The 126,214-nt window shown below is 41.3% G+C and overlaps 2 protein-coding genes across 5 annotated transcripts; both read left to right on the forward strand.

The window, feature by feature from the left end:
- Nucleotides 1-35,183: 35,183 nt before the first annotated feature.
- API5 (apoptosis inhibitor 5) lies at nucleotides 35,184-52,115 on the forward strand. Of its 2 annotated transcripts, XM_052781913.1 has the most exons (15): nucleotides 35,184-35,351; nucleotides 38,931-39,092; nucleotides 40,035-40,128; nucleotides 41,169-41,234; nucleotides 41,609-41,760; nucleotides 43,147-43,353; nucleotides 43,892-43,996; nucleotides 44,677-44,766; nucleotides 45,361-45,542; nucleotides 45,753-45,846; nucleotides 46,372-46,428; nucleotides 47,354-47,430; nucleotides 47,790-47,926; nucleotides 48,791-48,939; nucleotides 49,935-50,023. In XM_052781913.1, the coding sequence occupies exons 1-14, from the start codon at nucleotides 35,283-35,285 to the stop codon at nucleotides 48,913-48,915; spliced, it is 1,617 nt and encodes a 538-aa protein (XP_052637873.1). In that variant the 5' UTR covers nucleotides 35,184-35,282; the 3' UTR covers nucleotides 48,916-48,939; nucleotides 49,935-50,023. The 2 variants fall into 2 exon arrangements, with proteins under 2 accessions (XP_052637873.1, XP_052637874.1); XM_052781914.1 differs by lacking the exon at nucleotides 48,791-48,939 and having other exon boundaries at nucleotides 49,935-52,115.
- Nucleotides 52,116-53,182: 1,067 nt separating this feature from the next.
- TTC17 (tetratricopeptide repeat domain 17) lies at nucleotides 53,183-115,655 on the forward strand. 3 transcript variants are annotated; one of them, XM_052781915.1, is made up of 26 exons: nucleotides 53,238-53,407; nucleotides 68,135-68,224; nucleotides 69,756-69,925; nucleotides 70,944-71,055; nucleotides 72,630-72,761; nucleotides 73,432-73,541; nucleotides 73,828-73,972; nucleotides 74,351-74,490; nucleotides 74,703-74,863; nucleotides 75,178-75,290; nucleotides 76,622-76,762; nucleotides 77,197-77,318; nucleotides 78,480-78,654; nucleotides 79,236-79,313; nucleotides 82,144-82,368; nucleotides 84,559-84,745; nucleotides 85,729-85,812; nucleotides 102,150-102,320; nucleotides 102,988-103,238; nucleotides 104,230-104,395; nucleotides 106,888-107,008; nucleotides 107,340-107,499; nucleotides 107,965-108,048; nucleotides 109,761-109,880; nucleotides 112,042-112,185; nucleotides 114,574-115,655. In XM_052781915.1, the coding sequence occupies exons 1-26, from the start codon at nucleotides 53,249-53,251 to the stop codon at nucleotides 114,703-114,705; spliced, it is 3,693 nt and encodes a 1,230-aa protein (XP_052637875.1). In that variant the 5' UTR covers nucleotides 53,238-53,248; the 3' UTR covers nucleotides 114,706-115,655. The 3 variants fall into 3 exon arrangements, with proteins under 3 accessions (XP_052637877.1, XP_052637875.1, XP_052637876.1); XM_052781916.1 differs by having other exon boundaries at nucleotides 77,197-77,312; XM_052781917.1 differs by lacking the exon at nucleotides 85,729-85,812 and having other exon boundaries at nucleotides 53,183-53,407; nucleotides 77,197-77,312.
- The last annotated feature ends 10,559 nt before the right edge of the window (nucleotides 115,656-126,214 follow it).

A 126,214-nucleotide genomic window follows, 5' to 3' on the forward strand; every position in this document is an offset into this window, starting at 1 on the left:
GCAGTCTGTGCCTGAAGGACTGCACACCGTGGAAAGGACCCATGCTGGAGCAGTTCGTGAAGAACTGCAGCCCGTGGGAAGGACCCACGTTGGAGAAGTTCGTGGAGGACTGTCTCCCGTGGGTGGGACCCCACGCTGGAGCAGGGGAAGAGTGTGATGAGTCCTCCCCCTGAGGAGGATGAAGCGGCAGAAAATAACGTGTGATGAACTGACCGTAAACCCCATCCCCGTCCCCCTGTGCCGCTGGGGGGGTGGTAGAGAATCCGGGAGTGAAGTTGTGCCCGGGAAGAAGGGAGGGGTGGAGGGAAGGTGTTCTGAGATTTGGTTTTATTTCTCATTACCCTACTCCGGTTGATTTGTAATAAATCAAGTTAATTTTTCCCCAAACTGAGTCTGTTTTGCCCCTGACGGTAATTGGTGAGTGATCTCTCCTATCCTTATCTCGACCCACAAGCTCTTTGTTATATTTTCTCTCCCCTGTCCAGTTGAGAAGGAGGGGGAGTGATAGACATTTTTAAGAACTATCATTAAAATCTACATTCATCACACAAAATCTTCACTCACATCAACAAAAAAAAATTCCCCACACCAATCAAAATAATATCATCACAAAACCGACAAAAAGTGGACAATTTACACACAATCCACCCCTCGTCCCTTCACCACAATTACAACAATAAAAATTCCCCGCTCGTCATGCAGCTCTTAACTCTCTAGCTGCGTTCAGTCCATGTTTTGCCCGTTACCTCTCTCAGTTACTATCCTTATCTCAAATTCCTCACTTGCCCGCATTCTCCACCAAAAAGACTGTGATGGGTTAACCCTGGCTGGATGCCAGGTGCCCACCAGAGCTGTTCTATCACTCCCCCTCCTTCTCAACTGGACAGGGGAGAGAAAATATAACCAAAGGCTCGTGGGTCAAGATAAGGACAGTTTAATAAACTGAAAGCCAAGGTCGCGCGCAAAAGCAAAGAAAAACAAATGATATTATTCTCTACTTCCCATCAGCAGGCGATGTCTAGCCACTTCCTGGGAAGCAGGGCTTCAGTACGCATAGTGGTTGCTCCTGAAGACAAAAAATGCCCCCCTTCCATCTCCCTTTACTTAGCTTTTATATCTGAGCTGATGTCATATGGTATGGAATATCTGTTTGGTTAGTTTAGGTCAGCTGTCCTGGTTATGTCCCCTCCCGAGATCTCGCCCTGCCCCAGCCTGCCGTTGAGGGGGGGGCAAAAATGTTGGAGAGACAGCCTTGATGCTGTGCCAGCACTGCTCAGCAGCAGCCAAAACACTGGTGTGTTATCAACACCTTTCTAGCTACTGATGCAGAGCACAGTGCTATGAGGGCTGCTATGGGGAGTATTAACTCCATCTCAGCCAGACCCAATACAATGACCCAGAACAGGGAAGGAAGTCTGAGCATGTAACTTCACTGTTCCTTTAAAAAAGGTCTTTAAAAACTCTAGGTGTGTTCGGATTTTCTGAGAAATGAAATGCCAATATCGGGTGCTGTTTTACACTAGCCCATTTTAAGCTCTAGGTACCTGTAAATGTCCCCTTGTGTTTAAGGGAGCTTAACTAACACAATATTTAGACACCTAAGAGGCCTGTAAATCAAGAGCACATAAGGTGATCCCCTGTGGATGTCAGATGGTCCATGTTATAAACTGACTGAAACCTTAGATCAAATTTGCAAACATATCACTGTTTTCACGGACTACTCCTCACCAGCATGATATTAAGTGATATTCATTAAAACCGGTGATGCAGTTGGAGTAAAGGGAATAAAGTAAAGGGAATAATACAGAGGCAGTTCAAAAGGAGGACTCAAATAGTTCAGAAGCTCGTGTAAAGCACGAATGGACCATCCTTGTATCCCACCTGACAATGCAGTTTGCGGCAGTCTGGTCACAGCCATGCTGCAGCACCAGGAGTGCTGTCAGCTAAATGTGAAAGCTCTTTTCTCTCTCAATTCTTAGTCACGCTTACAGTTACTGGGTAGCTCTCACTCCTGCAGGCTGAGATCTGCCAGCCAAAAAAGGGCAATTGGATGAATTTTACTTTTCTCTCTGCTTAAGTCTCAGCTAATTCTTCAGTTGTGTCTATTGGGACTTGAGTGGTACAGAAAGCTTGCAGTGGCTCTCTGCAAAAGAATAAATTTCACTCTTTGGTAGTGTATAGTTTTACAGTGACTGATTTCACCATTCATCTGAGAAATCCGTAACAGAAACATTAATACTGGAAATATTAATATTGGCATGAATGAGATATGAATGGAAATGTGGGTATATGAAAGCACCAGAAAAAAATGTCAGAACAAGGGTCAAAGGACTGGTGGGCGTTAATTGCTATGGAAGACCATATCTGTGATTTTATGCAAATGACCAAAGAAAGGAAGAAAAAACTCACTTAAACATAAGGTGAAGGTGGAGAACAGTGCCATAAAATACTCAGATAAGGAAAAACTGAAGTTCCTGAGTTTTACCTAAAACCTATACGGGGGCAAGAAAAAATATGAGGCAATAGGTCCAAATACCCTGAACTCCACATAAAGGCACATGTATTTCTTACATTCCTTATTTTTAATTACAATAACCTACCACTGCAGAAAGATTCTACAATGAATCTGTATATATTTACTTTCTTCTTCATAAATAAGTCATTTTCTTCATCCCTTTATTATCTGGTCTCATTCTAGTTTATCAGCATCCTTTCTTTCTGGGATGCCAAACAGTAAAAGAAATATTTCCAGAGTTCCTTCTGTACACACCTTCTTCAAAAATTGTGCCTTCTGATGTACTTGGATAGCTGCTGTTTGTTGTGCGAGTCTCATAACAAGCACGTAAGTAGTTTGCAGCACATAGGGCAGAGGGCTTTGTTTGCAGGTCAAAACATGTTTCTTTTTTAAAAAGGTGTCAAAAGAAGAGTCAATAGGTCCTTGCAGCTGCTTAAAGCATATTGCATAGCCTCTGGAGTGATGGGCATTTCTTCACTAGAAATATTTCAACACCAGAGAGAGACCTAGGACCGCTACTGCTCTTTGCAGCATTTGCTCCCACAGCAGTAGCAGGAGACTTTGCCTCCTGCTGTGGGAGGATTTATGGGTGCTCTCCTTAGCCCTGCCACAACTCACTGTGAGGTTTTAGGTGAGCTGCTGACACGATCCAAGCACGGAGTAGACACCTGTCCTCAGAACTGACTCTGATAGCCAGACTGCACTGCCTGCGATAACCTTGTCAGAATAAAACGGGCAATGTGCCGCTTCTACCTGTGGCAAGTTTGGAATAACCACAGTTGGTCCAAGAAGAGTGAGCCTTCTTTTCATTCACATGGCAGAACATATGTCCTAAATCCGAGTTACAGCTGAGCGAAAGAGGAAGAACTACAAACAATAGGTGGGTTATGCTGAGGAGCTGGCAGGGACAGTTTGTTATCGTGCCTTTTGTGACTCCAGTAGCAGCAAACAGGTCATTCTCGCTTCAGTCTGATCTCATCAACAGACTAGCAGCCAACTGCCAAGAAGGTGGAGCACTCTGCTTCCCAACCTCACGCTCACTGGGAGAAAAAACAGTTGAAGTATGCAGGAGCAAATGTGTACAGGTTGCACATGGGCAATTCTCAGCCCATTCCTTTGCCGTCTCTGCCTAGCCCTGGTGCAGTTAAAAGCTTAGGTCCCCTTAAAACAATCAAGTAACAGAAGGCATTCTCTAAGTTTCTCTTAAAGATGTAGTTGAAGACAGAGTGGTTCGGCTGCCACATGAAACAAGATTCAGGTAGGAAAGGAACTACTTACCCCACAAAATGTCACATTATTCTGGCCCATGAAGGAAGCCACTTACCAACCTAAAAAAAGAACAGAAGGAAAGCGATGGGTTTAGGAGCAAGATGGAACACAAAGGGAGAAGAAGAAGAGATTAAATAGAACAAGAAAGTACAACTGAGCTCTCTTAAGTCCATTGCCACATAACATAACATACTCAAACTGATCAATTGAACGTAATGTCGTAACGCTCATGAGGAAACAAGAGAGGTAACTTGGCCATTTCACTATCTGCAGCTACTGCAGTTAATCAAGTTTCGACATTGTGGTTTTCTTTCTTTTTTGTTTTGCCCCAGACTAAACCAATGCAGAGACAGGATGTTCCTGCAAAGCAGCAGGGGCCAAAGAAGCAGATGGGAGCAGGCCTGTTCCTCGCTAAGTCCTGGTACGCTCTTCACAACATCGTTTCCTGTGCTTTGCCTCGTGCTGTTGGAATTCCTGCAGGCAAGGGAGAGAGGATGGCTTGTAACACAAGCACAGCATGTGAGCTGTGACTTTTGTCTTTATTTCTAGTCCAGGTCCCTGAGTCACAGAATATGTGTTAATTCTCAAAGCAAGAAGATATTCCTCAACTGCTCCAACAGTCACATTTTTAAAAAATAAGTCTGTTTCTCCCATCAGCTCACAAATTCAGTCTCTCTTTAGATTTTTGCATTATTCTTATTATTGTTCAAATCAAGACAACAGATTTACTGGCACCATAAACTGGAAGACTGACAGAGAGACTCACACAGAGTACGTATTTCATATGTTCCACCATGCCTGGGCTGGGCTGACCTCATCCTTCCCAAAGAAAGAGCTGTTTTTCTTGCTTTTGTCAGGCCTTTTTCAGTGCAAGGTTATATGAAGTTATACACACCACCCTGTTGGAGCAGCTCTCATGAGGAAAGCCCATACTGAATACCATGGCATGTTTTCTGCAGCAATTACCCAGCTGGTGCTGTTTCCACATCTCTGCAGATTTTTGATGACACTAACAGAATGGTAAATCAAACAGAACTACCTTCATTTCTGATGCATTAGAAACATGGTCATTGCACAGCCTAAGCTCACTCTTTTTGTATACTTGAAAACAGCTTCTATTTTATTCTGGGATATGCAACAGAAGGGAGAACACCAGATGATTTGCCAAATGGTGAGGAATTAAACTGTGCCAAGTGCTATCTGGAGTTTACTCACAGACACATACGCCCATATCACAAACTGTCTCGCTGCAATATTTTTCCACTAAAACTAAAAGTGGTGCAAGATGCATTATCGTGCATTTCTTCATGGATTGCAAGCTTCCTATGTACTCTAACGCCTTTGTATTGGTAATACGTGTCCTGCTGTTTCTGAAACGCATGTTGGTACGTCAGAACCTGGCTGCTATCTGTCAGCAGTGAAAGTGTTAATGCATCAGATACAATAAAGCTTCACAAAAAATAGCACCCCCACCAACTAAGGCTTATTCATTGGGAAGCAGATAATGCTTTTCTTATCATTTTAACTAAAATCCTCTGAGTTCTCTTACAGTTCTGCTGATTTTTTACACCACACCCCAGCACCAGCTGCTCACATGCAGTGGGCACCCCTGTGTCCTGCAAACGAAGAGCATTTGCAGGTCTGTAAGTATATTAGAAATGGCTGGGTTTTCAGAGCTGGGCTTGTTCAAATACATAGTCCATCTTGTAATTGACTGTCAGCTTGATTTACAATGGCAGTTGTGATGGGTTTGGAGATTTCAATCCAAAAGGCGCTCGGAAATAAATGAGGGGAAAAGTCAATCCAGTGAGGCAACCCGATTTGTTAATATCATCAAAGAACAGGGAACAGTTTAGGCAACACATCAGCCCCAAACAAAATGCACTCGGGACAGAAGCAGCCCAGACAGAGGCAGTTTATAAAACAAATCACAACAGCTGTAGAAATTATAGAAGCAGATGGAGGAATGAAGGTCAGAAAGGGGAAATAAAAAAATCAGTCTATTCAGAAGCAAAGCAAGGAATGAGCAACAACATTTAAGTTCTGAAGATTTTTGACCTTTCAAATGCTTTATGTCATTTGTGGAAAAAGCTTCATAAGAATCCAAATCATACGTTATGGGTTTGAATTGGTGGCACTGTGAATCTTCCAGTCAACCACAGTTTGCTTCAGAAACATCATGCCAGACCATTTAATTTTTGTAAAATCCTGAAACTCTGGTTAAACATTAGGAAGGGAGGTAAAGGGGAAGGGAAGAAGATGCTAATGGAGACCTCCATGTTCCTTGGTTGGTCTCTGGAACAACAGACCCTCAGCTTCACTCCCAAGGCTCTGAACACCTTCCATTTTGCAGCCATTGCCTTTCCATTTTTGAAGGGAATAGAGATACTCCAGATGCAGTAAGGTTATCCAAAATAAGGAGGACTAAGGACAAACCTATTTTGCACCTTTTGCAAGAGCTTGTCAGCAGGTGGAAAATGTTAACACCTTGTTTTCTAGCCACAACTTTGTCAAGTCTCACTCCTGTGTGTAAGCTAAATTTCTTTGTTTAGATTAATAGGTCTGAGATTTTTGCTGAACTAGAATCATTCATGGACATTTTCGGCTTTGTTCACATGTAACAAACAGGAATAAAAAGTAAAGCAAAGCTGACTTCAAAATCTATCACATATTTTATACAGAAACATATATTAAAATAGGACAGTTTTTGAAAGAGACCCAACAAATTAATACACGAATTATGACCTTGATTCTTCATGTAGACCCAACTGACTGATTTGGATAGCTTATTACTTTGCCACCGTGATCCTCCCATCTCCTACTTCTGATATCTGCTTTGCTGTTAGACTACAAGAACTTGGTAAGCCAAATAATTAGCCACATCAGCAAGCAGCTGCTTGGTAATAACACTTTATGCATGCCAGTTTTGAAGTTGACATTGGAAATTGCAAGTGCTGCTGTCTGTCTTTAGGTGTACTGATCCTGTTGGTCAGGCAGGTTAACCCCTTTGGTAACTAAAGCATGCACAGACAGATATTTGGTTCAAAACTGAAAGTTTCTCCAAAGTGAACTACAGAATAAGTCTCCATTTATTAGCACTCCAACAAAAACACCTCTGTCCTCTTGCCACTGAGGAACAAGGACTTTTGAATGCCTGATTCCAGTCAGCAAGAGGACCACATACATATGCTGAACATCCAGTCCAAAGTCCCATTCCTAATGCTCCAATTCCTCTCTTCCCTTGTATAGCTAAGGCATTCTTGTTTACTCCTTGAGAAGGTTTAATTATTTCTGGATTTAAACCCCTTTTTCTCCATTGGGAAATTATGTCCATATTGTTTTCAGTGACAATGTTTACAAAAAAGTTCTTTTTTTCAGCTAAAAAGGAGCATATTTTTTAAAGAATATCATTCTGTTCCAATTTCTGTTGAAAAATATTTTACCTTAGGAAAACATAAACCAAAAACTATGTGAAAACATGTGTTTCAAATAAACCAATACATGAAAAAACAGATGGTGCTTTTCATCAACCTTAATTCTCCTTCTTTACATCAACTTCACTCCTGTTTTCCTCATCTTCAGAGCTTAGTGCATGTTCGTTCAAGGCGCATGACCATTCTCCTTCCATGACTTCTTACCTTCTTGGCCTCATCACTGAAAACCCTCTTACCTTTCCATTCACATGCATCTCCTAATCTCATATGGATACCTCTTTCCTGTTTCCCACTACTGCCAGAGTGCCTTTCAATCCAGACAAAAAGCAATGTTCTAGCTTTAAGGCTCTACCACAGTTTCTCCAATTATATCAGCTATAACTGTGCTCCCTGTTACACAAAGCCAGATCCATTAACCAGACATTTTCTTATGATTCCCTTGACTTAATTCATTGAATTTTGTCTTTGGATATTATCACTTACCTGGCAAAAACCTATGGGATCTCATTAAAATTGCTTTATTTTGCCCTTCTCCCAGAAGAGAATGTAGGACAACCATATTAATTAAAATGCAGATAGTACCCAACGTCTCAACAACATTCCCCATGAGGAACACACTCATAAAATTCCATCCGTTCACATTCCCCAGGATCTGGGTTTATTTTTTTGGCTGGTTGTAGCCCTCTTGGGATTGTTGGCTGGGGACTCTGTCTGGGGGAAGGGAGGAACTGCTGCAGCTGCATAACGCTACTGAGATAAATCATTTAGCACATCTCCATATACGAATGGCTTTATTAAAGTCATTTAAATAGGACCAGAGTTGCAGAGGTTCAAAATCTCCAGAGAAGTTAAAAATAAAACCAAGGTGAATACGGGATTTGACAACAGCAGTCTTCAGGACGCTACTACAGAAAGGGACAATGCAAAGGAGATTCAAACATGGCATTTTGGGGTGGTAGAGAAACAACGGAAATAAAGTGTAAAGGAAAAGAATAGGAAAGAAGATATGGCTAAACCAGAAGTTTCTCAAAATATTGGAAGTCCTTGAAAACAATCTGAAATGAGCATGCACCAAACATGGTATCATCGGTGTGTTGTGATCAGGGAGTTGACTTACTTAAACTAGGTTAAAACATGAAGAAGTAGATGCTTCTTCCAAAGCAGTTGTTCTCTGAAACAAAAAAAAAAAAAAAAAAAAAAGATTGAGAAAGGATAAAACATAAAATAGATGGAGTTTCCTGAAAGATGAGATGCAGCAAGAGAAAGCCTTTCTGGGAAAGCTTTCTTTCCAGGTTTCTGAAGAGTCACTGCTTTTTAACACAGAACTCTGCTCCCCAGGAAACTCTGCTCCTCAGGACTGTCAAACCCACAGCCTGGCTAGCAAAGTGCAGTTGCTTGGAAAGAAAGTTTCACTCTGATACTGAAAGAAGAAGTGGCAGTTGTTTCTGCTTTGTCCATGCTCTGTTCAAAAATGAAAAGACAATGTCTTAGACTGAGAAAAGCCACTGTGAAACAGTGAAGGATTTCAAAAGATAGCAATGGAAGACAATGTAAGAAGGAAGGGATGGCCAAAGCCAGCTTTTCACAGAGTACTGGAAGCCTTTGAAATAAACTTGGAAAGGACATTCACTAAGTTTGGTAGCATTTGTGTGCTGAGATCTGTATAGACAAAAATCAGCCTTTGAGTTCTGTATCTCCTTTGGATCCATCTGCTTCTTGACTACTACTTCTAAGTTCTACTTCGAGGCTGGTATTTCACATGCTGAAAGGAAGATGAAAAGAGAGATGCAAACTAATGCATATGCTCAGTAGAAGGTTCCTGTGCACATAAAGGAGGGAGGACTGAGGGCCAGAGAGTGTCTCAGTGTTCAGGAACAAATCCAAAATTATGTCATTGGCATCAGAATGCCTATTCCAGTTTTTGCTGCTGTAACTGAGAGCAGAATCCAGCTTTATTTAGCGCTGGTCAAAATTTCTTCATCGTAAATGTGTGTGCCAATTCTGGGTGGTCCAGCATCTTCAGAGAGAGTCTGTACCTGCACCATTAGATTTCTGTTCTTGGGACAGAAAACTAAAAATAATCTGAGGTTTCTGAGGCATCAGTGTTCATATGCTATCCCTCTACAGGAGTCATTGCTCTCCAGCTGAAGTCAGACTTTCTCTTTCACAAATAAATGTGAGCCAGCAACCTGTTTTCTCACCTTCTGCTCAACCTTCCTTCTGTTAATCTGTGTAAAATACAGTAGGAAACCCAAAATGAGAGAGCAATGCTAGAAACAGACTAACAAAGCAAAGTTCTCCTGTGGAGGCTTTCAAAGTAAGCACCAGGAAACTGGGCAAGTAATAAATGCTACAAGGTTCTGTCTCTAGCAAGGGAAGGAACATGGCCAGGATGCACTGGATACCTTGCTACAGAGCCTGATTCACTCTAAAATGCCTGAAAGAATTTGCAGTTGCACAGCAGCCGTGATGCTCCCCAGCCAGATGTCCCATAGCACAGCTCTCGCCCTGTCAGTGTGTATGTGCTGCTCTGCTACCCCATTGTCTACACAAGAGGATTTCTGTAACATATGGGAGCTGCATACCTGGAGCATCCTCTGGGAAGGAAGCTGTTGGAGAGAGCAGGGGAAAGATGCTTGTTGTATCTGCCACTCAGAAACAATTTACCAGGTGCTTGCTTGATTTCAGAGCTAGCATATGATTTTTTTTTTTAATGTATTTTTTTTGCCTAGCTGCTGAAAACATTCTTATTCCTCTTACAAAAGAGAGTGGAGCTTATTCAGCTCTCGTGAAAATCCATTGACTCATGTGAGATATAAATTTGCCCCTCAGGACTAAAAAGTAAGCAGTCAGAGTATTCTGGCATGCAAAGAATGGCGCCTGCTCCTAAAATCCTTCCTGGGGTAGAGTATATTCTTCTTCTCACCCACACAACTAGCAAGCTCCACTAGCTGGTAGAGAGTAGGAAGCGGAACAATATCTCTGCGTCTTCTCCCTCTCACCTTGCTTTTTTTCCCAACACCATCCCACCTGACAGTATGGGAGCTGCCTGCCAAGTGCTGCTTCGCCTTTCCCAGACATGGAATACCGGAAGGCAATCTCCTGTTCTTCCCCCTGCCAACACTTCCCCCAGCCCCAGTCACTTGCCTGAACACCACCAGACCAAAGCTTACCTTTAGACTGTAAAACCTTAGAGGTCCTCCCAGCTGACAGGGGCTGTGGAAATGTAACATCAATCTTAATGGCCTCCTATTGGCAGTATCTGGAATCATCCTTGCCTGCCTGCAAGCGTTTATTGAGGTCAGTAAAACCACTCTGACATTTATGTGTTGTTTGCAGAAGGAAAGGGGTGGGTAAAGACTTACACTGAAGGCTGAGCCTCCCTTTTATCAGGAGCTATTTGAAGAGTGCTATTTGAAGAGTCAGACTAGATTTAGCGGGACGGTTCAGGAGGGATCAACGGAGCTTTATTTCATATAGTCCCAACTTGAGAGACAGGATTCCTTTACCTGAAATTGCTCTCGAGCTGTTTCTCAGCAGAATACATGTGGATTTTATGCAACTTGCCACCATCTTCTCTCCTTAAAACCCTTTATCGGACATCTCAGAATTTTAGCCTTTGAGGATACATTATTTGACTTTTACAAGGCAACCTCTTCGATGCATCAGGGTGCACACGGAAGCCTGATAGTTGCAAAAAGGCCCAAAGCAACAGTATTAAGCACAAAAGCCAGGGTTTTCTTTGACATAAATAAAAACTACAAAATTTCCAGGGAGAAGTTCACATCTTTATTTGTCTCCCAAGCAGTCCAGACAACAGCAGCCTTTATCAAGTTGCCAATACGGGGGATAACACTCTCCCATTTTGGACTGTCCCTGGAGAGTAGTGCAATCAGGTCAGCAGACAGGAGCGTCTGGTTCAGACACGCTGGCAGTAGCTCAACCAAGCTGCCCTGCAGCTCACTGAGGCTGAAGCGCCTCGCAGAATAAGCCCTCTCCAGACTCTTTGTTTGTCCTTTTGAACACCTCAGAGTGGCTATGCCAAGGCAGTCCAGCCTCCTCACCTCATTGGTGAGGTTCAGCAGCTCTCCTTAGCCCAAAACAAGGAAAAGGAGACAAACAAGGTCAGCACTAATAAATAACATTTTCCTCATCCCTCTTCCCCAAAGCCTCAGAGTGCAGAAACTAAGATCTAAGACCTCGGTCCTCTGCTCTGGTGCTTACAAGTTCTCTGAAAGTAACAGCTGGGGTTTTAACAAGGACCTGTAAAAGTCTTTTTAACTAACATGAGGCTTAAAAGATTAACTCATTGCTGAGACCAGGCTGTGATTCTCCTGATTCAGCAGTACTCACTCAATGTGCCTGAAAGTGCTTATAAATTTCATCACTCAGAGCCTACGTGGATGACAGATGGAGATAGGCAAAGTGGTAATGGCAGGGGTGGAGGGTGCAGTATTTTCTTTCCTTTTTTGTTCCTTAGTCAAACAAATGGCAGTCAAATAACACCTTCCAAACTCCCTCATCTCTGCAAGTTAATGGGAGCTACAAGATGTAACATTCATTAGTTCAGGGGCTTGCAATGTAACTCAAGGCTCAGCTTGTATTTTTCATGTGGAATGAGGCAAGAAAATATAATTGGAAGGCTTGGTGGCTGCATAATGCCTATTTCTTATTTCTCTGATTGTACCTGAGAGTTAAGTGTGAAATTTTGCATTAAAAAAACCCGTTGTGTTATAGTAACAACCCAATGAACGTGACTGTGGGGCTTTTAAAGAAGCAGAAAGCAATGAACTCTTAGTACTCACTTGTAGGAGTATTTCAAGTAGTCCTTTTAATTTGCTGTTATTCTTGACTACTTTTTCCAATACATTAATTTTGTACTGGTAAAAAATAACAGAGCAAGAATCTTGGTAGGTAAAGTCCTCTAACCAAGGAATAACTGTAGCACATGCAGCAGCAGCACAATCTCTCCACCTTTCATTATTACTGCCATGCTCTTTCTCTTGGTGCCAAAGAAGGAGAAAAGCAACCTGTGTCCTTTCTTTGGGCCACATATATCTTCAGCCAGATCTTTGGGTATAGAGCAAGAAATGCCAGGCTTGCTGGTTTTAATCCATGGTCCAGCTCTGCTGACCTGCTGTCTATATCCTCTTTATTCTCTGTGTCAAAAACGCTTGCTGTAGGTGCCTGAAATAGCTCTATATGCCTTTTTTCCTATTCTTCTTGGTTGTTACATTCTTCCAGCTTCTTCCTCTGTATCTACACATCTATTATCATTGACCCTGTCATTTTCTGCATTTCGTTCACTGTGAACGCATCCATCATACAGTTATGTCAATTGTGTCTCTTCATATCCAACAGCTGCATCTCACCCCAGCAGTGTCTGCATTTTGCAATCTGTATCTATGAAAATACAATAGTAATGGACTACAGTAAAAATTCTGTTGCTACCCGTAGCGGTTCTCATTTTCTGTCCTTCAATGGGTTTTCTGCTCCTGAAGAAATTATTTTCTTTGCCAACTTGGAAGCTAAAACTTTGCTATTTTTTATGGTGGTTTTTTGCTTAGCTCAGTAATGGTCTGTTGTTATTGTCCAGAAGGGAGCCCCAGGTGGGATCTAGGCCTGAGACATCAGCTGTTTAAACAAGTGGAACGGCTGTCATTAATCTTTGCTTCTGGAGCTCATAACAGGAAAATGGAGCAAGCAGGGAATTGGTTCTCAATAAAAGAAGCGTCCTTCAGCCTTGCACAGTTTCATGTCCAGCCACTAATCAATATATATTGTTCCCATAGATCACAGTAGCAGCAGGTGAGAAATTGCTTGGACTAGAGGCTTGTGTAGAGTGGACATGTGAGGATTTCCCATGCACACTACAGACAAATCAATCTTCTAGAATAAGGCTCGAAAGAAGTATCAGGAAAGGGCAAGAGATGATACCAAGGATGTTTGGGAACAGACCCTTTGGGGGGAATATTTAAGAAAGGAAGAAAGTCTGGTTCTTGTCATAAGGGTATTCTTGTACTTCAAAGATCAATACAAATATGTTATAAGATATTTCTTTGCAAAAATACTGGTAGCTGAGAGCTAACTGAAAAGTGTCACCTGCCTGCACACCAGGCCCTCCTTGTCTTAATGCCTCATTCTCGCTGGTGTCTCAAACACCTGCATTCTCCAGTCCGCACAGGCCATATTTCTCTGTATTGCTTCTTTGACCTGACTACCTCACTTTTGCCCCTTTCTCCTCTCTCCATCAAACCTCTCTTTGCCACACCAGGGCTGTATTCATCAGCAAAAAGTTATTCTTCTTATACAGGAAAATTCCTGAGTGCTATAAGCCAACCCAGCCTCCCTTCTGCACTCTTGAACTGGCAAAGCAGTTGCTACAAGTATAATTTACAACAGCCCATGAGAGTGGCCCCAAGATGCAAGAGGCCCATACTGCTTAGATATAGGAATGTAATCTTCAGATTACTGCTGTCTGAGCCCGCAGAGCTGAGTTCAGTCTGGCTGAGGCATCACACTGAAATTTGACAGCAAGCCAGAAGCTCCCATCCTGCTCCTGGTTCTTTGTTAACAGCAACCAAAAATCTGCAGTTTCAGAACTATGTTTCTTACTAGAGGCTTTAGCTACAAATAAATCAGGTTTTCTTCAAGAACAGTAAAACATCACTGGCTGTGGTGATCAAACTCTGTGCGAAGGTTGCTATTTCATGGCTGGTCACAATCTTATCTCTTTCCACTGCTGGACAGTAGGACACGCTAATTCTGGCATACACTGGATTGAGCATCTCTGAAGGAATGGTTTAATGGGCACAACTGCTGTCTTTTCTGTTAAGAACAGAGGGTACCTTAAAGTGGGCCGTGATGGAGATTACAAAGTTTTTAATGGCTGAGAATTTTCCCAGTGGGTAATACAGCCCCTATGTTTTCAGCTGCCGTGCAGGAGAGGTTACAGCAAGAGGCATTTCAATTCCCAGAAGGAAGAAAGCACTTCTGATTGTATTACCAAGACAAATAGTGCAGTGAAATCAGTTCTGAGAGACAAGAATTGGTCCCTAAAGATTGACAGAGTAAATTTTCAATACAATTCAATTCATATGCTCCTTTGGTACTTTCTATTTTTTCCTCATAAGCAGGTGGTAGGCAGTGCAGAATGTGGCAAGCTCTTTTATATGATTGATGGTTTAGACTCTTCAATTAAAAGCATGTTTGCAGGTTTGAGGAAATCTCTGTGATGAGGGAGAAGGGCGAGCTCTGTGTGTGTAAGAGGAAGAAAGTCTTTATTTTGGGTGTCTATTAGCGCCTCCTCTCCTGTTTTAATTCTGTCACTACTTGACCAAGGGGATAAGGCACCAGAGCACACTGCTGTTGGCTGGAAGTGTGATACCCAGCTCCTCTCCAGCACAGTGTCCGCACCACCTTGCCAAGGACATGGGGAAAGGGAGCGTGAGCTGGGAGTTCTGCCATTGCTGATTGAGACTGGGTGCCGTCATCACACAAGGACTGAAGGGACTGTTGTTCTTGGTGCCTTCTGTCACCCATTTTACCATTCTCTAAGGGCCTGGCTAGGGAGGTATAAACTCAGGGAAGCTGTGTGTCACTACAGGTCTGAGCATTTTAAAAAAGTGAAAAAAAAGAAAAATATTATTTCTGCTCTGGGACATTATCATCCAGTTCCCTTTTTCTTCTTGAGAACACTGGAAATGCCCACTGCTGGTGTATGTACCTCCTCTTCCGAGCTGAGGAATGCCCTGCTTTGGTTTGGCAGATCTGGAGTCACAACCTGCTGCGGCCACGTGCGTGGGCTAAGCCGACGCTGCCGTGCTGCTTCTGAGTGCTGGGGCTTCACACGCACGCCATTTTGTTTTTCCAGACTTTCTAATAAGCACTGAGACCAGACACCTTGGATTTCTCTGCTGCTAAAGAGAGCCTGGCTCCTGACAGTGGTTTTGAAAAAGACATTTCACCTTTTTTTGCTGAATGAAAACGCCTTATTGAAGATGACATGCAGATTCCCTGCAATTCTTAAGATAACTAAACTTGCTTATCCTATAAATGGTAGCCTGTAACATGTCCTTAGCACATGTTTATTATGGGATTCAGTATCTTTGGTACTTGGATATTTCTTTTGCCCTCTAAGAAATGAGATTTTGATGGCTTCATTTTATAAATGGCATTTTATTATGGTCATGACTGCTGAGAGTGATCAGAAGCAAGTTTTTTCTTTTGCTTTCACTAATCTATTGCAAATTACACTAAAGAGCATCCCATTGAATGGCCGATACCTTCACGACCTAAACAGTCCTGGGATGAAAAATGCCTGTTGTCTGCTGGCTGGGAGAAAAGCAGACTTTTGCAACCATGTTGCTATTAGCTGTATTCTGAGCTGGGAGTTCACTGACAGTTATTTGCAAGGTACTGAAACAACATTGTAAATTGGCCTGGCTCCAGCTGTACTTTGGAAGGAGTGCGTAAACAGTGTATATCATTCAAACCCACCACAATTCAGAGATGTGCTTTTGTTGTAAATTTGGGATACAGAGCCACGTTAGTGCATCTATATGGCTTCCGGACTACAGTTGTTACTTCAGTTAGCTGTCATGTTCTGTTAATCTAAGGGATGTTCCTACAAAACTGCCTCTCACTAGCTAAATGTGAGTTATCCTCTGGAGGTGCCTCTTTTTCTTTCCCTTGATTATAGGTATCTTGGTATATCTTGATCCCCAGTGGAAGTACTTGACTTAAACATTCAGACTAGATGGAATAAAGCCAGTTGTGTGCATCCCCACTGAGAGCCGTAAAAATTGATGCAATCCTGATGTGGTCAGAGAGATTAAGACTGCAATTTTTAGCAAGATTGCTAAAGCAGGCAGGATACATTGGGCTGGATCCACAATTTGGGATGCTGAAAATATTCCCATTAGAACAAATATTATTGCTGGGTCAGAGGTGGCTTGGCCCTCCTGTGTTAACTTTAAACACATTTAGGGAACAAATCAGGTGTACCGTCCTTTGTATGGACTTCTGCGGTATTTGGGGGCAGGAAGGTGTTTTAATCAACAGCGGCTATCATGGAGTATAAGCCACATTGTTGTATCATCTCCCCCAACTCCCAGCCCCTTGCAGGTTGACAGATTGCTTCTTAGAGAGGTTTCTTGGGGCCACAGGCTGTGTTGCGGGGTGATAAGCCTGGCCTTTCCCTCTTCTGTTGTCTGCACTGACTTAGATCTGAAAGGTACATGCCCAAACCTTACCTGAGTTTCCCTTTGTGGCAGCAAAGATAAAACCTGAGACATGCAGCAAGGATGTAGCATTAAATTATTTTGACAGAGCTAAGATTACTTGCCCAGAGTGTCAGTCAGGAGAAAGCATGAAGAGAGCATGAGAAATTCACTGATAAGGCAGCCTAGGCTGGAGTCCAGAGAAGCAACTTTTGAGGTGGAAATGCAGCAACCTGGGCACAGAGCTTTTTAGAAGACACAGACCTGGTAGCACCTGCAATACTATGCCTTGAATGCTGCAAGAGTCTGAGAGCCCCTGCCCTTTGAATGTCTATGGCTGTTGAAGATAAGCAGGACATGAGCAATGGTAATTAGCATCTCCCTATCTTTTGTATGAAGTCACTCACTTCCCAGTACCATGGCACATTGTCCTGGTTTCAGCTGGGATAGAGTTAACTGTCTTCCTAGTAGCTGGTACAGTGCTATGTTTTGAGTTCAGAGCGAAGAATGTTGATAACACTGATGTTTTCAGTTGTTGCTCAGTAGTGTTTAGACTAATGTCAAGGATTTTTCAGCTTCTCATGCCCAGCCAGTGAGAAAGCTGGAGGGGCACAAGAAGTTGGCACAGGACACAGCCAGGGCACCTGACCCAAACTGGCCAACGGTGTATTCCATACCATGTGACGTCCCATCCAGTACAGAAACGGGGAAGTGGGGGGCAGGGATTCGCCGCTCGGGGGACTGGCTGGGTGTCGGTCGGCGGGTGGTGAGCAATTGCACTGCGTATCATTTGTACATTCCAATCCTTTCATTATTGCTGTTGTCATTTTATTAGTGTTATCATTATCATTATTAGTTTCTTCTTTTCTGTTCTATTAAACCGTTCTTATCTCAACCCACGGGTTTTGCTTCTTCTCCCGATTTTCTCCCCCATCCCACTGGGTGGGGGGGAGTGAGTGAGCGGCTGCGTGGTGTTTAGTTGCTGGCTGGGGTTAAACCACGACACACATACACCCTAAAACATTACTGTTTAAGAATGACTAAATCAACTTTTATCTGGATTTCCATGTTTCTTATAAATATTAATTTATTTAGTTTCACAACACCCTTATTGCTCCTTCAAAACAGGGATTTAAGCACGTGAATGACCTAAACTGCCAGCACAAAGTATCAGTCCTCTGAAGGGACAGACTAATGCCCCAAAATGTCACCCTAAATGATGGTCTACATAACTCAGAAACATGTGCAGTATGAAGAAAGGGGCTTGCACGATCTTAACTTCTTGTGCCATTTCTTAGCGAGAAGACCATCCTTTCTGTGTATTGTTGTTCCAGCATAAACTACGAGACTGTATCTTACTTTGTTTAAATGGAATTAAGTCTTAAAGGAGTGTAGTGAAGTAGCAAGTGAAAAAGTCCTACTCAATATGTATGGTTAGAGCTCTACCTGCATAACTTCATTAAATCTTTTCCAAAAAAAAGGGATGTGGGACAGATATTTGGGGTTTTACACAAATAACCTCACCAAGCAAAGGCTCCTTCCTGCAGCCTGTGAAATTATTAGCTGCTCACAACACTCATTGTAACTCCAAGCACAGCATCTTAGCCAGCCATGGCTTCTGATTGTTCACTTGCAAAATCTGTGTCATGCCTTCAGTGCCTTGATGATCAGTAGTTTCTTTGCCCTTCTCTAGATGGATGAAGGTGTGAAACTAAGGGGCTACAAATGTTTTTCACCTGTTCTTAAAGTTAGAATTCCAGTTCATAGCATTGCCACTAGAATAATCACTTATTAGATTTGTCATTAATTCTAGTTCTTTTTAATGCATTAGCATAGAGGCTGTAAGAACCAAGGGAACAGAAACACTGGAAGCTACTTCACACACATCAGTGAAATAATAAAACACTACGAACTGAAAGAGGAACATGAGCTTAAAAGAACAAATTGCATCTGGAAATTTTATTTATGTATCAAAACTAATTATTGCAAGTTCCACCTCGGTAGCACTTGAGGATTTCATTACAAGATCTAATTGGACTTATATGTGCTCTAAGAGTTTTTTATCTTTTAATTGGTAGCAGAGATCAAAGCAAAGAGAATGAGAGACAAACTTGGTATTTGTTCCATAAACTCATCTTCTGACTTCATTTGCATTTACATGGTTCTTTGGAGCTGCTCACAGCACAGGCTTGTATTAGCATGCCAAAAGAGAATGTGCTCCTGGTCCTTTAGTTCAGTGCTTCAGAAATTCATCAGAGTCATTCAGCCAGTCAGATCTTAATTCTGTCTGCACTGCCCAATGCTGTTTTGTGCTTTGTCCCCCATTAATGCCCGCCCAGCTGGCACCAAAACCAGAGGCACTATAGCTGTTCTGTCTAACTGGCATAAGTTAAAAATGAAACAAACACAAAAATGAAAAGCCTGTAAGAACCTCGTCCCCACCACCACTTTTCACAGTACCATCCAACAGTGACCGGAGCTGAAGCCACTATGAATGAGGGTAAGTGAAATATCTCTTGAACTGGTATGGGGATGCTTCTAGAGTCAGTGACGAGGAGGTGGATTCTTCCAGTCCATTGAATCAATAATAGCTAAATTCATTAATGCTGAGGCAGCAGTAGCAGCAACAGGGGGATATAACCCACCACAGTCTTAGGACTGTGATGTGCAAAAGCTGGCTAGATGCTAGTGCTGCTGACACACAGCACAGCAAGACAAACAGTGGGTAGAGATGGCCTACATGGTAACAGCTCCAAGACTAGAGGTAGTAATGAAATGGTGGGTGGCTTTGGGGACCTTTTGGTGGTGAGATCAACAAGAAACTACACACTGGTGACACCAAAATATCTCCTTATAAAAGTCAGGCAGTATTCTTCATCTGAGCTCAAGGTGAACTAGCCCAGGTGCGTCCCTAGACCTTACATTATAATATCTGACATAGAGCTGTAAGTGGACACAGCAGCAGAAAGGCGAAAAGTAGTATAAAAAGGCTTCTTGAATGTTGAGCATTTATGCTGGCAAGCTGGGAGGCTGAATGAACCACAGCTGCCAAAGAGACTGAGAAGTTTGTGTTGTACTTATCATTCACATGTTCTTGACTAGATTTGTTGTATTTTACCAAAGACTAGCTATGATGTCCTTTCTTCCTTTACATGCAAACTCAATGTGTATGAGGGAAGTATTGCCTGTCGAAGTTACCATTGGGAGGTATTTAATCTTCCCAATTTTCTGTGTGTTTGAGCTGTGTGTGTTACATCCGTAAGAGGCCTGCACTGGTACTGGGCACCCAGCCTGGGAGAAAGGTTCTATGTGTCAGAAGTGTAACACCTCCCAGCCTCTCCATTTGAAACCAAAAAGTTGCCAGTCGACCTTTCTGGTTCTCCAGCAAAAACAGGGTAGATTTTTTCTAAACTTGCAAATATAAATAACTGGCAAGCTGCATTCACACCACAGACAGAAGCAGGGAGGGTGCAGGAACATTGTTTTCAGAGGCTGTTGACCTCCTTGCTGTCATCTTGCTCTGTCACCTTGCAGTGCTTCTCTTTGCCAGGTAGAAAAAGGAGACCACAACATTTACATATAGATTTCCAAAGGGCAGAAGGCCAAACTGTGATTGTTCAGTTGCTTTTTTCTCAGAAACCTTCAGAGAAAGTGACTCAGGAAAGACAAAAGGTGATGCTGACCCCCAATGACACCATCATTTTCTCTCTGTGATGGTCCTGGGAAGTGTCCTCCACCAAAAAAACAGCCTGCTTCCCATGGTGTTTGGACATAAAATGAGTATTAAGGAGGAAGTCTTTCAGGAAGCTGCTTTATTTCTTTTTCTCCAGCTCATTCTAACTCTCACCCTCTCCTTGAAATGGCCCAAGGGCTTCAATAGTAGATCCTTCCCTTTCTTCTCCAGATATTAATTAAAGAGCTCAATCTTCAATGCATTTATTATAATAAAATAGCCACATGGTGTAAAGCAATCTAATTTTCCCTACTCCACAGAGGCCAACAAAATGCCCACTTTGGGACCTTAATATAATGAAAGAGCTGAAGAGTTATTTAGAGCCATGCTGAAGATTCACATGTCTGAGTGGGTCACGGGTGCTTTATTACACAAAAAAATGTTTATTCTGTGATGAGTTCCAGGGTGACAGAAAGCAGGCAGAGCATGCTTTATAAAAGCACTTGTAAGAGCAGCCCACATCTCATAGAAAGTATGTGCAGTCCTGTCTCTAAATTATTAGCTTCTCCCAGCTAAACAGCTGCAGAACTGGTTGTGGGCTGTGATACAGATGGGCTACATAGCAGCACATTTATTCCTGAATCAAATGGTAGTGCACTGTCCCAGGCCATATAAACAGACAGATGGGAGGAAAGGCTACAGCTTCTTTCTCATGGTTAGTATGCCCCAGTGGCAATGCTGGGAAGTAAATTTTGCTCTTACCTGGTATTTTTCCTATCTGAGAAAGTGAGGATTTTTGAGATATGATCATCCTCACTCAACATTAGATGGTCCACATGAAGAAAGCTGTCTGAAATGTGTTACCTGCAGTTTGTACATTACCAGACACTAGAAAATCCAACCACAATATACAAAACCATAGGAAACCAGACTTCATTAGTTCATTTGCTCTCAGAACTGTGTGTTTATTTACGATGGTAATTCTCTTGCAAAGAAGCTCTTCATTGTGTGAAAGTTCTTCTGCATTTATAATCCTCTGCCTGGAACATCCTAATCCCCTGTTTGCACAGGGGTGTCTATACTTTGAAGTGTTAAATCACTGAAAGAGGACACTTCACAGACCAACAGCCAAAAAATGGCTTTGGAGCTTTGGTGTATCAAAATATATACATGGGGGACTGATCTCCCCCTGCCTAGGTAATCATTTTACATCTGTGCAAAATGAACTTCAAGCTTTTCCATTCTGATTCAGCTGCGTTCTGACACCCTTTATGGGTTAGTTTAAATGACAGCATAAGCAGCAAGACAACAGAAAATCAAGCGCTGTGATATGGATATGCCAGCTCAAAATGGATAGAGCAATAATAAAAATTAGCATTGTGGCTTTCATGCCAGCAATCCTAATATAATTTACATACTCTACAGGAATCACAGGAAAACAGGGACATAGGATTGGCAGGCACTGCCTAGGTCATTGAGTCCAGTCCTCTGCTATCGCAGGCAACAGTGTCATATAATCCCTTTCATAAATCCTTTGACTTGCCAATGAAATGCAGCGAACACAGGGGAGAACACTGCAGCTGTTCAGAAGAGCACAGAAAAACCCACAGCCTGTTTACAATTAAAAATGCAATTGAAGTTATACAGGCTTTTAATAGGGATGAACCCAAAAGTTTAGTTTAGTTCATCTCTGACTCCAAACTTTTCTGGCATCCAGGTGGGAAAGGGTTACATGTGAATATCTGCTGCAAGAGATTCGCATTCCTCTTTCACATATAAAGAGGGACTATGAGAACTTAGATTTGATTTGAGCACCAGCATGGTCAAAAAGTGCCCATGGATCTTGAATAATCAAGACTGGTTGAAAATTCCCCTTTATATATCACTTGAGGTGTATTCAAGATGACATTTGACTAGGCTGCCTGTTGGCTCCAGGAAAGGCTAAACAAATCCAGAAGAGAGAACAGACCATTTTATTCCTGTTTTGCACGGGATATCAGAGGCATTCATCTATGACATGGAGAGTTCTGAGAAAACCACAGAGATTTCCCAGAAACTTGGAAGTCTCCATTCAATTCATGATTCAGACATTTAATTTTGTCTTGCTCCTTTGCAAGTTACGTATAAATAACCCATTGCTAGTTGCGTTGGCTGCCGGAAGGGCCAACTTCAATGGCAAGAGAAAGGGATTAGCTGGAATAGCTTGCTGGGACCAGTAAGGCTAATGAGGAAATAGTCTGTATTGTAAACTTCTATAGAGTGCATGTCAAGCAGTTTAACCTTTTGCTATTTCCTTGCCCGTGGCTGATATTTGTCTGTATCTTAATAGTGGAAGCATAGGTCTCTCTTCCAGAGCTCTTCATGCTCCAGACTGTATTATTAGTCAAAATATAAGCAGTAAATAATCAAGATATTTGAACCCATGCCAGAAGCAGAAGCCCGGACTGTTTCCTAAGCTAAAGAGGGCTGCTCCCTTCTTGTTCCCTACATGAGGCGATTCTCAGTGCCGCGTCGAACAAATGAGGAAGAGATCCACAGCTGCAGCGGATCTTCTCATCGAGCTTGTTCAGTCTGGACTGAGAAATGGCTGGTTTGGTCAGCACTAGGTAAAAGCTGAGAAGGCATTTCAGTGGCTCCCTGTTGTCACAAACTCAGAGTGGCAAGAGGAGTGAGTTGGTAAGGGAAAAAGTTTAGCCAGTCCACAAACTTTGCCACAAACTTTGCTCACCCTCAGATACCTTCACTAGTCACTGGTTCACACCTTTTCAAAAAAAACAAAGTGGGAATTGAGGCCAAGCCACTGTGCCTCTCCCAAACTGTCATGAGATAATGTGATGCCTGTAACACTGTTCTGAATTGAATGTTGCACTTTTACTGTGTATTATACTCAGTTTTCCACAGTATGTGTAAGATTGTATTGTAATTGCAGATTTCCCTTATGAAAGGATATAATTTTACTACAGAACCAGTTGCTTGGGATTCTCTAGGGAATGCAGAGACAAAAGAGGCACTACAACAGAGAGCTGGTGCTCATTTGGAATATGTTACAGAGGAGATGTTGAGGGAGAGAGGACAATGGCCAGTTTATAGAGTTGAGGTAGCATTCTGTCAGAGATGTTAAAGATAACAAGAGTGTGTACATAATGAGTTCCTCTAGCCTCTGAGCTTTGGAGAACAGGTGAGAGAAAGAAGGAATGTGAGAAGTAAATTAAGAGTTAAAGCATTGGCAGAAAATAATGTGACAAACTTCTAGCCTGGTTTCGGCAGCTTTTACAGGGCAGATACACCAAGGAAAATGATGAAACTAAAAATCTAGGGGAATAAAAGAAGTTAGAAAAGTGAAGTTTAGTGCTAAATTTATCTGGAGTGTTCCAGTAATGGCCTGGAAATTCCTGTTATACTTACTCTGCTCAAAATACAATGTTGATATTTCTGTGTATGTGTATGACAATAATTTCTTGATATTTATACTCAGTAGACTAACCTTTCTGCAACATTCCTGTCTACTTCTGAAAGTTAAATTTTAGCGTATTTTCTCATAGGAATGAACTGGACAGATAGGTAACCGTTCCCTTGCATGTTTCTATGGCCCTGTCGTGGTTTCAGCCCAGCCGGTAACAAAGGACCACGCAGCCGCTCGCTCACTCCTCCCGCCCCCCTCCGGTGGGATAGGGAGGAGACGGAGGAGAGAAAAGAAAAAAAAAAACCTGGAACCTCGAGGGTTGAGATAAGGGCAGTTTACTGGGACAACACAAAAAAAAAAAAAAAGTTACAACAACAACAACGGTACTAATGAAAGAATATACAAAAAAAAAGTGATGCACAGTGCAACTGCTCACCACCCGGAACCCGACGCTCCGCCACCGAAAATCGAGAGAGCTCCCCCCGGCCCGCTCCCCATTTATATACTGAGCATGATGTCACATGGTATGGAATAGCTCCTTGGCTAGTTCAGGTCGGCTGCCCCGGCTATGCCCCCCCCCACCTCCCAGGTTCCTGTAAAAATTAACTCTATCCCAGCTGAACCCAGGACAGGCCCCCACAAAATTGACCCAAACCAGTCATGCACAGGGACCGTACACTTTTAAGGTAGGTCAAGCAATGTAGAGGTGAAAAGCACACAGGCAAGTATTTCTAAAGCAAAATAGCCTGGTTTTTGTCAAACTGACTGCAGAAAGAATACCTGAGTGCAAATGCACTTGGCAAACTTAGGCAAGCCTATTAAATACTCACATTTCTTTAAGAAATCCTTAAAATATATCTTTATGTCCTTCTTCAAAAGCTTTTAAAAGTTTTAAAAAGTTAAAAGTACTTTCTTAAAAACTTTTCATTGTAAGGTTCTTTTGTTCTCACTTCCACTATTAAAAATTAAGGCATCCCCTTGTCTTCACTGAAGTGTATTCATCACATATCCCACAAAAGTTCTTTCACTCCCTGATAAATATTATATGTATATTCCCTACATTTCCCCGTCACTTGCTTGGTGACATATTTTAATTAGTTCTTTCCCTTTGAAAAAAAGCAGGGAAACTCAACCACGTACAGTGTTCATAACAGTGTCACAAAATCTTCATGCTTCCACCACGGTGGGTGTAACTAATAAGTGAGTGTCCTATAACTTCCATGTCTTGACAGAAAACCCCTAGCAATACCAGATGCTAGCTAGCCTTCACTTTGATAGAGGAATTTTTAGACTGCTTATTCTAACAGGTGCTGTGCTGATCCTCCAGATCATTACAAATACCATCAATGTCTCACTCCCTGATGCCAGAACAGAAAATGAAGGTGAGGAAGTGCATGCTATGGACCTGAGGCAGCACTCCTCATCTCAGAGGCAGGCTGTGGTGAGGTGAGCAGGGACCACGCAGCTGGCCAGGTGATGAGCTGAGAGGCACTGGTCCAATGAGTTCCTGTGGTCCCAGGGATACACAGATGTGAAAGAGCTTCTCAAGCATAGTGCCCTGAAATGTAAGAGAGAGGGCAGATAACCTACACGGCATGTACAAATGGACACGGGGATGGGCCACACCGTACACTGGGCAAGTATCACGGCACAGCCACGCCGAAAGGTGGCAAGGCTCATATTTCCTGAGATTAAAGGCAGGGAAGGGATAATTTCTAACAAGAGCAACAACAAGTAACAAAACAAAACAAGGTGAGAAGGGAAAGAGAAAATGAGATGAGACAAGGAGGTCTTCTAAAGGAGGTCCAAGCCAATGTAACGTAAGTAAGCAAACCAAAGCAGGGAGAAAAGGACAAGGAACATTCACCCTTATTCGTAAAACTAGGAAAAACACTCAATGCTGCCACATGTTGGAGAGTAGAGAGAATAAAAGAATAAGGGGAAAAAGAAACAGTAGCTAATTATGATGTACTTCTCTCTCCTTCTAGCAGTTATAGCTGCAGCAGCAACTAACTTGCTCCTCTTCCTCTGTTAGGAGAGAGGAATACGGACACAATGCAGTCAGGTAGTGAAGGGTCCCCAGTGCCTTTCCTGCAGACTAGCACTGTCTATCCATGGAAAAACCACCTCCCACAGCACTTACACCAAAGACACACGGTGCTGTTCTGGATGGAATGAGATGTCACCTTGGTCTCTGGCCATTCAGTCATCGGCTTCCCTGTTCAGTGCTCTCATAAATGCACTGGTTGATACTAATAGGGATGGACTGAGGAGAGAAACAACTTGTTTCTTTCCCAGCTTTCAGCCTGTGCAGCAACGCATGGCTGTGTACATGACATGTAAATGCAGTCTGCTGATGGTTGTCTCAAGACTACCTGCTGCTGAGCAGAGTTCATTTCTATCTGAAATACAAGAGCAGCGCATATTGCAACTGTGGAAATGTCACCAAATTACAGCAAGGTGAGCATTTGCAAGGGAAAAAAGGCATGCTAGCCAGCAAGCATCTTCAAAGCATGTTAACAAACCCGGCTTATCTTACATGCCAGCTCTCTCCCGCCCCATTCCCATTCCCACTGAATAGACACTAATTGAAAATTATGTTTTCAATGTGAAGCCTTTTTCTAATTTGGTCTTGTTTAGAAGCATTTAGGGATCCTATGGTTTGTTGTATTTCAAAGTGATTTGCATGAACTCCCCGGGGAAGCCAACAAAGGGCACTGTCAACATTTTGCTGGCAGACAGCAAGGGTTTCTACTCAGCACAGAATATTCATGTGCTCCAAGGAGCACAGGTTCTTGGGGTAGAGGAGACAGCTGCAGAGCTCCAGTGCAAAACATCTAGGAAAATGCTGTAATATCTCTTCCTCTCCAGAGTTTTTTGCAGTCCTTTAGCAATCCTAACTTCCCTGGTAGGCATGGGAGAACTCTATTGAGTATTTAAAAAATATTTTTAGTGGGAAAGGTAGAATTGCCAATGCAGTATAGTTAGATGTGCTCACAAAGATGCTTTCAGGGCTTTAAGTCGCATGTACGCATCATGTTGCATACTCTAAAATCTTTTCATGGAATTCTATACACTTCCACACATTTATGACAAATGAGTATAGAAAGTATAAAACATTTTGTATTTACCCCACAAAATATGTAATCATGCACTCAGACATGCATTACACACATGCCTATATATTTGGCACGTGCATGATGCCGGACATTTTGTATGTGCACATATGTGTGCATTACATTATACATGAGTATCTTTACAGATCGTACAAAGCACAGGAACAGCCCGCACCTTACAACATGCACCTGCAGGACCTGCACACAGCCAGCGATGCCAATAAAGTTCAGATCGTTCATCCCTGTGTGCGTTTAGAAAACCTGTGTGGTTTACTACATCTTCCAATCTGTATGTACACAATACATGCCTGAACATTCATTTACTTAATACAGTATGGTATGGAGGAGAAAAATATTAAGGAGTACAGTGTAGTCTTCAGAAGACAATTTATTAAACAGAAAGCCCAGTTCCTATTTTTGTGAGTTTTCAGATTAGTGTAAGACCTGGTCTGCATGCAAAAGTTTAGCTGGCACAGCTGGGTTAAGAACATAACAAACTACCCCATTAATTGACATCCCCATGACAACAAAAGTCTTAGAGCTATGCCAGAAAAAAACCTCTCTGGCAGTCTAATTTCTCTAGTTCAATAAATTAGAGAAGGGAAAAGAAAATTTTGCTTCTTTTTTAGGGTAATTGGAGATAGAAATTACCATCACACTTTTTCCAGTGTAATGAAGGCCTGAATCTACTTAGGATGATTTTTTTCATTAGAGTGGCTCGAAGTGTTAGAGGGATACTATTTAATTCAAATCTAGTCAAGTTCCAAGCAGAAAGGGATGAGCTACTCAGAGATCCTGTTTCAAAACATGATTTGGGGCACAGTAAGTGCTGCAGACTGTGGTCTCCATAGCCATGGAGCCACTGCTACAGCCTACAGTATTTCATCCAGGTGCCAGGGACCTTTTATTATTAAGTGCTACTTTGAACATATATTCCAAGTATTCCAGGTATTCCACCTCCACTGCTGGGATTTTTCTGAAGTGCGTCTGGAGAACGTTGCCAAAACCAGCTAAAAAACAAACCTCAGATCCTCACGATTCTTCTGTCTCTTTTGTCACCGTCTAGCTCCTTCTGCGCAGCCACTGCCATTTTCACACTCTTATCAGCCAGCATAGACAAAACAGTGCTCCATGCCATTGCAAATGCCACTGCAAATACACAGAAGCTGCGGAGAAGTTTTCACAGCTTGCTGCCATGTGGCTTTAGCACTGCCAATCTGCCACTGTGCTGCGGAACAGCTCTCGCATGTTTTTGGAAGCGGTGACAACAGCTGTCTCACCAGCAGCAGCCTCAGGAGCACTGGAAGGCACAGGACACCAGGCTGCTCAGTGTGGGAGCTGGGTCAGCATCCATGGCTGAAATGCTGGTTCTGAATTTATCAAGCAAGAGGCAAGCGGTGGGGAAGGTCCTGGGACAACCACCAGCATCTACCGAGTTTCCGGGTGAGACAGACCAAATTTTTGGATGTCTGTGCACAGTTCAGCTCAAAGTCACTGCCGCCTGCCCAAGCACGAGAGTTCCTGCGGGTAAGCGTGCCATCCCTGCTTGCCCCAGCTCGGTGTGGTGCAGACAGATCAGACTTCTGTGCTGGAGGTGGGCAGTGGCATTCAAAAGGTAGTGTCAGTGGATGTTACAAGGTTGGCCAACATTCAGAGCTTGTTGAGTGCTTTGTACACACACGGTTGGGAGTCTGAAAAAAGAAATGTTGGATGTCTATTCTCTCTTTCTCCTGCACAAGGTGTCAGAGGCTGTTAGTAGAAATGGGTACCATTGCCTAGGGCTGCAATACCTGGATGAGCACAATGGCAGACTTACTAGTATGAATGCAGATGGTCTAGAAACAGTCCTGCCCGATAATGCCAGGGACTCTCAAACTCAAATTCAACAAAACTGCTGATTTGTTCCTGTCACCTGTTCCTGTTAAATCTTTTACTTGATAACATGCATGCTAGAAAGAAGTTGTTTAATTATTTGTAGCTAAAGGACAACATTAGAAAGCATCCAAGTGTCAAAAGGGGAAATACTGCTGCCTCGTAGTAAGTGGAAATGCCATGGAGCGCTACCTGCTGTTGCTCAAAGTGACGAGTTTTGCCCAATGCTTGTGAGAACAAGGTGGAAATACTGCATGAGTGCTGGGAGATAGCAGTGCACAATTCCTTCTCCAAAGTGACAGTTGCTTGGGACATGTACTCAAGGGTGCATTATGTTCCCGCTTTTGGTGATTTTATACTTACATTTGATTAAACTGGTGGCTGTGTTGTTTGCTTTGTGTAACATTCCATGACTATTGCTATGAATTTCAAGACTTTAACAAGGTATTGAGAGCGAATACTTCATGGATGGTAGCACAAATATTTTATGTAGTTATTTGAAATATTTCACAAAACATTAGACGAGTATTTTGTATGGTCTGCTTCATGTGATTCCAGAGTTATATCTTATTCAAGTTGTGGAAATACTTCATCGGAATGGCAGGGAATATTTCATGAAATATGCCATGCATATTCATATGAAATTGCATTAAAAGTTTAATGTCTAGCCACACTCCAATGTTTGGAAAGTGTGTTTTATGGTACTTTCCTTTGGAAAGTTTCCTGAAAATATTACTACCGCTTTTCATTTATGCTCATGTTTAACTCAAAACATTTTCAAAACCAGTAACTTTCTTTTTTAATGATTGTGTAGAAGTGAAAGGGTTTTTTGACAAGTATGAAAAGCAAACCCAGTCATTCCTTTAGTGACATACAGGCTAGAATGACAGGACAGAAAATCCCATAGTGAATCACAGTAGTTAATGGCACTGATGCATAATCACATGAATAGCAACAATTAAAAGAAAGACAAGTACAGAAAGGGGTTCCCTCCCTGGTGCTCGTAAGGGAGCACTTCAGCGTGGCAGCACACTACCACTTCATCTCTAGCTCTTGTACCTGGATGACCAAGACCTCCTCCTTGTCGGTATGACAGTCAGTCCCAGAGCTGCTGGTATTTCATTGCCCTTCCAGGGGGGTTCCTATAAATTCCTGTTGCAGTTTCCATATCCTTACTCTTCAACCTCCCCTTGCCCATTTCATTACAACTTTCTAAACATCCTCCTCCCAGTCCGCCTTCCCAAGGGCCTCTGAACCTCCTCCTTGCCAGGAGTTTAGAAACTGGCTGAAAGTAAACAGTGGGTACAGCTGGGCTACTGCTGTCCTGCTCCAGTACACTGACCCTGAACTGGCAGCATGGAAATACAGATGCTTGGAGTCAGAATTCAGAGATGAAACCTGCCCTGAGTGAGCCCACAGAAGCAGCAGGCTCATGTTGAAATGTCCCAGGAGGTAGAAGAGATCACGGCATGGCAAGTCGATGATGACCACGCTAGCAGAGAGGCACAATGCATCCAAACTTCAGCCTATAGAAAATAAACATCCCAATCATTTTATATCCTTTCACAAGGAGGATAGAGTACTCATTATCTGTCCCATTAATTTGCCCTCACCAGCATCGTATACATGTGGAACTTTTCAACAAAAGTAAAATAAACTCGGTATAACACAGTCATCTGTCCCCCTTCCACAGACGCTCTTTGAGCTGAACAATTTGTAGATGCTACATCCATTTTTAAGTCTTCTTGCCAAATATTATATCTCACGGTCACATTTTTCCACCCTTTGAGATGTTTCCTCTCTATTACCGCTGCGCGAGTGTTCCACACAAACAAGAGAATCAAACTGACTCTGGCAAGGGCTGAGTCTTCCATCTTTACACAACCTTGCCTGTGTGGAAAGGCACACAGCATTCCGGGCTCCAAATAATAGCGCCAATTAACCATAGTTAACATGCGAGGCACAAATGCTTTCTCGGGGCTATGGTAGCTTCTGAACTACAGAACAGAGCAAGCATTACTAACAGGTTCACAAATCATTTAAAAGGATCCTCTGAAGTTCCTACACACCGTAGCAGGGTGAACAGTCGGGGGGGAGACTGCTATTACACATCCAAAGGCAGCAACCTGGAAAAAATGGCGGCGGCTGCGGCGGGGGGGGTGGTGGTAACCAACTTTATTTCTCTAATCTCATTTTCCGGCCGGCGTCGCTTGGAACAGCCCACGTGTAACGTCTTTTTTCCAGACGGCAGCCCAACACGGTTCTCAACACCGCACGGGAACCGTTTAATAAAGGCCGGGCCCGGTGCTGTTCGCGGGAACAGGGACCACCGCGGGCGACACCGGGTGTCCCCCCCCCGGCCTCTCCTCACAGAAGTCGGCAACCGCCGGCGGCCGCCGCCACGGGGGCGCCCGGCCGCATCTGCAGGGGCGCCCGGCCGCATCTGCGGGGGCACAGCGCCGCCTGCTGGCGCGGAGGAGCTGCGGGGCCCGGGCAGCTCGTCCACGGAGCAGGCGCGGGGGCTGCCGTTCTTCTGGGAAAAAGCGGCTTTGCCAGGGAGGAATTTGGCGAGAAAATCAGATTACACTAGGCCGAATCTTGGGGGGGAAGCTGTGCGCGGCTGGAGGCAGCGGTTAGGTGTTTATAAGCCTGCTAGGTAGCGCTTTAACGCATGCCGATAAAAGGCTATGCGGCTCGGAACGTGTTTAGGCGTTCACTGTATTCCCCTGGGATATCTGGACGCCTTTTTCTGAAAAACACTGAGAATTTTTTAAGCTGGGTGGGGGCTAGTTGCTGTACCCCTTCATTTGTAAAACTAAGGTCTGTTAGTGACTCAAGCCCGATTCTACAGAGCGAGAAACAGAAAATCCAGGATCAATTGCTTATCTGGCATAAACCAACAAATGGACTCGATTTCAGACACTTTATTATCCACTGGGTATCTGGCCCACAGAAACCTCCCAGGTTTGGTACCTGAGGGTCCATGCGATTAAACCACTGTTCCAGTGTGAAATTTTCATTAAGCGTGCCCTGTCCTTCTGTCACGGGCGTAATAGAAGTCTATGATTGCCTCTGTCCTCCACCAAAGACCAGGGCAGTTGTGGGACAAGAATAGTAATTTTTTTTCTTTTTTCCTCTGAGGAAAAAAGCACATTTCATTGATTTCACAAGTACATTATTTTTCCTCTGGAGAACTTGCTGAAAACTGTGCAGAGCTCAGCAGTGATTCCAGCATACATGGATTAGTGGGCAGTGTGTGGGAATGGAAGTCAAAGGTATAATAATAACACTTTGTTATCAAATGAGTCCATAGCTTACCATAAGGTTATCTCCACATGCACTGGCATGAGGAGATTGAGAAGAAAGAAGAGAGGAAAATCCTGACTGATGGCCAGATTAATCATATTTCTTGAAACTAGGAGGCTTGCACTGCAGAGCCTGAAAATGTTATGGGTTATTCTCAAATGTGCATTTCAAGCTTTTGAGTTTCTAAAGATACATTTCCAAAAATATCCCAACTTTAACAAACCAAGAGAACCCTGACTAACTTTGAAAAATAATGTCAAACAATGTCTCCTAAACTTGTAACACCATCAGCTCTTCATTCATGATCCTTCTGTATTAATGCTAGACACTAATGGCGATTAAATTTAAACAGTTTCATTGTAAAAAATGTTTCATATATTTTCATATATATTTCATATATAAGTAAAAACTAGAGACTGGAAAGTGGAAATTGTTGGAAGGAGAGAAAAAACGAAGAGAAGAATGATGTAAAGCAACAAGGAAGTAGGCGAGGGAAAAAACCAAAAGACGACACATGGAAGATCAAAGGGCGGAAATAGAACAAACCTCAGAGAAAACATTTTCTTAATGTGGCTCTGAAAACCCCTTTTCATTTTGCATGTTCTCTGGTAGAAAGATGAGGCGCACATCTGAATCTGTCATTGCCAGAGAAGGTAAAAAAGTATAATTCCAAGGCATATAATATATGTTATGAAACAACATATATGAATGTGATTAAAATAATACATACTTACACATAACAGAATATATAATGTTATTACAGTATTTTGAAATTGCTTACCATCCCACCCCACCCATTAATGTCCCTGTAGCACAGCCAAAGTCCAGCAGTTGAGTTCACCTTCCTCTCCCATCGCTCCCCAGTATCTCCAGCACCCGTTCTGCTCCGCCATGGAGTGCCAGTCTTCCGCGGAAGGCACACAACCCCTCTCACACCCATTTTCATTCATGCCTACTTCTTCTCTTTTTTTCTCCACAGCTCTCCTACGTACAGTACCGTATAAATGCTACATTTTTATCTGATTATCAATGTTTGCTTTAGAATGTAATCACAGTTTAATAGCGAGCTGTTGAGGAAATGAGCAAGAACAGGAGATAACGAGGCACCTCCATCTATGTAAACATTTCAGGGGGGTTAAAAAGCAATTAAATGGGAGGTTCACCTTTCCTCCTTTCTGGCCAAGTTGTAAAAGCTTGCCACGGCAGTGATGATAAAGATGATTATAAAGAGTTTTAAAGTCTGCATTCAGCTGTGATGCTGCCTGGGAGATGCTGGAGGGTAAGAGATTGACATCTCTTAATATCCACCAGCCTGCCTGAGGAAGCTGTCCCTTCCTAGAAAATGAAAGCTTCAGGTAAGCTAGTCATGCACGTAGCTCTTCTGATGCATTCAAAATATTTTTTCTCTCGTGTTACATTTTGTTCCCGCTGCTAAGATTAACCAGCACATTCTTTTAAGAAGATTACTTTGGGTAAATGCGATGGTCGCAAGCACACCAAGGGACAGGCCGCGGTTAGTGCTTTCCTGGATCCGACAGCAGCCACAAGCTTCCGCACCCTCAGACCCGGTCAGAGCGTGCCAGAACCACGTGAATCCATCCACCTGCAGACAGGCGAAGGCACCGAGAAAGGTGACTGCTGCCGTCACTGCGGCCACTTGCTGAAACACTGCGAGAGCAGAGGAACAACGAAAGGAAGGTAAATAATTGATGCCGCTGCACATCCCTGCACGGGCTCTGGAGAGAGACCGTGGCTTCGAATGCCTCTGAGAGCGCCCTTCATCCTGCTGGAAAGGATACGAGAGAAAGGTCCAGCGTCTTGCTTAGCTCGGCCTCAGGCTGACGTGAGGGGAATCCTCTTTGATTTTAAGCGCCTGTGAAATCGGCAGCATGTTAAAGCATCTCGAGATGAGGGTGTTACATTTTAAAAGAAATCAAATCTGATTATAACTGAAATATTAGGAATATAGAGTTGTGGGGTGTAACCATAGCAGATAAAGAACTTAAAGAATGTGCAGTACTGTACTTTTAGCTGATTATCGTTGGCTTATATTTTCTTTTAAGAAGCCAAGAAGGTTCGCTTCTTGAAAACTCCCTACCTTTCCCATTTTGATAACAAACTGAAAGACCAATCATTGAAAAGGTTGGATTTCAAAAGAGAACATAGTATACATTTTTATGCAAACTAATATAGATAGTGATGAGAATCATACTGCGCAGAATCAGCTAAAGGAGGTCAAGAAGCGGACAAGTGAGGAAGACTATGAAAGACCACCAGAGGGCTTCTGAAGACCACCAGAGACCTTTGCTGCGCCTGCGTGAAGAGACATATACATATGCTAATGATTTACTGGAAAGTTGATGATTATGTATAACATTTCCCAGAAACTTAATGAATATGTATAACAGGTGTGTATTTAACTGTATCGTTAGACAAGACAGGTGCACACGATAGGTGGAGCGATCCCCCGTGTGCCCAGCGCTGCAATAAAGGAGTGCCTGCTTCTTAACTTCTCATTGCTGTTAAGGAGTTTTATTCCGGATTTCGGCAACAAGGGGAAGACGCTGCTTACAGCCTTCTAACTTTTGCCACGATTTATATTTAGGTCATTTGAGCCTACCGCATGCGTGCTGCCTCCATTGACATTCGTTGCAGATACTTCGGTTTCTATATGCTGGAATCTGGGGGTGTTTTCCTCTGCAGGAAAAGATGAAAGTCACCAAATCACGGGAAAATGGTCTCCTCCTTGTCCCGGGAGCTCAGCGCACAACAGTCTTTCACGGTATTTGTATATGAGAGACAAAAAGGGATACAGAAAGGAGTAGCTGGGGGAAGACCGCATTCAGGGAAAGGAGGAGGAGTGCAAAGAAAAGCCCAGAAAAAAATTAAAAAAAAAAAAGGCAAGGCTGCAAAAGGTGAAGGACACGCCACATCCCTGAGCAAACACGCGCTCTCCCCCGACAGCAGGAAAAGCCCCTGGGTGCTGTGGCTCGAGACTGAGGGCCAGGCGGGTAAAAAAGCCACCTAATTCTGAAATTATTTTTAACGACCAGGCGGAGCGCGTGACGTTTCGCGCTCCGGCGACGGAAACCCGGACACGAGGTGCCACGCAGGAGCCGGGGCACTCTTGTTTACGTTGAATAGCCGTTTAATATCACCTAAACTCCACTGATATACGCTACATTGGGGGGGGGCGTGGGCGTGGGTGCGCGGAGCGCGAAGCGCTCCGCGCACCCACGCCCACGCCTCCCCCCCCGCCTTTAACCCGACCCGGCAGCTCTACCTCTAGCCGGCTGGGGGCGCTGTTGCAGGCGCCTCCGTACGGCCGCTCTGCAATCGCTCCGCCTCGTTGGTGCTGACGGCGGCGGCGGCGGCGGCGGCCTGAGCGGTAGCGGCGGGCCGAGCGGCTCCGGTTGCTGAAGCGGCGGCTCCGGTTGCTCAAGCGACGGCTTTCGCCCCTTCCCCGCCGCACCATGCCCACTGTGGAGGAGCTTTACCGTAACTACGGGATCCTGGCGGACGCCACGGAGACGGCGGGCCAGGTGCGGCGTGGCTGCGGCCTGTAAGGCCTCGTTAGGCCTCGGGCTTGAGTAGCGGTGGCGGCGCCGCCCCAGCGGGGAGTTTCGGGCTGGGCGGGCGGTGGGGGAGCGGGAGAGGATGGGATGCTGCCGCAGGGGCCTGCTCGCCCCGCCGGACAACCGGCTAGCCCCCGGGGCTGTTCTCGGTGTAGGTTTCCTCACGGCGCCGGGGGGGGAGGGGCAGAGATAAGCTTCGCGCCTGCGGTTCTGCAAGGACGGCAGCAGCTCTTGTCGCTTTTGCATCCTCCTCCCGTCCTGTCCGTAGCTTTCCTTTTAAATGTGGCGTCGCGGATATTAACTACTTATTAGCTAGAGTCAGACTGCTTTTTGCGTGGGGGTGGGGAGTTTCGCCTGGTGAATTCAGGCTTTAAAGAAGACACCGGTAGTCACCCAGATCTGATCCAGCACAGTTGCAGTTCCGGAGAGCTTCTGTCAGGCTCTCTTGCTAAAAGGTTTGTTGGAGGAAGGTGAAGTCTGTTATGGCTTGGTAACTGCCTATAGCCCTTTGGTTTTCTTCTCCTTAAGTAAAGAATGGAAGCTCGACCCTCATGGCTAAAGGAGACATTTATCTCTAAACTCCTGCCAAGATCTGCCATCTGCTTATACTGTTACTGAATTATTCAAAAAAAGAGGATGACTTGGTATATTACCAATACAAAATATTATGGTTAGTTAAAACTAGTTTTTGAATTGTATCAGGCTCTCATTTTACTCAATGGCTACCTGAAAAAGCAGCAAATACTTTTTTTTTTTTTTTTTTTGGTCATACTGTACATAAGTAGGAAAGTAGCTTTGCACATACCTAGCAGTGGATTTTAAACTAGATACTACTATGCAAGGTCATTTGTAAAGTTTCTTAAGAGAACAAATAATATGGTGGTCTTTTGGTGTTTGGTTGTTTTTTTTTTTTTAAAGTTGTTGGTTTGGGTTTTTTTTTTAATTCAACTCCATTCACTTTGCTTGTGTAATTATGCCCTAGTGAAACAAAGCATCCTTGCAGACAGTCCAACAAAAACATCATCTTGGAGCCAACCAAAAAATGCAACTAAAATGTTGGGAACTATGGGGAGGGACGCAGAATAAAACAGATGCTGTTGCTGTGCTGTTTTACAAATACGTAGTCCATCGTCAGTTTGACTATTGTGGGTAGCTTTTGTAAGATTAGAATGGCAATTTTACGTAGAGCAAACTCCAGCGTAGTTAAGAAAAGCGGCCTGTGACAGGGATCAGTAGCAGATGTGTAAGAACCTCTGAGGGTAAGTATAGAATGATGATCCCTGATATAGTCTCCCAGCTTTGCACCTCTCCAACTTGTGGGCTTCCAGAGCCAGAGATAGGGTCTTTGTAATTATTATATCTTGCTAGATTGTTATTCAGTGAACTTTTCTGATGCTTTTTTTAACTGATTAGATTATATTTCTGGCATACAAATGTTCTGTGGCAAAATGTTCCATTACTTCATTAACCTTTGTGAAGGAGCTATCTCCTTTGAACTTGACATTTTGTAATCTTATTTGATGTCTCCAATTTTTGCATTCTGAGAAGCCATGAGTAACTGTTCCTTATTCATCGGTTTTATCCCACTTACTACTTTATTATCTCTTAACAACTATATGAATGTGATCTCTCGCTACAAAAAGTCATAGTCACCCTGTCTCAAAAAAAGAAACCTTGAACATGTGGAGAAGTGCAAGGGGACAACCAGAAGTACAACATTAAGAGGAGTAATTTAAAAGACCAGAAGTATTGAGCTTGTAAAAGAGTGTTTCAGTTGAGAAAGGGGCTCAGGTATGATGAGTCTACCTCTTGAGTGGAATGAAGGTGAGAATTTGACAAAAACTATTAGGAAACAGGCTTTAAATAAAGAGGAAGATGAACTTTTCTCCATAATGCATTCTGAAACATGTCACAGGACATCATAGAGTATGAATTGGTTCAAGAACTAATCTAGAGAAATTAATGGATGATTGGTCAATTGACAGTTATTAAAAATAAAGGTCTGGACAGTCTCTCTGGCTTAGGACATTCCTGTGTTACGGATTGGGAGGAAATGTGCAAAACCAAAGGATGACGCTGCTTCTGCAGTTGCCTACTTTTTTCTTGAGCATTCAGTGCTGCCAGGTACAGGATAAAACAAACTCCTGCCTGAACTGTATTTTGCCTAAATACAGGGGTAGTTGGCATGCAGTAATACAAATTCATGGAACACAAGCTATTCAATTTCATTGCTGTGTGAATGTCTTTTAAATATCTATTAAGTTTAAGTAATTTGTTCCACAAAAAAGTTGTTCTTAATGTGCAGTCTGAGAACCTGTGACTATAATAATGTGTGTTTCATTGTTAGTTTGTGCTGGCTCATTCCTGCCTTTGCTGTTGAGCGCACTGTGTTGGAACAGCTACAGAGCAAACTGGATGGGGATGTGGATTGCCTGAAAAGTAACCTTTTTTTTTCCTTGGTTATTTTTATTCCAGATCATTGTCCCAATCCGGTTCAGAATCTGGCAACATAGAGAGCTATCAATGAGGTGTAGGGAGTGTTTAAGGAGCATTGGTACTGAATGTTAAAATACAGCTTACTTGAGAAGGAATTAATGCAGTGTACTGCTTTGTAAATTAATATCTTTATTTGCTATGGGTGAACTTTTATGTGGAGTAGAGGTGATGATACATGTGGCTCTGGGAAATTTAATAGAGCAAAAAATTGATGTTGCTGTTCAAAGTAGGATAAGTTGTCTAAAACATTCTCCTCACAACTATGAGGAAAATTAATGATAGAAGGTTCTGATTTCTGCTAGCATCCTAATAATGCTGACTTTTATTTCGCAAACACATAGCTAACCACAACAAAGACTTCCATTTATTCCAAAGTTTCAGTCCTGCAGGCACAAAATCAGAAGCGCCTGTGTGATTCTAGTTGGAGCAGCTAGAGAATATTCTACTCTGTTGCTGAAGTGTTTATTTCTATATTTCAACTGGAAATTTCTTTTTTTTTTTTTTGACCTAGTCTCTGTTAACAGATCTTTTAAGAACTATGTTTTATCTCAGATTAAGTTAACTGCTTGAATAGGTGCCAGAGATGCTTTAGCGTGATAGACATTAAAAATCATTCGTGATCCATTCCAGTGGCACAGTTGTTGGGAGAGGTAACCTCTGCTTGAAAGACAATAAACAAGCAGACAGAAGGCAGAAGCTGCTTGAAAAACTGCCCAAGTTCAGTGAAGGTGATCGTGTAATTCCTTGAGTCTGCACTAATCTAATCACAACTGGTGTGCAAGAGCTGTTAGCCTTAGGGCTGGCAGTTTGAACTGTAAGCACTTGGAACAGACAGAGGAATCAGAGTAACAGTAAAAAACAGTCGATAGAGGCAAATTTTACTACATTGGCACAGTTACGTTGGTCTAAGAGAAATTTATTTCTTTGTATGAAGCTTGTATAATATAGTTCACTTAAATAGCTGAAGTGAATGTGAGAGAAAAATCCTTTCCTTGTCTTAAGAAGACCCCAAGATTCTTCTACTTATGTAGTCTGTTTTTCCTCTTTCAGCATAAGGATGCATACCAGGCAATCTTGGATGGTGTGAAAGGAGGTGCCAAGGAGAAGAGACTTGCAGCCCAATTTATTCCGAAGTTCTTCAAGCATTTTCCTGAGCTAGCTGACTCAGCTATCAATGCCCAGTTGGACCTCTGTGAGGATGAAGATGTTTCTGTAAGAATAAGAACCTTGTAGCAAGTTGATACGTTGAGTTTGTATTTTGTTATTCCTTTCCCTTTGTTTTTTATAGGCTATGTCTTTTGGGAGGGCAGTGTTGGTCTTTAGAAAATTTAAGAATACTTAGTTATCTTCCTGCAATAGAAGAATCTGTTGTGTGATGGTATGGGAAGATACATCAGTTTTCATTTGTCTTTTTCACTCCCATCAAAGGAATAGCTCTGTAGAAAGAAACTTAGATGCAGTTTATTTGAATATCTATTACATTTTTTTCCTTTCAAAAAGGACTTTGTGGTAATTGGTTCTAATACATCCTGCTGGGAGGCAAGAAAATCTATTTGCACCTGAGAACCATGGGAATGTGATTCTGAATGTATTGTTCTTGCAGAAGTCTTGAGATGCTTTATGCTGCTTCTGTGGTGTTGATAGAAGCTGTACCTTTGAAGCACCTTTGGTTATCAGATCCTAAATTATTTAGGCAGATCATTCAAGGATTTTTGTCAGTGCTGGGAACAAAACCTAGAGTTTATCTCTGCCATATGCACAGCTGTAAAACTATCCTTCCTGTTAGCAGATAAGACTCCGTAATAACACAGATTCTAGCCCTTTATTTTGTTGATCAAATGAATGATTTTGTTAACAGAGGTGGTGTTTGAATTTGGGTTTTCTCCAGTGCTGCTTAGATCTAAGAAAAATATTTTCTTCATAAATACATCATAATAGTTTCATAGCAAGTGGGAAGTTTGGACTGCTATTAAAGTCTGAAACTTGAACGTTGCTTTCTGAATATGATACTCATGTTAAAAGAATATGTGTTCATTTTCTCAAATTGGGCTGGTTTTTCTGCCAGACTTTGGTAGTTGAATTGCCCGATCTTTTTTTTGTAATTACTTTAATTTTTAATTTTTTTTATTTCCACGATACTGACAATTTTGACAGATCCGGCGACAAGCAATCAAGGAGTTGCCTCAGTTTGCCACTGGAGATAATCTTCCTCGGGTAGCAGACATACTGACCCAGCTTCTACAGTCAGGTAGGAGACATTGGTAGTTTCCTGGCTGATCTCCTTGTGGCACACCTAAAAATGGATATAATTTTGTTCCATAAAACATTTTTTGTTGGTTCATAATTTGTTACATAGCAGTGTGTCCCAGTGCCATTCATATCCTGCTTCTGCTCTTCCCCCCCCCCCCCCTTTATATTTGCTGTACAGTTATGCTGCTACTTCTGCTGAAAGGTCACTAATTATCCTAAGCTAAACTGAAAATATTTCTTTTAAATATAACAAATTTTTTTTCATCTGTAGAAAAAGGCGGGGGGGGGGACAGGACGGGACAAAAACAAAAGCCCTTCCAGATATGGACTGCAGCAAATTGCCTTCTGAAGAAGAGTTACTGGATTTCTAATCCAGGTACTTGGGAACTTTAAAAATCCTGAAGGCATTTTCTTCCATACAGTGCATTTTTGGTACAAAATATTTAAATCAGAATTCAATATACAATATGTTTGTTTTTTTTAATTTCAGTAAGTTATAGAGGGCTAAATATTATATACTCAAATTTGTATTAAAAATGCATGATTAAGTCTCTAGGCTTCTCAGAAGAGACTTTTTTTTTTTTTTTGAGACTTAGACATTTCTCCATTTAGTTCAAGAGGAAAATTGTTTCTCCCACCTAGAAATACTGTAGATTACTTAAGTGTTTAAAAAGAAGTAACTACTCATTTTACCTGAATTTACTAGAGGTCAGCTCATTTATTCAGCTGTTCCTTAATATGACTAAATATATTGATTAATAACTTCCCGTCAAGTTTTCAGTGCTATCAAGTTTGTAATGTTAAAGTTTGGGCAGGAAGGTTGAAGTGGCACATAGCTTTTTGTTTTGCTTCCAGCTTTCATAATCGTGGCTTTCTACTTCCTCAGTCTAGTAGTCGTTAAAAATACAAGTTATGTTGTTTATAATTAAATGCTGAGGATAGAATCCTTCTTGTGTGATATCAAAAATCTTTCTTTGTATTTCTGGTCTTACGTTTGCATTTCAAGAATATGCATAGTAGTGTTTTTTCTCTCTTCAGATGATTCTGCAGAATTCAATTTGGTGAACAATGCTTTGCTCAGTATATTTAAGATGGATGCTAAAGGTAAAGGACACATTTTCTTTCTATAAATGTCTTTTATTAATAAACTTCCCAGTCTCTAGTAGTATGAGAACAAGGTTCAATTTTGTATCTTCTTACTACAATGCAAAAGTTAGACACGCACACACTCATTGTTTGGTTTTACAAACAATACTAAACTTCTCGATAATTGCGGATCTGAATTATACAGACCAATAAAATGATGTGGATTCTTGTGTCAAACTATGTGAAAATTGTGGTTTTTCTTAAAAGTTAGTACAGCAGTTACTTTAAAATGTGTCATGGAGTCTTGCAGGAGGAAACTTCTTTCTTCTGCATAGAAGGTTCAGGTCTTAACTTTAAAATAATTTGTGTTACCTGATGTATTCTCCATTCAGGGACTTTGGGAGGCTTATTCAGTCAAATTCTTCAGGGAGAGGATATTGTGAGAGAGCGAGCCATCAAGTTCCTTTCTACAAAACTGAAAACTCTGCCTGAGGAGGTGATGACAAAGGAGGTAGAAGAGTTCATATTGACTGAATCAAAGAAGGTGAGAGTCTTATTTCAGGATGAACTTCAGTATTATTAAGCCATCCCTTATCACTGGAGTTCCTCTGGAGGTATGTTTGTTTACACCACATGTAGAGTTAAGCATTGTACAAATGTGGTCTTCTAGTTGTCCTATTCTGCTACAATCCAAACTTTGCAGAATTTTTTTGTGGGAATGTTAAAATAATGTTAGGCTCTTCTCATTTTGTAAGAGCGACTTTTATTAGAATCGTAGAATCATTCACGTTGGAAAGGGACTTTGGAAGATCGATCACCTCAGTGAATCATGCTCAGCTGAATTCAGGTCAGATTTCTCTGCTTTGTCCAGTTGGGTTTTGAAAACTGCTATGGATGGAAATTTACCATACTGTCTGGGCAACCAGCTCCAATGTTTAATTGCCCTCAATGTGACTTTTTTTTTTTTTTGGCTTTATCCAGTTGGAACCTCCCACTTCAGTTTTGTGTCTTTGCCTCATTCTCACCCTGTCCACCTCAGTAAAGAACCTGGCTCCTACTCTTGGTGACTTGCTCTGAAGTATTGGAAGATTAGGTCAGGTATTAAGTATAGGAAGTTAGGTCACCTCACCCCCTTAAGACTTTTTTCCTTTAGGCTGAAAAAGCCCAGTTTCCTTAGGTTCTCCTCACAGGTCATGTGCTCTAGACACTTACCACCTTGTTGGCTGAGCTTTCTAAAGTTTATCAACAACTTCCTCTTAAAGGACAGCCAGACACTAGGTGCAGTATTCCAGATTTGATCTAGTGAGGGTATAGCAAAGGAGAATCCTTAATCCCTTTGCTTCCCTCAGTCTGCTGGCTATGCTCTCGTCAGAGCCCAGGACGCTGTTCATCACCCAAGGAATGCTGCTGACACTTATCTTTAGCCTGCTGTCCCCCAGAACCCTGAGGGTCTTTTCAGCAGAGCAGTTCCCCAGCCCATCAGTCCCAACATGTGCTGATGCAGGGAGGTTCGTTCATCCCAGGTGCAGGACTTTGCATTTGTATTTGTTGAATTTCATGAGATTCCTGTGCCTTCCCCAAGCTGAGAAAGACACAAAAAGTATTAAGACAATAATGAGTAGATACTCATTTAACGTTTATTCTGCCTGAAGCATACTATTTTGTTAGATAAGAAATTTGTTCTTAAGGTTAGAGTTCAAGAAAAACAATGTTTCCTATGCACAACTTGACGGCAGTTACTTTAATTCGAAGATGCATACAATTATACTGCTTGTTTTCATGTGTTCCTTTAAACTTGTGTTTTTAAATAACTAGAAGCTAAATTTAAATGCTAAATACTTGCATAGTTTACCTTTTCAAGTCAAGTAGGTGTGACTTGGAGGTTTGCAAATTACCACCATAGAAATTTGTTTTCTGGTGTTCTATTAAGGTGCTGGAAGATGTGACAGGCGAGGAATTTGTTCTGTTCATGAAAATATTGTCTGGATTAAAAAGCTTACAGACAGTAAGTGGGAGGCAGCAACTAGTGGAGCTGGTAGCCGAACAAGCCGACCTGGAACAAACATTCAATCCATCTGATCCAGATTGTGTGGACAGACTTCTACAGTGTACTCGGCAGGCAGTGCCACTCTTCTCAGTATGTATTTATTTGCTTTGCATGAGGAGTATTGTGGAAAGTTAATGGGTGTAGCTTCTCTTCTCAATGATTATGTTAGAATGACAGCATATCAGTACTTGTCTACCTTCCGCTTCTAATGTATTAAAATGTTGGAAAACATCCTTAAAGCATCTGAATACAAAGAGCTTTTGTGTTATTCTCTGCTTTTCGACGTTTTCTTTCAAATTTAAGATGTTATGGTGAGTTATGACAAGATTCTTACATTAGGTTTATACATGTACGCATTTATTTCAAGTCTAATGCCAGGCAATTGCAGCACTTAAAAAGGCCTATTCTTGGGTTATAGGCAATCTTTTCAGCCCCTGTTGCAGACAGTGTCTGACTTCAAGCTACCTGGAAGGGTCTCTGTGTTTTAGGAGTTAGAGGGAAGTTTAATAAAGCTTTAAGGTGTAGCTCTGTGGTAGGCATTTATAAGGGTGGAGCGATGGGGGGAAAAAACATTTAACTCCTTCAAACTTAAAGAGTAGCTTGAATAACGTGCGGCGTTTTTTTGCAGAAAAACGTTCATTCCACGAAATTTGTTACTTACTTCTGTGAGCATGTTCTGCCAAACCTCAGTTCTTTGACTACTCCAGTGGAGGGTCTTGATATCCAGTTAGAGGTAAGCAAAGCTACAATGTCTTTCAAATCGTAAAAAATAAGCATCTTTGACGAAGACAGCTATTTGCAAACTACTTTAAGTAGTTTTCAGTTCTTGGCTTGAAGGAGAACTAGCTACGCTAGGGAAAAAAAAAGTTTGCTGTATTGAGGCATGACTGAGCATTGCCTTTTAAAGCACGTGTCATTTGTCCCTAGCTTTTGAGGCAAGGCTAGAATAAGTAGATAGGTGTAATCATTTTTGTATTACTGTCAATTTTTTTTTTTAAGCACATAGCATTTACTGAAATTATTGTTGCATGGCTTGTGCTAATTTAGCCTCCTAAGGGAGTGGCTTAATATCTGTAATTTTGCTTACGTTAATCAGTGCTGCAGCTTCAGTTAGATCTCTGTGAATCTCACTTTGAAGGCAAGCTGTTCTGCAGATGTGGGAGATGAAGTTTTGTTTACTTGTTGACTAATGATGCTTGTTGGGATTAGACACACAAACCTGTGTGAATGACATGAAAAACAGACTAGGCCTGTTCCTCCTTGTATTCTTTCCTGATGCTTGGGAGAGGTTTAATTGTAATAGCTGACCTCTACTGTGCCAGCCATAATGATGTGATAATTGCTTTTAGGTTGAAAGTTAAGCCTTTGTACTTTTCAGTTAACACACAAAAACCCAGCTATCCTTATGTGTAGGTTTTGAAGCTTCTTGCTGAAATGAGTTCATTTTGTGGCGATATGGAAAAGCTTGAATCAAATTTGAAGAAGCTGTTTGATAAATTACTGGTAAGACTAATTCAATTTTTACTCATGTAAAATGCTTTAAAAAAAAAAAAAGCTTTCATCAAAACAAGTTATTTTTATCTATTAATCTATTTATCGTTTTTCTGAAGTAGCTATTTCAAAGATAGCTCTGTCCATGACACAAGGTCAAACATCATTTTGCAATTCATAGCCTTTGTAGATATAAAGAACTGTTACCTGCATAATGTTTTTAATCCAGTAAACTCATGTGGCTTTGTTCTTTTTAAATTTTATAGTCATGAGTGATTAATGTTGATCTTGTTAAAGGCAATATCTGCCCAGACAATTGTAAGCGTATTCAGAGCTGTTTCAGAAGGATTGGTGCAGCACATTGTTGCTTCCTGTGGTAGCAGTGCTACCATAATACTTCCTCTGAGCCAGAGGTGTCAAGTCACATAAGTGTAGGCAAACCATCTGCACCAGGACTTCGTGCAGTGGTTCATCATGTTAGTATAGCAATGGGGTATACTCCTTAAATTCTCAGCACAAATAAACCCTCCAGTTCAAACACTGCAAAAGAACGGTCAGTCTGTGTAAACGTGTCTCATGCATTTGTTTTTCCTTTCTGTTCATTAGGAGTATATGCCTCTTCCTCCAGAGGAAGCAGAGAATGGGGAAAATGCCGGCAATGAAGAGCCCAAGTTGCAATTCAGTTATGTGGAGTGTTTATTGTATAGCTTCCACCAGCTGGGTCGTAAACTTCCGGACTTCCTCACAGCCAAGCTGAATGCAGAGAAATTGAAAGACTTTAAAATCAGGTAATCGTTTAGAGGCAAGTGTTAGAGTTCTGTTAGAAGGTGTGAATTATTATTGTCTGGATGGTAAAGAAGCACAAATCAGATTTGTAGAGGACTTATTTTGAGCATTTTTCCTAAGTGGGGAAAAAATGAGATTACAGCTTCCCTGTGCTTATGCTTTTATTTTATGGGAATATTTAAAAATTAACAGATTGCTTTTGAATTTTTTAGGCTACAGTATTTTGCTCGAGGGTTGCAGGTGTATATTCGACAGCTTCGTCTAGCACTTCAAGGAAAAACAGGAGAAGCCTTGAAAACAGAGGAGGTAAGTATTGTTCAGGAATTCTGATTTTTCTAATCGAGCCTAGCGAAATAACCACTGGCACACACTAATGGGCTGCAGTCTGCTGTAAGCATGCAAATAGATTAAGGGAATAATACTGCTAACATCTATTGCAACTGCATCTTACCTGATGCTGTATTTTGCAAGCTAAGATGATCTTTTAGTTTCTACTATTAACTATCTGTATCCACATGTATTTGGCTTAACTGTCTGTGCTCTGCATTTTGTTTTGAAGGGGAGACATTTCATACATTGGGGGAAAAATTTTGTGGGAAGTACACTGGAACATTAGAAGCAACTAGTTAGTGTAAAACTGTAAGAAGCCTAAAAATAGTTGTAATGAAAACTCAGAAGTGTACACACCTTTCACTATTACTATTGCTATAGCAATTCACTAGGAAGAGCAGTCAGTTTAATGTTAACGACTTCATCAAATGCAGTTGGCATAATTTAAAGCTACTAGAATAGGTGTTCAGTGGTGTTTCTTTGTTGTTTTTTTTCTTACAGAACAAGATTAAGGTGGTTGCCTTGAAAATAACCAATAACATCAATGTTTTAATCAAGGTAAGCCCTCACGTTACAAAAGAGTAAATTCATACAGTAGAGTAAGCTATGCAGAAAAAAGGAATATATTTGAATTAAGTTGTATTGTGTAATTAAGTTAGTCAGTGTTAGCCAGCTTAGGGTTGCTGCCACTTTACTGTTTCTGAAGAGACATGGATCTGCTGTTTATGCACCCTGCTTAGCCTTTGCTGCTGTTGGGATAGGGTGTTGAGGCCCATTTTTTGCAGCACTAGTTGCCTGCAGGAGCAGAATACCTTGCTTTAGGGGTCTCTGGATTCTGGCCGAGCCTTTTTCCCTGTCATTTCCCTTTCCTACAGTGGCAGGGAGGGGTAAAGAATAGTTTGAAGAGGTGCAAGGAGATGTAAAGGAGGAAGGAGGCAAAGCAAGCTGCTATACAGAACCTTTTTCTCCAAAGAGTCTAGGAGAGATGGGCTGCAGAAAGAGACTTCCATCCAGAGCCCTTGAAACTATTCTGATTTCTTCTGACCACCTTTTCCTCTCTTCTTTCACTTACCATCTCTCACTCTCAATAACCACGATAAACCAAAAGCTTTGCCCACAGTATTGAGAAACCTACCTTTTACCATGATACAGATATCAGATGTTTCCCTGCAGGAGCTGTTGTAGTTCATTATAAGATGCTTGATGTGTGCAAGGAGAGAGAGAAAGCATATTATGTCAGTATAAGAGGCTATTCTGTTAATATAAATCTCATTTGAATTTCCTAGTAAAGTGTATGGGCTAAGGCAGCTGGATAAGGCAGTTAGCTACTGCTGCCTTCTCCCTCTGCAGTGGGACTTCAAAAAGGATCTAAAATTGTTGGAAAGGAACTGTTATTCTGGAGTCTCAGTAGGTAGCTAAAATTTTGAAGTGCATTCTACATGAATTTAACTGTAGAATAAACTGTCTGATTTTGCCTCCATAGGATCTCTTCCACATTCCTCCTTCTTACAAAAGTACAGTTACACTGTCCTGGAAACCAGTACAGAAGGCAGATGCAAGGTAAGAGTTGTTCATAAAAAAAAAAGAAAATGGTGGTGGTAATTTTTGCTGTTTACAGAATAAAGATCCGAAGCTGCATATATATGATATACACAGCACATGAGCTAAAAGGTGTGCAATCAAAAATAACACCCACCTGGAAGGAATTAAGGCTGTGGAGTGATAATCTTAGTCTTGCTTTCAGGGATGCAACAGACTAAATCAACTGGAGACTAGCTTACTTCCTCTTTTGAATTATTATTCAGGGCATCTTCATTAGCTGCTGCTAGCTTCCAGTGGTTAATCTTTGAGGCTGAACTGCTATTCCTGTACTTGTCACCACAGGGGTATAATGGTCTGGTTTTGTTTTCTTCTGTCAGTCAAAAAAGAGCAAGTGAAGATACAACCTCAAGTTCGCCCCCAAAGAAAGCTTCGGCAGGACCAAAAAGGGATGCCAGGCAAATATATAATCCTCCCAGTGGAAAGTACAGCAGTAACCTGGGTAGTTTTTCTTACGGTAAGTTAGGCAACTTGGAAAAACTTCGCCTAGTGACAGTTGTGCCTTGGGGCGGGGGGAACAAACAAATTAAGTGTCGTGGTTTAACCCCAGCCAGCAACTAAGCACCACGCAGCAACTCGCTTGCTTCTCCCCCACCCAGTGGGATGGGGGAGGGAATCGGGGGGGGGGGGAGTAAAACTCGTGGGTTGAGATAAGAACAGTTTAATAGAACAGAAAAGAAGAAACTAATAATAATAATGGTAACACTAATAAAATTACAATAGTAATAATAAAAGCATTGGAATATGCAAGTGATGCACAATGCAATTACTCACCATCTGCTGACTGATGCCCAGTTAGTTCCCGAGCGGCGATCCCCCCACCCCCACTCCCCCCAGTTTATATATTGGACATGACGTCACATGGTATGGAATACCCCTTTGGCCAGTTTGGGTCAGCTGCCCTGGCTGTGTCCCCTCCCAACTCCTTGTGCCCCTCCAGCCTTCTTGTTGGCTGGGCATGAGAAGTTGAAAAATCCTTGACTTTAGGCTAAACATTACTTAGCAACAGCTGAAAACATCAGTGTTATCAACATTCTTCTCATACTGAACTCAGAACGTAGCACTGTACCAGCTACTAGGAAGACAATTAACTCTATTCCAGCTGAAACCAGGACATTAAGCCAACTTACTGTCACATTCTTGGAAGATCAAACTGTACTGTCACCAATTTTTGTGTGTAATGGTCTCTTTCCAGCTGTTGATCTATTACAGTGTTTGTTACCAGCCTATAAACTATATGTCATTTGCAAGTTAGTTTTAGTAGTGTTTTAATACATGGAGTTAGTAATTGAACTATTGTATTCTCTATTATGACACACAGCACTTGCACCCCCAATGTCCCATTGGACAGACCAGTTGCTGCAAATGGCAGAGCTGGGCCACCTGTCGAACGACTGGACCTGTGCTGAATTCCTATTACAGCCACTGCTGATGTTGCAGACCTGATCCAGAACTTCTGGGAATTGCCAGGTTCACTGTGCATACACACAGTTATGTCCTCATGTTCCCAGCCAGAGTGATTCTCTCTCTCTGCAAGTCATATTTCTGGGCAAAACGTGAGAACAGTTGCAGACTGGATGAACAGGCCCAACAATGGCAGCAACCCGTTCTTGTTCTGTTCCCTGTAGGCCCATTGGTCTTACCTCTGTCAAGTAAACAGCCTGCTATGACAAATTATCACCTGTGCCCATAGGTTGAAAAACTGATACAAAGCTCTGTTTTATATATAAAACAAAGAGAAAAGATAAAATCTTCTGCAAATTTCTTACTGCAGACTTCAGGTGATGCACCTGTGTCTTTCAAGATAAGCTTGTAGTCCTACGGTTCTAAAAATTAGGCAGTCTTCAACCAAAAATTTTTTATTGCTTGCTACTGTTTCTTGTTAGTGAGATGCTTAGGCCTCTGATAAGCTTTTGATTTCTGTACTGTTTAAAATAAGCACACAGTTCTCTTTGTAGATTAATATGACCTGTATTGTAAGACTGTACATGAAGAGAAGGTGTGGAAGGGGAATGAGAGCTTGATGTATTTACAGACAAATCCAAAGAAACTTTAACAAAATGTTTTGTGGGGTTTTTTTGCTGTGATCAGATTTGTTCTTAACAAAGGGAAAGGAAAAAATTTCTACAGTATACAAATAGTTTGTGTCGTATCAGTCTATGCCCGAGATTTTTTAACTGGATATAGTTAAGATACCAGCCCAGCAAAAAAACTTAAGCATGCTGGTGATAATGTTAAGGATAGAAGAGTACAGATAGACTGACAAAGTTGTGGTTTTCCATCGTTTTATAAAATCACTAGGAGTAAGTCAGACAAACACCTCAAGATCAACATGGTGTTACTGGACAGAAGGATGAGCTAGGTAGCCTCAGAGACTTAAGTCATCCTTCCGTACCTCCAGTTATTGCTATTTAAATCTGTATACAACATAAAAGCTGTATGAAAAGTTTTGACTTTTATTTCAGAGCAAAGAGGTGGTTTCCGGGGTGGACGAGGAAGAGGCTGGGGAGGACGTGGCAATCGTAGCCGAGGAAGAATCTACTGAGTAGACAGCTACACCTTCCATGCCCCTGAAGGGCTAAAGTGAAAGTGCTACTCAGCAAGTTTGCTTGGAGTATCGTTTCCTTCAAGGACTGCCTTCCACTAAGACTGACTTAAATGTTCTTTATACCTTTGTATGTATGATCTACTTTTCTAACGGACTACAACTTGTCCATAGTGAAACTACAACTGTATTTTTGGATGCTTACAGTCAGCAGTTTTGGGTTCTTATTTTTGAAGTGTCTTCAGGATTTATTCAAAATTGGAAAAGAGCATAGATGTTATATCAAAAGCTACATCTTGACAGTTTGTATACTAACCTAAAAATCAGCTACTGCATAACTGAAACTATATAATTGAGTTTATGTATTAAGTAATGGACAAGAAAGGCATGACAACAGAGATTCATGTCAGATAAGCTTAGCAGCTGAAGTAATCCTTTCCTCATCTGTAACCATATTTTGCAATATGTGGAGAAGAGTACCATTGTTAAATTTGCTTTGATTTACTTTTTTTTTAATGAAATTGAATGAGATACATGCTGGTTTTTTAAAGTTTGCAACAGAGATGGAGATTCATTTTGCTTGTAGCATGAAGCAGTCCTTTTACTTAGAGATGTGGAGAATGTGGTGTTTTTTGGTTTGCACATCTTACTCTTCTCCGTGCATTGTAATGCAAAAGTGATGTTTTGCAAATGGATTTTTAATGTTTAATATGAATATGTGCATATAGTTATGCCGTGAAATTTCAGTAAATGAACAGGAAAAACAAAACAATAAATGACTAGAATTATTCCAGGAATGGGTGAAGACTGATGCAGTGATTAAGCTTCATAGGCTGGAGCTAGACCGTAGCAGTATCTGGCTCTTTTCTATGTTTTGCAGATTTCTGGATTAGTTGGCACTTGAGGGTTGGGGGTTTTGTTTTGTTTTGTTTTTTTGTTTTGTGGTTTTTTTGCGGTTTTTTTACCAATACAGTTGCATTTAAAAATATATAAATAAAATTGTATTTTGGGTAACATTGAAAAATTCCAGCTATGTAGTTCAATTCAGGTGGAAAAGTTAACAATTCCATGCTATTTTTTTCCATAGCAACTTGGGATTCTTATTTACTGGTGTACACCCAGAAAATACAATGTAAGAGCACAATGCTTTTTTTTTTTTTATTCTCACCATTCAAAATTTTTACTTCTCAGGTCTTTCAACATTGTAAAGGAATTAGCAGATAGTAAAAAAGAAGTTGGGACAGAGGAAAAGAATTCTAATGTGTTCTAGGGTGTGTTGATGTAAAATAGGTTAGGCTTTAGAAGAATGAAGATTATTTCTTATCCTCCTTTTTTTTGTCCAGCCATTTGATACCCAGACACAGACAAATGCCTGAAAGTGATCTTTGCCCACCTAGTTCCATTTGTATTTGCTTGTGAATCTGACTCGGGTGTCTTCATTAACACACTTTTGGTATTTATCACTACAATCAGAAGGCCAGAATACAGAAACTATGTCAAAGTTGGAGATGTTGTTGATGCTAAATTTGAAGTCTGGTTTTGCTCAACTCTGGAGCAGTAGGCAGCAAACTTTGGACATTCCAGGACATGTGAGCTGACTTGTATTTCTGATTGCATGCCAGCTGCTAAACTCAGATTTGTCACTAAAACCAACAAACTTGGCAAAGAGCTTTGAAAGACAAATTTGTGAGATCAAAATGTCACCCTGAAAATAGGCACTAGATGGGTAATAAGCTTCCATTGAGGGGGGAAAAAAAAATAGACATTTTGCACTTGTGGCTATAATTTGTGTTTTGAGGGAATTTAAAAATAATAATCTCAAAGCCTAAACATAGCTTGCATTTAGACTAATAACTAGGAACTAGCAGCTTATTTTCTCACTGAATTTTGAGTGAGTTTTCTTTATGGGACTCCTGTTTTTCAGAGGTGATGTGCAAAGTTCTTGTGGCCTCAGAAGTAGTTAGATTTATTTCACACACACACACACACAGTTTCATATTTAATTTTAATGCAGTGAGTTCTTGTGGAGACACCTGTTTACCATCTTGTTGAATTGTAAATGTTCCCTTACGCTTTTGGAATAAATTCATTTTGTAATTTTGTTTGGCTCATTGTTTCACAGTTACTCTGCAACATTTTGTGTTGGCTTAGTAAAAGGGTACTGTGGTACCTTTTTGTTTTAGTGACTTACTCCTTAGATTGCTATAGATGTATTGAGCTATTTGCCGCTAATAAATAGATCTTAGCAAGACTGCATTAGCTGTTTCAACTTTTAAGTAATTCAACTTCTAAATGCAAAATTTTGGATAGGAATTTAAATATTCAGCAAACGCTGCATGTCATACATCTTATTTGGGAATTATCATGTGAAGAGGAGTCATTGTCTTAGTCAACCTCCTGGATGTTGACAGTGCAATAAAATTTGTTAGTGTCTTATGATAGAGCACGAGTGGCTTGGGGTAGCAGCCTGGTTTTTTTGGTGAAATCTGTAACATGCCAGATGTGAAAACTCTGGCAGCAGTAAGGAACTATCGTACTTGTGGGAGTATGTTCTCTATCCTGAGAGAAACTGAATCACTTGCATTAGTTTAACCACTGTGGCACCATTTGTAAACATTTGTTTTTCTCGTTTCTGCCTAATGAGTTTGAGTGACAGGCACATTTTACTGTGTAACAGGCTCTGGGAAGTCTGGCGTCCCCAAGAAGCAGAACTGTTTGCAGCCTGCTTGCAAACTTAGAAAGGCCGAACAGACCAAAGCTTGAATTTGGCAGCTTCTAGATCTCGCTCAGGCCTGGGGACACAGGCGACTACTGTTCACGGAAAGGAAAAGTTTCGATTTTTCCCGTGCAACTGAATAGCGTGAGAAGGAGAAAGGAGCGATGTGTTTTCCAGAGCTACCTTCAACCGGCTCTTCAGTGAACTGGCATTAACTGTGGATAGCTGCGGGTACAGTTCGGCTGGATTTGGGCAGAAGGCCGTTTCCCTGAGCGGTCGCGGCAAACGTTTCAGCGTGCGCTAGACAGAAACCAATTTTTTTTTAAAACGAAAGCGTTCAGCGCGGCGCCGGGCGCTGCTTGTCGGCGTTTAACGTCAGCCTTGGGCTCCCGCCGCCGCCGCCTGAGGTAACGACTCCGGGCCGCCCCCCTTCCCGCCCCTCCGGCTCTCCCCCTCCCAAAATGGCGGAGGCGGCTTTTCCGTTTCCGGGTGGTGCGGGCAGGCCGGGATTGGGGAAGATGGCGGCGGCAGAAGCGTCCGGGCGGGGCGGGCTGGGGCGGGCGTGGGTCTTCTCCGGCTGGGCCCTGGGCCTGTGCTCGCTGCTGGCCTCGGGGACGCGGCCCGCCGCTGCCACCACCCACTGGGTGGTCACGGAGGACGGGAAGATCCAGCAGCAGGTGAGCGGCGCGGGGAGCTGCCCACCGCCGCTCTGCCCCGGCGGCGGCGGCAGGGAGAGCCCCTGCCCCGAGCTGTGTGGCCGGGAACGGGGCCCGTCGGCCCGGTGCGAAGCCCTGCCTTGTCCGAAAGCCGCTGCAGCGTGGCGGGCGGCCCCAGCACGGGGGTCTGCCGCGGCGAGCTGGCGTCGCTGGCGAAACGTGGCTTGGAAGTCGCCGGAGCCCCGGGGCGAGGCGGCGGGGAGGAAGGGTCGATGGGTCTGCGCCAGCCCGGGGATAGATTTGTAATTGGAACCGCGTTTCCAGTCAGCGGCGGTTCGCGCTTAACCTGCAGCCTCGCCGAAAGCCTTCAGCTCCGTAGGCCGTGCTGCTGAGTAAGCGGCGAAGCCGGCGGGGTCCCGCTTCGGTGGCGAAGGCGGCAGGACCTGGACCCTGGGCCCGCAAGGCGCGCTGCGACCTGCCCCTGGGGTTAGGAGCCCTCCCGCCGGCGGCGGTGGGTGCCCGGTGCCGTCCCCGGAGCGCCCCGCCGGCGCCTTCGCCGCGGACTGGCGCAGCCCGAGCGATGAATGAGTTTGCCATTTTTTCACATCCCCGCCCTGGCTGCTTTTTTCGTGCCTTCTGGAAGTAAGAAGGAAAAGCGGTGGGGTGTCTGCTTGGGGCAGAAGCAGACGCCTGCCCTGCCCTGCAGTAATTTCGTGGGTTTAGTCAAAACGTCTTGCTTTGATAGCGGGCTGCGCCTCACGTTTGCTAAGCGGCTGGAAGAGTCATTGTGGTTTTTTATGTTTGGGCTTTTTCTTAGTTGCTTTGCTCCCTCTTTGTTGCAAGGCAAACAGCACCAGAAATCGACTTTCGTGTTGGATCCGCTTTGCTTTTAAGCAGAACTGCCGGATCGGTTTCCCTCTGGAGTGGGAGAGTTAATCGCTGTAGCAAGCAGTGTGGCCTTCCCCCCCCCCATAAAAAAGAGTGCGGAGTGACGAGCATCTGTTAACATCACCTTCCTTTGGTGAGAATTTTTGGTCTGGCCTCCTGTCAGAAAGCATTAGGGTCCTCAGACAGGTGGAACTGGCTTTCTGTGCAGGAAGCCCCTGCTCTCTTTATGGTTCTCGGGCACTCCAGCTGTCTGTCTGGATCCAGGCACTCTCTCACCCTAGTTAATCATAAATTAACGAATGACAACACTTGCAGTGCTGTCTCACCTCCTTTTCACACTTTATGTAGTGGGGAAGTGGTGAGAGTATATGATAATGGTCTGGAAGCATCTGTGTGGGTATATTAATTGTATATTATCAAATTTGGGTCAAATGTTATTTTGATTATTGCAGGAAAAGCAGCTGTGACTTGAAAAAATCTAATTAGCTAAAATGACTTGAAAATGTAATTAGCTACATTCAGCACTGATTTTAAGAAATGGCTTTTTATGATGTCAGTTAACTGATGGTACAGGTAGAGGCTTCCACTGTACCATTGCTATGCAGTAAGCTATTCTATTACAGTTACCAGTGCTTTTGAAGCAGGGGCATTCCCATGTTCCCTGTGTACTGTTCTCAAGGTCTGTAGCTGAGGTGATGAAATAATATCTGTGGAATAACTTCTCTTACCTGCACGGTCAAAATTAATCCATCCGTTTCCAGCAAGGAAACTCAAATTATAAATAGGGTATTGCTTGGAATGTGAGGAGCCAGATTCTTCAGTAGCTGGGATGTAGTGCTGCTAATTGTCCAGTAGGTTTTTTTACTAAGATGTATTTCAGCATCTGTTACTGTCATCTCCCTGGCTCTTGTGAAAATGATAGTTAAATTTGTGGTTATTGCCATTGCCATCCCTGCAGAGCACCTCTGAATTTCATTTTTTCCACTTATTTGTATTTTGGGGAATGTGAAGAGCAGCCGTTTTCTAGACTGAACTCAAACGTTGTTTTAAATGCCAAAATGTAATTGTGGTTCAATAGTTAGCAGCAAAGCCAACAGATAATCTCCATTGTCCAGCAATAGGAAGGAATTGTCATTGTCCCACTCTGCTCTGCACTGGCGCGGCCCCACCTTGAGTACTACGTGCAGTTTTGGGTGCCTCAATATAAGAAGGACATCAAACTATCAGAGTGTGTCTGAAGGAGGGCGACCAAGATGGTGAAAGGTCTCGAGGGTAGGACTTACGAGGAGCAGCTGAGGTCATTTGGTTTGTTCAGCTTAGAGAAGAGAAGGCTGAGGGGTGACCTCATCACAGTGTATGACTTCCTCAAGGGGAGCAGTGGAAGGGGAGGTGCTGATCTCTCTCTGGTGATGAGCGACAGGACACAAGAAAACAGAAGGAGACTGTGCTGGGGGAAGTTCAGTTTGGACATTAGGAAAAGGTTCTTCACTGAGAGGGTGGTCGGTCACTGGAACAGGCTGCTCAGGGAAGTGGTCACGGCACCAAGCCTGTCAGAGTTCAAGGAGCATCTGGACAAGGCTCTTAGTCATATGGTTTAGTTTTAGGTAGTCCTGCAAGGAGCAGGGATTTGGACTCGATGATCGTTACGGGTCCCTTCCAACTTGAGATATTCTGTGATTCATTAGCAGTGGGGTGGTTCATAACAGATTTACCAATTCATTGGTAGAACCACTTATTAACAGGACATAAGCCTAAAATTTCCCTGCAGAGCATCCCTTTGCTTTAATTTTTCAGAGTATTCTTCATTAAGTTGATATTTATCATAAGAACTTGTATTTTCACCAGTAGACTTAGCCATTCAATCCTTCTTTCCAGCTATTTTTACTTTGTGTGCTTTTGTCCACGTTCATCTCATAAACTCGTTGGCTTTGCAGCTTCTTGCGTTTCTCTGCAGTGTCCAGCATTTCAGCTTCTCAGTGTATGTAGAGCATTACCTGTCATCAGCTTCTCTACTAGTTCTAGTTAATCTACTCACGTTTTGTGGAAAAATGCTGTCGCATCAGGTTTTTCTGTAGTACTCTAGGCTCCTCCTTTGAACATCCAAGTATCGATCCATTGTGCTGTTTCTTGCTGCTTGCACAGCAGCCCAAGTTTGAATTTTGAAGCACCTTACCTGCCAGAAGACAGCTGTGTAAGTCAGGACTCGCATTTGGAATAAACCTCAGCTGCTGCTGGTTTGGACACAATAACCTGAATAGGGTTGTAGAGTAATGCCGCCTGCCCTACAGCTCAAAGCAGGGCCAACTGGATCCGGTCGCTGAGGGCCCTGCCGAGCTGAATTTTGTGTCCAGGCATGGGGATTTGACAGCCTTGCTGGGCACCTGGTCCAGTGGTCAACTGCCTTCAGTGTGAAATTTTTTTTCATCTTTTCTAATTAGAATTTGCCATGTAGCAACAGATGTATGATGCCTCTCACTGTTGCACCTCAAGAAGCGTCTGGCTCTGTCTTCTCTGTACGCTACCTTTAGGAAGCTGGAACCGGCAGCGATATCCCCCTGCAACTGAGCCAGCGTGCTTCTCAGCTGCTCGGCGTGTTATGTGCTCCAGGCTCCTCATCACCTCGAATGGCTTTGCTGACCTTGAAACTGGGGACAGAAAGCTGAAGCAGGTGCGATCTCACGGGTGCCTGCTGGAAGAGGATAATCGCTCCCATTGCCCTGCTGGCTCCAGCCTTGCTGCTGCAGCCCAGGATGCAGTTGTCCACCTCAGCTGCAAGGGCACGCTGCTGGCTCATCACCAACTTTTTCCCCACCACAGCCCAAACATCCTTTTCTGAAAAGCTGTTTTCTGTTCAACCCCAGCCTTCCCTGCTGCATGGGGCTACTGCATCCCAGGTGCTGGGTTTGCGCTTGCTGTTGTCGACTTCATGAGGTCCCTGTCAGCCCGTTTCTCCAGCTAACCACAGTCCTGCCTTCCACCGAGGCCACCCCTGCCCCACGTTTGCAGAGGACATCAAGCTTGCTGAGGTTCCTTTTTTCCCTGTCATTAGTAAAGACATTAAACAGTGTTGGCCCCAATATTGATCCCCGAGGGATGCTGCTGGTGATCAGCCACTGCTGGACTTTGCACTGCTGATCGCAACGCTTCCAGCACAGCAGTCTCTAACTGGAAGTGGCTAATACTGTCTGGTGGCTAAGAGTGGTGGTATTAATTAGCATTTATATTATTTTATTTTAGAAATATTAGCATTCTCAAACAGTCTGAAACACATTTTTAAAGATTGTCACCTTTTCGCAGAGGGTCAGGCTTAATCTTCACTTGGACTACCTCAGTTTATCTGAATGAAGCCCATATAATTAAGATGTGGCCAAAATTTACGTGGTAGTAAGACCCAGACATTCCGCCTGCTAAATGAGCCACTAGCTGTGGATGTCCAGATAAGCACTAGTGAAAAGTGTCTTCCCTGTAGCTTTTAGTTTGCTCCTGTAAGCCTTGTTTTTGTTGTTACCAAAGTGCGCTATGGATGAGGAGTTGAAAGCAGAAGCTACAGATCCTGGCCTATATACAAAATATAATAGCTGGAATCTGTTTGAGGGAAGAAGGGTGAGAATATTTTATATTATTGCCCTAAAATCTCTATTAGCTGTTTCTCCTTATAGTGCAGCAAGGGTGTCAGCCTTTAGTATGAGACTACATTCACGTGAGATTCATTTTCCTGTGGCATAAGACCGCTGGCAGTGCCCTGACTGAGACTTGAGCTGGAGTTCCTAGTGGTATAACAACCTGGCAAAATTAATGCAAACTGAACAATTTTCTGTATGTCAGTGAGATCTCATCTAGTAAATGGGAGTGCTTGCTAAGTAGGCCTTGCTGTTCTGGTTTCTAGTGAGCATTTCTGAATGATGAAACAAATTAATTCCCAGCAGTGCATGTAACATTTCATTGTCTCAGTAAGCCATCAAGAGAAGAGCCATCAAACTGTATCTATTGCTCTAGTAGCCTGTTTTCAGGTCAGATACATCATTCTCTGGATCTGTTCATATTCTTTTAGTCTGAGTCCACCTTCAAATGTGTGTTCCTGCAAAGCCAGGGACTGAGTAATCATCTCTTTTTAATGAGATTATATCTGCTCAGTGCACATGTTTATAAGCCTTTTCATTTCACAACTCTCAGTATAAAGTTCAGGCTAATATATAACCGATTTTAGACAGTGCTTGTCTGCCAGTAGGGAAACTAGCCACTCCACAGAAGTACTACTGTTACTTCAAGAGAAGAGAGAAACGTGGAATAAGGAGAGGACAAACATCTGACAGATTAAATGCAATGCAGGAAACAGTTTCAGTAGTCATTCATGGCTCACTGGTGGGGACCAACTGCTATGATCTCTCAGAGACCTGATGTATCAGAGCTGAGGTAGGGTCTTTCTAAAGATCCCTTGATGGAGGCGATTAAAGCCAAGCAAGCTGGTGGGGACTCAAAGGACTGCCTTTGTACGGGCTACTGTAAACGCTGAAAAAGTTAGTTCTGACTAACTAAACTAAAAGAAGCAAAGAAACCTCCCAGGCAGATGGTCCAAAGCAGGACTGGGGAAGTGTTGGCAGGAGCAGAGAGCCTCTGGCAAGGAATCTGAGTTGGCAAAAAGTTGTTTTGTTTTTCGTGTGCTGTTGTGTGTTTTGAAGTTTGTTAGAGATGATCTGGAGAAGAGTGTGAATGAGCAATGCTGGTTAGCCTGCTTGGGACTAAGACGACTAGCCGCTCAATAAACGTGACATATGAATTTCATGCAGTGCAGAAGTGTGCTTAATTCTGGCTTAGTACAAGAAAAGAGGGGAGACGTTACCTAACAGTTGTTCATTTGGTTGCGGATTTGAATACAAGTGTGCCTCAAGTTGCAGCAAGGCAAGATAATTCATGGGTGGCTTTAGAGTTGGTTAATGCATTACTGATGTCTATCATCTGACTGCATGTGTATGCTGACAGGTTGAGATGAGAACAGTGGTCCGTATGGTCAAGACTAGAGGAAAAGCAGCCATCCAAAACCAAGGAAAGCTGAAAATCTAGTGCAGCCAAATAAAAAGCTATATGCTGCTTACAAAAACATCTTCTGCGATATATTAAGCAGTCTCTCAGTCCTATCTTGAAAATGACAGCTGGATGTTTGCTTTGCACTTTCTCTAAAGGTTGGTTTGCTTGGCTCTATGACCTCTTTCTTGACTGAATTTCTTATCCTTCCAAGGCTGTTGTGTGCTAAACAAAAAAAAAAAAACAAACCATTGTTATTACTGAAGTGTGTAACATAGCATGCCTTCCCCAAAACAGTTGCCAGTGCTTCTTTATGAGTGTGTGCAGAGACCTAGGCTGAAGGTTGGTGTGAGTCTACTGCAGTTCGTTAGATGTCTTCCAACCCCAGGGTGATGAGCTGAAGCATGATGGTTTTGAAGCGTAGGTCAGCTTATTCTCAGGAAAAGGGAAACTTGTTCTGTTTTAAAACTCTCTTGATCACCAAAAGACTGTGGGATTTAGGCCTTCCTTTAGTGTGAAAAATAGTAATTTAAAAAAAAAAAAACAAAAAAACGCTTCACTTTAAATTTTCTGCCTTTTCACAAGTATTTTCAAAAAGTTTGAACCTGAACATTTTGTGTAGTGAATGGCTGAGAGGCACAATGTCCTTGTCCCTGATGGGGTGCTGCTGACCTGGAACCACACTTCACCAGCGCTGCCTGCTTGCAGGGGAGCGCAGTCTCCGTCTCGCTGTATTGCTGTGAAGGTCACGGCTAGATCTGAATTTGATAAAAATAGGCCTTGTGGTAGCCTGTATGCAGTCAGAAATGCAAATATTTTGTTCTTTGGGGCAGCGGTGGTGCTGAAGTAGCTTTCGCTATTCTCAACTCAGCAGGGAAAGATTTGCATCTGGGGTGGAGGAGCTAAGAGGCGGATCTGAAGGGCCGCTGAAATACAGCTGTCAGTGCAATGCCCCTCACGCTTACTGCAGCCTAGCAGGTAACCTTATGCCAGGTTTTGACTGCTGACAGCAAAGCTTTAATATAAAAATGTCTGGATTTAGCCCAGCATGGTAACGTACACCGAGGTGGTTCAGTTTGTAAGTCCAGAAGGCTGCAGTGGTGGCTCTGACCATGTGTAGGCACTGTGTCCTGATCAGTCCTCCGCTCCCGGTGTTTCCATACGGCCTTTGTCCTCCCTCCGGGCACAGCGTGGCTCCCAGGTCCCATTTGTCTTAGCATCCTCACACTTCGATTTCCTGGCCTTTCATCCTGTTTTCCGTCACTTTTAAAATAAGGGTAAGACAAACTGGCAAGATGATCAACTGTTCAAAATCAACTGTTCAAAACTGATTTTTCTGTGGAGAAAGCTGTGCTTGGTACCTGGCATGCCATCCCCATATTGTGAGCTTTGCAGCAAAAGGATAGCCTGGAAGTGGCCCAAGCACATGTTTGCCTGAAGGCCCCATCAAAACCCAAAAGAGCAAAGTCAGCAAGACTGTGAAATCCACTGTAATTTCATGTAGCTGAACTCTTTTTTTTTTTTTTTTTTCTTCTTAATTAACATTTAAAGCTGAATCCCTACCTGTTACTAACCAGTTAGAACCATGGTATAAAGTGCCTGCCCTAAAAATACATCACTGGATAAAGTAATTTCCCTTAAAGTTTAACCAGAAAAAAACAATGGGTTGTCTGCTGTTCATTTGCTGAAGAAATTACTGCTCAGGATTAACCTTTTTTAGGTATCTTGTAAGTCTAATTAGTATTTTTCCTTTTCTGTACTTTCAACATTAGAACACTTGATATTTTTAGGATTTGGCAGTGAGCAGGCAGCAGGAACCAGTCTGCCATTATGAAAACAAGTACTTGTTCATTACAGATGTGTATGAGTGATTTCTCCATCTCTTGTTTTGATTCAGCTGAGTGTATGGCTGGCATCTGTTTTGCTACTGTAGAATATAAACCTCAGCTAGAATATACACATTGGAAGTTTGTTTTGTACCCTTAAGTATGACCAACAACACATTGCAGACAAGTGGTGTTACAAATAAAGTCTTGTTTTCCTTTGATGTATTTCGATCCGTTATCTATGATACTCATAGCTGGTGTGCTCTCTGGAAGCGATCTCAGTTGAGCAGACCTATTCAGTAATACTGCAACTTTGTTAGGTTTTATGTTTGAAGTGCTACAAGTGTTTAAAATTTCTATTTTCCCTGTAGCGTGGCTGCTCTTAATAATATCCAAATACCTAATGCTGATGTTAACAAATTCTGCAGCTCAGTAATGGCTCAGTACTTATTATAAAAACTCAATTCAACATCATTTTTCTGTGTGAATTTTTCGGTGATATCCCTTGAAACGCATGTCTTCTGACACTGCCTGCTCATCATTTGGATAAGCCAAAGCATATATTTTCCAGTTTTGTAGCTTGTTTTGCATGGAAACCTTTACAGAACTTTTTGCGGCTTTTTCAGAAATGCCGCAGTAGTGTCATGTTGGAGTGTAGAGTATCCCAAGACAGCAAGAATATACCAAAAGGCAAGCATCAGTTTTTAGATACTTTGCTCCCACTTGAGACTGCAAGGAGTTCCAGCCTATTTGAGTGGGAATTGCCCTCATTTTGCAAGTACAGGGACAAAAGATCCACTATCTATAAAACAAGCATGAGGAGCCCATTTTCCTGTATGCCATCATTTGATGTAGTATCTTTTCCAGCTTCTTTCTGTCATCATCTGCCTTCTGCATGTAGTAGAATGGTTTTAGGATGTGCAGAGACACTAACAGCTGGTCTGATTTTGGTGTTCCTGTGCCTCAGTTAACAGTAGGATTTCCACAGTGCTTTAAAAAAAGCCTTACCTAAAAATAGTTGACTGAGGCATTTATTTACCCTCGTTTTAAAAATTTACTTCCTGGTGCAATATAACTGGATCATGGGGAAAAATATACCGGAAGGTTTGGCAAAACTTACAAGTCTAATTATTCAGAGACTTTGATTTATGGAGGTAGCACAGGAGACTCTAAAACTTCAGTGTTTGATTCAACTCTGACATCTTTTTTTTTTGTTACACAAATTCTGTGTGTTTCTTGCTGAATCAGGTACTTGGTGTACTTTGTGACAGTGAATAAATTTGAACTGCGCTTTATAAAGAAACTTTCACCTTTGGGCAAAGTTGAACAGAGAACACTTATTCTAAAAGTGGTTTGCTGGCAGTCTGTCTGCAGTGTAGCTATAGTAGCCGTCAGAAGTTCAAGGAAGGCTTTTCAGCACTATTTTTTTCCTGTTCACTGTGTTTGAATTGAAGTCAGATCCTTGCATTGGTTTTTAACACGGTGGCGGGGCGGGGGAGAGAGAGATGGTGTATGTGCAACTTTCAGTGTGGCAGGGAAGAGGGTGTAACACACTAAAGTGAGACCACGTCCTGCATGGCCGTAGATTCAGTCCTAACATAAAAAGAAGCATCTGAGAACACCTGGGTATTTGATTGCAGCTGTTAAAGTGTTGAAATGAAACATGACAGTTTTGAAATAACACCCTAATAAGGTTTTAACTGTTGAAGTCAGACCTATGCTAGTTTCCAGAGCAGTTTTGTTCTGTTTTCCTTACTAGTTAATTGTTTAAAAACTGGCATTAAATGCAAACACTGTACCACACACATCTCCAGCAGTGCTCAGAACAAATACAAACTTTTGTTCATTCTGGTGGTCCCAGGACTGTATCATCAGCAAGTCTGGTGAGGCTTAGTAAGATCGGGGCCACACAGGCCCTTTATTTCACAGCAGGAGGCTTTCAATACACAATTATTTGCAAATACTTGAGCTGTCATAAAAGAGGGGAGCTATGGCTATGAGCTAGGAAATACATACCATTTGTACTGTAAGATCATATGCTGTTGTGGATGTAATGTGCTCTTTCCTCAAAATGATCCAGTACCATTCACGTTGCTTACTGTTACCTGTCTAAAGAAATATTTTCTCTAATGGATGCCATGAAGATGTAGTTCAACTGTGCACAGGCAAACAGGCATAAAGGAAAGAAAAATAAGTTGATATTTTATGCAGAACTTCTCTTGTGGAACCAACCTCTTCTTGTTTTAAATACTCTCTTTAAACTGGAGGTTCATTTCCACAACCAGATCAGTCTCTGGGTGACTATTAGAGGCGGTGAGTGTCTGTAAGAGCACAAGCACGATGTGAGACTGAATGAAACCAGCATCTTCCAAAATCTACCTGGAGTCTTTAGAGTATTTTTCTTGTGGGAAGGAAGGGGTGTAATCCAGAACAGTCTTCAGGTTTCCATCAAATACATTTTGTTTGGACCATTGTATTTCTGACTAAAGAATTATTTGACAGGCGAGTGAAGCTCTGAGGACTTTTCCAGATCTTCAGGGTATGTTGTCATCTCTTTGAAGTTTTCTAAGCAACAGCCCCCAGGGAAGTTCTGGCAAGTCTTATGTTTTTATTCAGAGTATAATTTTCTGGGGTTTGGGATATGGCTGCACTGGAAGGCAGGAAGATGCCAGGTGGCACTCGAGCACCAGCAGCAAGGACGAGGCAAAGTGTGAGCACCCAGGTGGTAAGCCCTGCCGGGCTCCGAGTGGGTGTTCTGGATTTCAGCACATGCTGCTGCCCGCTTATCTTTACCACTGCTGCTATTGTTACCTCTGCTGTGTAGATTATGCAGATACTACATCTTTGTTTGCTACCTACTTGCTGTGCTAAATTCTTCATGAGGTGGCATTACTGCCCTCAATGGCAATGCAGTATTGGTGCTCTTCACAGCTGAGTAGGTCAGCTTTGTCTTTTTCCAGCTGTAGAAGTGGCTGGGACTGTAAAGGAAAACGTGTTTGAGCTGGGGAGGGATGTTGTAAAAAGGTTGGATAACGAACCAGAAGTCTTGACAGTATTGCTGGCTGGATCTGAGAGGAGCATGTTGCAGTTTGAGAGCCATGTGGCTGTCGCTCTGGAGAGGGGGCTGATGAAGTGCTCACCTGAGGCCAATTCAGACTAGCCTGCTGATCTGGCGGAAAACTAATTGTTTAATCTTTTAAGTTATTTTTCAGCTGAATTGGCTGGCCTGTTTCTCAGTAGGGCTATAAGATTACAGGTAGTAAGAAAAGGGAGAATTCCCCTACTTGGCAGCAGGGTGATTTTTTTTTTTTTTTGATCAATCTAAGCAGATCAGGAAATTGCACTTCAAACTCTATGAAATTCTTAAGTTTGAGCACCATTGTCCTCCAAACTGATGCCTGTTGAAGGCCAAGTTGGCATTATTTTCTTCATTTGCAGGCATGATACAATAAGACCTGTGGTTTTCAATTAAGAATGTGTTTTCTTTTGTGTCATATAGCATTTTTTTGTAGCTCTGAACGCTTTTTATTTCCTCAATTATCGTTTTGTAATGCCTTCATACTGTACATATATAAACTGAAGAGTATAAGAACTGATACAGTATATTTGGCCCACTTTTACAAGCTGCCAAAGTGCTCTGAATGCAGTGGATGTGCTGGCTCAAGTTTCCCCTGCAAACCTTGTATGATAGTCCAGTGTAGCTGCTTAATTTTTCCATTCAAATTCTTTTTCAGAAATTATTGCACCTAAAATGGATTTTTATTTTTAGGAGCTAATAATAGTCTTTGATAATTTCTTGCAGTGGAAGTCTTGAACATTCAGTGTCAGAAATGATCGAATGTAAATAAATGTAAGGTTGGATTAACCACTAAAGTTTTGGGTTTAGAGCTTTTTGTTTACACACTGCATTGGTCTTAAAGAGATAATGACTGCTAAGGTTATTTAATAATATTAACTTTCTACTAGGTTGAAGGCGTTTGCTTTTATTAGAAAGTGCTCATTTGCTGGTGGCAAACTGAGGTCAGATTTGGAAGTGAAAATCTGAAGACTAAAGAAACATATCATGCATGCTGCTTAACTTGAGATTATTTCCTGGTGGATTGTCATAACTTTATGAATGAATTCACTGACATTGCTATTTGTTGTTGTCATTTTGATTTCTGCTGCCAGGTAATAGTTGATAGGATTTTAGTACTTGTTGCGTTGCTTTTCTGTCGACCTGTGCATGCTGGTTTGGTAACATACCACTCCAAATTCCCAAATGCTAAATTCAGACCTAACTCTCATGAGACTGTTTTGTCAAAAGTTAAAAACAGAAGCTGTCCCTGAATATCATTCTGTTTCTGAATGAATGATAAACTGAGATCCTTCATCTTTCAGAATAAGGCTTTCTAAATGGTGATGCCTGCATAACTTCCTGCAAAAAATCGCTCCCCGGATGCAGTTTGTCGCTGAAAGTGGAGCTGATAGTTGACTTTGCCCTCAGTGACTGCGTAGTGTCATGCAAGCAGGCTTTAGATGTCAGAGGAACAGTGCTATTTTGGAATGGGCGATTAAGTGCTTTAAACACAGTAAAACTTTCCCTTATTTTCTTTGCAAATTCATCTCATTTGCTTGCACATACCACAGTAGTTTCTCTAGCAAATGAGGCATGAACAAGTGCTACATTCAGTGCATAACTCTGGTTTTGTGTGCAACCAGCTCAAAGTGAGGTGGGGCTCATAAGAGGAAATATGACTGTAAGTAAAACACTGTAGACTTTTAATACTTCAACTAACAACATTGTTAGGTTTTTTTAATATGGTATTTTCTGTGCTTCTCTGGATCATTGCAGATACTTGGTCACCCTTTATTGGCAACAGTTAAATCCATAATCCCCTAATTCATAGCATAAAAATTAACTGGTGTCAGTAGCACCTATTATTTTCTATTCATCTGGTGATATAAGAGAATTAATTTGCTAAGGCAGAAAATGAATTACATGTAAGTATCTGGACTGGTGTAGGTAGCCACCTGCCAAAATGGCTCCATACTAAAAGAAGCAGTTCAGCTTTTGATTTGGAAAGGAATACTTAGCGAAATTTAGCCAAAACCACCCTTAGGGTTGTTTTGGGGGGGGGGGGGGGGAGCGTAAAAGGAACAAATGTTTTCATCTTAGAGGATAGGATCCTTACTCAGTAGGGAGGCTTGCAAGGAATGTAGGCTTCACAGCTAGTAGTCCAAAGAAAGTAGATTGGAGCTTCTTATCTGACTCACAGCCAAGAAAACATGACCTAAGGCCTAATCTGTTGACAGAACACATTAAAATGACCAGGAAATTTGCTGTGGTCCTGCTGGAGATGCAGTTCTCTGCAATAAGAGAGAGTCCCAGAAATGTGTCAAGTTGTTTGGAAAGTTGAGAAAAAATGAAGAGCTAGAGCTCAGAGGTTCTCCTGCACATGTATATATGGCAAACTTTTCCATTAAATTGTAATGTCACCAAGTTTGGACAGATATCATGGGGGTGGGCAGCCCATGTAGGGGTATTGGCACTAAGACACAGGTAGTGATTGCATCTTTATGCAGTAGCTAGTTCCACATCCTGAAAGCTTGAATGGAAACTGAGCAGATCCAGGAACGTCTTGGTGTAGACCATCTACCGTAACAGTCATTATGTTAAAAATGGAAGACCTTGCTGTCCTTGTCACCCTTTGTCCTTTCATCCTGTTCAGCACATACTCCTGTCCGTTTCCTTGCTTCTGTTCTCATAGTCATTGAATCCTCCATGAGCTAATTTAATTTACTAGTTCAGATAAAGCAACTGGTAGGGGATTGCATCCTGTTCAGCTACTGGGTTTGGGTTAGCTCACAAGAGAGCCTGGTGGGCAGCGGAGCTGGCATGCAGGACTAACTGATACCGCACTGACAGATTGGAGGGAACGGGGCTGGAAGCCTGGAGGTGAGCCTTTCAGCTGTGGTGAGCCTTTGGATCAGCTCAGCTGCTCATACACCACTTTCTCAGCTGTAGTGACTTTCCCTGACCCGGTCAGGCAGCAGAATTGATTTGACATGAGGACAAGGCTGGGGCATTTCAGCTGTGAAGTGCCATAGCTTACTGAGCCCAGTTAGGGACCAGTAAAGGTCTGGCATGTAATCACTCTTGTCTGTGACTTACCTGTAATGTTGCTCTTCATTGAGCTGCCAACTCCTGTTGTATTGGCTTTGTGTGGCAAGGTTTTGGTAGCAGGGGGGTTTACAGGGGTGGCTTCTGTAAGAAGCTGCTGGAAGCTTCCCCTGTGTTCGAGAGAGCCCATACAAGCCAGCTCTAAGACGGACCCACCGCCGGCCAAGGCCGAGCCAATCAGCGATAGTGGTAACGCCTCTGTGATAACATTTTTAAGAAGGAAAAAAAGTTGGGACAGAGGGAAAACGGCAGCTGGAGAGAGGAGTAAGAACATGTAAGAGAAACAACCCTGTGGACACCACGGTCAGTGAAGAAGGAGGGGGAGGAGATGCTCCAGGCGCCGGAGCAGAGATTCCCCTGCAGCCCGTGGGGAAGACCATGGTGAGGCAGGCTGTCCCCCTGCAGTCCATGGAGGTCCACGGTGGAGCAGATATCCACCTGCAGCCCGTGGAGGACCCCACGCCGGAGCAGGTGGTTTCCCGAAGGAGGCTGTGACCCCGTGGGAACCCCACGCTGGAGCAGGCTCCTGGCAGGACCTGCGGATCTGTGGAGAGAGGAGCCCACGGAGCAGGTTTTCTGGCAGGACTTGTGACTGCACAATTGCGATTGCAATTTAAGGTATCTAGTATTTCAGCAGTAGATACTCTTAGTAATGTTTGTTGTGAGAAATTTACTTGCCTCTTATGCATGTTGTTTGAAGTACAGATTGAAATTATGGACATACCATGAATGCTGAGTGGACAGAAAACCTCTGAACAGACAAACTGTAGTTGAATGAACATCTTACCTTTTAAAATTGCTCTAATTAGGAGAATGTCTTACATGATGGACTGTTGAAATGTCTTGCAGGTGGATTCACCAATGAACTTGAGGAACCCACATGATTTGGTAATACTAATGAGACAAGAAACAACAGTTAACTACCTCAAAGAACTGGAGGTAAAGCATGATGTTAAGTACTAATTTCTGAAAATACAGAATTTTTTTCACAGGCTTTTTAGTGATAGATTTAGATGGGGAACAGAAGTCATTATTGGCATAATTCTGCTTCAGTGAAAGGATGAAGAATTCTTCAGACTTAAAGAATTTTGTGCCTCAAGTTTGCTCAACTGGTAGTCATTGTCCCCAGTTGCATCATTCCCTGTTGTTATCCGTAAATCCTAACTTTTTAAAGTCAAGTCATTTAGGTACTGGATTCTGTTGCTATATTCCAGAAGAATACAGAGCAGGTCACCTGTGTTTTTCTTCGAGCCCATTTATTATTGAAAAAGGATCTGAGAACACCCTTCTGAAAAGGGCTTTAATGAACTTCGAACTGATAACTTAAACTAAAGTTTAAATATAATACAGGCTGGGCAACCTAACAGCTCACAGCCTTTCTTCTGGCCACGTACTCCTTTCTCTTGTGCCAGCTTTGGTTTTGTCAAATTAGTGTAACTAGCTAACTGGGAAGTTAGATGAGCACCAGAGGTAGCTTCAGGTGAATGGGAGAAGTGGAAGGGAGGGAAAAAAAGCAGGACTACCCCTTGTTTGACTGTATTCAGCCAGTCTTTCTCATTGAGGTATACTCATTTTTGTGGTAATGGACATTTTAGCTATGGATGGAACAATAGTTGTAAGATTTTCAGGACATGGGTTGTGGGTTTGGAAATCACAAATGTACCATTTGTGGCATACAAATGACTTTCAGCAGAAGTTATCTATTGTAAGATCTTATACAAGTTGCTACTACTGTATACATCTCTAGTATTGCATTTTAGCATGTAATCAAATGTGTATGGCTTTAAAAATGCAGATTTTCTTCTCATTTTACATATACAAATCCTTATGATATTTAATGGGTTTTCAATTTGCAGATCTAGGTGAGAATTAAATACAGCTTACTGTGCTGGGACAGATAGTTAGTCCATTCACTGCTCATAGTAATCAATATCCCTGAGCTTTATGGGGCAAAAGGTAGCTCCTAAGGCACATTATAAGATGATCTATAGAAATTAGTCTCAATTCTTGTGTTAGCCTGCCACCCCAGTTGTATGTAGCAGCCTGAATGGTTAAGAAGTTAATCTTGTTTGTAATCTCTAATTTTATTTCCATGAGTTCTTACAGTGGAGGAAAAGGGTCCAAATATGGAAAAATTGAAATACTATTAACAACTATTTCTTCTTTTTCTGAATGGCCTACCATGAATTTGTAATGCTATTAGCCCTCTTTTTAGGTACAGCAGGACAAATAAGGGCCTGTTGAAGTCATATTATCCCTAATGAAAGTATCTATATTCTATCTAAATCAAAAAATGTCCTACGGATGTTATAAAATATAGGGAAATATTCCCAGAATTTGAAGACAGTGTTTTAGATTTTCTTCAAATGGACTTTGTTTTTAGGAAGAAGTTGCACTGTTCAACTCCTAACAACTATAGTTTGCTTTCATCAGTATACATTCTTCTGTTTCCTTTTTTTTGTTCCTACAGAAACAGTTAGTTGCTCAAAAGATTCATATAGAGGAAAATGAGGACAGAGACACAGGGCTGGAACAAAGGCATAATAAAGAGGATCCAGACTGCATTAAAGCAAAGGTGCCCTTGGGGGACCTAGATCTATACGACGGCACGTACATCACCTTAGAAAGTAAAGATATCCGGTAATAAAATGCTTTACATTTTAAGATTTTTACTGAATGAAAAAAATCAACAAAACCTCTAAATGCAAGTAAAAAGAAAAATGTATCAGTGACTGTTCTTTAGATGACAGTTGTTTTATTTTGTGTTAGTGTAGAATAAGATTGAAACAACCTCTGTCACTAATTATGAAAGGGTACAACACAGAAGTGCTGTCTCCCCCAAACTGTCCATGTTAGCCCTACCCTGAAACTTCTCCATTCTATTCCTGGGCTCCCAGTCAGTTCTACTGCTGTAACTCTGTACTGATATGACCAGACATCAATTAAAATGAAGTGCATCATGTAGAAGGGGGTTGAATTTGCTTGAGTGTGCTTTGGGTGTTTTGAGTTAGATACACTTCTTGTAGTGGGAACTGTCTTGACTTAAATTTGAATGAAATTCTGTTGATTACCAAGCTGTTGAACCTTCTGGTCATATTTCATCCCCTGCGTTTAGCAAGTAAAGGATGTGTGGACAGTCTACTTGACATTCAGCTTCATTGGTAATTCATCTTCAGGGCTGACTTTTGGTTTTTTAGTTATATTTTTTTAACATATCAGATGAGTACTTGAAGTGGGAAAAGATTAATTTTATCCTCAGATACCTTCATTTAGGCTTCTCACTAATACTTGGGGTTGGTTGGTTTGTTTGTTTCAGTTGAAGAGTCTTGTAATCTGCATGTGTTGCCATTTGCCTGGCAGATAGATCATTAATCATAGTAGTGATACACTAGGTTGATGCTGATACATTTTGGAGGCTATCCAAATGTTGATGTTTTCTCTAAAGCAGACAGAAATTTATTTACTTTATCCTATAGTGATGACATCCTGATACAACTGAAATCTGGGAAGACATCAGAAATGGTCTAATGCACTCAAACACAAGATTTTTTTAATGGTCAAATCAGAATACTATGTCTGTCAACTACAATACTGTCTCTTATGAACTTTAGCAGTATTTTAATCTGGAGTCTGCTGTGTTATGTTGTTATGTCCTCAGCCCTGAAGACTATATAGACACAAAGTCTCCAGTGCCTCCAGACCTGCAGCAGCCAGACTGTACAAAAGTTCTAGATCTTCCATACAGTATTCATGCTTTTCAGCACTTACGGGTAAGCGAGCAAATGCAAGTATGTTTTTTTTGCCTGTCAGGAAGAGGAATAGAAAACCCTTACTGACAGTTCTCAGTCAAGGTTGAAAAGTATTGTAATCTTTCAAGACTGCTTCAGACTTTTTTTAAACCACAATTGTGCCCCAGTTAAAGTACCTGCTTATAGGAGGACAGTTCCATCAGATATACAGATCCTGTTTCTCTTTTTTTATTGTTTGCCTCATTTTAGAGGGCATTTTTAGGAACATGGAGTATTTTGTTTTCATAACAGACGTTTCATTACTAAAATGGTAGCTTTCATTGGAAATGCTTCTAACTTGTGAATTGTTTCAGTTGAAAATTGGAGAGCACTAAACAGGGTTGTTAAACTATATGAAGATCAGGGTCAGGAAATTGTTTGCAGGCTTGTTGGTAGCCCCTGACAAACTTGACTGTCTCTTTGGTATCTGAATGCCAAGCCCTAACCCAGAGGATGAGATAATCATTCTTTACTAGTACAAAGTTCATCTGCTTTAGAAAGGTTACAGTGGAAGCGTGGTGCAAAATTGGTTTTGTCAACAGTATTATATAAGCAAATTTTCTAACGCAGGTGCAGCTTCAGTGCTTATGTGTCGATAACTATTTTATTACAAGTCTTTAAAATAACTTTTTATCTACAAATAAGGATTTTGTTACGGACAAAATAGGAACTGTACTTTTTTAGCTCTGTTCCTGGGTCTGGATGTATATTGTGGTTTAACCCCAGCCAGCAGCTAAGCACCATGCAGCCACTTGCTCACTTCCCTGCCCCACCCCCAACCCCCCCGCACCCAGTGGTGTGGGGGAGAGAATTGGGGGAAAAAAAGTAAAACTCGTGGGTTGAGATAAGAACAGTTTAATAGGACAGAAAGGAAGAAAATAATAATGATAATAATAATAATAAAATGACAATAATAATAATAAAAGAATTGGAATATACAAAACAAGTGATGCACAATGCAATTGCTCATCACTTGCTGACTGATGCCCAGTTAGTTCCCGAGCAGCAATCTGCTTCCCCCCCAGGCCAACTACCCCCAGTTTATATACTGGACATGGTATGGAATACCCCTTTGGCCAGTTTGGGTCAGCTGTCCTGGCTGTGTCCCCTCCCAACTCCTTGTGCCCCTCCAGCCTTCTTTCTGGCTGGGCATGAGAAGCTGAAAAATCCTTGTCTTAGTCTAAAGAGTACTTAGCAACAACTGAAAACATCAGTGTTATCAACATTCTTCTCATACTGAACTCAAAACATAGCACTGTACCAGCTACTAGGAAGACAGTTAACTCTATCCCAGCTGAAACCAGGACACTCCTATAGCATTCACAAGCAGAGGCTGCTTTTGGCTGCTTCTAGTGTTTGCATGTCTATAATAATATATATTATTCATCTGTCAAAGGTGACATTATCCTGTCAAGTCCCTAAGATCTTGATATGAAAGAATGATAGGAATGTAAAATAACCGAACTGTAAATTTCCCTGGGAGTCATGCTGTTGCATATATTTCTCTACTTTTAGTTAAAGTGTCAGAAAATACCTATATTCAATTTTTATTTTAGGGTGTCCAAGAAAGAGTTAATCTTTCAGCACCCTTGTTACCTAAAGAAGATCCAATCTTCACATACTTATCACGGAGGCTGGGAAGAAGTATAGAGGAAATAGGTCATCGTATTTATGACGGGCTAATGAAGGTATGAAACCGTAATCTTACTGTACGCACAAAGAGTGCTAGAAAGGTCTCACAAGATTAGATATGCCTGGTACATGCAATCAGATCCAGTACTAGTTTTGCTCATATATTTTTGCTTTACATTTCAGTTACAAAAGGCAGACTAAAAACATTTTCTGCTAGGCAAGCAGGGGTAGGAGAAGGCATCATGCAAAGCCAGTAAATAGACACTTACTGTCATCTTCAATGACTCATGTATTTGGGTGGTCTGGAAAGCCACATTCATTGCTCTGTCAAGGTAATAAGAGCTTTTAAACAAAAATGCAGGTACTTAAAGAACAAAGAAACAATAGTACTGAATTGTGTATGTTTTTATTAAATGCCTTCCTGCAAAATACAGGAATTCTCATTGAACTTCAACTAAGCTGCTGATGCTTAAACTACTGCTACTTCTCATTTCGTCTTATTTTGAATTTCTACCTATCTGAAAGGCAGTGCTGTTTCTTTAATACATTTATGTGCTAGTTCATTCTTCCTGAACATTCACAACTATTGCCAAATGGCAGCTTTCTAGAGGAAGAGGATAACTTAGAGCAGGTTTGGTGCTCAGCATTCCATCCCATAGTAATTAAAGCCCTAATTAGTTCGTGTCTTAGTAGTTAGTACAGTTCATGTGTTTCTTTTTACTGCAGAACTCATCTTCCTGGGTACTCTATAATATGGCTTCTTTTTACTGGCGAATAAAGAATGAGCCATACCAAGTAGTAGAATGTGCTATGCGTGCCCTTCATTTTTCTTCAAGGTAAGAATTGCTAATAAAGGTTTCTTTTCAGATTGCTTTTCTAGTTATCCTAGTTAGTAAACAGGTTTTAGTTCCTAAGACTGTATCCTAAGGAGTAATCCATGTTATTTGTTCTTAGTCTTTATGTGCTATACTAGGCATATATATAGTTTAGATATTTTTCTATCGAATTATATATTTAATATGTGACTGACAAATGCAGGTATCCTTATGCATGATTCTTACACAGTCTGACCTTCTCTTAATGTCTGTTTTTCCTTTTTTTCTTTTCATTTTCTTCTTTTAGGCAAAATAAAGATATTGCACTGGTAAATTTGGCAAATATCCTGCACCGGGCTCATTTCTCTGCAGATGCAGCTATTGTGGTCCATGCAGCTCTGGATTACAGTGACTTCTTTACCAGCTATTACACTTTGGGAAATATATACGCAGTAAATACTATCTTTATTTTCCAAGACTTGTAGAAAACCGAGTATTATTTAATCTTTCTGGCTTGACTTGTAATGCTTTACTCTCTTACAATGTGTCTTGTGTTCCACATGTGTTTCACGCTTAATGTTTAAGATTCTGTCAAGGTATTTTCATCCAAAAGTCTATCTTTCAGTGAAGTTTTTTATCTGCACTTGGAAATAAAACCCAGGGCCATTCTCTTGCAGCCTTTCTTTAGCAGATATAGTGGCTTGAGTTTCAGAAATGATAGGCTGCTTGTTACCACAAATTAAAATTTGAGTTAATGACTTTAAAAGTGGAATATTTTTTATTAAATATCACCAAACAATGGCTAACTCTCTCTCTTGGTCATTTTTCAGATGCTTGGAGAGTACAACCACTCAGTCCTGTGTTACGATCATGCTCTACAGGCCAAACCAGGGTTTGAGCAAGCTGTAAAAAGGAAGCATGCTGTCCTATGTCAGCAAAAACTTGAGCAAAAATTGGAAGCCCAGCATAGGTAACTAAAGAAGCATCCTAGTGGCAATTCATACAATCTCACTTTTGTTGTTCTGTTGCAGCAATTATTTACATTTCAGAATAATTATTTTCTTTGACTATGCAATAAAATTATTCATAGTAAGGAACCCAGTTGAAAATGTGCAACACTGTAGGAAAAGCTGATTTTAAAAAGCATTCAAAGTAAATCTTTTCTACTGTTGAATTTTCAAGATCACTTCAGCGAACATTAAATGAATTGAAGGAGTATCAGAAGCAGCATGACCATTACCTTAGGCAACAAGATGTTTTAGACAAGTACAAGCTCATCCAGGAGGAACAAATTTTGAGGAACATCATTCACGAGACACAGATGGCAAAAGAAGCTCAATTAGGTACAAATTTTTAGAGTTCATGCTCATTATAGCAATGAAGAATTGCACATACTCAGATTAATGTCAGGACATAACTACTTTATATATTAAGATGGCCCTGAGCGGCTGTTGTGTTTTGCTTATTAAAACAAGGGATCGTGGTATGTTCTTGAAGAGGGTTTTTTCCAAGTCTTTCAAAGACAGAGTTTCCTCTGTGCTGATTAAATAAATAAAAAGGATTGACCGAACTGGGGGCAGAGGGGTTGGCTGTATGCTGTCTTTGTCTCCTTGGAAAGCTCACTTATATAGTAGAAAAAATGTTTTGTGATCTGCAGGGAACCATCAGATTTGTAGACTGGGCAACCAGCAGCATAGCTTGCACTGCCAGTGGGACCAGCCTGTTCGTTACCACCGTGGAGACATTTTTGAAAATGTGGAATATGTTCAGGTTTGTCTGTGACTTGATACCACCGCTCTAAGTTGCGTCCCATTTGCCTTATTAGCAAAATAGTTTCATTTTTTTGAGGCTTGACAAAGGGGGGACGTGTTGGGTGTGGTGATTATAGTGAGAAATCATTTAGTCTCTTTTCCAGAGTGTAAAGTAATTAATGCTAGTTTCTTTTGCTAGTAATACAAGCTGAGATCGACTGTGGATTATATAAATTTAGAGGGTTTATTGTATAAGACTTTGTTTTACTTAGAAAAGAGAACTATTAGAATTATTTGAATTGAAAAACTTTACTTTAGTCCAAAGTCTTAGTTTCCTGTGAGTTACCAGCCCCTTCTATATTGACTCCTTTTCTTTTTAAACCTGCATAGAACAGCCAAGTACTTCTTTCTAGGAAGTACAAGAATCCTCACTTGAGGAATTACAGCTTTCTCTCACATAAATATACTACATTTCAGGCATGCTAACAGGAGCATAACATGTTTAATTTTCCAGTTTAATTTCCTTCAAAGAGGATAGGAAAAAGCATTAGGCAGCTAATGTTAATGAAGAGGCAAAGCTTTTCTAAGGAGTTAGTTTTCTTTTCTAATGTACATGTGGTATATGGAACAAGAATTATTCTTTAGTGGAAAGAATATTCCAACATAACAGCTTAGTACAGTTTTGTGAGTGTTTGCTGATTGTATATCTTGAATTAGACAGTTCACCAAGGAAATCTGATACAGGAATATTGAGAAGTTTTGGAAGCAAGTTACATACTAATACTGAAAATCCAGAATGACAGCCACCCAAGCAACACCACTGCTGTGCTAGAACTACAGAAAAAGATTATGGTTTCATTTATTTTGCAATGTGGAATGTGTTCTGGAGTTTCCCCTTAACTAGTTTAAGAAACAGGAATAATTATTTTTAATTATGCTATGTTTTCTCCTTGGATGTTCTTCCTATTTATTATAATTATATAAATTCGGTTTATCAAGATAGTTTTGCAAGCCATGAGTCTTCGCTCTCGTTCAGGTCATAGTTACTATGCAGTCTAGATAAGTTGATTTTGTTTGCGGTCTATTAGAAATGTTTGCTTGGTACCTCCTAGCATTTTCTTGTTGATTTGCACTTGTTTTCATTGTTGACTTATTTACAACATGAATATTACTTTTCCATGGTGTCAGTGGATCAAGAGGCTTAAATTTCCACTTTTTTTCTGCTACCCAAATTTCAGCTCATCAGTGAGGCTTAACTACATAAATGGTGGGGAAAAAAAAATAATGCACAGAAATTCAGCCAGTAATATACCATCTCTTTATTAAATAATGTTTTTCTGTTGTTTCTAGTTTGGTGAAGACTCTTCAACTTCTAGTATGACATCTGTGAATTTGGATCTTCATGCAAACCAAAGCGACCACAGCCAGTCCTTGCAGTCTTCCCCTGTTGCTCGTTCTATTGTTTCAGTGTGGAGTGTAGAATCCAATAGAGTGAGTGAAGAGGCTAAGCTTTGCCTTTTCAAAGAGTTGTGAATCTTGTCCTTGTTTATGTGAAACTTCTTACCATTTGGGCTACAGTTTTGATGTGTGGGAGCACTGGAGAATGAAGCATTCTGAATTTCTTCAACATACAAGCATCTCTGTAGTTTCTCTGTACCAGTTTCCCATCATTTGAAACTCTACTACAGCACAGAGGGGGTTGTTCTTAGCTACCTTTGTAAATATCTGCTGCAAATAAAGCAGTACAGCTGAGTAAAGATAGAAAACTGAACTGCTGATATTCCAGAAAAGATGGAAAAATAATAGTTTTAAAGATCTCTGCTCTTTTTTTTCCTCCAGACTATTCCTTATGTTCTTATTAGCTTGTTAATTAGAGTATTAAAAATATTGAGAAAATAATCAAAAATAATTCCTTTCCCACTTAGGACAAACAGCATATTCTTTGGCCTCGGCGATCAGAATGCATGAAATCTTTCCCCAAAATTCCTGATCCAGAAGAACTGCCAACTTATTTCCTGCCTCCAGAAAATAGGGGATTCAGGCAAGTGTTGATGTTTAAAAATTGTATTTGTAAATTTTCACACTAACGTCTTAATGTGTATCTTCTTTCTGGAGAGGATGGATGTAATTAGTAATCAACAGCACAGATGTGTTCGGACCTCTTTCTCTGGCCATTCCACAGGAGGGTGTTTGACTTTATTGTCGTCTTTGCTGTAACTGTAACAGTCAGATCCAATTTCATGGTGATTCTTCCCTGACTGTTAGTACAAGGTGAATACGTGGAATATCTACAGTATTACTAAAAGAATGAGGATTTAAGCACAAGTCTGAATGTCTTGTAGAGTATATTTAAAAAAAATAAAAACCTTTTATTTTTTAAAGGTATTCTTTATAGAGAGAGAATGAGGTGGGTATCTGTTTAATAACCACAATTAACTGTTGTACATTGCATACATCCTCTTAGCTTTAGTTGTTACAACAGAAAATTGTGGAGACGAGAAAGTACTAAAAAAGGATTAGGAGTGGAAAGCCTTCGCTCATTCCTTTTGGACAGACGTAGAAAACCAGCTTAGTTGTGGAATAGTCAGTAGTATTTGTTATTACATAGGATAAAATAAATGTGTCTATGTTGCAATAGCTACCTTACATAGATCAATGCAATTTCATAATATCCTACTCACTTAACATTATAATAGTGATAGTAAGAAAGCTTTCTTCTCCTAGTCAGTATAATTCTAGTGTTGAGCATGTGTTAAAGCAATGGTTCCCATGCACAAATGTCCTGAAGCTTTGTTTGAAGAAAAACAGTGTTCAACTTAGAATGTTCTTCCCAAATAATCTGGCTACCTCTTGATGTTTTTGAAATCAAACTTTAAAAAACTTCAGCATTTTCTTTTTCACTTACCTCTCTAGTCCTAAACTTCATACAATCCTTATTAGCATAATTCAAGAACCTTCTGTGTCATATCTCTGCTGCATTGTCCATTATTTACAGGTATTCTCTGCTTAAAAATGGAAAGTAAAGACCTTATTTGTTAACAACTTTTCAAGGGAAGGGTGGTCCTTGAACTTTTCTGATTTGCAGCTCATGTCTTGTGGCAGTCTACAGGATGAGGCTTGTCAGTTGATACATAGCTGATGCTTGTGTTTATGGATCAGTGACATGCAGCACATGCTACTAATTTGTCTTGGTTCTGCTTGGTGCTAGAGTCCAGCCAATCCTGAATATCCCAAGAGATGCTGTCGGGCATGGAGAAACCCAGGCACCAGACTGTTCTTCCATTACTGATGCTCGTAACAATGAATCTCTAAACATACTGGTCAAGCAACTAGACAGTAATCTAGATTTGAAATTCAAGATGCCGGATGATCAGGCAAGACAAGTAAGAGACATTTTCTCGTTGGTTCTCTTCTGATTTAAAGTTCTCCTCTTTATTGCCTTAAAATTCTTACTCAGAACATGAAAGACTCTGATATTTAAAAGATTACTTGATATCACAAGCCAATCAGTACTTCCAAAAAGGGGGAGTAAGTGCTTTCTAATAGGGCTGGAGAAAGGGAGAACTTGTCACTCAGTATAAGACTTGTTGTCTGACTTCTTTCAAATGCTGACCAAAAGCGCACACAATAGGAAATTTAATTTACTATTTGAAATTATGGCTTTCTTTTAAAACTTCTAACAGTCACTTGACATGATTCATCTTCTTGGGGTTTCCAGTAACTTACTGTATTCTGCCAAGTTGGTAGCTTTAGGCTGAGATTAGTCCTGCATATTGCTTTCTGGAGGTGGGCTGCTTTAATCACTACATGTTCCATCATCTGTTTAGAGCAATTGTTCTTTTTTTTTTTTTTCCGCTTTATTAAAGGGAAGACTTCGGGAAGTGAGACTTGTATGACCTGTGTAGATATATACTGTAAAATTCATGCATTTAAAAAAAAAAAAATTGAAATCTTTGTTGTCCAGGTTTTGCAGTCTCGTATCAACAATCAAACTATTACACAGGCGAAGATAGGAGCGTTTCTAGATCATGCCATGAAAAAGGTATGTCAAAAACTGTAGCATGAGATAAATTCAGAATTCTTACTTGAGGCTTGTTTCTATACTTCTGAAGAAGTCAGTCAGTGGTGCGCAAGAAATAAGCTTATTTGCTGCCTGTAACTGAGATGAAAGTAACTTAAAAATCCATGTTTACAAATAAAGCACAAAAATATAGAAAAGTATCCATCTAATTTAGCTTAGTGTGGACCAAGCAGCCCTGTAGTTACTTGTTCTTGTTACGACTGCAGGACATGGAGCAGCAATATATTAGCTAATCCTGGCAGCCATTTGCTTAACTGAGAGAAATAGCTTGGAACTACTCCTCCATCCTTCACCCCTCCCTACATGCCTGCCTTTTGCTCTTCCTCCTCCTCCCCACTACCCTGTCTTCTCCCCCACCCCCTCCTCCAAAGAAACGAAGCCTCTGTCAATCTTCTGTCAGGATAATTAGCACTCTGAGGCAAAGAATGTACATCTGTGTAACACCCTGCGGAATGCCACCTCCATCTTGCGTGGGGCCTTTGAGAGTCATCACAAGTCAAATGATAGGAAGCATTGAGATAGAGGTTGCCTCTTTTTGATGTGTCAAGCTGATATTTCTCAAATTAACTGTCTTGTACAAGTTGTGTCAAGGCAGTGTGTGTATGTATTGTTTTTAGTCTAAAATCAGTACCATTTACTACGCGCATCTGTCTTACCCAGAAGAAAAATTAACATTAGGAGTCGGTTCCTATTAATATGCTGTTGAGAGCAGTGCTATACGTGTGTAATGTCTTACTGTTGCAGTGCATAGGTATTTTGGTTTTAGCTGTAGAATCATAGAATTGTTTAGGTTGAAAAAGACCTTCAAGATCATCGAGTCCAACCATCATCCATGCCCACTAAACCATGTTCTGGAGTACCTTGTCTATGCGCTTTTTGAATACCTCCAGGATGGTGACTCAACCGCTTCCCTGGGCAGCCTATTCCAATGTCTGACAACCCTCTCAGTAAAGAAATTTTTCCTAATATCCAACCTAAACCTCCCTTGCCGCAACTTAAGGCCATTTCCTCTCGTCCTATTTCCAGCCACCTGACAGAAGAGACCAGCACCCACCTTGCTATAACCTCCTTTCAGGTAGTTGTAGAGAGCGATCAGGTCTCCCCTCAGCCTCCTTTTCTCCAGGCTGAACAACCCTGGTTCCCTCAGCCGCTCCTCACAGGACTTGTGCTCTCGAGCCTTCACCAGCTTGGTTGCCCTTCTCTGGACACGCTCCAGCACCTCCATGTCTTTCCTGCAGTGAGGGGCCCAAAACTGAACACAGCGCTCGAGGTGCGGCCTCACCAGTGCCCAGTACAGGGGGACGATCACCTCCCTGCTCCTGCTGGCCACAAACAGAACTGTAGTGTTCTGTTGCCTTCATGCTAAAAGTGTGAACTTCTTGGGCATTTAGATTGCTAGTGTAAGAACACTGTTGCGTCATGCCTGTTCTGCTAATGATAAACTTTCTAGAGCAAGAGTGCCACGGTTGGTATCTTTGTATTGGGAAAGAAAAAGTGCTAATAACTTGCTGAGGATTAGTTAAAGAAAGGTCATTGAGACCTGTGTGTGGAGTGTAATTCAGTGAGGAGTTTGCCATGAATAACATGCAAGTAATGTTGTGTATGTGCCATTGCAAAATAGGGGTGATAAATACACTTGCAATTATAGATTATGTAACGTACTCCAAACAAAGAGGTAATATATCCTATTGATATCTTCCAGTTCATCTTGAACCATAGGTAGAACCCTACTGTGTGAGGTTGCTCTTAAAGTCTGGAAGAAAATCTTTGTACTGATTAACTTTTTCAACACAGTATTACTGTAATGCCAGCTGTATTATGTTAATACAATACTACTGTAAAGATCCTTATCTGTTTTGCTTCTTTAATCCTAGCTGCATGTTTCCTACCCATGCATGCATTCGGGCTTCAGACGTGTAGGTTGGATTGGACATTAATTTCAGTTATTGCTTTTATACTTTAAACTCTGTAGAATTGGGTAACACGGAATGCTGAAAATATTGAAAACTAGAATGTAAGTGTTTCTAAACCGTTTCAAACTGCTCCATCTGAAAGTGGATGTTTTACATAGCTCTGTCCACCTGTCAGTATATTAAAGTTTTGCTCTTTCTCCTCTAGGATGAGTGTTTGTTTTTTCTGTTATAGGTGAAAGAGGAGGAAGGAATGTTCGAGGTGTATTTGACACTTCCTTCATTCTTCCACCTGCCCTCACATGTTGCTTGCTATTTTATAATCTTTAAACAGTATCTAATGTATGTCACTTGTCAACTTTCATAAGACAAATAGATAACTAAAACTAAGAAAAAGCAACTCTGAAACCTTAAATTGACAGGAAATCTTGATGTTGGATATAGGACCTGGAAGCACATCTATTTACAATTTCAGAACTGCCTGACCTTCAAAATCTAACATTTCTACACAGATCTGTATTAATGTAATTTTAAGACTCTGAAGTGGCTCACAAATGCTGCTTCCTGAAGCGAGCTAACCATGATCACTTGTATATTTTAAGGAATTTTGTGGTCATGATATAAGGCAGTCATATGAGTAGAGTGTGAGCAACAGCTGCTACTAAATTACAGTTCACTGTAAATCGTGTCAATTTGAGTAGAGCAGAGCAGATTGAATAATCTGCTAGCTGTCACAGCAAAGTGTAATTTGTATTTAGTTAATAAGGTAGTATGCAAGGGTGAGGTTTGTTTGTTTGTTTCTTACCAAAGGGCAGGCAATTCTGTCTTCCTGAGATGATGCTTTGTGGATGTTTTCATCCTTTTCCCTGACTCTCCTATAGCCAGAAGATCCTCTATGGCTTGTGCTTAATGAAGCGGGATTGTACTGGCGTGCAGTTGGAAATAGCACCTTTGCTATCACCTGTTTGCAAAAAGCATTTAATTTGGCTCCACATGAGTATCAGGACATCCCTCTGGTCAATCTTGCTAACCTCTTGATTCATTATGGTCTTCATTTGGATGCCAGCAGGCTCCTGCTGAAGGCTTTGGCCATCAATGCCTCTGAGGTAAGATGGTGGGGTTTGGTTTTGTTCAGCAGTGAACGTCTTTTCCTTCATTATTTTCTGAAGACATGTTACCTACTCGTGCTTACTTACCTGTGCATGCAGTTCAACTTCCAGCTTGTGATTTGCAACAGATGTTAATTTTCATTTAAATTCTTGATTGCACTGGGGGTGATGCCAGTTGCTGAGAATATAAACATCTAGAACAGAAGCTCTTCTGAAATAGATGACACACTTTTTGCCTCCCAAAGCCTGTATTATCAGCAGTGGCTCCAAGGAATCTAATCCTGGTGTTTAGGCAACATTTTCCCCTAAAACAGAAATCCGTAGTGCTGTCAGCATCGTATCTTGATTTTTAAAACCCTTAAAGTAGCACGTATATCACCAAGATCTTTGGCTGTATAGACGTCTTTCTGTGCCACTTGACTTTTTATCTGTAGTTTTATTTGTCCTTAGATTGCATCTATATACCTAGACAAAAAGCTATGTTCTAGTTGTTTGGTGACATTACTTCCAACCATACATTCAAAACAAGTTTTTGTGTTTCTGAATGGTAATATTATAAACATTTTGTAGGTTGTCACCTATGTCACATAGAAAGTTTCTGTATAAACTGTTTAAACTACTGGACTGGCCAGAACAATTGTAAAAAGGAAGGGGGGGGGGGGGCATGGGGGTGGTGGGTGACCCCTTTAGCAAGTAATTTTTGTCTTACATTTGAGATGCTTCAGTAAGAAGTTCAAGTGACTTTTTCCTGTGCTTCTACCTCTAATTAGATAAACAGAGAGCTTAAACCTGCCGGGCCACCAGTCATCTAGCACATAAAAAAGCTAAAAACAGAATAAGCTTTTTCAATATAGCATTCAGGAACAATTTTGCAATTGTTGGAAAAGAATCTAGTCCATTTTGGGTGGCAAGTAAGAGTGCAAAAAGGAACTATAGAAAGAACTATGCTTGAATGATGTGCCTTAAGAAGAACACTTGAAAGCACAGCGTTGGAGGGGAGGAGACTAGGGATCCTTAGGACCATGCTGTGAGTAGGGCTTTTCTTCAAAAGTATTGTTGAGTCCTACCTCGTTACAGTAATGCCTGCTGCTGTTTTTTTCAGGCATTTTCAGTCCTTTAATACCTATTGTATCAAAAAATCTGGCAGGAGAATTTGTACTTGAATAGTTTTTCCTGGAATATAATGGGAAGTAAATACAAATTGAAATGAATTACAACTACAGGGAGTGAAGGATGTGCTATATTAGCAAAAGCTTTAAAAAAAAAAAAAACACCCTGTTGGTCAGCTTGCACCTTTTTCTGAATGGTGTTTAATAATACAAGCTAAGATGAGTTTGAAAAATCTTAAGCTACTGATCAGTCTCCACATTTTCAGATAATGAATGTAAAATTAATTCAGTGGAAAAAATGACTGCTAAATTACAATATTATAGTCATTATTCTAGCATTATACTGTTAATTGCAGCAAATTACTTTGTGTAAGTGAAAGACTTTTCAGTCAACAAACAAAATGTAATGCTTTACTATGTGCCTGTATTAAAGTGCTAATTAAATTCTACCCAGTGAAAAAGGTGTTTATAATTTGTACTTTAAAAAAAAAAAAACCATATTTTAGGGAGACTAGCCAAAAGCAGTGGACAAAAATACTGTTTTATAAAGAATTGAAAGCAAACATAATTGTATACCCCTAAGCTAGTGTGACATCGGTGTTTTCAGTAACCTAGTTCTGCTCAGCTAAATCCTGAACACCCTTGACAAATGAAATGCATCTGTCCTGCTAGAATACTAGTAATATTTTTGTGGTTTTGCTGACTTTTAATCATTCTAAAATGTCTTCAAGCATTTCAGTTTAGTTCTTTGCTACTCTGTGCAGTAAGCATTATGTTTATGATGGGTTCTAAGTATTTAATGCTTCATGTCAGCTTGTGTGTATTTAATAGCTGTTTTTCATCGTAGGAAGATGGAATTCTGAACACAACCTTATGTCAAAACAGCTTTCATTTAGCACCAATGCATCAAGCTGTTAGTTCTCCATTCTAAGAATAGGCAATCCCTATTTAAGAAGTTTTCTAAATTCTTTGCAGCCAAATTTGGGAGGGTGTGGATTGATAGGGGTTTTTCCTAGTTGGCTTCAGTTTTACATACTGAACATACTTATGGTAGGGCATGTTGCTTTTCTCTTTGCAGCCCCTGACTTTTTTGAGCCTAGGAAATGCGTATCTGGCTCTGAACAACATTAGTGGAGCCCTGCAGGCTTTCCGACATGCGCTGGATTTGATGACCAAGTGCTTGGAGTGTGAAAGCAGCCTGAAGATGATCCGCTGCTTGCAGTTTTATCCTTTTCTGTACAACATCACCTCTTCTGGGTGCAGTGGTAAGCAACTGCTGAAAGATGGACCACAAGTGAAATAGGGTCTATTTGCCTTGGGTGTTGCACCTGAAATTCATGATTACTCTACTTTATTTCCAAGGATCCTCCCTTTTGCTTTATAGTGCTTTCTCCCTGTAAGGACCAAGGTTGAGGCACTGCTTTTAATGGAAAAGTTACAGTCGGTTAAGAAGTCCTTGAGGATGACTTATTAAATATCTAGAAGGCTGCCACTGACTGCAGATTACTTCCTGAGTGTGTCTAGTAATACCTTAATAGCCTCACTGACATCTCTTACTGGTAAATGAGGAATGTTGGATTTAGTATTTATGGAAGTTCACAGCTACTACTGCTAGGCTACTCAACAGCCCCTTTGTACATCCCTTCAAATTTTACAGTCAGATGGATATGTTTTCTTAAAGCTGAAGAATTTGCTGAAGAGCAGTTTAGTTTTAATTCATATTCTTTCAGTGTGTTCAGTACTTTGGATGTCATTTTCTAGTGTTCAGTCTCTACAGAATAGACTATATTGTGTCAACGTTATTTTGTTTATATGGGGTCTGTGGTCACTGCTCTTAACACTCCAAAAATCTGTAAGAAGAATGACTTTGAACCCAATCTCTCCCCCAAAAATATTTTAAAATATTTGAGATAGACTGCTTTATTGTCCTTAGTGACTACTTGTATAAAAAAAAAAAAAACACCAATAATAGCTTTTGGAGATGGATTCTTTCATTTCAGTGAATCCCACTGAATAATTGAAGTGTTTTGTCTGTACTTGCATATGGCTAATATGCTGCTCATGAGCAATCTTGAAGAACATTTATGAATATATTTTGTAATCCCTTCTCTCTCGAATCGTTACTAAGGTATATTTCCATCTAATCTTTCCCTTGTTTTTAAATGAAAACCTCAGATGAGATAAATGCTTTTGATTTTTAGTATTGCTAGGACTTCCTCTGAAATAATTTTTTTAATTCCCTCTCCAGTGGAAAGACATGGAGAAACCTCCTCTGATTTAGCATCGAGAATTACGCTGTCTAAACATAGACTAGAGGCCAACATATCTCCTGGTAAAATATGGATGATGCCATTGTAGGTGAAATTCCAGGACTGAAATTCCAGTATGCCGTTAGAATAATACTATCTTTTATGGCCCTATGCATTTTTGCTCTGATTGACAGCACATCAGCTGTGCAGAGAAATGAATGCTGTTTAGCTAAATGTAGTATAGTAAGTGGTATTATGGCCCAGCTGATGGGTCTCTTACAGACTTCCATAATGTCAGCTCTTACACTGGTACCTTTCATTGAATCTTAACATCAAGTCACTCTTCTTTTAAAAATCCCAACAGATACCGTAAGCAGTAGTGGAACTTGCACATTTCATCACAAGAGACACTTTCACTGTTCTGGAAAGAAAATACAGTGTGTGTTTACTTTTTATTAAGATCTTCTTCAAAAATGGCTGTAACTCAAAAGGTTGAAGTTGTCCAGTCAAACCTTAATGATGCCACTCTATTTTGAAGTTAAGCAGAAAGTAATACAAAAGTATAAACACAGAACTGAGATAGTAATGGGCAATGGCTGTATGTGAACCCCAAAGTGATCTTTTACAGCTTTGTTTTCTTTTGTATGCTTTTCTTCCTTAAACTTGTCGTAATACGCAAAAATATAGTCCTCTAGTTTGGCTGATTCTTGGCTGCTGTTTACATTGATTCCTGATCCAGGATGTTCATTTTGAGGTCAACTATTACTGCATATGCTGTTTAGGAAGTTTGTGTTTCTGGAATGTGAGGAGAAACCCATACCAAAAGTGCTTATGAGAAAAGTGTTCTTTCCTTTTTTGCTAGCTTGGCCACGGGTTAACAAAGTGAGCATGAATACATTCATCTGGTACGTTGGGGTTGGGTTTGTTTGTTAAGGAATCTGTGAAGCTGCTAAATCAAGAGAGCTGAATATGCCTTAGCATGTTAATTTGCTCATTAAATTTCAGTATTCCAGTATTTAAGTATTTTACCCTATATTTATATTTTTGCCTTTTTCTGGGACTCTTCCTGTCTTAATATTTCTTTCTTTTTCATTTCTATTTATAATATCCTTTAGGTCGTCTTTTGTCTGAGTGCAAGAAACCTGAAAGTATGAACCTGACAAATAGTGTAAATGTTCTTTGTACATTCTTGTGCAGAATGTAAAATAAACATACTGGTTAATTCAACCTTGAGGATTATTTGTGGTTTAAGTCAAAACTCAGAATTCAAAAATGGAAAGGTAGATTTGCCTATCTGATTTTCATAAGGTTTGGGGAAATATTTTTTTTCCCCACTATAAACTTCAACTGACTCGAGAGGAACCTTGACAGGCTGTATGAAAGTGTTGTTAAGTCTCCAAAACCAGAATTATTTCAAGAATGCCTACCCAGAAATCACACTTCGCACTTACAAGTATCCTGACATTTGGGGAGTCTTCTGTTCATCCTTCAGTCCAAAGAAAACAATTGAAAAGAGATTGTAAGTTTGAATTTTGACCTTACATACGTAATGCAATAGTATATACAATTATTCAACACTACGTAGAACCTAAAAAATGCAAACTGTATTTAGATGCTAATATTTAATTTTACCTGTTGCACTTACAGCATTTGTTAAAATGTTAATATCATGTAGATTTACAAAATACATAAAGCAACATAATCTGCTCTTGTTTGGCTCCATGACAGACTGGAAGGCACGTTTTGATGACAAGACGCAAACTGAACACTACTTTTCACACACTTTTCTGAATGGGACTTTAGGTATAGAGCTAATGCAGCACATTTGTAAGTACATGGATCAAATGTATGCTTGACAATCCCAGTATCACTGGATTGTTACTTCAGGAGATTTTCAGAGCCTTTCAGATCATGTGGTGCTGCTTGGGGACATCTAATACTGAATTTAGTTTGTCCTCTTGTTGTTATGCACTTGATGGCACATCATTATTATTTATATCCTTTGAGATGGGTATGTTATGCTGAAAAATTTACCAAGAAATTGGAATGTCAAATGTTGTCTCTGGTTTAATACCTTGTTTTGATAAGCATTCATTCATTATTTCTGAAAGTAACAGCAGTAGGGCTGCCTGTGCTTTGGGTTGTAGGCCCATGTGATTGATAGCTGTGTTTTTGCTTCGTCTGTCAAAAGCCTCTATTCACGAGAACTGAACTAACTAGTGAGACACGGAGTTCCTTGCTCTGCTGCCGTGAGCCATCGGCAGAATCCAGCAAATGGTCAGTGGGAGTTATATGCTGGCATGGGATGGAATATGGGATCAAAAATCTGAATTTATAGTCTGATTTTTGATTACAGTATGTGCCTGGTGTATATTTCAAATAGATGGAATAGGAGTTTTGTCAAGCATGTTGGGACATTTGCTGTTAGCATAGGACTTTGGAAGTGTGATACGCTAATGCTGATTTGTTGGATGCTTGCTTATATGCTCCTGTCTGTACTGCTGCCTGGTACTTTTTTTTTTTTTTTTCCTAACTTACCTCTATTCTAGATAGAAATTTATATTTCAAACACAAGTCACTTCATGCATGTGAGAAGAGGAATCAAAAACCTCAAACCAACACTTTTCTATTTAACTTCTGCCTCCTATATTGAAGTTTATATAAACGTTTGTTTTCCTTGTAAAAGGATTTCTAAATCTGCAAAGGTTTTTGGTGGGTTTTTGTCTTCTGAAGGAGGTGTGTGAAGTGTCCAGAATTCAGTACAACTATATCATCTATGACATGTTTGTTAGGCAATGCAGGGGTTCAGTCAGTTGCAACCAATATGGATACTATACAGCAGCAGTGCTGCAGTGCTCCATATGCCTCCACTACTTGGACCAACAGCTCACATACTGCCTTATTCCCAAATAACAGAAAATTGTCAGAAGACTTCGTTGTTACAGGATTATCGTGTGGTGGTCCTTCTAGAGGTGACTTGGCAGTGTTAAGGTTGTTTCTACTGAATGATCAACTGTTACGTTGCTGGCAAGTCAGGTCCAGAAGCATGTTAAGTAGCAGAAACTTTGTTGCTTGACAGATACCTAAGCAGCTATATCTGACCCATAAATAACAGGACCAAGCGACTTGCGTAACAAGTGTAGAAAACTTAATGTGAAAAACATGGTCAAGTCTCAGAGCTGCAGAAATGAGATACTTTGGCTTTGTGCTGTTCATAAAGCTAGTAGAGAAAGCCAGTATTATTTTTGTCTGATATTGAAATGGTGCATTGCCAGGATTTGTTTTGCAGACTTTTATGGCTTAAAAAATTGCAATTAGCTTTTATCATGTGGTAAGGCCTGTAGAGGAATGTCCAACTAACGTCTAAGGGATTGTTCTTGTGGGCACTTCATTAGCTGATGGGAACATGCAGATGTTGTCAAGCCTTATTAAAAAGGTTACAATACACTAGAAGCATATTTGTAGTGTGATGGTCAAGTGGCCGTTGAAACGTGCTGATTTGTTAATTGCTGTTGCATAGGACTTTTCCTTATTTCTGTAAACAAGAGTTGCTGCTTGGACAAGCAGAAGTCACTTGTACTCAAAATACTTGTATCTGACTGCAAGCATCTACCGCTGACTGACAGTTCCAATTTTTTATGAGCTCATGCACTTCACATTCTTTTAGACAAGATCAAAATTCAAAATCTTAAACTTTATTAATAGACTGATGGTATTCAAAACATGAAGCACAACTTGTTTCAAGCTTCAAATTTCTTCAGTCTCACTGTCTTTCATCACTTGGCAGGATGGTGGTTTTACAAAAAGCTTTGTGCTGCTCTTTGGAAGTAGAGGCAGTGTGAGTACATTATGAATTCATGTGCATGCCGTCAAGATATCCGAATGCTTTTATGTAGTGAGTGTGTATGTTTGTGAAAGCAATGCATACTTCCTTACTTTATGACTTAGTTCTGTAATGTACACAGCAATAGCTTAATGATCCACTTTAAGTATGGTTTCAGTGCCCTCTTGTGGTACAAATACTCTATACCACATGAAATCAAAAATCATGTTTTATTTCATCTACTTCCTCTTAAAATAAAACATGGGGAAAAGGTATTTGATCTTTTACGTGTATGGCTTTTCCTTTGTCCCCCAGCACTTATGTTCTTACAAAGTTAATAAGCTTAGACCTTTAAGCAAATTGACCTGAAGAGGAGAGGTTGATCTGAAAGGAGAATCTCTGCTTGAAACTCTTAATAGTAAGCTTATGGTCAGATTAAATAACTTGCTTAAATCAACATCACAGTTTAAGTCTCTGACTCTAACTTGACAGCTGCAATCACTTCGAGTTCCCTATAGCGATTTGATACACAAACACCAAGCAAAAGCGTGACATACATTTTCTTTACAATGGTGTGTTAAAACATAGAGATGTGAAATACTTTGCATTTTTAAATGCACCTTTCACTCGGTGATACCCTACAAGCTATGACTGACTTGATAGTCCCAGCAAGGGGCTACTAAATTTTGTTTCCATTTGCTATAGCATGAGGTCCTTTTAGACATTTTTATCATAACAGCATTTTAGTTTCCTCCTTCTCAAGCTGCTCTATCTTGTTTCTCCAAGGAATGCTCATCACTTACAGTGTTAATAGGTGTAAAGAGGGGATGTTTACTCTGGTGAGAAGGGTGTTGAGCTTAGCTCAGAATTTAATCTTGTTTTAGTTGAAGCAAAATGCCAGACTCTATACCAATTGTATGGGATTCTGAACTGAATACTACTATATGTTTAAAATTCAGCTTTTTCTTTCTTTGACTTGTGTATCATGTAAAGGCAGAATTCTTGAGTGATCCCAAGCCTTATTTAGACTACCACAAATGTTAGTATTGATATTTATCTGATTATATTAATGAAAGGGAAGGGATCTGTGACAGTTCATTTGTCTGTTGCTTTTACTCTCTCTCCATTGCCTTATGGGAAAGTTCATCTGTATAAACAGAACAGTCAGCCCCGCTAGGGTTTTAAAACAAGCAGAATTCTATGAAGCATGCAAACAGCTTGTCAGAGCTCTCAAACACATCATGGCAAACGTTTGCATTGTCATTTAATAGTAGCATAGAGAAAGTGGGTTCTGTCTTAAACAGTAGCAGTTCTAAAATCAATGTTATCATTTGAAGTTAAATACTCAGTCGCTTATTTCTACCCCCTACACAGACCTGCGTGCACCTGCAATGCCCGTTGTTCACCCTGCAAGTTCCACCTGGGATCTGAAAATCAAGCTGGATTCTTTCTCTCTCAAGCATCTCTGGCGACGGAGATCATACAGTGTCAGTCCATCTGAAAGATCTGTTGGTGCTGCACAAGTAGAATCTAAGTCACTGTATTTGGGCTCTGCAGTGCTAAAGGAGTAAGAGGAGGTTAAATTGTGCTTGTGTAGAATGAAAACATCTTACTGAATGCAGGCAGGTGGGAGATAAGGAGAATGAGGACTGCTTTTTGTCCTGTTGGAGGCAGACATCCCTAGGGGGTTGGGGGTGTCAGGAAATGTCAGCCGTGCCTCTGACTGGGAGATCCTGGAGAAATCTTAAGTGAGAATGTGCTCTGTGGGAATAATGTGACCCAATTATTCTTTTAGGTTTGTGCTACTGTTTCTGCACTACTAGCCCAGCGAGGAAAGCAGCAGTTCATAACATTTACCTTTGCTGCAATAATCATGGCATTTCTAGAATTTTTGTGCTGTGATCTGGAAGATAGTTGACCAGACACAGGCTTTTTGATATTTTTACTGTTTGATTTGGTGCCTGCTGTATAAATCAGATCTTTCCCTGAAAAGTCTTTGTCTAGTGTCTCTTGAGTGGCTGAAGGAAGTGAAAAGTGAAGTACCTCACCCTGATAGTGCCATGCCAAGCTCACTTTGAAACCTGCCTCTCCTTTCCAAGCTCCATGTATTTTTCTTCTCAAAACTATGCAGAGATGTATAGATTGCGATTCTTAAATTTAAAAATCAAAGAATGTGGTACTATGTTAAACATGGCATTTTTAGCTACACCAGCATCCAAAGGCTGTGCACCCACTGCTCATGCCCATTGCTTCCAAGCTACTGCTTTTGCATTTGTTAAACATGCTAATTGGTGAATTTGGTCTGCAGCTTCTTTTTATGCTAGCATTAGGTGATTTCTTTACATCATGTGAAGTCTGTCTTGCTAGCTTACATCCTTACTCTGCTTATTTACAGCATGACAGTGTACCTACAACTTCTCCCAACAGTCATCAGTCTCACTTTGCATCATGCTCTGTTAAGAATGGCATGCCTGCAATATTTAGTGTTCTGTATGCATTCTGTCTTTTCCCAGAATCAGAAGGCCATAGGCTAGCAGAGGGGGGAGAAGAAAGTCATGGCCTCAGCTGCAGGAGTAACTGAGGAAATGGAGATAGCACGGTGGAAGGGAATTTAGAATTGTAGAAGAGTTCAGTGAGAGTTTACTGATGCAAAACTATTAATGTAGGAAGGAAAAGCTGTACAGTATTAAACTCAATATAATATGACACTTCCCAGTTTTATCTGCCTTTATAGTGCAAATGACTCTTCATGATATGTTATCTGCATCCTTCAGTTATTTCAGCATAACTACATGCTCATGTAGTAGGAGGAGGATTGTCAGGGGTTAGAGTGGAAGGGAAAAGGTTCTCTTTCCAACTAAATTTTTCAAAACCCTATACCTTCAGTTATCAGACATAGTAACATTTCTCTGCAATGTTTTTGGTGGTTTTTTTGTGATAGGAATGTAGAGAAAATAAGACATGTTTGCTACTGTCTGTGTCTTCATCTCTTTTTAGGAGGCTGCTTTTGCCAGTGGCGGTTTCTTGCACGTAGCTGCTAAAAATTCTTATTGAACCTGAATAGTGTGCACTGCCTAGAGCTGGACCTTTTTTAAAAGGTCCAACAACTGCATATGTTCAACAGCCTTTTTAGGAGGAATAGTAATTCCCCAGCTACATCTCCAGGAAGATGTAGCTGCACGAATAACTTCATAGTAAAGCTGTACAGACTGAATTAGTGAGTTGGTTAAGGCACGTTTGGAAGAGAAAGAACATGTGGTCCCCACGTATGAAAGAACTCACAATGCATAGTTTAGTGTCATTAACAACTTGCCAAGACCTTGAAGGCTGTATTCTCTTGGCTTAAATCTAAGAATTTGTGAAGTGCTGATGTGTAGCCTCAGCCTGTAATGAGTCATGTTGAGATTGTCTCAAAGCAGCATGTAATGCCATGTGCTCAGATTAAAATGAGCACTCCATGCTGAGCCATGGAGTTCCAGACACTTAACTACCCCTGATCTGTCTACTTTATTGATTTGTTTTTTTCCTTTTAAGGTTGGTTGCCTGGTTCATGTGAGTTTGTGTTGTGCTCTGACTGTCCTCAAAGCTGTACATCTATCATCTGTTCTGGCTACTAGTGACTGAAACTAGGACAATTCAGAGTTTCCCTAGAGGAAGAGATTGATGCTTCTTGAATGCAGCAGTTGTGGGGAGAAGGGACATTCTTCCAAAATTTCCTAGTCTTTCTGCAGGCACTGTTCTATAGCTTTGTACTATGCTGGCAGTGTGAAGAGAGTATTTTCCTGTTGAACCCTAAACTAGAGTGGTTGGATGCTTCTGCAGATATTCTTTACCTGGACTCAAGAAAAGGCTAATCCAATTCTTGTTCATCACTCCCTCAAAAACAGGTTTGATTTTTTTTTTTTTTAATCTTATTTACAGCAACAACTCTGCTTCTTCATGGAACTGTGTCAGGCCTGACCTGTCAGACAAACTGCTAAGCACTTAAAAGCTATCTTAGATTAATTAGGGTCATACCTACCTGACCAGTTAACACATTGCTTTTCTATTTGAGTGTGTCAGTGTTTCTGCTTTGATCTCCAGTTAGGGGGAAGATTGCAGGGATATCTATCCCAAACAACTGTATAAACTGTCACTTATCAAGTGTGACTAATAATCTGCTCTTGTTGAGCAGTATAACCTGGTGAAGAGATACACAGATAAGCATAAATACAGCCTATCAAAAATATTTTCTTAAAATAAAAAATATGAAATCAGGTCCCTGTGGAATACTATTTAAATTCCAATATATGGTACAAACCTTACAGGTGGAGTGGTAGTCAAAAAACACACACATAAGGCCACTACTTGGCTTTATATTGTCAACCCCATATGTTGAGAGAAGTGGAAAGCCAGCAGTAACACATAATGGGGTTAGTTAACTGTTGTAGAGTTCAACTACATGATGCCATTTCTCATGAGTGGGTTACTCTTGTACTTAAAGTCCCTTTTAAACTTGAGTTCATAGGTACCATAGGATCTAACAAAATATTTAATGTTTAGCATAAAAAGAGGTATGTGGCTTATGATGGAGGAAAGATCAGAAACAGAGCAAAACAAATGCAGGCCGTTGTTGCCTTTTGCTTATGCTGGTGATTCTTAAACTAAGAATTTCCATGGCTTAATCAGAAACAGACTTCAGAAGTGTGTTGTGTGCAGGGAACTAAATATTAGTCATTCAATATTCATAGCATACATTATACTGTGATCTGCTGTGGGTGAGTGTCTATAGTTAAGGAATTAATAAGTAACTATTTTCTTGTCTGACAGTGGAAAAAAAAATCTGGCACATAGGAGAAGTCACTGAGGACAAGCCTTTGTCTTCAGAACTTGCGTGTCCTTGTTTCTCTTGCTTGCTTTCCCTCTTTCCCCAAAACAAACAAACAAAAAAATCAAGCTATTCCTGGGGCACAGGCTGAAATTCAGACTGGAGTGCTACTTACGTTCCTAGTCTATATGTAGGGCCAGGGTCCCCTGAAAGAGAAGTTTTCTAGTCTCTTTTATCCACTGACAGGATTGGAGAGTTTAAATTTAGATGTTTAGATATTTCTATGTTTTGGGCCCTATTCCCAGGCATCATAGAACTTGATATTGCTTCTAGGTGTGCATCATTAAAAAAAAAAAAAAAATTAGAAAAAAAAAGCTCCTATCTTAGCGGGTGGTAAGGAAGGAAGAGAGTGAAGGCTTTAGGTAGTTGACCTCTTTGATTTTCTCCTCCCTGTTTTTAACTATGGAAGAGGTGTTGGGGAGAGGGGTCGACATTTTGTACTCTGTTATAAAGTAGCCTGCTGAATTCTTCAAGATGTTTTGCATGCATGTCCCTTATTAAACTGCATTTTGTTCTAATTTAAATAGGTTTGTCTTCCTCTTTAAATTTTTGTCCATGTTTTATTTATCACTTCTTTGTATTTCATAAGGAGAATTTGTGTCTGTTCATCAGGGACTGGTCTGTTACGCAATGGTGAGGTATTTCTCTCAATATGGACAAGAAATCTAGTTACGTATTGTTGGCATTTGTATGTTTTGAAAGGTTTAATCAGGACTGCTGTAATTAGACAAATAGCTAATCTTTAAATCTATAGCTAAGCCAATTTAGAGGCATCTTTTGGCTACAAATCAAATTTTAAAACTCTTTCCCTATGAGTGAGAACAGTTGTTTTACTATATAATCCTCTTAATTGAAAACTTGTTGGAATAAATAATAAAAAAGAAAGAACTTTTGTATGCTTCATTTTGTGTGCTTGAGTCTAAATTTTGACCACATAAAACATCATCCTGTTGTTTGCTATGCATCAAACCAAAGCTTGTTATGTAGCGCATTCTTCTGACGACTCAATTTTAAGCATGCTTCTCATCATCTTTGAAGAAGGGCCACTGACTGCTAATCTAAGGGAGGAATTTAGAGAAGAAGTAGGAGTTTATGAAAATTAACTTTTAAAATACTTCATATTGCTTTTCATTATTTGTTCTCTATACTTAGCTTTTACTTTTCAGTTAGCAGTATGTTCTGTCCTTTGAAAATGTTTATTTTTGTCCTGTAACTTCCAGTTTTGCAAAGGAGGGTTTATATTAAAGGAAAAAGCTAAAAATGAACAGTGTTTCTGTGTAGAGAGAAAACACACCAAAAGCTTAGTCTAAATTTTGGGCACTACGCTCACCATTCTTTGCTAGTACCCATATTGATACTTACCTTGAAATACTTGACTAGAGGGGGAACTTACTACAGTCTGTCCCTTATTATTCCAGAATAGTAGTTATGATGATATGTAGGTAGTAGATACTTTTTTTTTTTTTTTTATTTATCCAGTATGTTACAACTGCAAAAGGTACTGGAGGTACACTCGCTTTACTGTTACAAAGCCTAGTCATGTCTTGTTGAAACTAGCAGTGATGCTGTTGGGTTCAGAGAGAGCAAGACTGACTGCTGGGTGGGCAGTTTGGGTTTTCAAGTCTGCAACTAGGCTTCAAACAATTTTAGGCTTCTGCAGATACAGGTTGCCTGTCTGCTTTGTGTTTTTCCTGGGTCCTATAGTGCACAGTGAATATGTAGTAGGACTTGTGTATTTCTCTTCAGTTAAATATAGACCTATCAGACATTCTCAGGTCAGAATTGCATGGCCAGGTAATTGTAATTAAAAACTTCAAATTCTCTTCTGCCTTTACTTCCCTGGTCCGTTTGTTACTTTGTTGATGATTTTTCACTAAATAAACTGAGAACTCTTTGGTTATAATTTTTTTTATGCTTGTGTGTGTGGAAAGCACCGAATTTTCTTTGGTATTGCTTCTGGAGCATGGTGCTGTCTTGCAGTTCAGCAGTTATGGCTTGTGACCTTTCTGTAATGTTTTTGATGACAGTCCTGTTCAGTCATAAGTGGTTTGCAGTTTCTGCTTTCAGAGCTCAATCATGGGATTCATTTTGAAGCATAAATATGTATTTTTTTCAGGAAAACAGTAAGAAAAGGAATGCATGAATGTTAGAGCAAAATCTTAATAGAACCATGTTAATTTTTAAATGAGGTGAGCAGAGCAGCAATAGCTGCTAAAGATAGGTCTCTTCTCTAGTTACTGCTCATCTTATTGCTTTTAAAACTCATCTCAAAATAACTGGCATGGATTTTTTTCCCTTAACAAATGTTTTGCAATCAGATATCTGTTCATATGTGATTGGTATAACATGTTTGCTCTTAATGGCTCACAAGATCTTTAGGAAATTATCATGTTCACCTTGAAACATCAAGGTAATTTGGGTATGCAGTGTGTTAATCACTAGTGTTAACATTGCCGTGAAAGTCAAAGCTCATGTTTCATATGTTGTCTGAAGGATGGTCTCTCAAACAGCACTTCCCCTAGCTTGTTAATGTCATATTGCAGTATAGTCACCATGGTGTAGAAAGCAAAACAGTTCTTCAGGTGCTATTTTGGCCCAAATTTTGATGATGTGACATACCAGTAGTTTTAGATGCATGAAAGGGTTCTGGTAGGTGAGTTCATTCCAGATTATTTTTGTAAACCTGGTAAATTATATTGCCTGTGACATGGAGCACTGAACAAGACTTGTTCTGTAAGAGCAATGGGTGACAATATGCTGGTTTTCAGTTTAATTTCTATAGTGGATATGTTTTAGCCTAATTCTAAATATACAGTGTCACCCAAGCAGTGAGCACCCCTAAAGTTTTCACATGACCTAATAGCAGCATTAATTGTTATGCATTTTCATGTGTAAAGTGGTAGTACACCACTCTCTTTGACTAGTGTCTCACTGCATCCGTGTAAGCAGTGACTAGCAACGGTAAAAAGAAAACTGCTTACTGATGCACTGCTCCTGAAATGTCTGTAGATGAGACTATTCATCTGCGTGCAAGCATTAAAACCTGTTTCCATTAAGCTCAGTGATACGCCATTCCTGCTGTAAAAAAAGAGAGCTACCTTTACTGAGTTTCACTGTGGGGAATACTAGTTTTGAGCATGCATCAAAAAACAAGTATGGAGCTAATAACTCCTCTTGGCAGCTTGGTTTCAGTTTGTTCTGTACTCTGACAACTCAGGTATTAGGCTGACTTACATCCGTATTAAGTAGAGTTCTCTCTTTGCATTGTTTAGCCGTAAAGGGACACATCATTTAAATGACACTTATCTCCAGATAACTTGCATTTTGCATAACCTAATGCAAGTCACTGGCTACAGCAACAGTCACTTGACTCTTGTAATCATTCAAGAAATAATCCAGCTCTGCTTATGCCAAGTGGTAGGAAAAAAATCAGTACCTACATTTTAAATGACTTGATTTTTAGCTTTGAAGCATTATTCTGCCATCGTAATTTCTAAATATGTATCAAAAAATTTAAGGAAATTAGTTTGTCTCATCATAAGAAGTTAGGAGCTAATAATTTTCTTAAACCTAGTATGTTGGAACATAGATGGTGGAGTTAGGAACGCTGTATTTCGCAAGCTCTGCACTGAGAAAGAAAGAATAAAAGGTCAGTAAAAACTCTGTGCTGTCCAAAGACGCTTGGAGATAATTTTACTTTTTTTATTTCCAATGCTGTTGATGACACCAAATCATCTATCTTAAGTTGGTATATAGGAATCAAACAGTGAAAATATTTAGTGAGGCCTCATTCTCTCTGCCAGATGTACCACAAAACACAAACGGCTGCAGTGGCAATTAATTTAGATATTTAAAACAATCAATGCCTGCTTTAATGGTGAAGTTTGATTACTTTCAAGATCTTCCTCAAGGTGCAGCACTTCCATGTGATACACTGGGGGTGTTGTTTGTTCCATCTTTCCTCTTTTCCGTACTTTTCATGTCTCTTTCCCTGCTTTAGGTAAGCGGCTTTCAGTCTGAGGGTGTGGAGTCACCTAAATTGACAAAAGTTTGCCCTTAAACAAACAAAAAATCCTCACATAGTACCAAACAAGTTTGTATGTAATAAGGGAAGTTCATAATTGTTTCCCAGTGTGACTTTTCTGAGAAATGTGGCAATATGAAGTATGGTTCAGAACAAATATTTGTTATCCCTCTATAGATGGAACAAGTCATCAGTTACTGCATCACTTCTCCTTCCTACTATTCCTCTTTCCTTGCTACAGATGTCAACACTTTGGGTATTTCTTTCCTTACACTAAGTGGCTTTCAGCTTAAGAGTTGGGAATCATCCAATTCCTAAGCAAGAACTAAAGTCTGACTTTTTGTTTGGGGTTTTTTAGCCCAACCAGCTGCACTAGGTACCACATCTTTGGTGGACATTTGAGAGGGGTCCTGAAAATCAAGACGGTGGCTAATATTAGGTGGGATGGATGATCTAGCGGATCTTTTCTATGTTTAAAATTTGTGTTGTGCTCATGTTGTACAAGTGCATTCACATTGGCCCCAAAAAATTACAAACTAGAACAATATGAGAAATAGAGACCTTTAATATATAATACTGTGTTCTGCTTTTAATCTCCAAGGTCTCAATGCTTCAGTTTAGTGTTTGTATTTGCTTTTTCTATCCAATGGATTTGCTTTATAACTTAAGAGCTATTCTCTTTTTTTTTTCCTCCCAATTTCTACATTAACCTGGCACAATCAGACTATTGATTTGTGTTACTTCCATCACTTAAATAAAGGCCCAGACACTTATTTTGTGTCATCTCTATAGCATCTTTGTTTCACTGCCTGGAACGTGGTAACCAGGTCTCATAATACACAAAGTAGGACAGACTCTGATCCACTTTCCTCTGAGCTTTCTTAGCTCTGCAGAATCAATAGGAAAAGTGGCAACAGCTGCTCTCAGAAAATAAATGAGGAAGAAAGTGATCCTTCTCTAGTAAGTTTTCAGAACGGAATAACCTGAACTGATCAAGTACTATGCTTCCAAGTTTTGTAGCTGCAATATCACTGTGTCAGGACTTTACACCTAAAATTCACGTGTGCATATTTAGACAACCAGAATATATGTGAAATGTTAATAAATAATACATAGCTGAGCATTTGTAGGGTGGTAGTCACTTTTGTCCTTCACACGGCTAAGGTGCTATAAGTATTGCAATGATATAACTAATGTTCTACAGCCAGTGAATGTCCCTGGAGTTTGGGGCTACGTTATTCCCTTGTCGGTCTCACACTCTTACCTGGTGGTCTTCCCCGTTGGTCTTCAGGCACCTGGCTGATACAAGCTGTAAAGTTCTGACTTGCAGTGTTTCAGTACTACCTGCTTCGTGGTACACTCATCAGAGATTTTGAACTTCCATTGGGTTTTTCAACCAGCATTTTTTCTTTTTTCTCTTGCAATGTCAGACAACTGAAAGCAGCAATTTGGAAAAAATTAAGGCACTCGGGTTTCTATATATAGAAGCTTTTGGATCCCAAGAAAGCCAGTACTCTCATCTAGTCTGTTTTTAGATGTCAGTGTTTGTAAATTAATATTAACAGAGTTGGTCTTAAGTAGAATTTTAAGTGCTATCATGTTTTTTTCCTTCTGCTTGCTATTTCCAGCACTTTTTTCTCTTTTTGGTGTTTTTATTTCAATTTAAAATAATTGTCTATTTTTCAGGCCCTTTGCTTTTTTCTTTATACTAATAATGAGTTGACCTTCAGCAAAGGGAATTGTGGTCATCACATTACTGAGAAGCACCTGACTTGCATCAAAATCAGGCTGGTTTGATGTCAGGCAGGGGGACTCATTTCAGCTTTAGGCTTCTGTGCGCACATTTCTCATAAATTAAACATGAGGATCTCCGTATATTGACGTGATTTTTTTTTTTTAATGACACCAATTAATTTTTTTATTGACAGTGGGGGGAGGTGGCGAGGGGATTAAAGAAAGAGTCAATGACTGATAGAGTAGGAAAGGCAGAGTATAACTGTGTGGCAGATGTTAGAAGAGTTTATTAAGTTAACTGCTTCTGTTTTGTATATTTACTCATAAGTTTGACTTCTTTTATATAGAGCAGAAAAGGTAGGGCAAGAAATAGTTTTTACAGAGGGTTTCTGAATGTAGTTTTATTTTGTTTTGGTGACACACCCCCACACACCCCAAAAATACTGGTCTGTTTCTCCTCCAGAGATGCCACCTGAGAGTTCACAGATGCAAAAGCACAGAGCATACAGCAAAAAGCTATAGTTTTGCGTTGCTGAGAAGTGGTGGGACAGGTTACCCTTACATGAGAGTTACAACCATCCACTTGTCCTGCTGGCCTGATAAAAGAGTGAGACCTAAAAGTTTTCTTCTGTAACATGGGATCGTTGCATGGAGAAGAAGGGAGTCACTGATCTACTTTACTCACATTCCTCGTATTTTATGCTGCCAGTTGAAAAAAATAATACTTTCCATATGTGTGGAGCAATACAATTTGTATTCACGAGGGTAGAATGGGGAACATACTTGAGAATCTTGCATTTCATTTAAGCTTTCTTTGATTCACTACGTGCTTCTTAACTCATTTGTGTATGTACGCTATTTTCACTCACATGTGATTGAAATACAGGAAGGAGGGATTTGAGAGCAGCAGCTTTGTACATGGTGTATGTTTTTCTCCGTGGTGCCAGGCTTCCCATGTGACGATAAGTGCCACGGTCCGTGTCTCGGTCCCATAGCTGTGCAGTGGGGTTTGGGGCAGCTCCCAGCCTCTGGCACGTGAGGGGAATCCTGTCTCTGCCTGTGCGGCTCTGGGGGTCGGCGGGGGAAGCAGCTCTCTAAATACTTCTTGCCCTGGAAGACTGGCAAGTAATATTATTAGAAAATGTGAGATCTTCAGTCAAAATATATTTTGAGATCAAAAATATTGCTATAAAGTTGTAGATGGCTACCCCTCTGAAAGCTTAACAGTGTCTCACTGAAGGATGCTCAAAGGCTAGTGTTGCAAGTTTGCACTTTTTTTTTTTGTCTGCTCATTACTGGCTCTATGTTTGTACTTTTCCAATGTTATTCCTAGATCATTGTATTTGGTGGAATCTGAGCCTGTAACCTGACCACAGAATCATAGATGTTAAATTTTCAGCTGAATAAACTTCTGATTTTTGGCAGATTAATACCCATAGCTTTTGTCTGTCTGTTTAATGAGCTCGCCTTACCTACGTACTGTCTATTGCTGGCACAGAAGGTCAGAGCCTGGCAATCCTGTATCAGTCTACCTTGGCCCTTTTTCACTTGCATGTAAGCACGGTGAGCATTATGGTGTCTAAGTGAAGTTCATATGGCAGGCAACTCCCACATATAGTGCAGTGTCACTAAAAATATATCTTGGGAATGCTCATTGGAGTGGCTATCAGCACACAGTAATTTTCTACCAACTGCGCAACCTTCCCTCAAAAGAGACCTGCTTTTTCTTTCATTAGTAGTTCACAGTGTATACCTAATAGCATTGTTTCCTGTAGCTGTTTTAGGTGATCTGCCTTGTCAAGAGGCAGATCAGCTTTTTAATCACTGAATGAAGTCTTTGATACCTTGTAGAATTATTCTGTTAAATCATATGTAGAAAACTAGAAGACTGTAGCTTCCTCACTGCAGCTTCTGTGCTTGTATCCAGGAGGAGCAGTCTTACATGGTGTAACAGTAAACTTCTCTCTTTCAGGCCACTGTCATGAGAAAAATCCAGATGGCAGCCATGACAAGGAGAAATACTTTGATGACCACCATGAGTCAGTTATGGCAGTAGCAGAAGGACAGTCTGAGGGAGGTACAGAAGATCCAGAAGTCCTTACTCAGAGTTCAGCAAGGGATCCCTCCTTCTTGAGACTGGAAAGTAAGTCAGCCTTACGAAATCGGTGCTGGCAAATGAATCAGTTTCTAGATTTTTCAGAAGAGCTGTCTTCTTTCCTCAAAGAAACTACGTTTTCTCCCCCTCTGTCTATAAAGTGACAAGTAACCCTTAAAACTGGTTTCCTTCTGTTCACTGTTCTTCTTCTCCAAGTCTAAAGTCAAAATGCATTAAATCAAAAAGTGAGATTGAGGTTTAGATGCTTTCCAAGCTAAAGGATGTAGTTTCTTGCAAGGCTCTACAAACGCATGTTGGTTGTACCTCAGTGAATTTTGTATCAGCTGTGCCAGACAGAAGGGAAGAACAGTGTCTATGGTTAAGGTACAGAGAGCTTTATTCAGTGTTTAATGCACATATGTAGAGAAGACACCACCTGTTAACTCCCTCAAACAGGCAGAATTCTGGTTTGGAAAGGCAACTGATGAAAGTGGTCTAGAGGTGTTGATTTTTGAAGCAACAGTTGATGATGCTTTGCAGTGCAGAAGTCTGCATTCTTCAGTCCTCCTCTCCATTTGCAGCGTGCAGTGCGTAGTCAGTGATATTTGGTTTGTGCAAGTGGAAAAGTCAGGTCACAGAAGAAAGATCCTTTTTATACAATTTGTGGAAGCAGCAGGAAGAGAATTTTTGAAGGTTTTATGGTATTCCCTCTTAGACGCAGTCACTGCAGAAAGCAATGGTTCAGAAGGAATGGAGGGGTTAGAAGATGATCAGATGTCTGAAGAGATGCTGGCTTTGGTGGATGAGTTTGAAAACTCTTGGCCTCAGGAAGCTTTTGAAGGGGCGCTGGAGGTAAAAGGCCGTCGGATGGACTTGCAGGGAATCCGGGTCCTAAAGAAGGGATCTCAGGATGGACTGGCTAGCTCCTGTTTTGGGGACTGTGGTGATGATGATGAAGCTGAATGGGTAAGTTTGGATGAGTTTACTTAAGTCTTGTACCAACTTACTATTGTGGAGGAGGGAAAGATGAGGACAGTTCAGGGGGTTTAACACTGGAATATATATAGGAACTTCCCCTGTGGGCCTAAAAGAGCTGGTTCATGGCTTGTGTGAAATGAACAAGGAGCTTTAATCCATTTTCTAAAGGAAAGGCCTCTGCGTCACTAAAAGTGACCTCATTTAGTCTAGAGAAAAGGAGGCTGAGGGGAGACCTTATTGCTGTCTACAACTACATGAAAGGAGGATGTAGCGAGGTGGGTTTTGGTCTCTTAAGTAACAAGTGGTTGGATGAGAGGAAACAGCCTGAAGTTGCGCCAGGGGAGGTTTAAATTGGACGTTAGAGAAAATTTCTTCACCGAAAGGGTTATCAAGCACTGGAACAGGCTGCCCAGGGAAGTGGTTGAGTCACCATCCCTGGACATAGACATGGCACTTAGGGACATGGTTTAGTGGTGGACTTGGCAGTGTTACATTTACTGTTGGACTTGATCTTAAAAGGTCTTTTCCAACCTAAACGATTCTATGATCATAAGTCTTGATTATCAGCAGGAAGAGCTTAGGTGTTGAACGATGCTGTGTGCCTTCAAACTTCTTGCTCACAGTTACAAAGGAGAGAAGTTTCTAAACAAAAGTTCCAGTTAGCATGAAAACAACGAAGTACCTGTTGTCATCATGTTACTAACAAAATAAATAATGAAAAATGCTAGTTCTCCAGCAGTTAAACTGCTTTTCTCCTATGTTGGAGATTGAAGTTGTGTACTTTGTTTGCATGGTGTGATGCAGTTGAAAGTGAGCAGGCTCAGAGAATGGGATGAGATGGGAAGGGAGGGAGGGAGAAAGATCTCATCTGTATCATCTTTGAAACTGAATCTTTGGGCTAAAACAAGTAGTGTATTGGAGCTGATAACGTTCATGGTGTTTCTTACTGTTAACCTTGCCAATACTGTTCTTTTGGTAGATCACTTTTCAGGTCAAACGTTTAAAGAAGCCAAAAGCTGAAAGCTTGGATCTCCAGGAGCCAGCTGGGAGAAACGGGGAAGAAGCGACTAGTGGAGAAAATGAAAACTTTTACCAAACTGCCCTGGAGATCAGTGGACCAAAGATACCTTCTCCTGGACCAATAGGTAACCTGCTGCTTCTAGAGAACGCAAGTCATTTGCAGCTTTTGTATTACTCTGGTTTATTTCCTTTGCAGCTTTTATATTACACTGATTTATTACTAGGAATATGCGTCACAAAGATTATGTAGTGAAATACGCCTTCTAGATGAGTACGTGGAAAAATTAGAAATCCCTTCCATCTGCACTTTCTTCATGAAGAGTGCAGCATAACTTTATCTGCTGCATGAAAACTTTCTAGTTAATTCCCAGAACTTCTGGGGATGAAGTGGTAAGAGTGGAGAATGAAAGAGGTAGCTGTTGTGAGTAGACGTAGTAAAAGAGAGAGGGGGAGTTTAATGATCTTTTTCTTAAACTAACTTCTCTGCCCATTCAGTTTTAATCAGATGAGAGACACCCCTTCAGCGACAAACACAGAATGAGAGCTTGAATTGCTTGCTGACCAGACATAACACACACAACTCAAAAACAAGAGGCAGAAAACTTGGTCTAATAAAAATAAAATTTTAAAAAATTAAGTGTTCTGCTGTAATTGGTTTGGTGATATTATAAGAGAAAACTTAGAGATTGTCTTCCAGAAGCCTGGAGTTACAGAAGAGTAGAGTTTTGCACCAACATAGATGAGGCAGTTTGGAGAGAGAGGTGGAGTTTTTGCTAGTTGAGTAACAGAATTGGAGAGTGGTCTATTATTATGGTGCAAGCTAGTTCCACTGGTGTGTTTAGGTGGACAGAAATCATCAGCACGTGATTGCTTGGGATGAAGTTTAGAGCTGCTGGAACTTAATAATGCCAAGGAAGAGAACCAAAGTAATTGACCCCCATGCTTTTTGTCTTACCTTGACTTCAATGGAGGTAAAATCTTTATGTCATAGGGCTGATGTGTAAGCAAAGATGGGTTCTCTGGTACATTTTAGTCATTGACAATTTGGTGACCTAGAAGGTGATACCACGTTTTCAAGGCTTTTACATTAAATCTTTAACAAGCTCCTTTTTTAACATCTGACAAATGTTACTGAATTAAATATTTAAATAGGGGGGAGGGATTACATGAAAACAGACTATCGTTTATGAGTACACACCTGTCCTTTCCTTGATGTATCTTTTCTCCTCTGAGCTACTTTTGTGGCTTTATTAAATAGCATCCCTCAATTGTAAAGCAGTTGTCTTCCTAACACTCCCGTGAGGCAGGGTCCACTGACATCCTCTTTACAAGAACTACATCATCAACAGTTTAAGTAACATATTGGAGGTCACCTGGGGAGTTCCTGGTAGAACAGGGTAATGATGCTAGCTGTCCTGTGTTTGACTGCCTCTCAAGACAACTGAACCATCTCTGTGTAGTGTTTCCATACCTCTCGCTATCTTTTGCCGTTCGTGCAAATAAGAACTCACAGTCAGGTAGCTCACAGTGGTGGTGATGAGAAGTGATCATTCCCCTCTGAAGTTTCCCAGTATTTCTTGAAGTTAATTTTCCTTTAATCAGAATACTTTACAAAAGACATGGTATCACAGATTTTATCATTATTTTGCAAAATTATGGTGAAGCATTTTACTATACTTTGGATGGGAAGTAGGATTTGCATCCAAATGGGCAACATTTCAGGTAACGAGAAATAAATACTGAAATACTGCCTACATATCTGGTGCGATAGACTGGCACGTTGTTAAACTTGGCTTCCCACTGTGCAAACTTATGGCTACAATGAATTTTTCTTATGTTCCAAACAGTTCAGATGTTTCTGATACGAGAGGATATAACAGTTAACACAAGCTGGGTTCCTAGGACTTGGTACAGTATCCACCAAATGTAAGGGAAAGATTTCAGTAGGCTTTGGTTCAAATGTGAAGATCTGGTTCTTGTTTCTCCTAGTGATCTATTTGTTAGCATAAAGCAAGTTATTTAACCTTTCCCTGCCTCAGTTAACTCCTCTGCAAAATGGGAGGGCTGAAGTGTAATTGCTTAATAGTTTCAGAAATGTTGCTATCTTGAGTATAAGAATGCAGTAAAAGCCCTTGTCTGTCTTGAACAATATTCATTGCAAAGAAACGGCAGTATTTTTCACCTGGGATTGTCAGAAGATGGAGCAATCGACTTTTATTAGTTTTTACTGTAGCTGTAGAACGTAAATGATGACTCACTTGTGAACTTTCTTTAAGGACATTTAAGTAGAAGCATTACCTGTAAACAAAAGTGGCGATTGTTCTTAATGTGTAGCTATTGAAAAAGTGTAATGAAACATTTTAAAACTCCACCTCCTAATCTGTCTTGCATAGGATCCAGTTCTGTCTTCGGATCCCACAAGTTCTATTCAGTCCGTTTAGGTTCGGGAATGTTCTTAAAGAAATCTGGCTACAGGACTGTGACTTTTATAATATAGGGAATGTGTCCACTGGTCTAAAGTATTTTGTAAATCATTGTACTGAAGTAGAATGTCTTTCTGCTTCCAGACAGTTTCCTCTTTTTCTTTTTTTCTTTTTTTTTTTTTCCCCCCCTGAAGGAAAAAGACGTGATTATCGTAGCCTTGGCTGGCCAAGTCCTGATGAATGCCTGAAACTCCGCAGGGTAGAGCTTACAACTGTAGCCAGCACATGGCTTGCTGTTTCTGCTAAAAACATTGAGTAAGTATCTTGTATGTGAACCTTAAATAAGTTACTCACACAAAGCAAGACAGTTACATGGCCCTCTGTGCATAAACTGAAGATTTAAGTGTTCTTTAAAGTAAGAACTGCCAGGATTTCAAAGAAGTTTGAAAACATTAGGTGATATTTCATCCATAGACTTGCAAAGAAAAGTGCAAGTGCAGATGGAAGATCCAGTTTCTCTTGCTTCTTGAGCTACTCAAATGAGATTCTGCCAGGTTCTGGGCAGTTTACGCTCACTAGAGAACTTTGTAATGACTCTTCTGTTTTCTTCTCCTGAATGATTCAACTTGTTTTATGACCTTTGTAGCATTACAGAACACATTGATTTTGCCACACAGCTGCAAGAACCAGCCATGGAACCCCTTTGTAACCCAAATCTACCAGCCAGTATGCATACTTTGGACCACCTGCAAGGTGTCTCTAGCCGGGCCAGCTTGCATTACACTGGAGAAAGTCAACTGAAAGAGGTATGCCAGAGTTGGAAGGCTGTCATACGAAAATGGCCGTACCATGGCAGATTCAAGGCGCATTTAGTTCAGTGACTTTCAGTGAGTGAATGCCTGGATAAAACTGCAAGAACAATGCAAGCTGAAAGCAATATTTTACCAGAATGTTTTCCCAGCCATCTACGATCTGGCCTGAGGGAAATCCTAAAACACTGCTAGTGTCTTTGTATATATAGCTCTTGATGGATGAATTGGTGAAAGAAAAGTCCAACTGAGCATACATGAACTTCTACCATTCTTAGCATTCAGTGCCATGGAGCTATAACACTATGTGATGATACAGATAGTATTAACTCAAGATAGACAGTGATGTTTAGGTTGGAACAGGTTACAGTGTTTGTAAAAGGCTGGGGGAAAAAGCAACCAAGTGAGGGACATCTCCTACTAGGTTCCAGCATCTAAGCACTTGTTCTTCCTCTTCCACAGGTGCTACAGAATCTGGGCAAAGACCAGTACTCACCACAGTCATTAGAACAAGTTGGTACTCGAATAGCCAAAGCTTTGGAAAAGGTACGTGTAAATGAGAAAAATGAGAAGCCTGGGCTTGCTGCTCATGACTGATGTAATGGTCAATTCAGTCTCGAACCGTTTGTCTGAAATCCCAGTCAAGGAACATATTGGTACTTTGAGCAGGGATTTGTGTCTATTCAACATCTGTAATGCCCTTACAGGTATTTTGCTGAGCTGTATCCTGTGCTTACACTGTCAAGTGTCTTGCATATCTCTCTCCTAAAACCTAAGCTTGTCAAATTTCGCAACGTTTCCAGCCCTGTAGTGAGCAGTATTGCTGGTTGTTGATATATATTAAACTATTTCAACAGTTCTCAGTCTTTCTTTTTGTGCTGCATTGACTTGGAGCTTATAGAAATTTGAGTTAAGCCATGGCTCTTAACTCTCCAGTTGTGCTCCTGACATGCAGCAGCCACACAGCTGGCAGGCAGGGGCTTTGTCTCTTCTCTGCCTACTGCCTCTTACCTTATGCAGTGTTGGGCTGAAGCATCAGATGTGCTCAGGCAGCACGTGATGACTTCAGCTGAGGTCCTTAGCGGCCTTCATCTAGGTAGAAAACTTGGCTTTCTCTGGGGAGAACTGAAGTCTGGCCTTGCACATGGTACCTGGTCTCCCCCAGGAAAGCCAAGCTTTCTAGCTAGATTAAGGCCACTAAGGACAGCACATGATGTCATGTGTGCTCAGGCAGCACATGATGACCTCAGCTGAGGTCCTTAGGAGGAGATGATTAGGGACATAATTTTCCCTGGATCTACAACGTAGATAAGGATGCAGGGATTGTTGTTATATGTTTACAGCTAGTGGGCAGGATGTTCCAAACTACTTAGAGAAGAGAGGGCTCAACCAAAACAGTTCAGTGCTCCTAGCCTATTCTACCAAAAGCCATCTGAGGAATTTACTAGGCTGTGAAACTAAAGCCAATATAGCTTTGTCATTCCCAGAAAGTAAAGATGTTACTCTTATGCTTATGCTACAAGACTTGGTTTCTTTTCACTTTAGATGTATACTAAGTTTTTCTCTTACATGCTACAGTTCCCCCTGCAGACAGCAAGCTTTATCCAAATAAGCTGAAAATTTAGCACTGAGACCAGAAACAGAATTCTCAGTAAGGCTAGCTGTGTTAGAAATAAAGTGCAGTTCTTCTGTCTACCAGTCTCATTCAGTATTCACAAGAGCTAATCAAACAAACAAAGATGGCTACTTATCTAATTGCATGTGTGAGCATAAACATTCATTTACTGTATGAGTCCACAGAATTCAAGCACATAGTGTTTTCCTTTCTAACACGTGACATGGGAGTCAGACAGCTAAAGACACCAAACTTAATCAGCCAGGCTTGTCAGGCTTCTGCTCTGAGCTGCGTCCCAGAGCATCCTTTCTCTTCCCAGTGACTACAGAGAGGCTACGAGTCCAATCAGCTACCTTAGCTAAATTTTTTGCTTTATGTTGGGTTTAAAGCTATTTAGCTGCTATTCCTTTCTTAAGAAAATGATGTTGCATTTGGAATTTGTTTCATTTGGCAATTTCATTTACCTGGCTATTGCATATATGTTGGTAGATGAGAAACTTTTTGCTGCTTTGAAATAGTTTAATGCTATTTTTTAGTGTAACACCCTCTAACTCAATATATCAAATAAATTGGAAGAGTGAAAGGCAGGAAGACTGTTAACTACAGGTGTTTACATGACTGGTTTTTGTTCTTCTTTTGCCAGAATCAGACTTCATGGGTCCTCTCTAGCATGGCAGCTCTTTACTGGAGGGTGAAAGGCCAAGGAAAGAAGGCAATTGATTGCTTACGGCAAGCATTGCACTATGCACCCCATCACATGAAGGTGCGTACACATGTGCCCACTAAGATGAAATAATGTTTTCCTTGTCACAATAGAGCTTTCACGGACTATTAAGGCCAACCCTGTGTGTATCAAGTGTCTATAATGTATTAGATATTAGCTAGTTGTGGTGAAACCTCAAGACTTTCACCGCCTGTTTAGTGTGGACTGTCTCTTTTTAAAAAATAATAGTAAAAAAAGACAACTGCGAAAGAGGTTCAGTGCAACTCCCTGGAGTTCAGTGGGTTTGACACCTCTCTAGGCAACACGGGCTTGAACCCTCTTATATAGGACTTTGAATCTTCATCAGCCTTTGTCTGGACAAGTTTTCTAACCTAAGACGTGGGGAGTATATCTTCTGGTTGTGCTTTTAAAGAGGGGTAAGAGGTGATATTTAAACCAAGAACTTAAATGCTTAAATCTTAAGTGTTTGGGCTCTGAATCTCAGCTGCACACTACTGCCTGACTTTGTACAGCAGTTCTGTGCTTTACTCCAAAAAAGGCAGTACTTTGGACACAATCTTCTGTTTAGCGTTTCAGTTTCAGAAGTTTGTATCCTTCACCTTGCCACATGGTATGCTGAGCATTATAATGCCTATTCTTATACACCAAGATCCCCCTTGCAAACTGATGAATGCAATGGAGGCTCCTCACTCAACATTGCAGGTTTCGCTTTGGGACCTGAGCAACAAATTGTGCAGCACTGCAAAATACATACTCCTTTTTGAATCTTGGTCTTAAATCCTTCTCTGAAAATCGAGAGACAAAGTAGTTTACACTCTCAGGATATTATTAGGAGGATTTAGCCATTAACAGTAGAAATGCCTCAACTCAGAAATGCACATCCTATGTATCTTATGTCCCCTATATTTCTGTCTCTTTGTACTTGTCCGTTCAAAACAAAGTTGGAATCAAGACCTAATGCAACAAGCTCTTGCTTATTTTCCTGTCTTTCTATGTAACTGGAAATGGTTCCTCAGAAATGGCATCCTTAACTGTGTGACTTGTAAGGGTCAGAGTATGGATTGGAAAGCGTATGGTCTAGTAGCATTGTTTTCTAGAAATGTGATATAATGTTGCTTGGGACTGGGTGACTTTCTGAATTTGTGCCTTGTTTTTATCCTCCATGCTGAAGCAGCCTCCAGAGAAAACTGTGGGTCTTGTAAAGATACAGCTGCAACTTGAACTCAGTGAGAGTTAGCGCTGAATGAACAGCTATTTAATGTTTTGGTTTATCCTCCTCTTTGGTTTTATGCACTCTCGCTACTTTCTCTTGCCTTTCTCATGTAAATAAAAGGTAATTAATTTTCCTGTGGGCTGCTTTTGTGATTCTGACTTCCGTAATGTCTGCTTTGCAAACATGAGTGACTTATCCACCAAAGGTACTCCCTGCTTTGTAGAGGTCAAGGAGGCAAGGATCAAATACATTCAAAATTTTTTTATTGTCCTGTTGAGGGCACCTAAGACTTGCTACTAAGCAGTATTTTGTCCTTTGAAGGTGTGAAGCTCAGCTCCCAAAGAGTCTGTTATGGCTGTCAGGGCTCAACAGTTTTGTCAGTCAGACAAGGTCACAGTCGGGAAATCCAGGAAATAAAAAACATACCATCAGTGACTAGCTGAAAAAAATTTATTTATAGCTGTTACCCAGCATCATATAGGAATTCTGTGGCAGAGGCAGGATAAAAAGCAGTGCGTCAGTTGCACTAACGGTTAGACCCTTTTTTCACTTCCCTGCTGTCCCCTTTTATTCATATACCTTCCCCTGTTACGCAAGAGCTGAGGGAGTGTGGTCAAACAGCTTTTCTTGTCTCTCAGAAGGCATCTCATCTTTGGGGAGAAAAGTAGTGTAAAAGCATCTAAAAAATAAAGGTACATACTAGGACACTTAAGTGAGTTAATTTTTTAGTTGTTTGTGCAACAGTAGTGTTTGTTACTATTGTGAAGAGATGCGTTTATGTGAGGTTTTGTTGTTTATAACTCAGGTCCAAATGCCCTTTTATAGTAAAATAGGTCTGACTCATCCCTGTCAAAGTCACCAGATAGCGGAGTGGGCAGTAGCCAAGTGAGAGCAGCCAGGTGGTGGAGTCTTCTGTTTGTCTTGCTGATCCCGAGACAGTTTCAATGGAAAGAATCTCACTGTTCATCGCTTGCTCTTCTCTTCCAGGATGTACCACTAATAAGCCTAGCAAACATCTTCCACAACGCAAAACTCTGGAATGATGCCATCATTGTGGCTACCATGGCCGTGGAAATAGCCCCACACTTTGTGGTGAATCATTTCACACTGGCAAATGTCTACGTAGCAATGGTGAGTGTGCTGTCACCCAGTTATGGCTTGTCTTTGGTATAGTGTATATGTGTGTGTGTATGTCTCTCTCTCTCTCAAAACAAACAAAAAAAACCCTCTTACTCTCATGAATAATTTTGGAGGAGCAGCACTCAAGAAATTGGGGTAGGATCAACAAGAAAGAATTTTTTTTTTTTTTTTGAATGCCAAAACTCTTATTACTCATTTTACTCTTATTACTCATTTAGCACTTGAAGGCCAATATTTTTATAAGCTGGCTTCAGAATGCTGTCTGCAAAGGTTTGTTAAGACAGTAGCAAACAATTGATAATTTTGGTTGACTGCCCATCTAAACACAGGATATTTTTATAATACTGGAAAATTAATGATAAATTGGGTCTCTGTCCTGAAGAGCTGAGTTTAGCATAATAAGTAAAACCCCATTCACAGCTGTGATGAACAAACACAAAGGAAGTCTAATTTCAATATCTGGATTATCAACACCCAAAATAATTCACAGATGGAACTCAAATTTCTTCATACTGTCTATATGTTCTAATCTGCAATTTAGCTTTCAGTGCTTACCCTGAACACACAACGTTCATTCCTTTTATCTTACTAATGCTGGATTGGTTCTTGTGTGTTTCATCCTTATCTTTAGCAGGGCCAGTTTATTTGAAGGGTAAAAAAGGCACCATTAAACTGAGACACAGCTGAAATATATGCCTGTGTCAAAAGTATTTTCAGTTACACATATTCCTATGTATTCCTGCCAGTTTTCAGCACTTGTCATAGATTTGTCCTTAATGTTTTGCTCCTGTGGATGAGGGGATCACGGAGATAACAGGGCAAGTTGAGCAGGTAATCATGTATTATGGCTATCAGGGTTGAGAAGAGTCGAAATGCAGAGTACCGTCAAACACACAATGGAAACAAACTGAAGAAAGGCATAACTTTGTTCTATTAAGGTATTATTTCTGACAGTCGTTTGAATTGAAAGAAATGAAGTAGAATTTTGATGCTTGAGTTGCCAGTGTCTTTTTAAAGTTAGCACAGTGCCTAAGGATAACTTCATTCTCCCTGCATCTGAGAGGTGTCTCAGTGAAGCCCCATATCAACTGTAGCAACAGGGCAAAATTTATCTTCTGGATCACATTATACTAACATAAAGACAAGTTAGTTTATTTATGTCATATTTAACCTGCTGTATTTGAGAGCTGACTGACCAACAGGTTGTAAAAGATGTCACGCTAATTAATAGTAGAGCATTATAGAGGCCAGCATTCCTTTATTTGCAAAACTTTTCAGTAAGTTGCCTTACAAAGGGGAAACAGTTGGCCATGTTAAGGACTGAGAGCTTTGGATGGATGCTGTAGAAACTATTGATGTGGGAATCTAAAAGAACATCAAAATAGTATCAGATCACAGCAAATGTAAATGATTACATCTAAAAATGGAAAAATCTGATTCTTGTTTTCATTGCTGTTTGTCAGTGCTTCCACAACCTAATATGGGATTTTCTGTGTAATTCCTGTTGAAACAGTATTAAAATACACTTTTAAAAAATCAAGACTTTACAACTCACATTGATCTAGTTAGTGTTTATAATGTGGCTAGAAATGAATATTATCTCTACTGTACAAATAAAGTTACTGAGAAAAGGAACTTAAGAGAACAAAAACAGTGTTGAAACTGACTGAAAAACCTGGAATGTTTTGGGTCTTTTCCCCTCTCATTTTTCTTCTAATACACTATTGGATGTTGGCATGCTTTCCTAGTTAATAAAAAAGCAGAGTGGCATAGGTAATTAGATTTCAACTATATAAAAATAGGTGTTATTTCAGCACGAACGCTTCTTACTACCATTCTGGAGTCCAGCTTATCAATTGAAATTGTGTAGCTACTGTATGCTCTTGAAGTTTTGGGGTTTTTTGTTTGTTCAGGTTTGTTTGGGTTTTTTTACTTTACTTTGAGTAATCTTTTAAAAATAATTTCAAGTTCTTCCTAAAAATGTTAGCTTCTCAGCAGAGTTGATGTTTTTGCATTGTCCAAGATTATAAAGCTTTGATGTATGTAAATTCTGACTGAAATCTGTTTTTAAAAGTTACTTTTACAGGAAGAATGCTAAGATCTGCTATTAATAGGAAAAGGCAAGAGCATTGGTCAGTAATGCTCAGCAGTGATTTTGACTCCCTTCCATGGAGTATCTAGAATTGGGTCATTAGCCCAAGAAAATATCAGAGTTATTGGGGGGGGGGGGGGGTGGAATCCTAAACCACGAGGATTGGTTCCGTTACTTTTGTGCATACCATACTACTCAACTACTTAGGGCAGGAAAGGCATAGAAAATACAAGTGTTTACTGTTTTTTAGAATCTGACTCTTTGCAATCTTCTTTCTTTCTTTATAGGAAGAGTTTGAAAAGGCAATGAAATGGTATGAGTCAACACTAAAACTTCAGCCAGAGTTTGCCCCAGCAAAGAATCGAATCCGCACCATTCAGTGTCATTTACTTATGAAAAAAGAGCGACGGTCTCCGTAGAGATCAGCATCTTTTTCTTTTTTTAAAAATGTCATTATTCTCTATTCTGCTTTTAAGTGTGCTAAGATAAATTGATGAATCAAAATTTTTAACAAGACTTTTAAAAAGAGATGGGATTTGGATCAAGGGTTCTTTTATTTTTTTTTTTTCCTCAAATATAGGAGCATCTTTGGAGAAAATATTGCACAGACCATAATTTTAAAACATCCGTGTAAATATTAAACCAAGAAACTTCCATGAGTCCATGACCACCTGTACCAGGACCACTGTTAGTTTTTCCTTAATGCTCAGATTGGCATCAGCATCCAAAATAACTTGCTTCATGTCTTATGATCTAAGTCAATGGAAATGCAAAGCACAGACCCATACCAAATATTAAGAAGAGATAATCAGCAATTCGTTCATCTGAAACTCATGCTTTGTCCAGTCTCGTTCACTCCATACCACATTATCTGCTTTTTTGGAAGGAGAGGGACAGGATTTTAAATGTTTATAAAAAACGTCAGGAACATCAAGCATTTTTTTAATTGTTTATTTCTGTCAGGGGATGAGGAGGGAATGAGGAGGAGGGAACAGCAGGACACTGAAGTGGTTTTTAATCTTACTTGCAGGAAAAAAAAAAATCGCTAAAAATCCCAATAAGATATTTCATATTTGTCTATATATTCATAGCCCTCTGCCTCCCTGAATGGTTGATTTACTAATTCTTTGTTCACTGTATTTTTAGCCATTTCAGAATAAGGTGCGAGTTTATGCTCACTCTGAGCCATACTTTCAGCTGCCGAGGAGGAAGAGGGAGGAGGTGTCAAGGTATCATCAGCAAATAAGTCAGGTGGAAGATTTCCAAATCAGTTCTCTCTTTGGTTGGTGGAGGACATGATTCTCCAGACATCATTGTTGAATCAACAAGGGCACATATTTGAAGTAAAATAAATTGTTTATGACCAAAACACAGCTTCTCCTCTAATCTGTGTGTCCTGCACCATTTGCAAAAGTCTAGGCTTGGGGAGCTACAGCCTTTCCTTGGGAGCAGACACACCTGGGAGGCAGGAAAGCCTTTAACACTCCTGATGAGACAATGGTTTTCTGCGTATCCATGGAAAATTCCCTGCACCACTGTCCCCAACTCCTTTTCTGTGGCAGAAGGGAATAAGGGAAAGGTAACTAAATCAGCTGTCTGTCACCTAACCTACCCTCCAGCTTTTAGTGTTAAACGTACTGCGTAGTGATTCTTTTTAAAGAACTAACAATGTTTATGAACTTACTCTTCTTTTTTTTTTTTTTTTTTCCCCAACCTATTCCAGTGATGCAAATTAAGAGCAAGTATGGCAGTAGTGGAAACTGACGTTAACATAATTTTTTTAACACTGTAACTTTTTACTTCATAAAAGGATCCCTATATATTTTTATATATAAGTGAAGATGAGCAGTTCTAATGCAAATTTTACCTCTGTTTTACTGCAAGTAATTTTTGTTCATCTAGAAAGCCTGACAGAGGTATGAGCAAGTGCTACTGTTGGGTAGATTTTTATTAAAAATGGGTGAATGTGTTAAATTTTTTGTCAACAGAGCCAACAAGCATGTCAAAGCCTTCCCCTCCCAAGGCTACTTGAAGGCTGGATGTTATTGACTGGAGATGGACATAGCTACATCTCTATAAACACCAAAAGGAAGATCACCTTCTGGAAGGTCTGATACACCAACACTAGGATCACGGACTGGGATAATGAATTACAGGATTTCTCACACAGAAGTGTGGGAGGGGAAACCAGTAAGGCAGGTACAAGTAAATGGAAAGAAGTTCCATTTGAGCTAGAAAAAAGTTAGAGCAAAGGCTTTTCCTTGAACTAAAGCAATGTGCAGAGAGGCTGCTTTTACTCAGTTTCGTGAACTTATCTGCTTTACTTTTATAGTGGTTGATAAATACTTGGCAGTCACTTAGGTATATTTGGTAAATCTTCTATTTCATGTTCTAGTTTTAAAATGTAATATGCAAAAACTTCTCTTGGTACAGAGGATCCACATTACTACTTGGTTTCCTAATGTGTCATATGGTCAAATCAAGTGATTGCCACATGCTGAATTCTTTTCTACTGCGTCTGTCTCGCTGACGGTGAGAGATGCCACGATTTAAGTGAAGAGTAAGGCTGGTCTATAAGAACCTAAAGCAGCAGTATGGGGAGCACAGATGGTCATCCTTGGCTTTGACAACAGATGGATTAAAATAGACCTTTTCTGGATCACCAAGGATTATGCTTACAGGCGGCACTGATGGGCACTTAAAATTAGCCATTAATACTCATGTCAGTTTACATCTTGCTTACTGCAGTATTTACTTTAATTAATACAGCAAGGTGCACTGTATACAGACATCATACAAAAGGCAGGAACACTAAGCTTTGTGTGCATGGCCATACTGTAAATTGGTATTACCACCAAGGAGATAGCAGGCTTTTGCTCTTCTTGCTCTGTTTGCATTTCCAGAGAACTTGCACTTGCACTTATAAGGTTCTTGAAAACTGCAGTAGTCTGACTTCATGTAATTTTTTTCTGAATCTCAGTTAAGTACTTTAAGGGAATGTGTACTGCCTTACTCTCATAAAATTTGTATGTACAGCTGTTCATTTGCTACTTGGCTACTGTATGCTGTATCTGCCATACAGCTAATTTTAAAATAGCCCATGCTTCCCTCTGAACTGTATTTTCAGAAATTTTAGGTAATTACTCTAAGTGTACTGCATAGGCAGTACATAAAACTGAAGCAGGAGAGCAAAAAGATCTACTGGAGAGCATAACTTGACCTAACGCCAGCAACAGAGCATGTGTCTTAAAGGTTTCACCCATTGATGACTCAACTGGGGAATGCTGGCTCCCACCCTGGAGCAGGTGTCTCCATGTCTTCAACCCTCCTGTATAAATGCAAAGAATGGTGGGCTTGAGTGGTTTGGCTATGTTCAAATGTTAGTCAAAGAAAAACTGATTATATATAAACAGAAGACAAGTAGGGCAGCATGTTGAAAGGGAAGCCAGTGAATTTTACGAAGCAAAGGTGCGACTCTGCAGGATGAGCTAGCTATTTAAGGATGACATTCTTCTCCTTCCATTTAAGCTATTTTAAAATAAGCTAAGGTAGTTGTCTAGGCTCTATCTTCAGTAAATGGAAATGATTATTATCATGAGAGGGTGATCCACCCTCCCTGTTGTAGAGAGTGACAAATTGCCTGTTCGAACTGCCTGTTCTTTTCCATTGACTGTTGAGGTACCTTTGACCAACCAAACTTCAGTATGATATCTAATAAGACTTAGTAAATCATTTCATATTGACTGGCTCTGCTAAACGTATCACCAAAGTAGTCTAATTTAGGTATGACATAACCATAGGTAACTGGCAAAATCCTCTCTTCTCTAAAAAAGTAGGGATGGGGAAAAAAGTTTCCATTTGTTTGCAGGTAGCGTCATGCTCCTGACATCCAGGGACTTCTGAGGGCAAAAGCTACAGGAAGAGAATCAGATACTTCTATCTTTGGAGTGGTGGTTTCGATTCATCATTGATGGCATAGTTGTACTGGTCAGGGCTGCACTGATGCCATACAAAAAAAGAAAACTCAAAAATACCATGCTGACACCCAATATGACCGTAGCATCACATTCAAACAACAGATTTTACAATGCAATGGAGGCTGGGATCTTAATTTCCATCACCTGTGGACACCTTGCATGGTGGCCAATTTGCATGGCAGACTAAAAATATTAATCAGAAAAGTTTTCTGTTGGATCTTACAACCTTCTTTCCCCACTCTCTCACTCTCCCTCCTTCCCTCTTACAGGAAAAAGCTTAAAAACAAACAAAAAAGCCATAACCTCCCCCTAACAATTGTATGATATAGCCAAAGGTGCTATATTAGCTCTGTTGCAGCACTGTGATACTTTTTCTTCCTGTGATTTTCAGTAGCTGCCACGAACTTGTCTGGCTAGCAATTTAGGACCTCCTGGGTTTAGACCTGCTTCATGAATAGTAACGTTCCTATCCTTCTCGCCGTCCTTCTGTATGACTTTAGGCAAGGCATTTCCCCTCCTCGCTGTACCTCTCTTCCTCCCACGCATTGTCTGATGTCTTCTTAGAACATATGGGGTTTTTTGGAGCTGGAATCATTGCTGTTTATGTCTTTGTATGAGAAACAGTTGTAGTGCCAGAGAATACAAATAGTAGCAACCCAAATTAAAAACAACTGTGTGGAGACCTATGAAGCAGGGAATAGGAAGAGTTTAATAGTCTCTGCATCAGCACTGAAAGAGTGAAAACGCTTTAGAGGAACTTCCCTCGGCACTCAGAAAAATGCAAGTTCCTTCTTCTCCGGAGCTACTGGATGTTGTGTGGCAGGTTCAGGGTGGTCCTCCTGTCTCAAGCATCACTTAGAGGTATCCTTCTGGAGGGCTGCAGGTTGCCTTGATTTCTTAGAGGACCAGCTGGCCATGTTTGGGTCACTGAGACTCTCTTGAAAGAAATGTCCCCAAAGAGTAAGGTTTGTCAATTGTGGGGTTGCATTTGTTGATTTTTTTTTTTCCCACCTCATAATTTGCTGAATGTACTCAAGTGTGCCAGTATTGATTCGAACAAAGCAAATGGGTCTATGAACACTGAGGCTTTTGAAGATTTCCTGTCAATTTATGGTCATCTTATTGAAGTCTGATGGCTGGTCACCTGTGAGAGCCAACAGAAGGTTGTCCTGCGAATGATTACTAGGAAAGGACAAGCAGTGAGCTTAAAGGCAATTTATTTTTATTATTATTTTTAGGGAATCTGCACAAGAGTGATACAACCTATATTCTGTACCTATAACGTTAAGAAAGTGAAAAACTGAATGAATTGAGATGGTTCTCGTACTTTAAGCTTTTCTCATTTTTAACTGTTGAAAAGCTTGGGGTTGATTAGGAACAGCAGTGTTTTGATAAGGCTGACCACTTAAGAAAACCAGCCCTTCGAACTTTTCTAAGTAGTTGATTTTTTTAACCTTTTAAACCTAATGATCTGCTTCTGGGTTCCAGAGCAAAAGTAATACTAACTGAGCTCAGTAGTCCTAGAGGAGGTGCAATGACAGTGCCACAGAAGGAACAGTTTCAAATACAGGTGAGTGTGAGTTAGCTTTGTGGTATTTATAATCTTGGGGGATGGCCTTAAGGCAGGTGTTTTGATTTGTTGAGGTTTTTTCTTTAATTTGGTTTCAGGCTGCTCCTTCCATGTTCAGTCCTTCAGAATTGGGTTATTACTAGTCTAACAGAGTTTTGCTATTTATATTTATTTGAGCCCACAGCATGCCAGGTGTTTCACGGAAGAGCCAGTCTCTGCTCTGAAGGGTGTGCAGCCCCAGACATCGGCCCATAGTAGACTTTCAGTGGTTACAGATTTTGTCTGTGGAGTTCATTCTGTGGCCAGGTATCAGACGGCTGTTCAGTCAAACCTGCTGTCTGTGGTCCTACCACGGTAACACCGCTGCTGGTTTTAAAAGCCGAGCAATCCACATTTCTCTGAGAAGACAGTACTCTGCCAAATCAAGCGGTCCTCGTTCTAGGACAATTTAATGCAAAACTTTCGACCTGAATTTTTGGCTGTTCTTCTTTTTGATCTAAATCCAATCTTGTCTTCTCTCTATAATTGTCTAATGCTACTGTTGTTTTTTTGAAAAAAGAAATTATTTCCCAGAGCTGCAGGTGTTACAGATTACAGTATGACAGCATGAGTTACCACTATGTCTTATGAGTGCCTTTTCCTGTACCCTGTCTTGTGATCCATATGCTGAGGAGCAAAGAACTAATATTTAAAAGTCATTAAGAGACACTAAGTCGTGGGCAGATGCAATCCAAACAAAATAAATGGATGGAGGAAGCCAGTTTTATCCAACTGTCATGCTAGGAGCTAAGGTAGGAAACCACGTTCTCCGGGAACAGGGAAAAGAAACCAGGCTTTAGTGGTGAGACTCTTGGAGGAGGGAGAGAAAGCTCCAGGCAAGAGCAAGGAAGCCAAGGATCCTGCTTTTGTAGCATCAGAGATGGTTTCTGACTGCAGGACCAGACCAGGTAAAAAGGACAAAGAGGTGGCCTGGGTAGATGGTTTCTTCTGGTTGTCTGGAGTATTCAGAGGAGAAGGAGAAGGACATCTGAGAAGCCGTGAGTCGATGCTGCAAAACCATTGCAGATGGTGGGGCACCTGACATTGACACATAGTCCTCTGCGTGTTCAGACGTGCTGTATGTCCTTGTAGCCTTTGGTGGATGAGAGCTGCCCAGCCTCCCCAGCCAGCACAGGCATAAACGCAGAAACATCCCCTGGGCGATGGGACAAAAGTCCCCGGAGCAACTTCCCGGCTCCCAGGGCCGAGAGAGCTCCCAGAGCCCGAGACAATGTGCCTGAGAGCTCTCTGCTCATCCCTACTGCGCCAACACCCTGGTGTGCCGCCATCCCTCCCTTCGAACGCCGCCGTGCAGTACTGTGGAGTCTTCTCCAGTGATTTTGTCGGTCCGTTTTCTAAATTGTAGGCATTTTAGTGTCCGTCATCGCCTGTGGCTGGGAGTTCCAGAGTCCAGTTTAGTTTCTGGTGAAGAGGTATCAGCTTGTTTTGAACCTGCTAGTTCCATGTGATGCTTCCTACTTCTTGTATTAGAAGAGACCACAAACAGGTGTTCTCCCCCACCTTCTCCATTAAACACTTGCCTGAGTGTCGTGGTTTAACCCCAGCCAGCAACTAAACACCACGCAGCCGCTCACTCACTCCCCCCCACCCAGTGGGATGGGGGAGAAAATCAGGAAAAGAAGCAAAACCCGTGGGTTGAGATAAGAACGGTTTAATAGGACAGAAAAAGAAGAAACTAATAATGATAATGATAACACTAATAAAATGACAACAGCAATAATGAAAGGATTGGAATGTACAAATGATGCGCAGTGCAATTGCTCACCACCCGCCGACCGACACCCAGCCAGTCCCCGAGCGGCGAATCCCTGCCCCCACTTCCCTGTTCCTATACTGGATGGGACGTCACATGGTATGGAATACACCATTGGCCAGTTTGGGTCAGGTGCCCTGGCTGTGTCCTGTGCCAACTTCTTGTGCCCCTCCAGCTTTCTCACTGGCTGGGCATGAGAAGCTGAAAAATCCTTGACATTAGACTAAACACTACTGAGCAACAACTGAAAACATCAGTGTTATCAACATTCTTCACATACTGAACTCAAAACACAGCACTGTACCAGCTACTACGAAGACAGTTAACTCTATCCCAGCTGAAACCAGGAAACTGAGACATGCCCTTTTGACTAAACGGGGGCCTGACTAGACTTGGTTTGGCTTTTAGCCTACTGACTTGTTTGGGACCATTTGATGATCATGCATCTGGCCATACAAGCTCAGTGGGGTCATAACAAATGCTTTTTGAAAGGCTCTGTACTAGACAACATTGCCTGCCCTGCCAGACCGATGTCTTTGCATACCAGCATATGAATGTATGGCTGTATCGCTATGAGAAACAACCCTGTGGTTAATTGTGACCATGGGGTATAAAATAAATCACCGATCCGTTCACTGAGCCGGTTCTATTAACTGTTAGATGGCCATAACGAAAATTGGGACTAAAACCTTTGTAATCTGTGCGTTACCTGTTGATTACAGTAGGGTCTTATGGTCTTTTTCAGTGAACTGAGAGAGGCGAGTTGAATGATCTTCCAAACCCTAATTAATTAATTCCTGACTATCATCACAGGGCAATTTTAATTATTTGGAGCAGCTTGGTCAGCGCATCAGGTTGCAAGAGCTCTGCAAGGGTTCTTATCCTTGTCACTGTAGGTTTATGTGGGTCTTCCTTTAAATTTCTATAGCGACACCCCCCTTGCACCCATATACAATAGCCATCCTTAGCAGGAGTGTTGCTAAAAAGCTCCTAAAAAACTGGGTGGCTACAACATGACTGAAGTCCTCTCCAGCTGAGGCGGGAGGGACAGCATTTCCTCAGGAGCAGAGCAGAGCAGATCAGATCAGTGCAGTACGGATGCTGGTATCCTGACAAAGAGCCCTGTGTCCCCTTTCATAAACAGGATATTTTGTGCTTTTAGAAACCCAGAGCGTTTCTTATGAGCCACTTTCCCCTAAAATGTTTCAAAGTCATTTTGACCAGAGGAACAAACAATGGGGCATATTTTAGTGTAGGCAAGGCTTTTTTTTTTCTTCAACTGGAGGATCTGCAAGAGAAAAAGAAAAAAAAAAGGGGGAAAAAAACAAAACCTGGGTGGGAGTTTCCTTAGAAACTCTTCAGAAGAGAAGCCAAGACAAACCCCTTCTGTGCTGACTGTAGTTTCGACCTTCCTCAGTGCTAGGCTGAGGAGTAGAGCCCGGCCATTAGCTACGTGAATCCAGGGACAGGGTTTTTATTTTCTTTCCATCTTTTTATTTATTGGCTTAGCCCTGAGCTTCTCCCCCCTGCCCTTTTTTTTTTTTTTCTTTTTTTTTGCATGATTGAGTGGCAGTTGTAGTCCTTTCAGTCTGGATAGCATGTCCTAGCATATCAGGTTACTGTGATTTGTCTGTTCAACATGCAACCCTTCAAGATAGTGAAAAAGAAGAACAAGACTTTCTAATATTGTCAGCGTGGCACCAGGAAGTTTGAGAGGGGGATGAGAGGTGTGGATGAATTCACAATATTAGTTAAAAAGTTGATATTTAGTAGAATGAACAACAAGGGCACAGCGGATAAGATGGAAATGAATTCATCCCTGTGAGCCTTTCACTTGGAAGTGCCACCAGCAACCTCTGATTACTCTCTCATACCCTTGCGTGCACACTACTCCCAAGGTCTCCACCAAATAAATCCTGGCTGGCACAGCTTGGTTTTGGGGTGACTACCACTGACTTTTACTCTTTTTTTTTTTTTTTTTTTTTTTTTAAGCCACCTAGGATCCTCCCTTACTCGCAGCAAAGTGGCTGCTTCTCAGGGCTGCGGTGACCAACTTTAGCTCCCAAGCGCCCACATTTGTCTGCACCCCACTTCGTCCATGTCACACAGCTCGGCCACCTCTGCGAGCACTGCTGCCAGCTCTGAGCAAATGGAGGAGACAGTGAAGGTCGAAGGAAGATGGGGCTCTGGAAAGAAACCAGGCAGTGGCAGCTGTCAGCCTCTAAGTGCTTCCCCTGTTCCTTACTGTCTCCTCCAGCCTCTTAGAGCTGCTGTGTGGGAGGAAAGAGCAGCACCAGCAGCTGGAGGAAGGTGGGAGGAGTGGGAGGAAGAAGAGGGAAGAGCACCTGGGGGCTGAGAGCCAGCCTGGCTGTCTGCTGCCTTTTGCAGCCCCCTCCAGCCGTGCTCTTGTCACCCACCTAGTAGCCGAAGGGGCTGAGGAGCAGGTAGTGGTGTGAGCAGTGGCTTGTGGGGCAATCCCCCCCGCCTCCCTCACCCTTACCGTGTTTCTGCCTTTCTCCATGCCACGAAAAGAGCCATTACTGATACTGAACCACTCCAGCACTGTCATCGCCTTACTCCCTGTACCTTGTGCTCTCAGAGGTGGCCGAGCTGCGTGACGTGGACAAAGTGGGGTGCAGAGAAATGTGGGTGCTTGGGAGCTAAAGCTGGTCACCGCAGCCCTGAGAAGCAGCCACTTTGCTGCGAGTAAGGGAGGATCCTAGGAGGATTAAAAAAAAAAAGTTAATGAGTGGGCAGCTGAAGCAAAGATGAGAAGTGGCCAAGGACAAAATTATTCTTGCCTCCTCTCTGGACGCATTTGGACTTGGATTGATAGTCCATCCTACTAGGAGCAGGTAAGAATTGTCCCATCCCAGTACACCTGTCCTATCCCACAGCCTGTCCCCAGTATATTCCCTGGGGAATCCGTGTGACGCGAGGGCCTCGCGGCTCTGTGCCGGCCTGGGAATCCCCAGGTTTCTTGACCTGCAGTCACGGTTCCTGTCCCCCTCCTCCGCCACTGCCATCTTGGTCTCCACTGCCATCTTGGTCTCCACCACCATCTCTTTCTCGGGTCCCAGTTTTTGCCCTGCCTGTCTCTGCGTGCCAGCTTTGGCCCCATCGCTTTGCCGGTAGCGAGTCCCTGGGTTGAAGCCCCTCACCGCTGAGTCCTGGCAGCTCTCTGCCTTTCCCTTGGATTTCTTCCTTGGCCGGGCTTTGCCAGCGGGACGTTTGCCACCGTTGAGGCAACGATGGTGGCTGGGGCAACGCGGTGACGATGACTCCCCAGTCCCCTCGGCTTCGGGCTAAACTCACACCCTGGGCAGGAGGCTTTCATGCTGGGGGGGGGGGGGGGGGGAGAGTCGTGTCACAGAGACCCCGGGGTTGTGGGACGGGGAGGCAAAACCCGCTCCTGCCGCAGCCCGGCGGCCCCGGTGGGAGCCCGGGGCGGCAGGGTCGGGGCCGAGGGGAAGGCGCCGTCCCCCGCCATGGCCTGCAGGTGGCAGCCGGAGCCCAGCTTGGCGGCGGGAAAGCCGGGCCGGGCGGGGCAGCGCCTGACAGGCGGGCACGGCCCGACCCGGGGATCCTCGGTTCCCGTCGGTTTTGTGTCGTCGTCGTCCCGTCCCCCCCCAGCTTCCCACACACCCCTCTCTCGGAGTGTGTCCCCCAAATCTGGCTCGTAGGTCCCTTCGGGGGTCGGTGACTAGGCGGGAAGGGCCGGCCCCGCTCCCCCTCCGTCACCGAGGTGCGGGGTTAGCGGCGGTTCCCTCAGCGCGGTATTTCTTGAGGGGGTTTTTAACCCGTTTCAGCGCTCGATTCTGCACGGGAAGGAGTCTGCCCGGCGAGGGGTTTCTCCCGGGCGCCCTCGCAGCCCACCGAAACGCTCCTCTGGGGGGGTCTCACGCCGATCCGCCCTTCGGGCTGCGCTGTGCGGTGCCCTCGCCTTTCGCCGCGGCTTGTTATTTTGGCCCGCGCCTTAGTCACAGCCGGGCTAATCTATAGATGGGTATTTTTCACGGTCTTTTCTTTCAAGTTGACCCTCTTCAGGTCCTCTACCTCACCTCTGCCTGCCCTCCAGGCTTCTCACAGCAGGCTCCCTCCCCAGAGCTGAGGGGACGGCGGATTTGCAGGGAGTTCCCTGCTCCCCTTTCCCGCCTCCGGAGGAGATCCATGAGGCATTACCCAGCACCCTGACACGTCTGTCCTTCAGACCAGAAGCCACCACGGGCTCTGTCAGCTTCAAACCTTTCGGGCTGGACCCAGACTGGGAGAACGATGACACCGCTTTCTTCCAAGCCGATTGAAAATTGGGTCCAAAAAAAAAAAAAAAAAAAAATCCAACGGAAGAGTCACGCTCAGGGCCTGGCTTGGCTCAGGACCTGGGAGTGAAACATCAGGGTTTCTCATCTATCTGCTCATCACCGGTCCCGCCGAGACGGGTAACGCCTGGCTGTTGGGAGATGTAGAGGGGCAAGGCTGGAGAGGTGGTGCGAGCATCCCCACCTCACGTCCCACCACCGGCTTGTAGTTCCTGCTCAGAGCCCTGGAAGGGGACGGGGTGATGGGAG

Source organism: Harpia harpyja, chromosome 3 (genome assembly GCF_026419915.1).
Source record: "Harpia harpyja isolate bHarHar1 chromosome 3, bHarHar1 primary haplotype, whole genome shotgun sequence".
Taxonomy (NCBI): domain Eukaryota; kingdom Metazoa; phylum Chordata; class Aves; order Accipitriformes; family Accipitridae; genus Harpia; species Harpia harpyja.

Coding starts and splice junctions, on each gene's coding strand:
- API5 (XM_052781913.1), top strand. CDS start 35,283: ATGCCCACTGTGGAGGAGCTTTACCGTAACTACGGGATCCTGGCGGAC. Junction 45,543..45,752: donor TTGAAAGACTTTAAAATCAG/GTAATCGTTTAG, acceptor TGAATTTTTTAG/GCTACAGTATTTTGCTCGAG. Junction 47,927..48,790: donor CCTGGGTAGTTTTTCTTACG/GTAAGTTAGGCA, acceptor TATGACACACAG/CACTTGCACCCCCAATGTCC.
- TTC17 (XM_052781915.1), top strand. CDS start 53,249: ATGGCGGCGGCAGAAGCGTCCGGGCGGGGCGGGCTGGGGCGGGCGTGG. Junction 74,491..74,702: donor AAATTGGAAGCCCAGCATAG/GTAACTAAAGAA, acceptor TGAATTTTCAAG/ATCACTTCAGCGAACATTAA. Junction 107,500..107,964: donor GAGAAAGTCAACTGAAAGAG/GTATGCCAGAGT, acceptor CCTCTTCCACAG/GTGCTACAGAATCTGGGCAA.